At 33.8% G+C, this 144,179-nt stretch overlaps 5 protein-coding genes, 2 long non-coding RNA genes and 2 pseudogenes across 9 annotated transcripts; 7 read left to right on the top strand and 2 right to left on the bottom strand.

The window, feature by feature from the left end:
- Nucleotides 1-2,926: 2,926 nt before the first annotated feature.
- On the bottom strand, nucleotides 2,927-7,951 carry LOC128172557 (uncharacterized). 2 transcript variants are annotated; one of them, XM_052838313.1, is made up of 5 exons: nucleotides 7,563-7,951; nucleotides 5,133-5,934; nucleotides 4,471-5,019; nucleotides 4,040-4,280; nucleotides 2,927-3,553 (listed from the first exon to the last, which is right to left on the bottom strand). In XM_052838313.1, the coding sequence occupies exons 2-5, from the start codon at nucleotides 5,931-5,933 to the stop codon at nucleotides 3,054-3,056; spliced, it is 2,091 nt and encodes a 696-aa protein (XP_052694273.1). In that variant the 5' UTR covers nucleotide 5,934; nucleotides 7,563-7,951; the 3' UTR covers nucleotides 2,927-3,053. The 2 variants fall into 2 exon arrangements, with proteins under 2 accessions (XP_052694273.1, XP_052694272.1); XM_052838312.1 differs by lacking the exon at nucleotides 7,563-7,951 and having other exon boundaries at nucleotides 5,133-6,042.
- Nucleotides 7,952-17,485: 9,534 nt separating this feature from the next.
- LOC128170689 (uncharacterized) lies at nucleotides 17,486-18,754 on the top strand (annotated as a pseudogene).
- A 25,952-nt stretch (nucleotides 18,755-44,706) lies between these two features.
- On the top strand, nucleotides 44,707-45,534 carry LOC128173892 (uncharacterized). The gene is made up of 2 exons (XM_052839566.1): nucleotides 44,707-44,950; nucleotides 45,428-45,534. Exons 1-2 carry the CDS (start codon nucleotides 44,707-44,709, stop codon nucleotides 45,532-45,534), a joined length of 351 nt encoding a protein of 116 aa, XP_052695526.1.
- Nucleotides 45,535-78,286: 32,752 nt separating this feature from the next.
- Nucleotides 78,287-79,437, top strand: LOC128173068 (uncharacterized). Its single transcript, XM_052838796.1, has one exon. It carries the CDS (start codon nucleotides 78,342-78,344, stop codon nucleotides 79,326-79,328), a length of 987 nt encoding a protein of 328 aa, XP_052694756.1. The 5' UTR covers nucleotides 78,287-78,341; the 3' UTR covers nucleotides 79,329-79,437.
- A 5,305-nt stretch (nucleotides 79,438-84,742) lies between these two features.
- LOC128174949 (ankyrin-1-like) lies at nucleotides 84,743-94,984 on the top strand (annotated as a pseudogene).
- Nucleotides 94,985-95,353: 369 nt separating this feature from the next.
- On the bottom strand, nucleotides 95,354-111,988 carry LOC128173254 (uncharacterized). Its single transcript, XR_008242459.1, has 2 exons — nucleotides 111,943-111,988; nucleotides 95,354-95,796 (listed from the first exon to the last, which is right to left on the bottom strand). It is a non-coding gene; the product is annotated as an uncharacterized LOC128173254 (long non-coding RNA).
- Nucleotides 101,094-107,951, top strand: LOC128173253 (uncharacterized). 2 transcript variants are annotated; one of them, XM_052838968.1, is made up of 5 exons: nucleotides 101,094-101,358; nucleotides 101,816-103,053; nucleotides 103,213-105,972; nucleotides 106,443-107,162; nucleotides 107,620-107,951. In XM_052838968.1, the coding sequence occupies exons 2-4, from the start codon at nucleotides 102,471-102,473 to the stop codon at nucleotides 106,520-106,522; spliced, it is 3,423 nt and encodes a 1,140-aa protein (XP_052694928.1). In that variant the 5' UTR covers nucleotides 101,094-101,358; nucleotides 101,816-102,470; the 3' UTR covers nucleotides 106,523-107,162; nucleotides 107,620-107,951. The 2 variants fall into 2 exon arrangements, with proteins under 2 accessions (XP_052694928.1, XP_052694929.1); XM_052838969.1 differs by lacking the exons at nucleotides 106,443-107,162; nucleotides 107,620-107,951 and having other exon boundaries at nucleotides 103,213-105,191; nucleotides 105,487-105,555.
- Nucleotides 111,989-120,959: 8,971 nt separating the features above from the next.
- LOC128173002 (tyrosine-protein kinase receptor Tie-1-like) lies at nucleotides 120,960-135,791 on the top strand. Its single transcript, XM_052838751.1, has 7 exons — nucleotides 120,960-121,017; nucleotides 121,701-121,925; nucleotides 130,068-130,310; nucleotides 133,968-134,099; nucleotides 134,216-134,356; nucleotides 135,419-135,553; nucleotides 135,667-135,791. The coding sequence occupies exons 1-7, from the start codon at nucleotides 120,960-120,962 to the stop codon at nucleotides 135,789-135,791; spliced, it is 1,059 nt and encodes a 352-aa protein (XP_052694711.1).
- A 2,309-nt stretch (nucleotides 135,792-138,100) lies between these two features.
- On the top strand, nucleotides 138,101-138,638 carry LOC128173054 (uncharacterized). Its single transcript, XR_008242419.1, has 2 exons — nucleotides 138,101-138,237; nucleotides 138,530-138,638. It is a non-coding gene; the product is annotated as an uncharacterized LOC128173054 (long non-coding RNA).
- The last annotated feature ends 5,541 nt before the right edge of the window (nucleotides 138,639-144,179 follow it).

Here is a 144,179-nt window from a genome sequence, read left to right as displayed (position 1 = left end):
AGACGAAAATCAAGCTCGGGTCTTTTCACCCCCCTCCAGACACAAACACGCATCAATATTACAAATGACCTCGCACTGTTACCAAACCTGAATAGTCAGACATCTTACACATTGTTTTTCATCTCATACAAAAACTCAGCACCTCTCCCAGGCGGAAACGCCCCAAATTCAAAGACAAATTCGGGAATTATTTTTCGTCAGCCATGTTTTGAGACATCTGCAAAGGCTGTGTGTTCTAATCTCGCCGGAGCCAAGATTTGTTCTTTCTCTCTATTTCTTTCTCTCCTTTTTATTTAATTTTCTAACTAAAATATTCAACATAAAAGGGTTGTTGGACTAAAGTTCAAGTTGAAAAACACTCTTCAATTCAGATTTAAACAAAAACAGTCTTTTATTATTAGGGTCTTTCGTCTTCAGCGGAAGACCCTTCTATTCTTATTGTTATTAGGGTCTTCCGTTTACAAAGGAAGACCCTCTTTTTTTCTTCGGTTTCTTTTTTTTTTTTACAGGTTATTACACGTGTTATTAGGTCAAAAGACCTCTTATTTAATATGAAATAAAATGGGACTGGTCCTTCAAATTAGGGATCCAACGGGGTGTATAATTCTTCATCCATCGCTCTTTAAGATCACATCTGCATTTCCTGATATGTTTCGTTGCGCGGGGGTTTTAAGGAAGCATATGGAATCTGAGTTGCATGTAATTCCCTGAAATCACAAATCTTATTTATTATGTGCATATTCAAATATCTAAGAAACAAAACGTAGATCAGAAACAAATTAGAAATACTGAAGACAATTTTTTTCCAGAAATTAGTTTGTGTTACGTAGATTTAGACATTGATGACGTCATGACTAAAAGATGAATGTCGTGTGAATTTGATCGGAAAGCATTGTAAACATATTCAAAATATAACTGATCTAAGACCTCTAATAAAGTACTGTTGTGTGATTTATTGAGAATTGAACATAAGAATACTGGGGGTGGTGATAGTTTTATCAATCATTCGCTAAAAGGTATGTAAATATGCTTTTATTTCTCGGCCAGGCTTTCCTCTGTCGTTGTTTACGATGTAAAAATCCGACTAGAACAACACTACCCCGTATATATTGAACTTGAAATTTTATACGTATCGTTAGTTTGATCAATGCTAAAATTGAAAAGTGCTGCTAGAATCCCATGTTGTGTGTTGTTTTGATGCAATTTGCCGTTTTCCGTGCAAAGTATATAAAAGTTGGGAAGGTTTTACTGGAACCGGATAAATAACTTTTTAATAAGGACAAACATAGGATTCTAGCAGCGGTTTTGATTAAACTGAGATGTTTTGCTTTCACTTGGTATGCTTATTTTTTTTTTTTTTGGAAACCGCGGGGTAGTGTTGTTCTATCTCATTTCATGTTAAGGAATATACGTAAGCTATTTATACTTGTCACGTGATAATGCACCAATGTGGCAGTTATGTACTACCCGATTTTATTGCACTGACATCTATTTTAAAGGATAATACTAAGTTTTTGATCTTATTCAAAATAATTATTTTCTTTCACGGTTTTGAATATAACAGTCAAAATAAGACGCCTAATTGCCCATATGCTTCCTTAACACACCCGCGTGATGAAGATCAAAGGAAAGGTCATTTCCTCTTCTAAAAATCGGACGGAAGACCTCCTCGTTGCTCGCAACGAGATCGTGTCGTTATTAAGGTCTTCCGTTGGAAACGGAAGACCTTATTGTTTTTGCTTTGTTTCTTTTCCTCTATTATTATTATTATTTTTTTTTTCTCCCACGTTTTCTCAAAAACGCTTCGGCCGATTTTTATGAAACTTTCAGATCTTATTTATGACAAAATTTGTAAGAAAAGTACGTGGGATTTTTTTGGTCGTCACTTCCGGTCCCGAGATATTAAAGATTTTATGTTTTTGCTTGTTCACGAGTTTTCTCCAAAAGAATTTAAGATAGAACTTTTAAATTTTCTGGGATGGTAGAAAGTGTCCAGCCGCAGTGTACTACTTATATTTGAACGTCTGCCGTCACTTCCGGTCGTCACCGGAAGGAAATGAAAAACCTTAATTTTTCAATTTTTGAGATTTAAATGTTTTTTATATTTTCATTTGGTAGAGACGTTCTCAAAACATCTGAATGTGAAATTTGTTTTAAAATCGATCCACGCATTCTTGAGATTTTGGACTCCAAAGTCCTGAAGCGAGGGTCCGCGTAGCTCAGTCGTTAGAGTGGTGGATTTGTGCCCAGGCGACCCGGGTTCAGTCCCTGAGTGCCGAATCTTTTTTCTCTCTTATTTGTGTTTTGATTAATGATTTCGTCTTTAAAATGATGGATTTGAATGCTTTCCGTTTTATTTTTGTCATAATTAAAAATAATAGCGGCTTTTTTTCAGTACAAATATGGAGCTCTTTTCTGTCAGCAGCTCTCTAAAGAACTAGGTACGGTAAGCACCAAAAACGGCCCTATCCCCAAATTAAACAATATTGTACCAACAGGTAGACATGACTATGTAATTTCATAAAATAGAAAGGTTTTGATAATGAGACCATTATTTTTATCTGTACCACTACTCCCACGTAGGGTCCTTTTAATAACGTTTTAGTGACGTCGTTTGAACCAGTGCAACGTCATTTGTGGTTTTTAAAAAAGAATTATATACATGTATAACTTACTAATTGTAATCCATGGCTGCATTGAGCTTTAAAAATAACCTAAAGACCAAATGAGGTAAAATTGTGGCATTTATGTCATTAAATCATGTATATATGTATACTAGTTTATATTCAAAGTACATAAAAGTCCTTATATTTCGTATTTTTTCTGAAAAGATTAATAAGGAAATCCATTCTAATTCAATAAACAAACAAGTCTCTAATAAACACAACATCAATAAATCAACAAAATCAAATCATCTAAATCATGCATTTACATTTTTAGTTGAATTATAAAATTAAGTTTAATTGATGGAAACGTATTTTCTTTCATAAATCTGTTCAGGTTCATACTGTAAACATTACATATACCGCACAAACTACGTGTAAGTCTGCTAGCTACTCTTCCTGACCCTGATTATCCAGAGCGTCTTCATCTTCGGAGCTGTCAATGGCTCGAGCTGCATCATCCACATCCTCTGTCCAATCCCGAATACCAAGAGACTCATCTCCTGCATTACTAAGATGTCTGGCAAAGGCCAGGTACCAAATAATGCAGGATATGTGCCCACACATTCCAACGACTCGTGCTCCATTTTTACAAGTACAGTACCAGGACACGATAGTTTCACAGTATTTAATCCACAGTGAGTACTTTTTGGCTGATGTGTGGCGGCTTTGAATTTTAGCACAAACGATATTGGGAACGTCATTGCTCACCAGAATTTCAAACATTCCATCATCTGTGAGGTGCTCTGCTGCATAAGACTTCGCCGTTTTTAACTGATACACGCCGATGGTGAGTTCTCTAATGTCCTCTTCAGCAAGTCTGGGGAAATCCTTTACGATGTTGCTGTCGGCATCGATGGAAGTCCATTTCATGGATCTTTTATCCAGCCCTACAGTATTCAAATGTTTCGATCTTCAAAACGCATATGAACACATATATAGTATATACATGTATACCACAGGTGCTTGATGACTGGACCGTGCACTACCCCCCCCCCCTTTTTATATTTTTTTTTCAATTTTTTTTTATTATTTCTTTTATCAATTATCATAAACAACCCCTTATAAATGTCTCCAGCCGAAAAATAAAAAAAATATCACGACTCTCTTTTTATATATAGGGGAAACGAGTGTGATTATAAAATGCTACCGAGTCGTGATATTTCTTTTATTTTTCGACTGGAGACATATATAAGGGGTTGTTAACGATAATTAATAAAAGAAATAAAAAAAAAATTGAAAAAAAAATAGAAGGGGGGGGGGGGGGTAGTGCACGGTCCAGTCCACAAGCACCTGTGATGTATACATGTCTTATAAATAAGTATTTGTAAGTATAAGAAAAACCCGCACATACATATATATATTTTTCAACATACCATTTTCAAGAACAAACTGTTGGAGTTCGTTTGTTTTCTTGGCCAACATTGTCATTTTAGAAGCGACTGCAATATCAGCGTCAAATGTTCCTGAGGTGATTGGAGGCCGATATTTGTTGCAAAGACTGCAAACAATCCTGACGTAGTCTCCGATATATGGAATTTGACTGTTTGGAAGCGTCTTGCCAAGATATTTCCATGTTTTCACCCGACCGTTAACAGATTCAACAACCCATCTGACCTATAATAAACAAACTCTAGTTAAGCATTTCAATTTGTTTCCCTGTGAAACAAAAGCTTATGCTCATATCGATATCATCTTTCAACATAGCCGGTACGTACATTGTAAGTATTTGTATAATATTACGATAGTGATAGTAAAAGATAAAATAATAATGATAGTAATAAAACAAGACTACTCATTCATTTACTTTTGTAACGAGCCTGGAGTTGTTTGCCTCTTCCGTTGATAGTTGTTTTTGGCCTTTCGGGATAAACGCAGGCATCTCCATCCGAATACCAAGGTCGTTTAAAACTGATTCTGAGTCACGGAATCCTCTATCTACCACAAAGATGTCGTCCTCCTTGATCCATCTCTGTATTTCCTCGGTATTCAAAAGAATGGAATGGTTCAGAATAGAGGAGTCGTTATTCTTTGGATCCGCTAGGTATGGGCCAAGGACACTGACGATATATCCTGTCGTTGAAACAATCATCATCGGCTTCAAAAGCGGCCGGCGCTTATGCATACTGAAGGAACGTCTGGAGAAGGTGTAGTTTCCACTTTTTTGGATATATATATAAGTTCCGTCCAGCACCAGTATTGCGGGGGCAGTTGTTATGTCTGAAAGTAGATGTTGTGCAAGTGGCCTTGTATGGGTCTTAATAATCTCCTCTCTGGTGATGTGGGGAAATCCAATGTTCCTCGGGACGAAGTCTGACATAAGAGCCTTCCTTGCAGACTGTACTGCCCTGCGAATCTGCAAAATATATCTTAATTGATACAAATCATATTTTCATTATTTGTATACTCAGTTTTGTGCGAAAATATCACCATTTGCAATTACATGTATAACTTTATTGAAATGTTAACCTGATATTTTGTCATATTAAAGATAGTTCCGAGCATTTGGTTGTCCATTCCACAGCGTAGTTTTGTCAGAAGGATGGCTAAGCAGGTACGGATTGACCTCGTCTTTGTGGGCCTAATGTTGTTCACATGAGTGAGGACGTCATCAAACTGCTCCTTAGTGAGTCCAGTTAAGTTGTGGTAGTCAGAGTCACTCAAACATGTGGGATCATCGAAGTCAACTCGCTTACCCTCCTTTTTAAGGACTTCCTCTCTGGCCTGCTGTAGAAGCTCAAGTATCGATGTTCTGTTCAGATGACAAGAACTTTTGGTGGCTTTTACTTTTTCCAAGGCATCTCTTGAAAGAATTCCATCTTCAATATGACATGGACAGCATCTTGACCCGGATTGGACAAATAATTCACATTGAATATAGGCCCTAAATCTAGCATATGTTGAAGCAACAATTAACTTCGGTCCAGGCTTCTTACAAACAAAACAGTATGAGTGACTTGTACTTGTGCTCGGAATGGCTAGTGTCACCGACGGTGGACTTCTGTCTGGATTCTGAGGCCTTGGTACCTTCACGGGCGGATTATAAACATCTGAGACAGATCTTTGACTTTGTGCTATTGTGTTTATATTTTGCTTCTTCTTGTAGCAAAGATGGGAGCATTTGTTACATATCACTGCTGATTCCGAGATATCAAAAATTGCAAAATATTTTTCTAAGAGCCTTCTTGTTTCATCATTAACTTTTCTCCTTTCCTTTTGGGTATGACGTCTTTTGCACAGTACACAACTATAATGTTTGGATTCATTCATTCTGAAATAATTCAGCATTAGAGAAATCAATACAGTCATGTATATTTAAGAAAAAGTTTAAAATCAAGACATATAAGGGAAATTCTCTCTCTCTCTCTCTCTCTCTCTCTCTCTCTCTCTCTGAATTGAAATCTAAATTGAATTTTTTCCTTGATTGGTCTCCATAACATCTCTCTCTCTCTCTCTCTCTCTCTCTCTCTCTCTCTCTCTGAATTGAAATCTAAATTGAATTCTTTCCTTGATTGGACTCCATAACATCTCTTTCTCTCTCTCTCTCTCTCTCGCTCTCTCTCTCTCTCTCTCTCTCTCTCTCTCTCTCTCTCTGAATTGAAATCTAAATTGAATTCTTTCCTTGATTGAACTCCATAACATCTCTCTCTCTCTCTCTCTCTCTCTCTCTCTCTCTCTCTCTCTCTCTCTCTCTGTGTGCATATGTGTACGGTAATACATGGATATAAAATGCCTTAATACATTATTTTACATTTTACGCAAAAATGAAATTGAATTCATTACTTGATTGAATTCCATAACAGCACTAAATTTTTAACATTACTGACAAGTTTGCTCCGCCTTACTCGACATATGTGACGTCATGCTAACAAACTTTTCAAGCACATGCATTTTAAAAAAAATTGCACATGGATTAAGTGTTTCTGTTATATTATCTGAGAAGTTTTGTGAAAGGATATCTGAATCATGATGTTGAAGTAACAGTTTGTTGTTTTTTGCCGTTTACAATGATTTGTGGTGTTGAAATAATGTGTTGTACTTGTGTCGTGTACACATACATAAAAACAAGGATTCTGCTGTGGACTAAATGACCTAGCTACTTCTGTGAGGTAAGCTTAGTAAGTCAATACTTTTAAATTGTGCTTTAAGTATTAAGTATTAACAATATTCTAATGAAAAGCATTATATTGGGAGATTTCTTCATTTATTATCAAGCGATGTTACGGTAACCCCCCCCCCCCCCCCAATTTTTAGGTTACAATAGAAATTCATTTTTTTTTCATACCATACATTTTAAATTAGATCGATACTTGAGGAATTGTGTGGTTTTATGTAATTTGATAGGGACTAGGGAGATATATGTAAGCTTTATTTGTCTTTTCTTAAACTGGTTGTGTAGGTTCGCAATGTAAAAATGGGAACCAGTCAAACCCAAGTTATAAATAAACAAAACATTAAACTGCTCAGCAGACGGTCACACGCTGCTTATTTTTCACCAATTTTATAATTTTTAGGAATAAAGCACAATAATTATAATATATTTATAGATTTCTATGTATAAACTTCCAATTTGATATCCGTAAATGACAAAACAATCAATCGGTGCAGACGATTAATTATTTTCTGAAAGCTGCACATATTTTGCCTGCAAAAGAGTCTATCATTGCTACATATTTACACCTTAATTAATAGGATGTATTCATGTACTTCGAACACGCTTATTAAAACAGTTTTAATCAATTCATGTTTGCTATAGTATAAGTTGCAGTATTATTATATGTTATCAAGACGTGCATATTAATCAGTGTTAATGTTATATTTAAATGATAAATACATGTTTATTTTTGCCAAACATGTTATAAAAACTTGTGAAAAATACTGGAGATACATTTATCTTACCTGGACAAGATTTCTTCCTCGATATATCATTACTTGGCTAATAAAACTGCATCTCGTGGTACACCCCGACTGAATCCGCCCCAAAAACTCGTCACAAAACGGGAAATTGTACTACCAGCGCAGGCCTCGAGCAAAATGAATATATGTTTAATTTGTTTCTCTTTATTAGTATATTTGTTTAAATCATGTTTGGTTTTGCTCGAGGCCTGCGCTCTGTATTTTATTTGAAGTTTTATGCTCAAATTTATTAGGAAAATGTGAATTTCCGGTAAATAAGGTGCATATAGGTAAAGTTACCGTTGCTTAGCAACGGCTCGCAAGGTAATTTATACGGATAAAAAGTTTGCACTTGACTTCTTTATTGTTATTATATAAGAGTTTTCTTCTTGTAAGCAACATAAAATTGTCCGAATTTTTAGGCCTGTGTACTATTACAACCGTACCTAGTTCTTTAGACGCTCGTAATAATAGCGGCTTTTTTTTCATAGTTCGCTAAATTCAAACTCTCGTCGCATCGCAGGCATCAAAGACGTGCCGCCGAAATACCCCTGCAGTACGCTGGGTCGCTTTGCCGGCATCAAAGAAATGCCGCAATCTCAATGACACGCACAATATTTAGCAATGCACCCACGTTTAAAAAGGTATTCTACATGACCTTAAAAGGAGGAATGATTAGTATTTATTCACATATATAGATACACGCATGCATGTATATTAATGTGTTTATTGACATACGTTGCTGATATACTGATTCCCTAAACACTGTAAAAACTGGAAAATCTCTCTCTCTCTCTCTCTCTCTCTCTCTCTCTCTCTCTCTCTCTCTCTGCGACATGGTTTGAAAACTGACCACCCGTTTATGAGTGTTTCAACCTAAGAATAAACAGATATAAAAAAAAATCATTAGTTACATCTTTCAACGCTTATACATTGTTCTAACATGTGTATTTTATTTAGAAATTGTGTAATATGTGATATTCAGAATTTAATATTCTACGTTTAATATAGAAGTCACCGACCGACGCCCCCCCCCCCTCCCAATTCATAAAATCATTTAGTTTTTCTGGCCCGATTTTACTTGATCTTTGATCTTGGGCCTTTAATTTCAACTAAGTACCATTTTAGATTACTGTAATAATTACCAGACCAATTCGTTCATTATTAACAGAGTTATGAAGTATTTGGCATTTGAGTTTCGATTGGCGTGCTTGACATGTACTGTAGAAAAAAATTCTAACTTCCGAGCCCCTTACTCAATCCTAATGAAATTTTATGTAAATGTACCTCGGACCCCATTCTTATTGTCTGCCAAATACGCAGAGGATTAAACAATTAAGAAGAAATTCCTGAGATCAAACGGCAGTATAGCCTGTACGGGGACTTAAAATTTACACGGTACAAGGGATGTAAGCAGTCGTGAAATATTTTTGCATGTATATTTCTTGTTTTCCGTTTAGTCTGTATCTAAGATAGCGTGTGAACTACTTATGAATGTTAGAGCTGTGGAAATTACTGTCATCAAATTTTTACCGAATAAATTTACGTGTTAATGATTTCATTATTTCTACATTTATCAAGATTTTATCAATCCTTCTGAAATAAAACAGTCAAACATAATAGTAAACGACACGAAAAAAAAATTCTGGGTAAAATGCATCAGTCATTGTTTAAAGACTTCCTCTAATTATTGTTAAACGAATCCGAGATCTACACCCCAAAATTCTATTTTCGATTTATTTACGACGAAAATCAAGCTCGGGTCTTTTTACCCCCCCCCCCCCTCCAGACACAAACACGCATCAATATTTCAAATGACCTTGCACTGTTACCAAACCTGAATAGTCAAGACATCTTACACGTTGTTTTTTATCTCATACAAAAACTCAGCTCCTCTCCCGGGCGGAAACGCCCCAAATTCAAAGACAAATTCGGGAATTATTTCGCGTCAGCCATGTTTTGAGACACCTGCAAAGGCTGTGTCACCCCTGCGAATGTGTTCGGAATGTTTTCTTTATCGTTGCTAAGTAAGAAATAAATCCAGAGGTGCTCGAATGAAAGTTCACAAGACTTCACCGAGATTTGTTTAGTTCCTGTGAAATTTCAAGCGGAAGTATAAGTGTTCGGATAATATTCTCAAAATACGTAAGATCCGGTCGTTTTTCATATTATATCCTACTTTGATTTATGTTAAAGCGAGAAAAGCTTTCAAGATGTATGTCTTATTTCACCATCTACCAGTTATTTATATTAAACGATAATATTCAGAACAGAGTTATCGTTCGTGTTCAACCACGTGTAGAGTGGTTGAAAATATAAACACTGGGTTGCTTAATAAAATCATAACCATGTTTGATGCTTGTGGTGTGCAATACCATGTTTTAAAAAAGAATAATGGGTGTCTGTTTTGCATTAAAACTTAGTATATCGAGCCATTTTCAAGGAACATTCTGCATAAAATGGTAAAGTCTGTTTCACTATTGATGTTATTACTAGGTCAGGCGCGGATCGAAAATTAATCCTCAGGAGGGATCTTAGTTGTTGCAACAGCAGACAAAAACTTATTTTTGTATAGTCACATTTATTTCTAGAACACATTCAATTCACCAATTAATGAAGATAAAGTTTAAAATCAATAAACTTCTAGATTTTATATTTGACTACAAGAACGTAAATACTGTGAAATAGACTTTATACACGAGGTACGATTTTTACTGCGAAACTGAAAGGGTCAAATAAAACCACGTTCTCTAAGTTTTGAATGACAATAACATTTGCAGGGGTGTGTGTGTTCTAATCTCGACGGAGCAAAGATTTGTTCTTTCTTTCTATTTCTTTCTTTTTATTAAATTTTCTAACTAAAATATTCAACATAAAAGGGTTGTTGGACTGTAGTACAAGTTGAAAAACACTCTTCAATTAAGCTTTAGACAAAAACAGTCTTTTTTTATTAGGGTCTTCCGTCTTCAGCGGAAGACCCTTCTATTCTTTTTTGTCATTAGGGTCTTGCGTTTACAAAGGAAGACCTTTTTTTTCTTCGGTTTCTTTTAATTACAGGTCATTAGACCTGTTATTACGTCAACAGACCTCTTATTTAATATGAAAAATAAAATGGGGATGGTCCTTCAAATTAGGGATCCAACGGGATATATAATCCTTCATCCATCGCTCTTTTAGATCAAATCTGCATTTCCCTGGTATGTGTCGTTGATCAAGAAAAAGGCAAGGTCATTTCCTCTTCTAACAATCGGACGGAAGACGTGTCTAGTTATTATAATTTTTTCCCCCGATTTTCTCAGAGATGACTGGATAGATTTTCTTGAAATTTTCAGGAATAATAGAGAATGATAAAGTGTAGGAATGATTTTTTCATTTTTTAAAAATTCATTTCCGGTCGTCCGTTTCCTGTCCCGCAATGAAAAAGCTTGTCATCTCGAGATCTCAAAGATGGTAAAGACTAGAACAACCAATCTTTGTACGATGATAGACCTGTGTATGAAGATGTGTTTAAACTCTTTTGTTTTGTTCGTCGTAACTTCCGGTCGTCACCGGAAGCACTTCAAAAATAGTTATTTTACGCATTAAATTCATTTTCCGTAAATTAAATATATAAGTATAATTCTATGCATAACTTATCTATGCAATGTTAAATCAACAAAAAAATTCTACTTCCGGTGAGATATCTCAATCATCTCAGGTAGCTTTTTTAAAACATATTTTGTACCCGCGAGATCTCAAAAACTATAAGTGATCAAGACACGAAACTTTCATGGATGATAGACCTTTGATTGAAAATATGTTTAACTGGTTTCATTTTGTCTTCTGTCACTTCCGGTCCACATCGGAAGAGTTCAAACAAATCGAGCTGTTTAACAGTTTAACTGTTTTTCTTTCATGTTTTTAGTTAGATAAATAAAAAATAATGTACAATAGGCAAGTATACAAAAAATGTTTAATACAATTTAGATTGAACACTTCCGTTTGTCCGTTTCCTGTCCAGAGACCAAAAACCTTATTTCGAAGAGATCACAAAAACGGTAAGGACTTGAACAACCAAACTTTGTGGGATGATAGACCTTTGTATGTACATGTATTAGCACTATTTTGTTTTATCCGGCGTAACTTGGAACTTTTACCAATGTCTTCAGTACACTTTGAGGGTTCTTCAGTCTATTTATACCGAAAGGATCTGAGCCCCCCTTATAAAAGTTATTGCCCCTGAAAGTATTTACATTTCTATAAAATCACTACCAACTTTTTTATTATTTGTTATAGAGACTTCGGACCACTTGGGATGGAAGCGTCTATCTTGGCCGAAAAAAAATGACATAAATGTCAAAAGTCAAGGTCATTTAGAAAAATCTTAATTAATGAGTTTTTGTATCTCTTTTGTTTAGGATAGTAGAGAAAAACTTTTTCATGGATGTAGTAGGACATCTTGAGGCATTGTTTGCTTGTTATCGCTACTCCTCATTAACCTTAGAGATAGAGACTTAAAACTTTTACTAATGTATTCAGTATACTTAGACACTTCTTCAATCTATTCATACCGACAGGGTCCAAAGTCCCTTCCTAGCAGTTATTGCCCCTGAAAGTTTCGAACATTCAATAAAAAACACAAATATTAACTTTTGAATCAGTAATCATAGATACATCGGACCACTGGGTATAGAAGCGTCTACCTTGTCAGATGAAAATGACATAAAGGTCAAAGGTCAAGTCAAGCAATACAAAATTGCAAACTTAATCGTTTGACCCTTTTTTAATGAAGTAACGCAGAAAAAATACTGTATTCTATTGAAGCAATCTTATTTCAAACATAAAAAACAATGAGGTGGAGAGACCTCTAATTGTTCGAGAACAATTAGTCTACTAGTTAGGTCTTTACACCACAGTGTAAAGGCCTATTGATATTGTTCTGTTTCTTTTTCTTTTTATTTTTCTTCCGTAAGCAAAAATGATTTTTTGTTTCGCGACTTATCGAAACGCTTTCATTCACGTCTTACTGCTTTCAGAAAATGATAAGGGCATTTGACCCTGCGTCTTGAAAACACCTCGCGTTTCGCTACTATTGACGCGTGCACGTAAAAGTTTGTTATCGCTACTCCTCTGAAGCCGCGACACTTGCAAGTTGCAAACCTTCGCGGATGATGTCGGTCAGAAGTGTAGTTGCATCTCGCCGAAAGACAGAAGGTTTCGCAGTCTCGTCTTAGAACGACTGCCTCTCAAATTTTTTAATTCTCATAAAAAAAAAAAAAATGTAACGACTAAAGGTAGAGCCGCGAAACCACTTGCGATGGCTTCCAAAGGTCAAGGTCAAAGGTCAAGGTCATCTGAAAAGCTGTGTATTCATGAGTTTTCGTATCTCTTTTGTTTAGGGTGATATAGAGAAATTTGATCAAGGATGTAGTAGGACGTCTTAAGACATTTCAAAATGTAGCCCTTCAGCTCCCACCTTGTAATAGTTAGCGAGTTATTGCCCCTTTTGTACGAAACGCTTGTTATCGCTACTCCTCTGAAACCATAACAGGTAGAGACTTGTAACTTTTACCAATATCTTCAGCACACTTAGAAGTTTCTTCAATCTATTGATCCCAAAAGGGTCCAACGTGCCCTTCTGGCAGTAATTCCCCTTTGAATTTCATTGATTTCACTATCAAATACAAGATAACCCCCCCCCTTTTATTTTTATGTTTGACTTTGACCTGACCTTGACCTTTGACCTGACCTTGACCTTTGTCCTTAAGGACTGATGCGATACAAGTTTATCAAACATATACATTTCAGATTCATTTATATGTGTCATTAGCTCTTTAAAACACCCCCCCCTTTATATTTAGGTTTGACCTTGACCTTTGACTTTGACCTTTGACCTGACCTTGACCTTTGACCTTGACCTCTTAGAACTAATGAGTAATAAGTGTATGCAACATATATATCAGATTTAGTTATATGTACAATTTGCCCCCCCCCCCCTTCTTTTCTACAAGGATTGAATTTTTATATGAACATGACCCTCGATATTTGAACTTGAAATTCAATATTCCTTTTTAAAATAAAACCTAAAAAAGTGTTACAACCGTTTGTCAGAATTTTTTGAAAAGGTGAAACACTGTCTGCCATTTGACTCCAGACCGCGTTTTAGACTACGCCTCCAAATAAAAATTCCAGCTCCAGTAAAACTCTGTAGAACTCGGCGAAAATTCATGGGACTGTTTCTCACACCTGAATCTAATTGCCTGCCAAATTTCAAACGAAATAAACCCTATTTAAGAAAGTTATCCACCTCAGCGGCATCGAACCATCGTCCCGAGAAACGAAATTTCAACGCTTCGATATTCACGGTGTAGTACCTAAACGGCTGCTATCAGTAAAAAACAGCGTTCGGTGTTTCTATTCGAAAATTGAACGGTTGCTTGTTGAAAAAAGCATGCACGAAACGCATGGATCAAGCCACAAAATTGACGAAAAATGTACCCAAACCATGTAAGTGTTTGAATAATCCGTGTGCACGGAACATGTAAGGTATTATTATAATATTTTATAAATGTAGTTTGGAAAATAGTCCTATGAATAACCAGAAATAGAGAAATTTCCTAGGTTGGTGACGAACTAAAAGGCTGTTACAACCAAGTTTCAAGCTGATATTTTCATCTACAAATCATAGTTTGTTTTTTCTATATTATGAAAAAAAGCATTTATCTCTTCTGATTCATTAAGTAATACAAAATAAACAAGAAAGTATATTTTGATCGAAATAATTTGACAACAAATGATTTTTTAAAGTAACGGTTGCTATTTGAAATACTGATATGTTCGCACCGGCTATAAACTGAATACGATGCACCGGCTACTATATGAAACTTAAATTTCTTTTCCAGCTAGAAAAAGAAAATTAAACTTATGGCTGCACAAGCCTAAAAAATCTAAAACACATCACACAGAATGTGAGACATCAAGTGCTTCAACGATTTCAACTCCACCAAATCGCGTTCAACCATGCAGCGCTAATCTACGAAATGCACCCTTAAAAGCCATGATTCCACAGTAACCTATGACATATTAAGTCTGTCCAAAGTTACCGTTTCTTTCACCTTTGAGCCATATTTTTTTTTTTACAAAATACTCATAAAGAGGATAAGAAAATTTAAAATCAATTAAAAGAAAAATATTGAATATTTGTATCCCTTTTTTACCGGGAGAATTTTACAGGAATAAAAACAGATTTCTAATGGAGATTTGTAATTGGAAAATCTGATATCGTTTTCCCATTCGGAAGAGTCTCAGGACACCTTAACATGATTTTCTATTGATATCATATGGGTATCAGAGTTCAAAATTCACTATATATACCGGTATACATCTCAAAAAATTCAAGTTAGAATTTCCAAATTGCAAAGTTAAAATTTTTGTTACTCGCAAAAATTTATGATGTACTACTGTATACAGGGAAATATTCGCCCGTTTTATTTTCGTCCCTTTCGCCTCTTTTGTCAGCGGGCAAGTACTGCGCAAACATTAACTAACCTCATGCGGAACGATATTATTTTCATGAAATGTAAAAAAATTGATAAAGGATGAAATGTGTACATTTATAGGTAGGTCATACAGGTAAACAGTCTCAACTTCTCGGGCACTGCTAGCTCACATCACGACGGATAGTAAAACATAATGTATTTAAATCAAATTCTATAAAAATAAAAAAAAAGGGGGGATGGGGGTGTCATGAACGACTATGTAATACATTCCACAGGTGCATGAGGACGGGACCCCCCCCCCCCCCTCACCCACAACAACATTCACCCCACATTCCCCAGTTATTTTTTTCATCATTTATTTTTTTTAATTATATGTTGATGTATTGTACGCTACACTGAAAATTCAAAATTAACGTGAAACAAGCTATATATAAAAAATATACCAGTGGTATATATTTTTTTATACATAGCTTATTTCGCATTAATTGAGATTTTTTTCTAGTGCAGCATACATCAACTTATAATTAAAAAAAAATTGATGAAAAAATAACTCGGGAATTTGGAGGGGGGGGGGGGTCCCGTCTCCAAGCACCTGTGATACATTTGAGGTTGTTTCGAGCTCTGTTGGAAAGGTCGGAGAGTTGCAAAAGTCGTATTTTTAAACGGTTACTATAGAATAACATATTTCAACTGTATGATTCAATGCATATACATGGATGTTATTTCATTGAGGTTAGAAAGTGCACATTTCAAATAGAAACCGGTGTCGTTGTCTAATAGTAGCCGTAACATACGGCTTATCGAGTAAAATCGTCATAGTTTTTATACAAACATAGAAAATGGATAATTCTTGCAATCAAACTATTCTGTGTACAAATATTAAGAAATCAGTCGCTTCAATTTTAAAAAAAAAAACTTTGATTTTGGCGCAATCATGTCCAAAAACTTAATTCGACTGAACATGTGACCAAATCAACGACAGTTATTCACGAAGTTTTAAGTCAATTCTTCATCTTGTATGTAGGTAGCTGGATATTTTAGTGTTGAAATGTGTGTTACGTTCCGTAAGGGTTGTCAAGTTTGCAGGTTAATTAAAATCTTTGAGAAAATGAGCATTTTGTTCAATCTGAAAAGAAAAATACTTACTGTGTCGGACATCTTTTTCAGCTAGTAACCGTATAATTTTCGAATAGAAACAGCGAACGTCGTTTTTTTACGGATAGCAACCGTTTAGGTACTACACCGTGGATATTTGTATCTAATAAATTCATGCTCAAATTTCACTGAAAATCTTTGTTTACATTTCTATCAGCAACCTGTGACGACTTGTGTTGAAGTGCAACGAAAGATAACTCTTGCTTCCCAGACCCGATTTTAGATGAATTTAATTTACATTTTCTTTCAGTTTGTTTATTTTCCGACTTGGCTGAAATACATGACTAGCCTTAATTCAGTTCCGATTTTCCGTACTTGTAATCCACGAATGCATGACAGTTAATAGATTTCTAAGCACGCGCACTTCAAATCACAAGGAGAATTCGCATCAGCTGAGTTCCAACAAATGTTCCCACACCTTCAAATACCCGCTGGCGACCAGAGTTTGACCTGGCCTGTTGATTTCTTAGTCGAAGCTATCCGGCCACATTGTTTACAAGCGGCACTGATTTTTATTAATAAACTGGTGAACAAATACTGCCCTCCCAACCAATCGCTAAGCCCCTATCTATTCTAAAGGTTCCTCAGCGTTGGATATCAATTTTAGATGGACAGAAGAATGCTTCATCTCTTCTTTCTATCATCATCCAAATTCACTACACAACTCAACAAATTTTAATTTGTTGTATACCTTATTGAGCAATCTAGCAATTCATTAAATATATTAAGGTGGAAAGACCTCTAATTGTTCGAGAACAATTAGCCTACTAGTATTTTAATATGATTGCTTTCTGACTGGCTTATATCCAACAAACTATAAAAAATAAAATGTTATATTTATCTGCTAGTGACCAAGGAGGCTTATTTCTAATTTGATTTTCACTACATGTGCTTTTGTCGCAATTAGCTTTGTGATTTTAAAAATCCAAGAAGTCTCTTTATTTTTTTTTATAAGGTTTTATGCATTGATTATGATATTGCATATGTGTGTATGGAAGTACCGTACTCTCCCTACCAATTCAAGATGAGGATTAATTCATTGATTATATCAGACAGTTGTCACAAACAACTAGCTTATCTAAAAATAAGTCAGTTCTTGTAAGGTACTTATTTGATATATATACAGTAATGTTGACAATAAAAAAAATGTGTGCATATCTGATGCAAGCATGCTTAATGAATTGTTCACTCCATTAATGTGAAAATGTTTAAATTAGTTTGAATTAGTCAGTTAATGATATTGATTATCTTGTTGCCTGTGTAGATGTCAGACCACATCATGTAAAGAAATAAGAGAGGGTCCGACTTATATGTCTGGAGTTGGAATTGGTGATCCAAACAGTGCGGTTAAAGAAATACCACGACCATCATCTGTACCACAACTTCAGAGTTTGTCATCAATCAAAGACCATAGTCTTGTCTTTTTTGACCTGGAAACAACAGGACTTGGTATTGATGCATATGAATTTTTAATTATCCAAAATATTAATCTGGTTGATTTAATTCAAAGGATTGTTTTTATAAGTTGACTAATGTGACATAAATGCTTATGTTGATGCTTTTTTTTCATTTTAGCAAGAACATCACATATTCCGCAGGTGGCTGCCGTCTGTGGGGATGAGACATTTTCCACATATGTCATGCCAAAGGAGCAAATTACCCCTTCTGCATCAGAAGTTACAGGCCTAAAGCTTAATAATGGAACCCTCTATCACAATGAGAGGAACGTGAATGCTATTTCAATATATGAATCCTTTTTAAGCTTTATTGAAAAGCAAGCCTGTGTTATTTTAGTTGGCCATAATATCAAAAGTTTTGATGTTCATGTTCTATTTCATGCTTTAGATTCTTGCTCTTTGTTAGATCGGATGGCACATTGCGTGCAAGGGTTTTTTGATACCAAATATTTATTCAAACTTGTCCATCCTAACTTGTGCTCATATAGGCAACAACATTTATCAGATGTGTTGCTTCAATGTACCTACAATGCACATGATGCTGTAGAAGACGTTTTAATGTTAAAAAGGTTATTTGACACTGTTTAATTTTGTGATGATGAACATTCATATACTACATGTACCTTTCAGTATGCATTGAGTGCTTATTGTTACCAAAAGGTTGTGGAAAGAAATATCCCGTCTTTGCAATGTCTGGTAGATAAAAATGTACTTAGTGCTGGAAAGGCTAAGAAAGTTGCAGGCAGTGGTCTAGATTTTGAATGTCTCAGACTAGCACACTCAAGAAGTGCTGATGGTATTCATGATCGGTTTACTGAACAGTGTGGCAACAGCTCAGTTAGAGTAACTAAGTGTAAAAAAATTATTGATTCTGTCACAAACTTTTTCATGTCTTTGAATGAAAGCTGAATTAGATATTCTGTCTGATCATGATATCAATTTTTGAACTGCAAAACATAATGAAATTCAATGGGGTTTTTTTTATTGGACGTATTCTTATATTCACATATGTTATATATCATTCATTATAAAAATGAATTTTGTTCACATGCATAGAACATACAAAATTTGTGAATTGTTCATTAGAAGCTATAAGTCAGTATTGATTTTGTATGTAATAATCAGTAATATATTCTTTTGATTTGTGATAAAATTCTATTACATAATATTTTAACATTTATATATTTTTTTACAAGAATGTGTCTGGTAAATTATAATTGATATTAATTTTTTTGGTAATAGTATTTCTTATTATTCAAATAAAAAAAACATGTTGGATAAAATAGAGAAATGCAGAGGAAATTCGAAATTTTGAATGTAAGAATTTTAATTTTTAAAATTGTTAATCCATTATTTTTGCCTTAAAAATTATCAAACTAAATGTCACAAAGAAAATCTAACAGATTTTTCTTATTGTCTTTTTTTCAACTGTTTAAGAGAATGAAATGAAAACACATATGAATTCGGGAAAAAACAGACGAAATTCGGATTATTTAAAGAAAAAATATCTCTAAAATTTGATCATTGACACCCACTTTGCTTTTTAATTTTCTTTTCTTTAGGATGCAGTTTACATGCATAGCTTATCCATAAAGGATTAACATCATTCAATTTTTTTAACATGAAATGAAAATTTGTTGATTTTTATGAACTTTTTTTTTGAAACAGAGGAAATTCGAGTTACATAAAATAAAAACGGGCTTGTTTCATGTAAAAATTTTAGTTCAATTTTAAGAATATACCCTTTTTGAATAGATACACACAATGTTATATTTATTAATGTGATTAACAAATAAATATTGTCGAAATATGTGATTACCTCCTAAAATTTCAAATTTACAACGCTGAATTTATGCATTAATTTGATTGGCAATTAGCAAAAAAAGTAGGTCATTGACCCAGTTGTTTGAAAGTGGATTTCAGCATTACATACAAGTGTCTTACTTGTCCAATACTTATTATATGGATATCATCAGTGGATTTTTTTTTCATTCTGAGTAAACGTGTTCACGGCGTTGTAAAATTCATAGAATCGCCGTAAGATCGCAAGAAAAATTCAAATAAAAATATACAGTTTTATTTGAAAATTTTACACAGGCACGTAGCATCATTTTTAAAAGGGGGGGGGGGGCAGACTCATCCAAAAATTCCAAAAAATCCTGACAAGCAAAAAAAAAAAACAAAAACAAAAAACCGAAATTAGTAAGTACCCAAAATATTCAAAATCCTGAAGTAGTTTAAAACTTCAATTTCAATCCTAATTTCCTTATTTCCATACTCCTCCAAAAAGTGGGGAGGGGGGCAATTCCACGATAATTCAAATTTTTATATGTAAATTTTGAAAAATTTGTTGTCGCGATAAAAAGTGGGAGGCCCCCCCCCCCCCCCCCCCCCGATGCTACGTGCTTGTTACAAGTGGGTTCTGACGGTGACCGAGGCGTTCTTATGGAGCGCCCACAGCGTGTTACTGCGTTTCCATAAAGCTCTACTTGGCGATTAACTGCACTCTCGCCGAGCCTCCGCCGAGCGCTCATGACGTGCTAGGAGTTTTTACTGCGCGTCCACAGCGTGCTCGAGACGTTCTTAACTTCTTGGTAGGTTATTATTAATTTGTACAACTGTATTGGAAGCAAACTATAATTCACAACTAGTAAATAAATGATTAAAAATTTGTTTTGATTTTATGAAAAGGTACACTGTAATTGAAGCATAACTACTTCTAAACAATTTGTGAAGGACTAGGACAAAATTCTTAGTAGTCAAGTCTAAAAAAAGATCTGTTATTAGTTGTTAGAAAACAAAGAAAAGATGTGAAAACATCAGTACCAAATGGCATGAATTAAATTCTACGTCCATTAATAGGTCTTAGAATATTAGCAAATGCTACTTTTTACATAGTCATCTACAACCAGTTTGATAATTATTACATAGCTTGCTATTGTACAACAACCATTTTTCGAGTTTTCGTGGTCTTCATGACAACGCACTAGAAACACCATTGGAGCGTGGTATTAACGCAGAAGAAACGTCACGAGAGCACAATGAACGCAGCAACAGCTCTTTAGGGTTGTTGTGTGAACGCAGACAAATAAAAAACAACTTGTTCAAACGCTGTGGATGCACAGTGAGAGCGCAGTGAGAGCGCAATAGAGACGCAGTGAGATCCCAAAAGGACTCCGTGAGGTCTCCGTGCAAGTGCAATCGACTTATCATGCACTGCATCCACACTGCAATTAGCTGCATTCCTTGAACGCGCGGACGGAACTCTCGTGGCGCTGTTGGAGATCTTACGGCGCTGTTACGGCGACCTCACTACGCTTCTACGGCGTGTTTATCAGAACGCAGAGCCACGGCGCGTACTTTGTATATGTTCAAAGTGTGCGCCGTCGCATGGCGTTCTTAAATGTTCAAGGCCATCCCACCGCGACGGACGAAGATGCTGTTGCGTTGTTACGGTGCTGTATGAGATTCTACTGTGTTTACCTTTACATTATTTAATGTCAAAATACAGTAAATGAAAGGTGCCTTCAGGTTTATGAAATTCAAGATATAAATCCTTAAATGATGCTTCATAACAATATATTTGCTTCATAGGGTGTACCGGGGCTTAAATATTTGGTAAACACAATGAAAATTCATGTTTAAAACAACAATTTTCTATGAAATATGAAGGATAACAGTAACAAATCTCGGAGTTTGTCCATTTTTGAGTAATAAAATATATCTAAAATGCCTACAGTCTTTCCGAAAACGACACTAAACAAGCTCTTGACATCCTCTTTAAAATGATGTCAAATTGAATATAGGTAGCGGTGTTGTATAGCAGTTTTCCCCCCATAGTAGCTTCTCCCCCCGGAAAACCTACTATATAGTAGCCTTTTCCTCTGGGGGAAAATCTACTATATAGTAGCTTTTCCCCCATTGTAGGGTTTCTCCCTCACGTTTTTGGGTCAGATTTTATTAAAAATATTTATGGAAACCCAGTAATGATTAAAATCAATGTCTCTACACTCCCAGGTTGTATATCTGCATTCATCTGTACAGTTTAAGTTTCGTTTTGCCGATTTATTATTTTTATAGACAATGCCGAAAATTGAACATGTGTGTAATGGAATAATACGTAGAACTTAATTAATTTAGATAATTAATTGAAAAAAATACTTGGTTTCACAAGATATACACCTACATGTATATGCATAACTCTGTGTACTGAATTTGTAAGTGAAAAATGTTTTGAGAATTTTTTAATAAATCTATCACTCCGTCTGTCTGTTTGCGCAAATTTTATCCAGGCTAAACCTCTGTTTTAGAGAAATTTTGTTTCCGATGTTTCAGAGCCCGATGTTTAAAATCCTATAATAATGAATATAGTGCATATTCTTTATGGTCCCATATCTCATAGAGATAACCACATCACCATATATTCACAGTGGCAGTGGTTAACCACTTGTAGATGACTCTGAAAATTTGAGCCCTCAGGGCCCGATGTTTAAAACCCCATTATAATGATTGAATAGTATTCTTTAAGTGGGGGCCCGAATACCAAATTCTAGAGATGACCACTAAACCATATTTTCTCAGTGGTAGTGGTATAGCACTAGTATATGACCCTGACAATTTTAGCGCCCAGGGTAGGGGGCCCTCAATGTTTCCGAGCCCAATGTTTAAAATCCAATTATAATAAATAGTGTATTTTTTAGGGCCATATATCTAAAAAAAAAAAAAAACTAGAGATGACAACATCACCATATTTTTACGGTCATTAGAAAGTAAAAACATCATTTGAAAATACACATTCACTCATAAATTTCCTTATCAAAATAGTTAAAAATTACGTTTAACCCTGCTTTTCTTTTTAAATCTACGAACAAAAATACTAAAAAAGGTACGCGGGTAAAATCATTATTCTTCAAAACATTTAATCGATTAATAAGATGACTAATGATAGAATAAATAACTAAATAAACAAATCAATAAATTTTAATCCTAAAAGTAGCAACCGAAAAACTAAAATAAATAACCAACAAAAGCGCACTTGATAAACGGCTTTTTATACTTGCCAATTGAGTAGAAGAACAAGCTTATATTAAAAATAATAAGTCAGCTCATCACCAAAAAAATGTGTTAGTTTTAATTTTAATTACCCTTGTTTCATTGTTCGAAGAAATAATATGGTATACAAGTAAATCTTTATTGCAAAAATATGAAATAAATAGTATGATACGATTTTTAGGTAAGTGAATCGTAAAAATATAGTTTTATTTTCTGCATAATTGCTTTAAAGCCGTAAAATACGGGGGAAAAAATCATCAAATCAATTATGACGTCATAATGCTTCAAGCACTAAGAAGACAGTCTTGAATCATTTACTAGACCTTGACCTTAAATCAAAAGTTTTAAAACTCAAACTTATATGCCGTTGAATAAAATTGATAAAGTTGTAAAGATTAAAATCAGTTCATATTTAATCGCCATTTTCAGGCATAAGAAATAACTTGATACATTACTGAAACAAATTTTTAAAATAGATATTATTAACTTGTAAAGAATACATCCTTACAAATATCTTTTACAACAGTGAAATTTATGACACAAATAACTCCATCAAGCATTATAATTACGAAAAAACACCAGTCAAAAAGCCGTAATAGGCAAACAGATGTACATAACATATGTAATACCTAACAGCTGCTCAAGACAGACGGACAATGTATGACATAATCAGTAAACGGCAACGTTCTCGAATAATTTCTAGACAACTCATTAAAGGCTTCATCATTTTCAATATGATAACTTGTTCAAAAGTAAATACCTAAAGTTTCCGATTGCTTATCATTATATCTATCACATATACATATTCAAAACTAACATTTTGAGTGAATGAATCAAATTGAAATTAAACCCTAATTGCAACTTATATCAGGTTTTAAAAAGAATCCCCATACATGTAAATAATGTAAATAATGCATGCGAGAATGGTAACTAAATTTCATCCGAGTAACCGAGTACATGATCAGAAAATAATAAGTGTTTGAAATGAATCTAATCTTTCCTCAATTTCAGGCTGGGCGTTAGCTGTCAAACTCAATCTGGACAATGTGTGTAGAGCAGTAAGATTGTATTACTGTTTATCTTCATAATTGACTCTTTACCCAAGAGTCAATATACTTTATATTGAACTGCTGCCAATGCGACACAAGAAGCAATAGAGGGAATCAAATAAATCTGTAGTACAAGGGTATGAAACTTATTAAGTTTTTATTACAAACGGTTCTTTAAACATTGGGAAACCATCTTTTGACTTAACAACACATGACCATTGCAAATATAATGATATTTTTAAGTGTCTAAATTCAACATCTATTTTATAAAAAAAAAAATCATTAAATAATCATTTTAAAAAACTTAATCTCGGCGTGCATCATGTTGTTACAAATATTGAAATGTCCTACACTTCCGGAATCTTTCTTTTTAGGGAAGTGTCTTATAAGCGTTGTTATAAAACAGTTTATCGAAATTGTTTAGTCACTTAAATCGATACTCTTTATGATTCTATTGCTCCCCTACGTTTGATAATAAAGTTATCAAAATTCTGCTGAACCCTCGTGCGTTTGGTGGGGAGAAGAAAGGATAATCTGCAGAATACAAAAAAATGATTTAATGATTAATACCAATTTAATCATAACTTAAAAGATTATAATTGTCCAACAAAATCAAAATCCATACATTTTTTATTCAACATGTAACAAATATTATATGTATTATACGACAAAGAGCACACGGCGGTAGTGACGGTCAGCAGAGGATGCTCACTCCACCATTACACCTGGTCCTACCTCTATTATTTTAGAAGTCCGTGTTTGCTCTGCGCCTGTTTTTGTATTTTTCCTTTAGACTTTTTATTTTAAACTATGTTAGTTATCACCACATGAACAAACAGGTGAACGTTTATGACTAAGTTGTGTAAAAAAATACAAAAAAGATCAAAAACAAAATAAACAAAACAAACAAGACACCCAGGAATCCGTATATAGTTATTATGAATTATACAAAGATCAATCTCCGCTGCAGAGGTAAAGTAATTATATAAACACACTTGATATACCGTTTGCTATACCGTTCATCCAAAATCACGCATCTTTACAGTTATACCATTACTTTACAATCACGGAATGTTAACACACATATCTTTACTCTGCAATTACATGTACGTACTTCATAGATACGTTAACCATCAATGATGCATTTTAACACATATACCCTTATCCTGCAATTTTGCATTTATATACATGTTCTGTTATCTCGCAATCTCGCACTGTACACATACCGTTTACCCACAACCGTGCATTTTAACTTTTAAACCTTTATTTTGCAATCATGCATTTTTTTTTTCCCGTAAACACATAATAACGCATTCTAACACTTATATAGTTACTTTTCAATCTCGCACTTTGTACATACCGGATGTTAACTGTGTTGGATTTGATTTTTGTTTGCGACATTGACGCTGGAGGTTTTTTATTCACGATAAGTTTGGGGATCTATTTTTTTCTCTGACTGAATTGATCTGTGTGTGTGATAATTGTTGTCATACTTCATATCAACATCAGTCTATCAATGCCCATGGTACGTGCATTGTTGAGCTACCTTTAAATCCCAATTCATCATATACTCTTTTAGAGTGTTTAAACTTCTACAAAACAACGACGGTTCGCTCTGAATAAAACGGCTCGCAAGATATGTATGAGACATATTGAAGAAAATTACATTACGTTCTCGGCTTTGTTTAGTAACAACACGTTTTATACCATACTTTTAAAACAATTTTATATTTCAATACTGGATATCAAGAGATGAAATGGTTTTAAGAAATGCTATAAGAAAGGTAAGACATGTACAGTTTCTCATGCTTACAAACATTTGCCTATAAGACTATTAATAGTAGTCTATAGGCATTTACTGTGAGTGTTTATTTCTTACTCGGTTGAAACTATCTACAACAATTCAGTACATATTGTGGAGTAATGATTCCCTATATGTTCCATATGTCTACAACAATTCAGTCTGTACTGTAAAGTAGTGTTTCCCCATATGTAAACATGTTGGTCAGTCATGTACACTCCCCATTGGCCGGTAACATAAAGTCCCTATTAGCCGGTAATGTACAGTCCCTATTTGCCGGTAACATAAAGTCCCTATTAGCCGGTAATGTACACCCCCTATTGGCCGGTAAAGTACAGTCCCTATTGAGTGGTAATGTACAGTCCCTATTGACTGGTAATGTACAGTCTCTATTGGCCGGTAATGTACAGTCCCTATTGAGTGGTAATGTACAGTCCCTATTGACTCGTAATGTACAGTCCCTATTGGCCGGTAATGTACAGTCCCTATTGGCCGGTAATGTACAGTCTCTATTGACTGGTAATGTACAGTCTCTATTGACTGGTAATGTACAGTCTCTATTGAGTGGTAATGTACAGTCCCTATTGGCCGGTAATGTACAGTCCCTATTGGCCGGTAATGTACAGTCCCTATTGGCCGGTAATGTACAGTCTCTATTGGCCGGTAATGTACAGTCCCTATTGGCCGGTAATGTACAGTCCCTATTGACTTGTAATGTACAGTCTCTATTGACTGGTAATGTACAGTCTCTATTGACTGGTAATGTACAGTCTCTTTTGGCCGGAAATGTACAGCCTCTATTGACTGGTAATGTACAGTCCCTATTGACTGGTAATGTACAATCCCTATTGGCCGGTAATGTACAGTCTCTATTGGCCGGTAATGTACAGTCCCTATTGACTGGTAATGTACAGTCCCTATTGGCCGGTAATGTACAGTCCCTATTGGCCGGTAATGTACACCCCCTATTGGCCAGTAATGTACAGTCGCTATTGGCCGGTAATGTATAGTCTCTATTGGCCGGTAATGTATAGTCTCTATTGGCCGGTAATGTACAGTCTCTATTGACTGGTAATGTACACCCCCTATTGGGCGGTAATGTACAGTCTCTATTGACTGGTAATGTACAGTCTCTATTGACTGGTAATGTACAGTCTCTTTTGGCCGGAAATGTACAGTCTCTATTGACCGGTAATGTACAGTCTCTATTGACCGGTAATGTACAGTCCCTATTGGCCGGTAATGTACAGTCCCTATTGGCCGGTAATGTACAGTCCCTATTGGCCGGTAATGTACAGTCCCTATTGGCCGGTAATGTACAGTCCCTATTGACTGGTAATGTACAGTCTCTATTGACTGGTAATGTACAGCCTCTATTGACTGGTAATGTACAGTCCCTATTGACTGGTAATGTACAGTCCCTATTGGCCGGTAATGTACACCCCCTATTGGCCGGTAATGTACACCCCCTATTGGCCGGTAATGTACAGTCCCTATTGGCCGGTAATGTACAGTCCCTATTGGCCGGTAATGTACAGTCCCTATTGGCCGGTAATGTACAGTCCCTATTGGCCGGTAATGTACAGTCTCTATTGACTGGTAATGTACAGTCTCTATTGGCTGGTAATGTACAGTCTCTATTGACTGGTAATGTACAGCCTCTATTGACTGGTAATGTACAGTCCCTATTGACTGGTAATGTACAGTCCCTATTGGCCGGTAATGTACACCCCCTATTGGCCGGTAATGTACAGTCCCTATTGGCCGGTAATGTACAGTCCCTATTGGCCGGTAATGTACAGTCTCTATTGGCCGGTAATGTACAGTCCCTATTGGCCGGTAATGTACAGTCTCTTTTGGCCGGAAATGTACAGCCTCTATTGACTGGTAATGTACAGTCTCTATTGACTGGTAATGTACAGTCTCTATTGGCCGGTAATGTACAGTCCCTATTGGCCTGTAATGTACAGTCCCTATTGGCCGGTAATGTACAGTCCCTATTGGCCGGTAATGTACAGTCTCTTTTGGCCGGAAATGTACAGCCTCTATTGACTGGTAATGTACAGTCTCTATTGACTGGTAATGTACAGTCTCTATTGGCCGGTAATGTACAGTCCCTATTGGCCGGTAATGTACAGTCCCTATTGGCCGGTAATGTACAGTCCCTATTGGCCGGTAATGTACAGTCCCTATTGGCCGGTAATGTACATCTCTATTGACTGGTAATGTACAGTCTCTATTGGCTGGTAATGTACCGCCTCTATTGACTGGTAATGTACAGTCCCTATTGGGCGGTAATGAACAGTCTCTATTGACTGGTAATGTACAGTCTCTATTGGCCGGTAATGTACTGTCTCTATTGACTGGTAATGTACAGTCTCTATTGGCCGGTAATGTACAGTCCCTATTGGCCGGTAATGTACACCCCCTATTGGCTGGTAATGTACAGTCTCTATTGGCTGGTAATGTACAGCCTCTATTGACAGGTAATGTACAGTCTCTATTGACTGGTAATGTACAGTCTCTATTGACTGGTAATGTACAGTCTCTATTGACTGGTAATGTACAGTCTCTATTGGCCGGTAATGTACAGTCCCTATTGGCCGGTAATGTACACCCCCTATTGGCCGGTAATGTACACCCCCTATTGGCCGGTAATGTACAGTCTCTATTGGCCTGTAATGTACAGTCTCTATTGACTGGTAATGTAGAGTCTCTATTGGCCGGTAATGTACAGACCCTATTGACTGGTAATGTACAGTCCCTATTGGCCGGTAATGTACAGTCCCTATTGGCCAGTAATGTACAGTCTCTATTGACTGGTAATGTACAGTCTCTATTGGCTCGTAATGTACAGTCCCTATTGGCCGGTAATGTACAGTCTCTATTGACTGGTAATGTACAGTCTCTATTGGCCGGTAATGTACAGTCCCTATTGGCCGGTAATGTACAGTCCCTATTGGCCGGTAATGTACAGTCCCTATTGGCCGGTAATGTACAGTCTCTATTGACTGGTAATGTACAGTCTCTATTGGCTGGTAATGTACAGCCTCTATTGACTGGTAATGTACAGTCTCTATTGACTGGTAATGTACAGTCTCTATTGACTGGTAATGTACAGTCTCTATTGACTGGTAATGTACAGTCTCTATTGGCCGGTAATGTACAGTCCCTATTGGCCGGTAATGTACACCCCCTATTGGCCGGTAATGTACAGTCTCTATTGGCCTGTAATGTACAGTCTCTATTGACTGGTAATGTAGAGTCTCTATTGGCCGGTAATGTACAGACCCTATTGACTGGTAATGTACAGTCTCTATTGGCCGGTAATGTACACCCCCTATTGACTGGTAATGTAAAGTCCCTATTGGCCGGTAATGTACAGTCCCTATTGACTGGTAATGTAAAGTCCCTATTGGCCGGTAATGTACAGACCCTATTGACTGGTAATGTATAGTCTCTATTGGCCTGTAATGTACAGTCTCTATTGACTGGTAATGTAGAGTCTCTATTGGCCGGTAATGTACAGACCCTATTGACTGGTAATGTACAGTCCCTATTGGCCGGTAATGTACAGTCTCTATTGGCCTGTAATGTACAGTCTCTATTGACCTGTAATGTACAGTCTCTATTGACTGGTAATGTAGAGTCTCTATTGGCCGGTAATGTACAGACCCTATTGACTGGTAATGTACAGTCCCTATTGGCCGGTAATGTACAGTCCCTATTGGCCAGTAATGTACAGTCTCTATTGACTGGTAATGTACAGTCTCTATTGGCTCGTAATGTACAGTCCCTATTGGCCGGTAATGTACAGTCTCTATTGACTGGTAATGTACAGTCTCTATTGGCCGGTAATGTACAGTCCCTATTGGCCGGTAATGTACAGTCCCTATTGGCCGGTAATGTACAGTCCCTATTGGCCGGTAATGTACAGTCTCTATTGACTGGTAATGTACAGTCTCTATTGGCTGGTAATGTACAGCCTCTATTGACTGGTAATGTACAGTCTCTATTGACTGGTAATGTACAGTCTCTATTGACTGGTAATGTACAGTCTCTATTGACTGGTAATGTACAGTCTCTATTGGCCGGTAATGTACAGTCCCTATTGGCCGGTAATGTACACCCCCTATTGGCCGGTAATGTACAGTCTCTATTGGCCTGTAATGTACAGTCTCTATTGACTGGTAATGTAGAGTCTCTATTGGCCGGTAATGTACAGACCCTATTGACTGGTAATGTACAGTCTCTATTGGCCGGTAATGTACACCCCCTATTGACTGGTAATGTAAAGTCCCTATTGGCCGGTAATGTACAGTCCCTATTGACTGGTAATGTAAAGTCCCTATTGGCCGGTAATGTACAGACCCTATTGGCCGGTAATGTACAGTCTCTATTGGCCTGTAATGTACAGTCTCTATTGACCTGTAATGTACAGTCTCTATTGACTGGTAATGTAGAGTCTCTATTGGCCGGTAATGTACAGACCCTATTGACTGGTAATGTACAGTCCCTATTGGCCGGTAATGTACAGTCCCTATTGGCCAGTAATGTACAGTCTCTATTGACTGGTAATGTACAGTCTCTATTGGCTCGTAATGTACAGTCCCTATTGGCCGGTAATGTACAGTCTCTATTGACTGGTAATGTACAGTCTCTATTGGCCGGTAATGTACAGTCCCTATTGGCCGGTAATGTACAGTCCCTATTGGCCGGTAATGTACAGTCCCTATTGGCCGGTAATGTACAGTCTCTATTGACTGGTAATGTACAGTCTCTATTGGCTGGTAATGTACAGCCTCTATTGACTGGTAATGTACAGTCTCTATTGACTGGTAATGTACAGTCTCTATTGACTGGTAATGTACAGTCTCTATTGACTGGTAATGTACAGTCTCTATTGGCCGGTAATGTACAGTCCCTATTGGCCGGTAATGTACACCCCCTATTGGCCGGTAATGTACAGTCTCTATTGGCCTGTAATGTACAGTCTCTATTGACTGGTAATGTAGAGTCTCTATTGGCCGGTAATGTACAGACCCTATTGACTGGTAATGTACAGTCTCTATTGGCCGGTAATGTACACCCCCTATTGACTGGTAATGTAAAGTCCCTATTGGCCGGTAATGTACAGTCCCTATTGACTGGTAATGTAAAGTCCCTATTGGCCGGTAATGTACAGACCCTATTGACTGGTAATGTATAGTCTCTATTGGCCGGTTATGTACAGACCCTATTGGCCGGTAATGTACAGTCCTTATTGGCCGGTAATGTACAGCCCCTATTGACTGGTAATGTACAGTCCCTTTTGGTCGGCAATCTACAGTCCCTTTTAAAGTCCTTATTGGCCGGTAATTGTAAAAGAAAGAGTTAATCTACGCTGCACTCTTTTTAGCACAGAACAAATTACAATTTATTGGAGTTATAATTTTTAAATGTCAATTAATGTTATAAACCACAACTAAAGCACATAAAATAATTTATATTGTTGCGACATCTAATACAATAAAAACAATGAGGTGTGTTTTTAAACATAGAAATATCTAAATTGTAATATTATCATTTATAAATTGATTTAAAAGCCAAGCTCTTCGTCACAAAATCGCAAAACAAGATCAATAAAACAGTTTGTTACCAACACAGCTCTTGTTACTATCACACAATCGTTCGTGTTGGCCAGCCATTGTAAATGAATATTGTCAGAAAGATCAAAGACTTTGATTTTTTTTATTCAACTGATTGTACACATTAATGTTAAAAGTCTTCTGTATTGTGACTCAATAATTAAATGTACGGGTAATAAAGTTTAACCAACATTGACACGAGACGATTCTTATGATAGTATTTGTATTCTAAAAAGAACATTGGCGGCCTGGGACTCCCGTCTTTGTTCTCTGTCTACGGTAAGTTACATGTATGTAAGGGGCTACCAATTACATTCCTAATTAATGTTTCACATTAAAACATTTTTGTGATGTCATCTTTTATTAAACCGTCTCTAATAAATCTCTTATTGTCCTGCAACCTTCCAGTAGGTTACCTGTAGCTGTTCAATACGTTTCTACTTATTAGACGGCGATATGTGATGTACTGGACTGCTCCAGATAACTGGGATGAACACAAACTCACAGTAACACAACAAAACTGCTAGTTCAGATTTGAATCAGATATAATAGAATAATCATTTGAGGTATAGGGCCTAAAAATAAATGCTGCTGCAAATCTGTATTTTTCTCGCTTTCAACTATGTCTACTGATTATGGGCGGTGTATATACCCCCTCTGACTCGCACGATCATTAGCACCATGGAACGCATAATCGCACGTCCAATCTCATTGTCGCATGTTCAATCGTCCGATCACCTGGTCTCTCGCGCGTTCCAATCTTACAATCTTTCAACAGTTGCTTTCATTGTACAACAGTCGCACACAGACGCAAGATATATTGCAAAATTCAATGCGTTTACATCGCACAACGCTCGCTTATATCGTGCGAAATTCGTACGAATACTTTTTCATATGCGATTATTTCGGTAACAATTAACCATTCATATCTAATTTTTTCGGTCGCACGAATATTTGGTCGCTTCTGCTCGTGCGCCAATTGTGAAAGGGACTGAAAGAGTAATAATACATGTACATGTTCAGTAGAGATAAAGCAAAGAAAGCTTGAGATAGAGAAAGAGAGAGAGAGGATGAAAAAAGGATAAAAAGTGAGTTTGATGAAGAGTACATATCTGAAAGAAGGAGTAAGATCAATATTGTACATTTATATCTTTATTAGCTGAGTAAATCAGAGAGAGAGAAAGAGAGGGATAGAAAGAAAGAAAGAGAAGAGAAAGAGAGAGAATAACATTAGCACTTGTTTGGTAGAACATGCAAATCTTGGAGAGAAGAGAAGGAATAAGATCTAAAAAGTAGTATTACATATACATGTACATGTTTATCAGAGAAAATGAAGAAACAATTGTAAGCAGAGAAAGCCAGTGTGTGCACCTGTGTATGAGAGAGAGAGAGAGAGAGAGAGAGAGAGAGAGAGACAGACAGATAGAGAGACAGAGAGAGAGACAGAGAGAGAGACAGAAAAGAGATGGAGAGAGAAAGAGTATTAACATAGATGGAAAGTACGTTTGAGAGTAAGCAGTATTTAGTATAGTAAATGTTTGAGAAAAGGTTAAGAAAGAAATTAAGAAAAAATAACTAGACAATATACATACATAAATAAACCAAAAATATGGATCAACATATCAAACATTGTAACATATAAAGTGTATATTATTAAATATCGCACTTGTGCTGGATATCATCAAGTACTTGAATGTAACAGTTGATGGTCCTCTTTTTATAGGTTCCCTTTGTCCGACTGTTGACTGATAGGTTATACTAGTCTGTAATATGTAACAGTCCATGGTCTCTTTACAGATTCCCTGGGTCCGACTGTTGACTGACAGATCAAAGAAAGAATATACATGGTACAGTATTCACGTAATGTCGGGAATATTTATTATGTAGCTATACTCTGTATGTTTAGGTCACTCAGGAGACCCATTGTTGGTTCAAATCAAGTTGGTTCAAATCATGATCCCCAGGGGTACGGTGGGGCCACAATTGGGGGTCGAATTTTGTGCATAGGAATATATAGAGAAATATCCATTGCCAACACACGTTTGTCTTTGTGTGTCATTCATAGACATTATAGTTTTCATCTCTTAAATGGGTATGAGGGCAGTAGTCTTTGTGTTAGTCCTGGGCTTAGAGCATAGGCCGAGGTCAACATCAATTTCTTACCCAGGAACTGACAATATAACTATTGCCCACATTCCCATTTGATGATTGATGTGTTAGATGAAGAGAAACATATCCTTGTTGTAATGTCAGGGCTGGGAAATTGTCCAATTATCTGCCCGGGGGACAGACAAAATAATCAAACAGGGCTAAGGGATTAGCAAAGCATGGGACATACGCCGGTAATTAACATGTAGACATTGGTGGGCTCCCATTTTGCCAACATTTGATGAGAAGGTGTGAATTGTATTTTGATAGCAATTAAGTACAGTATGTTCTCTATATGGGGTAAAGACACAACTACTTTTTACCTATGTTTTAACTAAGCTATGGTGATGTGTGTGTGTTGGGGGGAGGAAAAGAATAAGTTCTAAAGAGCAGTATTACATGTAAATGTGTGTAGAGAAAGTCTGTTTGAGAGAGAGAAAGAAAGAGGAGAGAGAAAAAGAGATAGGAGAGGATAAAAGAAGATTAAAAGTGAGTTTGAGAGAGAATACATATCTGAAAGAAGGAGTAAGATCAATATTGTACATTTATATCTTTATTAGCTGAGTAAATCAGAGAGAGAGAAAGAGAGGGATAGAAAGAAAGAAAGAGAAGAGAAAGAGAGAGAATAACATTAGCACTTGTTTGGTAGAACATGCAAATCTTGGAGAGAAGAGAAGGAATAAGATCTAAAAAGTAGTATTACATATACATGTACATGTTTATCAGAGAAAATGAAGAAACAATTGTAAGCAGAGAAAGCCAGTGTGTGCACCTGTGTATGAGAGAGAGAGAGAGAGAGAGAGAGAGAGAGAGAGAGAGAGAGAGAGAGAGACAGAGAGAGAGAGAGACAGACAGATAGAGAGACAGAGAGAGAGACAGAGAGAGAGACAGAAAAGAGATGGAGAGAGAAAGAGTATTAACATAGATGGAAAGTACGTTTGAGAGTAAGCAGTATTTAGTATAGTAAATGTTTGAGAAAAGGTTAAGAAAGAAATTAAGAAAAAATAACTAGACAATATACATACATAAATAAACCAAAAATATGGATCAACATATCAAACATTGTAACATATAAAGTGTATATTATTAAATATCGCACTTGTGCTGGATATCATCAAGTACTTGAATGTAACAGTTGATGGTCCTCTTTTTATAGGTTCCCTTTGTCCGACTGTTGACTGATAGGTTATACTAGTCTGTAATATGTAACAGTCCATGGTCTCTTTACAGATTCCCTGGGTCCGACTGTTGACTGACAGATCAAAGAAAGAATATACATGGTACAGTATTCACGTAATGTCGGGAATATTTATTATGTAGCTATACTCTGTATGTTTAGGTCACTCAGGAGACCCATTGTTGGTTCAAATCAAGTTGGTTCAAATCATGATCCCCAGGGGTACGGTGGGGCCACAATTGGGGGTCGAATTTTGTGCATAGGAATATATAGAGAAATATCCATTGCCAACACACGTTTGTCTTTGTGTGTCATTCATAGACATTATAGTTTTCATCTCTTAAATGGGTATGAGGGCAGTAGTCTTTGTGTTAGTCCTGGGCTTAGAGCATAGGCCGAGGTCAACATCAATTTCTTACCCAGGAACTGACAATATAACTATTGCCCACATTCCCATTTGATGATTGATGTGTTAGATGAAGAGAAACATATCCTTGTTGTAATGTCAGGGCTGGGAAATTGTCCAATTATCTGCCCGGGGGACAGACAAAATAATCAACCAGGGCTAAGGGATTAGCAAAGCATGGGACATACGCCGGTAATTAACATGTAGACATTGGTGGGCTCCCATTTTGCCAACATTTGATGAGAAGGTGTGAATTGTATTTTGATAGCAATTAAGTACAGTATGTTCTCTATATGGGGTAAAGACACAACTACTTTTTACCTATGTTTTATAAACACATTTTAAAAAATACATTAAGTTTTCATAGGTGAACTGTAAATAAGAACATACTGAAGATATGTGTCACATTTGTAGAACAGTGTTTCAATAGAATAAAACAGAAGACAAATCCTGTGTCAGCCCTCATTTTTATAACTAAGTTATGGTGTTGTGTGAGTGGAGAAAGAGTACATATTTGAGAAATACGATAAATGATGAAAGATGGAGAGAGAGAGAGAGAGAGAGAGAGAGAGAGAGAGAGAGAGAAAGATTAAAAGAATGATATTACATGTACATGTTTAGTAGAGAAAATCAGAGGAAAATTGTAAGCAAAGAGAGTCTGTTTGAGAGAAAAAGAGAGAGAGAGAGAGAGAGAGAGAGAGAGAGATTAATATCTAAAGAGTAATAAAACATGTACAATCAATAGGATCAAACAGAAGGCGAATCCTGTATCAGTCCCCTTTCTGTAACTAAGCTATGGTGATGTGTGTGTGTTGGGGGGGGGGAGAAGAATAAGTTCTAAAGAGCAATATTACATGTAAATGTGTGTAGAGAAAGTCTGTTTGAGAGAGAGAAAGAAAGAGGAGAGAGAAAAAGAGATAGGAGAGGATAAAAGAAGATTAAAAGTGAGTTTGAGAGAGAATACATATCTTAGAGAAGGAGTAAGATAAATATTGTTCATTTACATGTCTATCTTTAGCGGAGTAAATCAGACAGAGAGAGAAGAGAGAGAAAGAGAGTATATGACTCTTTAACATAACAAGACACTTTAGCATATCGAGAAGGTAAACTTTTTTTTGTTACGCCAATGTGAAAGAACTTTGTACGAGATATACCTTTTACGTATCCACTCAAAATAATCAATTTTGGTGATTACGTAGACTTGTATCCCAAGAATCAATGCAAAAGAAAACTTCTAGTGCCAGAAAATATTCTAATAATGAGTATTATGTGTCATTTTTGATTGGATGGACATTATTTGTTTTTTGCCAGATGTGAAACGTTCAATAAATCAAAACCTTTTCAACATTACATTTCTTTCATTATTTTCTACAGTATATTTAATGAGAGAAAATATGCAGATATCTTAATGCTTTATAAAGTTTTACTACTGGCGACTTGAATTTAAAAATGGCGAGTTAAATTCAAAGTAGATTGTCATTTGGCGACTTTGTCCAAAAGTGTTTGGGCCCTGGATAGAGAGAGAGAGAGAGAGAGAGAGATAAATAGTGTGCATTTATATATTTGGGTATAGTCCACTAATGCATTTTTTATAGGCGGTAATGTCAACGTTAGGGTTCATAGCTCCGGCCCTAATTTTCGTTCAGCAACGAGGGACCTCTTGAATGAAAGCTCATCAAATTGTCTCTTTCCTGTGGTTTGAAGTCAGATTCGTTTTCTGGCAAAATGCGTCTGTATTGAAAAACTCTGAAAATGAAAGTAAAAGTAGGGAATTTCTCAGTTTTGGAAAGGGTGTACATCAAACAATTTCAATTCTTCTCTTCAAATGATAATTCAATTTTGACACTTGTTTTAAAATTTGCAAATCTTCTTTTCTGACATGTGTCAAGCATTATGATTTAAAATGTCCCAATAAATGTATATCACTCTACAAGTATAGGGACTATTTTGCTTAAAGGCACTACTTTGTTGTCCTACCGATTCTAAAAATAGTTAGAGGGATATACCCATTTATTAGCTGAGCATTATTTTTTTATCAGAAAAAGAGAGGGAGATTATAATAGTAAAATGCACATGTTTGAGAGAGAGAAAGAGAGGGATTCCTATATTAAGATGCACATTTTTATAAAAGAGAGAGAGAGAGAAAGAGAGGAGAGAGAGAGATTACAATAGTAAAATGCACGTTTATGAGAGGGAAAGAGAGATAGCGAGAGATTACAATAGTAAGATGCATATGTTTATGAGAGAGAGAGAGAGAGAGATTACAATAATAAGATGCACATGTTTATAAGGGAGAGAGGGAGAGAGAGAAATATTACAGTAGAAATATGCACATGTTTAAAAGTGTAGCTGGATTGGCCATCCGAATGAATCAAGTCTTTAATACTGGTGAAGAATTTAATTCACTGTTGGTTCTTCAACGTAAGAACTGTAAACAATACAACATTTATTAGTAATTACATAACAACCATACATTAATTTCATTTAATAATCAATGTAAGTAAATAATCAAAATCATTTCTGCTAGCAGAGAAAATACTATGTAAATATTTCACGGAAACATGAAAATATTTCACGGAAATATGTAAACAAACCCGGCGCTTTACCTTACTTTACTGTACAAATGGGAATAACTGTAAGTTACTTATGACACAAAATCCTATAGGTGCAACAAATAATTCCACTAGTTGCAATTTAGGTAGTAAAAAAAACCTATTTGATCAAAACAAAGTATTGAAATATTGATACAAAAAACTAAGGGGCCAATCATTATCAAAGTATCGTTTCACTACGCATGGGTCAAAATGGCGCCGTGTATAAATCCACCCTAGTTGTCAATACTTGTACGTAAATGCTCTAAATACAGAGGAATCGTTATGTCTACATTAAATATATGTATATAAACAAGATCAAGGATGTAAATGTTAAAGTAGGCGTAAGTACATATGCGTATAATTGTAAAATACCTTGTTCTCCTTGACCAAATCACTAAACGTTACAATTCGTTTATCGTCCTCGTCAAACCATGTGCACAGATATGCTGGGCGGAAGTTACATAATACAATAGAAAAATTGCCAATCCGGAATTATTTACACAAAATGATATACACATGAAATAGACAAATCTATACTACTATATTAAAAAAATAGACTCGAATTTTTGGGCTTTAATACCGATAAATCGGAAGAGTAATGCGTTTTGTTTTATATATTTTAAACATCATTGGTACTTGAAGATTACCAATTTGTTTTTATTTTTTTCTCAATTAAGCTTCACTAATTAAAATTCAGTGAAAATTCCGTAAAAATCCCGAAAATCATTTGGATTTTTCGGATTTTACAATCTAGCGCGTGTGCAATACATTCACGCTAACGGGATCTTTAGTTTATGTTTCCACAATATCATATTCGCATCAATAAACTCAGAAACGATAATAGCGAGCGCAGCTCGCCGGCGCGCAGCGTCGGCGCGAAGCGAGCTCTACCGGCAAGGCGTGTGTGAATAGAAAATTCGGACTAGTTGCACATTCATTCAACGGATTTTTTTGGCGTCAGTAAATCGGACCAGTAATGCATCGTTTTAATCGTCCCAGTAGTTCCCTGTAATCATGGCAATTTTTATCACTTCACACTCTCACGAGAATCAGCAAGACAAATTTAGACAGTAAAAACAATAACGATGTAAGCGACATACAGTCAATGTTACCTCTAAAGTTCACCTCAGTACACTTTCAATCAAAAATATTCGTGTGACGTCACAAACGTTTACACATTGATCCGATATATTTTTTCGGAGTCAGTAAATTTTGACCCACAATTCATAGTACCAATGGTTTCCAACCTCACGTTCCAACATCACGTTCTCCCGAGAATCGAAGTAAAACCTTTGAAAAGCTTATAAGATGTGTAATTTTAAGAACATCATGCTTTTTAAGTAAATAAAACAGTATACTTCGCATACTTTTATTTCTCAAGGGAATTTTAAAGAGTAAGACGACACTTAACCAACGTCAGCTTTGACGTCACAATAAGCACTGATAAGGGGAAACTACTCTAATTGAAGTTATTGTAAATCTGCTGAAATGACCAAAATCCTCTCAAAATCTTGCAAAGGCTAAGATAAAGAACAGCTGAGGAATAAGGATTTTTCTTCAGATACAGGAAACAGTTGTAAATTGCACTTATTTGGATGAATGCTCACAAATATTTTATTCACTATAATTACGGTAATTTCCTGAAACGTAACGTTATACGTAGCAGCGCCTTTTTTTAAAAGGGGTGGGTGGGTGGATGGCAGCCTTATCCAAAAAATCTTTGCAAGCAAAAAGAAAAATAAATCATGAAAATTCTAATCCTTCAGCTCTTTAGCAGTTCAATGGTTTCTTTTTTTTCACTTCCATTTATTACATGCAGGGGGGGGGGGGGGGACAACACCATGTTCTTTTTTAAACATGATAAGCAAATATTTTTAAGCGTAAACTAAAAATAAAATTAAACATTAATTATTTTTTTTAAGTGGAGGGGCAAATCCATGGTAAGTCGATTTTCTATGTATAAATTGACAAAAATGAAAAAAATTTTAGCATGGGGGGAGCTCTATGATGAGTCAAGTTTTATATGTAAGTTTTAGAAAAAAATGTCTACTGCCAAAAAAAAGGGGGAAATCAATCAATTATTCATAATCACAATCACTTTAAAAGAGGAGATGCAGTGCAATGAATATTTATATATTAAAATCTTTATTATTTAACAACATTGTATCTGAGATTAAACTATTGTTCTACATATAAATAAATAAATTATAACAAATCTTATAAACTATGAATAATGAAAATTTACTGAAAAATAGGTATGTTTTATTTTTTGGCATTCAAATTTCACGTTGTTCATTTTATTTTATTAATTTATTATAATTCATTGTTTGATCACATGCTGTGCTCGCCCCAACGGTCGCACCGTAAAACATATTACAAATACGTGTAAATTTTCATTGGAAATTTAATTGCTATATATTCTGTTCATATATATTTAAATATAATTTCTAATGAGAGAAATTATAAAATAACAAATAAACATAACTCAGAGGCGGATCCAGCAATTTTGAAAAGGGGGGGTTCCAATTGATGAAAATCACTATGTGCAAAATACATTATTTGTCAATAAACAAGGCCTTTTGAACGTTTTCCGTGCGTAAATTTAATAAACAATTATCTCATCAATATCTATTTCACATCTATTTTAATATCAGAGTGCACTGCATTATTGAGCGTTTTGGTTTAGGAAACGAAGATTTGCATATTTTTTAGCCTTCAAAAAACGAGTCTCCAGCAATGAGAACGTGCGTCTATGCTATGCTTAATAGAGAGAAACGCTAAGAAACCAAAAATAATTCAGACTTTTTACAAGATATAAAAATGAATTTTTGTTAAAAAAAAAAATTATGTCTTTGATGTTTAAACTCTGAACTATTTAATATTTATTGATTTTGAGTTCTATCGATTGCCCTCTTAAATAAAGGTCTAAATGATAGGATATGACAAAAATGGGGATAGTTTATCTGCTGAATAGATGGAACATGTGTAATACAATTGTACAAGCAGTAGTCGTCCAACGGAACTTGATGTGATCTGTATAATGGGTGCGCCACATCACCCGGCACTAGTACTGATGCGATCTTATTCAGGAAAGTTTTGAAAAGTTGTGCATTTTCATGATGGTTTAAACCCCTTACACGGTATTTTGTAGCATAATTTCCGATTCTTGGAAACAAATCAAAAAAGGGCTTTCTTTTGTGTTTCATGTGGGTACGAGGTACGGTATAGCTAGCATTCCAGAAAAATAGCATAACTTGCATAAAATTAACTATAATTGATTTTTTAAAGAAATAGAGTAGACAATACATTGTAGATGTAATTATAAATCTGTGTTTTAGTGACACTGCTTAGTTATTTTTTTTTAATTTTCCACATGTTTACTCACAGATGTACCTGTTTCGAAAAAAAAAATCGTTAGGGTTTTTCATATGTAATACATGTACATGTAAATTACGGTGCGTTGTAAAAAATTCTTTAAATTAGCAATTTTAAAAGCATTTATTTGAAATAATTACAGTATTTATATTATAAATGGGGACAATTGCCTTTAAATAGGCATTACAAGTTTTTAAAAAAAATTATATGCTCCAGAGAAAGGGGGGGTTCCGACCCCCGGAACCCCCCCTCTGGATCCGCCAATGTAACTACTTAGGTAGCAAGGGACATTTTCGAATAAAGTACCTGTCAATAATTTTGTAAGTGACAGGAGTATATTTTTTGCATGTAAAGTGTGTGAAAAGGTACTGCAGTTATAAGACCGTAACACACATAAGGTACTCAAAGGTTCAAATGACGAGTTTTATTATGACGTCACAAATGTTGAACGCTCTAAATGCAACGTCACAAGTGAGAATCAAAGTTCACGCTTTCGGCTGTTACAGTGGCTCTTTCATTAATTTGAACTTACCCTTAGGATAAAACAGAAATGTTGACCTATAAATCACATTTGCAGACAAGGCAAGAAGTTAAAAAAAAATGTAAATATAAGCATTAAATCATTATTTTTTGAAAGATATAGTCTCATAACTGCAGCGGTGTGTGCATACAAATTTTCATAACGCGATAGCGCGCGTTACTCAATTTGTATGCACGCACCGCTGCAGTTATGAGACTATATCTTTCAAAAAATAATGATTCAATGCTTAAATATAATGATTAGACATAGCCAGCACTGGTAAACATATATGTCTCATATACACATTAAAATATTTATAAACATTCATAGTAAGCACAATGGCCTAGCGCATGCGTACCAATGATATCATGGATTAATCGGAAAACCTTGGCGAGTACGTTGTCTGCATCAAATTCTATGTAATTGACCGAAACTTTCTGAATGCTATCAAAAAGGCGAAGGCGAAAGTGCGAAGTTGCGAAGGCGAGAGTGCGAAGTTGCGAAGGCGAAGGAGCGATAGTAGGCACTTTCGCCTTCGCAACTTCGCACTCTCGCATCTTCGACCTAAATGCGAAAGTGCGAAGGTCGAAGTGGCCTCATCGGAACACCATAAGTTACAGACGGGAGATAAAATAATATTCACGAAAAGTAGGTGGATGGGACATTGTAAACTATACACCGTTTCTGACATGTTTCAAGACACAGTTAGATTAGATCTATTCTAACTAAGGAAAGTGTAGTGAAATTAATAGCATTGCTTTGTTATGTAAATGTCAACAATATGGTGTGTTGATGTATCTATTTCGTAAATGTCCGACATGCAATGCTATGTCAACCCTTGCACGCACGGGTCAAAGTCTAGTTATCAATAAAATTTATTCAAACATTTGAAGATTTGAAGAAATAACAACATTTACAATAAGAGAGAGGGAAAAATAGTGATTACACAAGTAAGATGCACATGTTTTTGAGAGAGAGAGAGAGAGAGAGAGAGAGAGAGAGAGAGAGGAGAGGAATGGTAAGATGCACATGTTTTTAAGAAAAGAGAGAGAGAGAGAGATTAGAATAGTGTCACATTCTGGTTTTCACCGTCGTGACTAAATATTTTGGGGAATAGCTCAAGGATTAAGAGAGAGATTAAAATGGTGAAATGCACATGTTTATGAGAGAGAGAGAGAAAGAGAGAGAGAGAGAGAGAGAGAGAGTGAGAGAGAGAGAGAGAGAGAGAGAATTTCATGTCTGTGAGGAATAGATGCACATGTTTTACAGAGTTTGTCAGAGAAAAAGAAAGAGACAGATTACAAAAGTAAGATGCACATGTTTGTAAGAGAAAAAGAGATGCGAATAGTAGAATGCATATGTTTATAAGAGAGAGAGAGAGAGAGAGAGAGAGAGAGAGAGAGAGAGTACATATTTAGTATAAAAATTTTGAGAAATAGAGAAAGAAAGAAATAGAAAGATTAGGAGTACATGTTAAGTCTGAGATTAAGAAACTGCCTTCCTCTGCAAGTTAGTCATATAGTACACTTTATTCATTAGGTACACACTCTCTCTGTCTCTCCCTTTCTCTTGCTCTCTTTCTATCCTATCTCTTTTTGTTTCTCTCTCTCTTTCTTTCTCAGCAATCTATTATTGTATTTTTCTACTGGTTGAGTGTCTCTATAATCAGACCAGAATGATGGACTGTCACTTTTCTAAGTAGGGAAAATATATTATGCCTTAAAAAACTTCTGTGTAAGCTAAAATATTTCTTATGAAATTTGACATTGAATCTATAAAACAATAATAATTCTAAAATACTTCAGTTTTATTTAACAGGTTGTGATTTAAAGACATAGACAACCCACATCATGAACACAGCAAGCTCCCCATACGGAGTAAATCAGTGTTCTAAGTGTCCGGGGGACACAGCGAACTATTGTGTATCGTGTCCATGTGATCTGTGTCCCCAGTGTAAAGAGAACCATTTAAAAGATCTCAAAACTATAGACCATGATGTTGTGTCCCACCGTGATGAAATCAACTACATCCCAACACAAGAGATCTGTGTGAGACATCCTGGCCATGTTTATACAAAGTACTGTGAACCTTGTCAAGTTCCTGTGTGTGATTTTTGGTCTGGACATAAATCACATAAACTCCCTGTCAGAAGTTTTCTCTGTGGACAAAGAGATCACAAAATTCTGGATATGCAAACCGCTTATAAAACAAGGCGACAACAACACAGGGGAACCATTTACACCATCACAAGTGAGGCTCTCTTTTACAGACCTGTTCTCCTGACAGAAATCAAAGCTGATTTCAAAACTTGTAACACAGAATTCTACCTCCTTCAATCCGAGATGTTAAGAAAGGGCCAGAGACTGAAGGATCTCATTGACTATGTACTATATGATTTATTGAACAATGTGTTTTGTTACTTTGATTTCAAACACAGGTGTAAAAAACAAAAGATAAAAATGATCAGACATATTTTCAGACTAAGGATATATGAACACAGATATGTACAGCCAGCATTCACATTCAGTGCGCTACAATTCCTCTCATTCAAAAAGACAGTCCTCCCCCAGATACATCTTACACTCCACACCAGCCAGCTCTCCATGACTGAGTCCCGCAACAAGGAGTATGTGACTGAGTCACTGAGTGCAATCCAAATCACAGAGAGAGGAAACCGACGCGCAGGAAACCAGTGTCTGCTGAAACTGACGTCTGGTGCTGAGCTCCATCAATCTCTCACACTGACAGGTGTTGATTGTTGTTATCACATTTCCTGTGTGACATCAGACCGGGTCTGGGTCAGTTATAGAGACAATCTCATCTTGACAGACGCAACAGGTGTCCCTCTACATCGTGTTGAGGTTTCATCTAGTGTTGATATATTTACTGGTAATGGATTCCACACAGTGAACAGTGAGAGTGAACTGATTTATATAGATAGAAATGATAACATCAACAAACTGTCAAAAGATATGAAAACAACCACCACATTTATAGAGAGAACTGACTTTACATTTAACTCACTCTGTGTGTACTGGTCCCCGTCCACTGGGGATCTACTGGTCGGGAAGTGCAACATTAGGACAAGGACAAGCAAGGTAACCCGGTACAGCCAGAGTGGACAACTGACACAAACCATACAGCACGGCAACACAAGACAGGGAGTGTATAGTTTACCTATCTATATAACAGAGAACAACAATGGGGATGTCGTTGTGTCTGACTATTGGTCTGGTGCTGTAGTGGTGACAGAGCGTGGAGGAAGACATCGTTTCTCCTACAAAGGACATCCATCAGGATCAGGACTAATGCCATTAGGAATCTGTACTGACGCGCTGTCACACATCCTGGTGTGTGATTTTAAAACCAGCACAGTACAGATGTTAAATAAGGACGGTCAGTTCCTGTCACATCTCCTGACAAAATCACAAGAGATTGGTCTACCACACAGCCTGAGTTATGATGTCAACACTCATCGTCTCTGGGTCGGTTCAGAGAACAACAACAAGGTGTGTGTCTACAGATATATCACCAGACAGGACGCTCTGACATGTAAGTCTGAGTCATTATCACTCTCATTAATTAGATATTGATAACTAAGACACTTAGTCCGTGTTAATTATCAGTCAATAAGACACATGTAAGACATGTTTATCTGTGTGATTGTTTGTCAATATAAACAGCTCATTGTTACAGGGTTAGCTGTATCTACCAGTCATTGGGATTCATTGTTATCTAAAATAAATGAAATTAGAAACATTATTTCTTTTTTCATATGTACTGTTACATGTCATTGTGTTTAGTGAATAGAAATAGCAGGTTCCTGTATTTAATTATGACATATATAGAGTGACTCATGTATTTGTAATCAGTTATTTTGTTACATGTTAATTGACTTAATTTAATTAATTAGATAAATATTCAAGCAAGTGTCATGGTAATCAGTTTAAAGTTTTACTTTGTAGTTGTAATTCTATCATTACATATACTGTATGTATTAATTAACAGTTAATTAATGCCTTGTTGTAGACGAACACACACCCCGTCCTGATGTGGACACCCGATACAGGACACCTCAACACAACACAACTCATCAACTAAAAGAAAGTAAATCTCACTCACGCATGTATTTGTAATCGGTTTATTTTTATTTTTTTACATATTAATTGACTTAACTTGATTAATTAGACAAATATTAAAGCAAGTGTCAGGGTAATCAGGTTAAAGTTTAATTAACAGATGTAGCTTTATCATTACATATACTGTATGCATTAATTAACACTAATTAGTTACTTGTTTAGTCACACACAGACCCTGTCCTGATGAGGACCTCATGTCCAGCTCAACACCAGTCGTATAATGGGGATAGCTTGGATATTGACATGTTGTAAATGTTTCTGAACAAATATAGTCTGCTCTCAAAACCACACAAGTTCTTTGTCACTTTGTTCAACATCTGCAGCTGAAATTGAGCTGTGTATAATTCACATGGACTGTAATACTGACTCCTGTTTATTTCATACTTTGTGATCATCCAAACATGGCTGTCTGTTGCTGAGTGAGAAACATCATGTTATACAAGTTTTATCTTTTAAATGTGGGATATTTTAAAAGAGATATTCACATTAAGTCTGTAAGAACTAAACAATTTAACATTGTCAGACCTTTATCAATTCCAAAATGTATATTGGTTTGCTTATTGTGCCATTATAATACCCCATGCAAAGGAATTGTTAGAGAATAATGATTTCAAGCTATCCGTCAGTCAGTCCTGGATTTTAAGCAAAACATAATGAACAGCTCCACAGAATTTCAAGAAACTTTTAAGGTATTTACGACACAATGTGTAGATGTGCTAATTACTAGGAGTTTCGATTCATTTATATTTCTGGGAGTTTTAGCCCCATGGAACTAAGAATTTTAGCCAAATGTTGAATTTAGCAATGGTTTTTTTGTAGGTAGTTAGGGCACAATGTGTTAATTTACATTTTTCTATGAAATTTTAATTACAATGTTTTACATTGAAATTTTGAACCTTTAGAACTTATTATGTTGTTGTTGTTTAAAACAAATGAATAGGTACGTGCATAATTGTATAAAGTTTTGATCTGATGATGTTTTGCTAGTAATGCCATTATCAATTTTAGCTCACCTGGGCTGAAAGGTCAAGTGAGCCTTTCTGATCACAATTTGTCTGTCTGTCCTCTGTCTGTAAATTTTTCACATTTTCAACATTTCCTTCAGAACTTCTAGACAAATTTCAACCAAACTTGGCACAAAGCACCCTTAGGCAAAGGGAATTCAAAGTTGTAAAAATTAAGGATCACACCCTCTCACAAGGGGAGATGATTAGGAATTATTTGAAATGTTTTAGAAATTTTCAAAAATCTTCTTCTCAAGAACCTTTTAGCCAGGAAAGCTGAAACTTATGAGAAAGCATTATCAGAAAATGTAGATTCAAAATTGTGAAAATCATGACCCCGGGGCCACAAAGGAAGAGGGGGTCAAACTTTAACATAGGAATTAATAGTTATCTAGAGTATATCTTTAAAAATAAAAATATTCTTTTCAGAAACTTATCAACTAGGAAAGCTAAAACTTGTGTGGAAGCATTGTCAGGGAGTGTAGATTCAAAGTTGTGAAAATCATGTTCCTTGGGGTAGGATGGAGCCCAATTTGGGGGGGGGGGGGTGACAAACTTTTACATAGGAATACTCAGTATATAGAGTAAATTTCTAAAAAAAAATCTTCTTCTTAGAAAGTAATCAGCAAGGAAAGCTGAAACTTATGTGGAAGCAATCTCAGGTAATGTAGATTCAAAGTTGTGAAAATCATGACCCCCTGAGGAAGTGTGGGACCACAATTTAGGGTCGAACATTTCCATAGAAATATATATATATATATATATATATATATATATATATATATATATATATATATATATATATATATATATATATATATATATATTAAGTTTTGTGAAAAGATTAAAAGTGGTGAAAATCATGATCCCTGGGTGTAGGGTGGGGCCACAATGGGGGTTAAATTTTTACATAGGAATATTATAAAAGAGTAGGAAAGCTGAAACTTGTGTGAATGCATCCTCAGGTAGAGTAAATTCAAGTTTGTTCAAATCACTATTCCCGGGGGTAGGATGGGGTCACAAAGCGTGGGGGGGGGGGGGGCAAATTTTAAATAGGAATAAAGAGAAAATCTTTAAAAAATCTTCTTCTAAAAAACCATTTACCTTGAAAAGCTGTAACTTCAGTGAAAGAAACCTCAGACAAAGTAGATTCAAATTTGTTCAAATCAAAATCTTAATGAGTAGGATGGCTATATTGGGGATCTAATTTTACAAAGTAAAACATTTTTATTATTCACAAAAGCTGAAATGTTATAATACATATTTTTGCTTATATGCAAACATTTTTACATATTGCTGATTCTTTAAAATTGTTAAGACTTTGGCCCCTGGACAATTCTTGGGCCTTTCAAGGGGTTAAGGAATTGGTTTAGGTTCATATCTCATATATTAACAATTATTTAGGATCTTGTGGGGAAACTGCAATGCTCAACATGTAATATGACTCTAAGAAAAGGGACTAATGATAATAAACATAATTTCCAGGTGGAAAAATGTTTTTTTTTTTATTTATACAGGATCTACTTGTGTACTACATTGTCCAGATAGTATGTATTATGACTCCAATAAGCTTATGTTATCAAACCTAATGTTCCTAAGGTGAGTGATGTGCCCCTTGACCTTTCGTTTTTCGTATTTAAAGCATACTCTGCCATTGTCAAGTAATGGGAAAACGTGGAGTATTTTTTTTTGTGTATGTGAACTGTACTGTAATTTGTTATCATACATTTTTTTTTATAAATTTTATCTAAGTGTAAATTTTGTCAGTATATAATATGTTTTACCTATCTAAGTTTCTGAAATTTCTGGTATCATTCGGTGCTAGGACGGAGATGTCCATTACAATTGTAGCCAATGTGTCACATAGTGTTTTTTTTTAATTTTGATTTTTGCGCAAGAAATCTTGTCTGTCGTAATAAACATTACATTCAAAGGGGAATAACTCAAAATGTGTATTTTTCAGTTAGGATGGAAAAAAGCCCAGTTATTCCCACTTATATAATTTTACTAAGATGAAGGTTGACTTAAGACTGAGAACTGAATTTGATGGTGTTCATCCCTGACAGTTTTATTGGTAGCACTAAATATCAGTTAATGTATGTTTACAATATATCGTGATCATTTGAGAAGTGATCTTGAAATTTGATAAATTCTAAATGGTTTTTAGCTCACCTGAGCTGAAAGCTCAAGTGAGCTATTCTGATCACATTTTGTCTGTCGTCCGTCTGTCTGTCCGTCTATAAACTTTTTACAATTTGAACTTCTTCTCTAAAACCGCTAAGCCAATTTCAACCAAATTCGGCACAAAGTATTCTTATGAGAAGGCAAATATAAATTGCAGAAATGAAAGACCGATCTTAATTCAAAGCGGAGAAAACATCAAAACTGTAGAAAAAGGAAGGTACATATTTCAAAATCTTCTCCTCAAGAACAACTGAGTCAAATTCAACGCAATTTTGCATAAATAATCCTTATGGAACGGAAAATATAAATTGCAAAAATTATCGGCAGATTCTGTTTCAAATTTGAGTAATTTACGAAAATAAAAATAAAGATATAATCGAGGTCAATAAGTTTATAACTTCGGGTTCGGTATTCCATATCGTTCTTTGTATAAAGCAGCCATGTTTGAATGGTGACTCATGACAAACGGGTCAAACTGACAAAGATAAATTTGCCTGTTGTGCAACAGTTTACGTACGAAGGGATATTTGAAACATGCTAATATATTTGTGCCGATTTCGTGAAGTGAATTGAGGTTAAATCTTTAAATGCGTTGATATTTTCACTCATGACCGTGTTTTTTTTTCGTTGTTTTGAATTTTGTTAATGCTTTATGGAAAAATCGCCTGTATTTTGGAATTTTTACGGGTCAAATCAAATATAGACTTCCGGAAATCAGACGGTTTATTGTTTACCTGCGCAAAATGAGCAAAATCTGATGCACTAACAACATATTATATTATAAATACTATACATTCTATTGGTTTTTCGGTACGCTCTCTACGTTATGATTGGTTATAATGACACGTGTTTTGTTAAGATCCTCTGCATCTTCAGACTAAACGGAGATTGTTTTTGCTGCTAGAAATATAAAGGTATAAATATATTATGAAAAATAAATTGTGCTCTTTCTTTGTTTTTATACCCGCACTTTCTAAAGAAAGTTCGGGTATATTATACCCGCACTTTCTAAAGAAAGTTCGGGTATATTGTTGTTACCCTGGTCCGTCCGTCCGATCGTCCGTCCATCTGTCACGTTTTACTTTCTCAAACTGCTCTGACATCTTACACCCAGGCGAATGTTATTGTCATTTAAATTTTATTTGAACCTTTCAGTTTCGCAGTAAAAATCGTGCCTCGTGTTTATAGTCTAGTTTATAGAATCTAGGTACTTGTTGTCAAATATTAATTCTAGACGTATATTGATTTTAAATTTTATTCTCATTACTTGGTGGATAAAATGTGTTCTAGTAATAAATGTGACAATACAAAAAATAGGTTTTTTTTTGCTGTTGCAACAATTAACATGCGTAAAAGAGATCCCCCCTAGGAATTAATATTCGATCAGCACCTGACCTAGTAATAACATGAATAGTGAAAGAGACTATACTATTTTATGCAAAATGTTCCTTGAAAATGGCTCGATATACTAAGTTTTTATGCAAAACATTCACCCATTATTTTTTTTTTTAAAAACATAGTATTGCACACCACAAGCATCAAACATGGATATGATTTTATTTAGCAACCCAATGTTTATATTTTTAACCACTCTACTGGCACAGTATCAGTTATCGGCTAAAATTTAACGTTTTCTTTTCGTAATTCCTTATTTCATGATAATTTTGGATAAAACTTGACATACTTTAAAAAGTGGAATCCTTATTTATCAATCTGTTAGTTTATATCATTATTTAGAACCAAAAAGATCTTGTTTTGTGCTTTTTAGCACGCCCCGAATTTGCCGAGTTGTTACGATTTACTGTACAATGTACCAGTTATCGGCTTCGTGATAATAACATAGTAAAATCCGTGTTCATGTTATATTCTGCTAAATGTAGTTTTAAATTATGCCCATTGTGGGGTCAGACTAAAGTAGTCGGGGTCATGATACATTATAAGCAAAACTCATAAAATTATTCGTTTATTATCATACGGTAATGCAGCAAATCGTAGACTATTCAATACGTAATTGTGCAATCAGGCGTTCAATTGCACTACGAATCTCTCGGAAGTTTGTGAATTCCTTTTGTTTATAATGTTAAATGTATTGATATTATATGTCAAATCAGAGAAGGGATATTATATAACGTATCAAAAAGAGGTAATATTGTATTTTTAACTTTTTACGTCACTTCCCCCACTGCTGAAAGTGCAAAGATGTAAAATCAGCGGTAAACATTGATCGTTTAATCTCATGTTTAAAACATATTCAAGAAAGTTTTCAAGAAAACTTACTTTTCTTTATTCGAAAAAGACGACTGAATTTAAAAAATCTTGGATTTTCGCGTGCTATAAACCCGAAGTCTCAGTTTAGCCGATAACTGGTCTTAGCCGATAACTGGTACAGTACCAATACACGTGGTTGACACGAACGATAACTCTGTTCTGAATATCATCGTTATATTTAAATAACCGCTAGATGGTGAAATAAGACATACATCTTAAGGTCATTATCCATACGTCACAAAACAACGTCTGACGTAATTCACGCGTTATTACGTCTTATCCGTGCCCGATCTAATTGAGACCTAACGTTAAAAGGCGTATTTCAAAACAAAGAAATCAAACTGACATAGAAATTGATTCAAAACAAATATATCAAAAATCCTGGCAACTGCAATCAATTAGGCCCTTCGGGGTATTAATCAGCGAAATAACATGACTAGGTTGTGTCGATTGCGTACTCGTTTTGAAAATATAGACCGCTTACTTTTGTGCTGCATAAACATCAATCCATTATAAGGTTGAATTTAATCAAATTCTTTTAACATTAATCCCTGAAAGTCCATAAACATCCAAAATGAAATCCTGATCGAGATCTATATTTCAGTGCATAAGGGAGATAAAAACACAAGGGGAAATAATTTGACCTATATCATCTTTATCCTATTCGCTTAGCAACGAGCATAGATTTTTTTTTCCACAAAAAAAATGTTTTTAGAAGAATTAAAAACCATGCGCTGAAGAGAAGTTATTTCATTATAAGAACAGTCTTTAAAAACAGTAAAAAAAAAGTTTGAATAGAGGTTTTGTCTTGAAGGCATATATCAGGTAGTTAGCATTATCCACGCATGTATCCGCAATTTCTAAATACCGATCTCGATCCATAATACTAACCGATATCCAAAGAAACCATCTTTTGCGATTTAAATGATACAGATTAATCTACAGTTTGTTTAAATCATATTTTCTATTTAACAATAATGAAAACATATTTGTTTAGAGTTATGAAATAATTAACCTATGCACAGTTTTATTTTTACGGATCTTTTTTCAAAATATATATTTTAATGATTTTACCAAAAATATACCAATTGTGATCCTGTAAAGGCCGGTCCCTTGGGTAATTTTATTTCCAATTGATTAATGGCGTTAAGATGTAAATAAAATCAAAATTTTAGAGAATTCTGTACGTAAAAAAAATCATAAGAGCTTATATTCTCTTTGAAAATTTATTCATTTTGTCTAATTTGTATGCAGATTTATCTATTTTTTGATAAATAAGCAAGTGTAACATAAAAATTTTTGTTTTGAAATAATAATTCCTTTATTTTACATAGGATATAAGTCAAAAAAAGAATTTGTAAAAGTCAAATTTCAGGCTTAGGCTTATATTCTTTGTGTATGAGAAAAGCGCCATTTCCGCAATCGGTTCTATTTTTAGCAACGGCCCTAGCTTTTATAATACCGATGGACCAGCTAACAGGGTAAAATTTGATAAGAACATATCCTCAGATACACGTTTGAAAAATATGAAAAAATTCTGTACGCATTTTATTTATCTAGTGGGGTATGGACCATTACCTTAAAAGATGTTCATGTTTTAAAATAAATCAAAGTAGGACATGGTATGAAAATTGACCAGTACTTACGTATTTTGAGAATATTATCCGAACACTTATACTTCCGCTCGAAATTTAACAGGAACTGAACAAATCTCGGTAAAGTCTCGTGAACTTTCATTCGAGCACCTCTGGATTTATTACATACTTAGCAACGATAAAGAAAACATTCCGAACACATTCGCAGGGGTCTCTTATAAACAAGCAAACTGAACTCTTGGAGTTTGATTTAGGGTATCATGTTGTTTTTTAAAAAGGTTTCAAAAATTCTCTGTTAGTCCTGGGGTCAAATATTTGGTAAAAAATGACGTTTTTTCACAAAAAACCTTCTTCATCGAACTCTTCCTACATTTTCAACAGTAGACAAATCATCTCTTGGAATTTAGGGTATCCTATAGATGCGCAATAAGGTTTCAGAATTTTCAATTTGTCTGAAAAAGTACGGTTTTTTTTACAAAAAAAAAATGGTTTCAAAAACGTCATTTTTTGGCAGTAGCCAAATGATCTTCTAGAATATGAATGGGGGTGTCATATTGAAGTGTGATCAGGTTCCAGAGTTTTTTTTATTAAGGGGATCAGTGGGCAACAAAAAATGACGTTTTTTGCAAAAAGAGTATGGTTCCTAGAACTCCTCTTACAACTTTTGAATTCCCACGTCATCTCTTGGGATATAATTGGGGCTGTCCTATGGATGTTCAATAAGGTTTTAGAAATTTAAATTTCATCCAGAGAGTCAAATGGTAGCAGAAAATTGACGTTTATCACTAAACAAGCATAGATCCAAGAGCTCCTCTTATGATTTAATGGATAGACACATCATACCGTGGGATATGATAGGGACTGTTCTATAGATGTGCAGTATGGTTTTAAAAATCCAAATTTCATCCAGGGTGTCAAAAAGTAGCAAACAATTGACGTTTATCACTTCAAAAAAACTTAGATCCTAGAACTCCTTATATGATTTAATGGATAGACACATCATATTTTGGGATATGATAGGAACTGTTCGATATATGTGCATTACGGTTTTGAAAAATTAAATTTAACCCTTGGGCCCATTACCTATATACCCTTTGATGCCCTTTAAGAATCAAGAATGTATATGGTTAAGGGATGGTGGAGATTTCAACTGTTTTCGAGATATTCATGCACTTCCTGTTCGAGGGGGGTCATGACCATCCCCAGGGCTCATGATCTACATACCGTTTGATGCCCCTTTACACAAGGAACAAGAATATATCTGGTTTAAGGGTGGGGATCTTAACTGTTTTGAAGATATTAAGAGACTTGCTGTTCCAAGGGGTCAGAACAACCCACAGGGCCCATGACCTACGTAACATTTGATGCCCCTTGACATCAGAAACATGAATATATATGGTTTAGGGGTCATGATTTTAACAATTTCTGAGATAAATGGTAATTTCAAATTCCTGGGGGGTGGGTGGGTGGGTAGGGATGGCCCAAGGGGTCAGATATAATAAAACCTATATTGCCAGTAACAGTCAATATATGATTATAAAAATCCTATATTATCATCTTTGTCCGTTTTCAAGTTACCATTTACAATAGAGTCTACGATTCTTCCTACAAGGTTCAAGGTTCAATGTTAGACCCCACACCCTTTTGACCCCACCCCCCCCCCCCCCAAAAAAAAAAGTAGTTGTCTAACCCAAATTGAGAAAATTCAAACCAGGGTGCTCTACTAGATATGCAGGCCTATCATATCCTAGAGTTTTGTACAATTCTGTTTAGCCATCTCTGAGAAACAAGTTCAGAGCGGCAAAGAAGAAAAAGAAGAAGACGAAGACGAAGAATAATAATACATGTACAATAAGTCTCCAAATTTCATTCGGGAGACTTAGTAATAAAGATTTAATAGAGATAGGATCATCAAACATAAATAATTGACAATTTCTGACTCTAAGGGGGTCATGACTTACATGCCATAATGATCTGATGCGCCATGACCTAAGGAGGAATGATATCTTTGGATTAATGTGAGGATCTCAATGGTTTTTATGATATTTGATAATTTCAGTAAGAGCATTTGGGATCATGACCTACATACTATCTGAAATGCCTTGAACAAAGAAACAATAATATAATATGTACATGATATATGATTCAATTCAAGAACCCAGCTATAGATCAATCATCTATGTTTTGTAATACACGTCCTATGTATATATACATGTATTAGTTTGTGTTTTGTTCAATACTAATTATGTTCATGACTGTAGTATGGCTTTGTCCTATTTTAAATTACATTAAAAAATTGTCAAATATATGACTTGTAACCCCACCCCCAAACAAACTCAAAAATAAACTGCCCCCCCCCCCTTTAATTCACGAATGATTTATTAAAATCAAAATATAATTTGGGTGTCTAAAACTTTAATAAACTTGTAAAAAAAGTTATTAAAAAAGTTACATGACACGTTGCATAATTGACAAATGATCTATTGAGATATAATCAGAGGTCATATTTCTACCTTGGGATCAATAACTACCGGTAGTATTCATTGACAAGTTAAAATTAATAACAATAAATGAATTTAAATTATAAATGTTTATACTCCACATTCACCCCCCAATCAAACCTGGTTCTAAAGATTCAGTCTTCTTAATACATTCTTACATGTGTACAGTAGCAAATCTTAAATCATTTCTTTATTACCTTTTCTCTCCTGATGCACAAAAACATTTTGGAAATTGCTTAATTCAATTTCAAAGATTTATAAACAAAATTTTATATGCAAGTGTATTCGCCTATTTGGGGCAATTGTAAAGTCTCCTAAACAAAGCAGTGTCATCATTAGGCTAGGAATTACCCACGTGGATCAAACACTATTTATGAATAAGTTAAAATACTTTATTATTTCTAGTTCTAGAATGTCAGATTGTCTCCAAGGGGACATAATCTATATACAATTTTACGCGCAATGACACAAAGAGCAAGAATAAATTATAGGTTTATGGATGAGGATCTCAGATCTCAGAAGTTAACAAGATATACAGTGTATCATCATTTCCTATTTCATAAAGGCAGGGGGGGGGGGGGTTAAAGACAACACCTGGGGGTCAATAATGTACTTTACACCATTTAATTTGATGCACCATAATGACATTAGAAGATATTTTGTATTTTCCTGTTTTGTGGGGTCAGAACAGTCCCCTAAGGTCTACATTGTATTTGATGCATTATAATACATTAAGAAAGAAATACTCCTTCCTTCCTATTATAACTCGTATAAAAATGATAAGTGTCTACACTTACCTACATATAATACACAAATTTAATACGAAATTGTTTAGGCTCTATACAGGGTCAATTTGGGGTCAACTCAATAGTGCAAGTCTGACAAATGAAAAAAAAAAACTTTTGCAATTGAAATGACAGAAACTTCACAAATACGATAGGATAGGTAACGATGATAAGCTTATTAAATTATTAAAAGAAGATGATAGAGTATGCTGTCAAAGGGAGATGATCACATTTAGAAAGTGAAAGTAGAATTTATGTATGCTGGCTCATTATATTGTGCTAATGCTACTACATGTATTATGCTTACCTATATTGGTCAACATCATTATGATAATCCAATTAAAACACAATGATGAATTCCTTTAGTTGATCTTAAAGGGACTTGGACACGAATTGACTTAAAAATTTCAAGTTCTATTTGTTCATTTTCAATGTTTATATTCATTAATATAGAAGTTTATAATTCTTTGTCAAAATTTGAAAGTCAAGTTTAAAGTTATAAGCAAGATACAGAGTTCATAATTCTTTGTTTTGAAACAAGTCTAAAATATTGTCATTTTTTACATATGTGTTGTATTGGTGTAAGTTTCAATCAAATGTATCTTTCTTCTGATGATAATAGTATTTATAAAGATATTGAATAAGTTTAAATTGTTTTTACATGTCATTTTGTCGAAGAAATGGTAATTCTCTACATTACATTTTTTGTAAACAACTATAAGACTCGAGCTTTGTTTACACAACAATCAATTCTCCTTCAGCATCCAGTCACGTGGTGATATATGCTTTGTAGTTCCCAGATCAGTTTTGCTGCCATTCCCAGTGCGAGCGCACGTGCTTTGGTTATAATTGTTATCGTGAAATTTATTTTACGCGGAATTTTAGAATTTTACGTTGTGAAAAATGACTGATTCGTTATGGCAAAGACTTGCTAAAGAATTGGAAGTTGACGAACATTTAGATATATCTACTGAGGTGGCAAATGCACCGAGTAATCTCGGGAGTCCTCAAAATACAAGTACTCCAAAAAAGAAACAGCAATCTGTTCCGGAGTCATTAAGCGATTCGATCAAGTTTCTGATCGAATCACAACAAAGACAGTTTCAAGAATTTCAGTCTTTGGTGATTGAGTAAATCAAATCCACAAATGCGCGGATTGACACTTTTTGTGAGGAGCCCGCTACCAAGAATAGAAAATCATCTAACGATGATATAGAAATAGATAATCTCTCTGAAGAAGGGAACTCTTCGCAAGAAAGAGAGCAAGCTAAGCCAGACAGTAATATTTCAATTTTGTCTAAACTTTCAGACAACTTCACTTCACATGATTCTTTAAATACTGATCTTGGAACTAGCAAGCATATCTCACTTGCCCCCACGTTCCTGAATGCCTCGGAGAATTTCAATCAAAGTTCGCCTTAAGTATGTCTCCTTTAATTTATCAATTCTTCCCTCTGTATCTCACTTGTAACTTGACTTTAACATTCAATATTTCGGTCAATCATTTAAAATGCACCAGTAAACCATTTTATACATAAAAAATAGAAAAAAAAATTATTGATCTAAAATCGTGTCCAAGTCCCTTTAACTTAATCCTTTTCTGCATATGGAAAACACATGCATGTATGTATACACGTGAACCCATCTAGCTGGGTAAAACTAGTACCTGCTAATGAGACCTGCAGACCTGTGTTGTGTACCATACTTCAGACAAAGATCAGTTATTTGTAACATATATGTATTTTTATGACCTATTCTTCAAATCCACTTGCACTATTTTATTAGGTAAATAACAGATTTAAGGTGATGCAGGACACCTGCATATTGTGATGTATACTTCCTATTGAGATAAACAATAAAGTATATTAAATATTAATTAAATATTTACCCCCTAAATTATGTTACCTAACATTGAAGCGCAATGGGCTAGAGTGTTTATGTGTCTGTAAGAGCATTGGGGTCCAAGGTTTTTTTTTTTTGGTAATTTCAAAATTGATATAAATGAATTTTCATGGGGAGATGGGGGGGGGGGGGGTCTTCACCCCTCACTCCTACCCTTTTCTCTAAATCTGTGCACACGATGATGTATATGTACGCACACAAAAGCAAATATAAAACCGGCAACTGCCACGGGGAAGGGGCATAATTTAATTTTTAATTTTGTTTTTTAATAATTATATAGATCATTATACTTTCTATGACATGAAATGTTAAGATTATTCATTAACCGAAAATTCACTGCAAACAGTTCAACCTCAAATTGCACATAAAGTGCTGCTCATGTGTATTTGCATATAGGAGGGGATTTCGTCCTTCAGTTATGAAAATTATAATGTTTAAATATATCGCCGGAGCTTGCATGTGGCCTTCATTTTTAATTAAACTGATACAAAACAGTGTTATATTGGGGCAAACACTTGGTGCGGGTAATACTGTCTAATGACACCATCTAGTTAACTTAGTGCATGTTTCTTTTGTTTTAATTGTTTACAATTTTCTCTTTACTAATTTGAAGCAAGATATAGAGTTTTGCTCACAGAACTGAGACCATGCTTTTGTTCATTCTGAATAGGAAATACCAAGTTATGTTTCCTGCTTATAATTCTTCAATTGACGCTGAAATTTTGGTTGATCAATAGATGTCTTGCCAAAAGGATGATATGATGTAACTACTTTCTGGTGCACCTTCTTCAACGATGAATTGCATAAAATCTACACAAAGAAGATGGGTGAATAAGACGTGCAAAATGCCCATATGAAGAATGTTTAGGTACTGCAGAATTAAAGTATCATTAAATCTAATAATTTTTTCCAAAATAATTAAAAACAATGTATATTTAACGTATCATCGGTTTGTACATTGTGACACCTAAGTATTTTAAATACTTGTAATTGGTTGATTCAAACTGGCGTATGTGTCACAAAACCTCCAAATAATGTCATTTTTATAACTTTAATGCCTTTTCTTTTATGGATTCGGTCTGAGCTCCATATTTTTTGTATAGTCTAAATGCGGTTTAATGGAATTTTAACCGATTTTAATCAGCAAAAATGTGGGGAGATAACCTACTTTACTTTAAAAATGTCATTTTGTAGCCCAACAATTGAACGTTTTAGAAAAATAATAGAAGTCCGTAAATTCGTGGCCAACCTCTCATAAAGCATTTAAACAACACATTTTGTTGTAAATAAATGGCTCAGTGGTTAGAGCATCAGACATTAGGTAACTTTATAGAACATAGGTTTGTAGGTTGTAGGTTCGATTCTACTAAAACTTTCGGATTTATTATTTTTTTTCTTATCATTTTTTGAAAAATTTCAAACTGAATATAGTTAGAAAACATCCTGTTGTAAACTTGTAATATAACATATCAAATATATTTAACTGAAAAAAGTGTTCAATTTGAGGTTGTATTTTTACGACTAAACGAAATTGGCAGTTGTACCATCTTATTTCCCCATCTTCTTTTTGATAGTTTTTCGAACACAAGTCTATGAAAACGACGCCTTGTAAACAGTTTCCATAGTCCTGTCACATTATTATTATGATAATAAAAGCATAATCGCGGTTCTTAAAAAAATATTGCAACGAAAAATCATCTTTGTTTGTAAACATTTGTTGTTTTTTAATAAGATGACAATACTCGGTGGGTCTTGGTACAATAGAGCGACATGCCTGCCATTACATTGAATTATAGCTTTTTAACATGTGACAACATTTTTCAGTTAAGTTTATTCTTCAATCAAGTGAGTAAGGATATGAAACGTCGTAGGAAATGAATTGATGTCTGGTAAATGACAATCGTTCATAAAAGAGAAGGCCAGTTCAATTTTTCAATGTTTTTATTTTGAGGCATTGAGCGCATTTTTTCTGGATGCATTGAGGTACCGTATTCATCTTTCACATGTAGGATTTTTAAAAATAAAATGCAATAACTAGTAAATAGTGGAGGAATAAAATGTACCTTTACGTTCTCATGTATTTATTTATTTTTTTAATAAAGTGATGGGGGGTGGGTGGTTAAAATAAAGGAAACTGGAAGTTAACCGTGAACACCAACTGAAAATTTAGTTATTTATATTGCATATAAAGGTAAATATATCAAAGATTAAATATATGCTAAAATAAGTGTAAAATTCGGATGTTCATTTTTGGTTAATCTACCGAGGGGCCACATGGCACAATATCCTTTCAACGACCATATAAAGCCATAGTTGCTCAGGTGAGCGATGTGGCCCATTGGACTTCTTGTTATACAATGTTTCGTAGTTTTAATTTCAGTATATAAATAGTTGCTCTTAGCTTTTAATTCATTTAGTTTGAGCTGTGCAAGTGTAACAATTGATGCATCATATATTGCTTGATGTGCTCAAAAGGTAGGTCAGAATGACCCAATTAGATTTATGGTATGTTTATAGTGAAACTATTTTAAAACATATCTATTTGAAAAAAACCCCAAACAAAATTGTGTCTTTGACCTGATGTACCATTAATTATTCCAGAAGTCATACTCATGTATATATCAATGTCATGATGACCTCAATTTGTATTTAGCATGTTGTTAATCCTATGTGTCTGTTAATGGTGTTTAAGCACATTTCTCCCACTCTGTATCTATGTTGACCAGATAGATAGGACAACTCATGTTAATGTCATTTATTTGGAAAAATATTGTACGTAAGTTTATTCGTGATTATTATATTTTTTTTGTTTACTCATAAACATTTATAACTTATATACAGTATTTTTGTTGTTTATTTTTATTGTGTTTATGTATACCATGAAAAACATAATACTTGTATACAAATGATGTTAAAGCTGACATGAATTTATAAATACGCATTATTTCCCTTTTATTTCCGACTACCGCCATATTAGTTGTCGATTTCTACTGTTCCGCTCATCGCTACACACCCCCTATATAAGGCCGAGAGCACTAATAATGCTTCACCGCATTCAGGTATTTCATGCAACCGAACATGTTACCTTGGACGAAAAGACGAGTAGAAACGAGTTTTGAACAAAAATAATATGGCAACCACTGCACTGGCAAGGAATATCCAATGAACGACGAAACAAGAATGACTGAAATCCAGGCACAGATACTTAAAAAATCCTCGATAATTGTAGACCGTTTTCCTGTGTATGTTTAGCATCGCACATGCGCAAACCACACGCTGTGGCAGATCGAGCAATGTCGATGATCGGATGGATGTTAGAAACGGAGCGTTATTGTACAAACCGATGGAAATGATGTTACGTTGTTACTTTCTTGGATTTAATATCAATTATCTACTGTGTTAGTTGTAGTGCCGCCGGGGTTTTCAAAAAGATGCAAACGCTATGCAATATGTATAAACGACACACGTGTTCGATGTGCATGCGAAGTAAGGCAGCACTTTCTGTGCAAAATAATACGGATACCTTGGATTTTTTTTTAAGAAAAAATATATTTTGTATCTTATTTATTGTATCTTTTTATATTCCTCATTACAAATATTTTACTACAATGTGCAGTTCATGCATTTAGAAGTCCGTGCAACCTGAATGTCTCGATCGGAAAGCAACCAACCGTGACTTTCTCGCCCGGTATATATATACCCCAGTGGCAGTAGAGGAGCGATCGAAACTAATATGGCGACCAATTGCTTTTATGAATCCATGTCAGCTTTAAGGGAGTTGAAGCAAGCTGTAGAAAAAAGTTAATAAACTTAAAGAGACATGTCTATAAGTATATTTATTTATTCAGAAATTCAACCTTGGGCAATACAGCTTACAATAATCATTTTACAATAATAATAATTCACATATTACAATATAATATAATAAACAATGGACTCTTTGGAGTCTAAAATAGGGGGGGGGCTGATCAAGTGTTCTACAGTTTCCACAGTTCCACACATTACATAGAGTAAATTAAATGAAAGTTGCTTATTATAATGGGATTGAACAATACAGTTTTGAGCCAACAAGTGTTACACATAACTAAAGGCATAGTTTAAATTTATAACGTATGTTAACATAAAAGAGAATCTGTTTCTAAAATACATTGAATGAGTTTCATGCAATTTGGCGATTAATTGTTACGGATTATTAAAGCACATTTGATATATTTAACAAGACCAACCAAGGTAGATACGTGATCCCAGCCCAACAACTGAAGTAATGTAAATGTACTAGGAGACTTATTATAGTACTCACTTAATTTTTTTTTCCATAAATTATAATATTTTAGACATTGTTGAATAAAATGAAACTCTTCCTCTATTTGTTAAGTATCACAAACATCACACAATCTAGCCTGCCTGCCCGTACCTTGGTATCTTCCTGTTTCAATATTTAAACAATAAGAAGACAGTCAGTGCGAGAAATATGTGTCTTACGATTGTTCTGGATTGGTTTTGATAGGTATGATTGGATTTTGAGTAATTGTGTTTTGCAAGATATTTGTATAAAATACACTTTGAAGAATTTTCCCTAAAGGCATTACTTTCTTTTATGTAAATATCAAAAAATTCTATTTTCATTTATATGTAAAAACTGCGTATGATTAAGTGACTGCTGTCCAATCCAGAATTCTCCTAGACCCACATGAAACAACTCAGTTTTGACGTCTCTTTCCCAATTTACACTACAAGCTCGACAATTCTCAGCACATTTTCCTAAGTAATTGTAAGACGATTTTAAAACACAATTTTCTGTTATAGTAATTTACACCAGTATTTCATAATTTTCATTTATCTTTGTAAAATAAGCGGACGTTGACCTAGTTCACTATAAATCATATAATTACATACATTTTTACAAAATGAAAGATGGTAACGCTTAATTTTTGGTTTTGTATGAAAACCCCAGTCATTGGTATTTCCTTTTTTTTTTTTGTCTTTTTTTCAAAGTCAGGCAGTACTGTAAAATTTGGTACAAAAATGTGGACATGGATAAATCAGACATACTTCACCATTGTGAACAGTTCAACGTATCCAGACAATACTGTAATTTTAGGTACAAGAACTAGAACATTAGTTAATGAGTTGAACAATGTAAAGTTGTGTGTACCAATGTCATTTTGTATTCACAATGATTTGTTTTTAATACACAATAGATTAAAAATAATGATTTCCCTCCAGACACCGTTAAACCATTTTATTATGGCTGCTTGGTTCATTCTTGAGCAGTATTATAAACATTGTTATTATACTAAAGTTTATTTCTTAGGCATTTTATTAGTCAATTGTTATCTTATGGTTGTATTATGAATTTTATTATAAACCTCGCTATACAAAAAAAAAATAACCTTGATATCCCCTTCCCTCAGCCAGGTACTTCAACACATATAACGTTACACCGCAATCACGCACTTTATAGATGCACCTTCACCCTACAGCCACGCATTTATGTAATTAAACTTTTATACCTTTACTCCACAACTTCACACTTTGACGCATAAACCAGAAACTCATACAAACGCTTTTTAAGTCATTTACCGTTACTTCACAATTATGCATTTTAACATCATCTTTAAATAAAAGTCATAGTCAAACCATGTCCTTTAAAGAAAGGTAAAATATTGATTTTTTAACAATGATTTTGTTAGATTCAGAAGTAAAGAGCTTTTTTGTACTTGTAGTTTGTAAAAGAAATGAGAATTTCTTTTGTTAATATTTCCAGAAAATTGCAATTATTTTTTTATTGCTAATCAATTGAATGAAATCTATTCTTGTAAGAGAAAATTTACAGCTATTTAATTAAATTAAAACTGAGCACATCTGAACACTATAACCATTGACAGAACCACATCCATCATTTATTGTGTAGCACACAATATTTACCTTTCAAATTGGTTTATAACTATATTGCCCTGTGTTTGTAAGAGTGTTTATTTTCCTTCTTCTCTGGAGTTTTTTAATTTTTATTCTGGATGTTAAACTAAATGAATCATTATTGTTTTGCTGCTTCTAGAATTCAAAAATCATTATTCTGTGATTTTCAGCCATCATAAAACATTGCCATACATTACATCTAGTTCTTAATGTCAGATCAATAGCGTTATGCTTCTGTTTCTCATTGTCAAAGAGTAAATGTTTCATTATCAGATATTTTCTTTTGAACATTTTATCAAATATTTTCAAACATTATTTTTTTGTGTAATATCTCGGATGAAGTACATTCACGTGTGCATTTCTTTAAGAAATCCGTTATTCATCTTCCAAGTACACTTTTCCACATTCACAATTTTTAAGGAAAAAAAATGTCAGTAAATTGAATGATTTTCACATAAAGTCACCATTAGAATCTTCTTTATTCAATAAAGAGTTTTTTCCACAAGTATATCCCAAAGGATATATTAAAAGAGAATGTTAATCTCTAACTGTAAAACGTGCCATATTTTTGCCATTATGATGGCTTCTTTGACCAGCGTATTAACGTATTATATCGCAGGCTTTTTATTCACTATACGAATGAACACAGTGCATCTTTGAAAACTTTAATATAGTTTATCATTCAGCCTTATGAGGAATGTACAAACTTCAACTACATGACAATAAAAGCGTCTGTATGACCAAGAATAACAATCATATTGTACTCATGAAAATATGATAGCATTAGAAATTGTAATGCACGATATGACATTGTATAATTTTGAATTTGACAATAAAGACATAATGCACGATATGACATTGTATAATTTTGTATTTGACAATTAAGACATAATACCAATAAAAAGAAGAATTAAAAGTTTAAAAATTTAGTTTCTAGAAATTGTTTGATGAACAATGAACAAGTGCATTGACCTGGAAAGGTCATCCAAGTTTGATAGAAACATACAAAAGCAAAATATACGATTTTGTTTGGAGAGCCAGATTGAGAATTCCAACTTTAATAAATTAAGGCAAATAAAACTGATCGTGTAAGAGAGGAGAAATAGTAAGATCACTTTTATTTAAAGAGATATTTCTTGTTAAAAATTAGGAGAATTTGGAGCTATTTAGATTGTTTTCAATATATCGGAAATTATTTTTGGAGGTCAAAATGACTGTGTTCAATTATTCCTTATTTTTCTTCAAAATAAGTCTGTAGCTGCGCAGTTCGACAGCTGTTCTGAGTGATTAAAAAGGCATTGTCCTATTCTTGTATGCATGCTTTTCAAACAAAATGAGATATAGGACTTCGTATTTATTGCTTTTGTATCTTTGACCAGTTTCAAGCCAGTTTAAGAAATGTTTACATTCTTATCCTTAAATGTACAAGATGGCCACACATCCCCCTTAACATTAGATAGACTAAGATTAATAGTTTCTGTATACGCATTGTGTGACAGGGAAGATTCTTCACATAATTCCAATCTATGCTAGTATAACAGGATGCTTTGAATTAATGAACAATACAAAGGATATCGTCCCTGCTCAGAAAAATTGCAATATTTGTGCTTTTTACTACATTCTAAGAGATATTTACAAATTGTGATATTGAAGTTTTCCATTGCCGAAGTTTTAAAGATATCATATAAATGTTTGTCTTTTTCCAGTATGCGTGATGTAAGAATTATAGCTATAAAATGCAATAGGTTTTTTCATATAATCAAAGAGATGTATAATGTTTAGATAAGGGGATGCGTACAGTTTAGGTCTTAGAATAGTTTGAAAGAGGCCTTGAGAGCTTTCTTATATAGATCAGATCTTGCTTCTTTGATCGAGCCACTTGAGGACTTGATTTTTACCAATATATTTATATTTGATAACACATTCTAGATGTGAATTTTTAAATGTGAACATCTCGTTAATAAGGTGACCCCTTCTGTGGAAAATAACAACTTCAGTCTTGCTTGTATTTATTCCTAAGCACAAGTCATGGTATTATTTATTAAGTATATCTAGTTTGCTTTGCAATCCTTTTTATCATCTGATAATAATACTAGATCATCAGCATATAGCAGTGAAGAAATGTTATTTCAAGAAAGGATCCGCATGAACATGCACTTTCTTCGTCAAGCAAGTTTGAAAAGTCATTTTAAAAATATCTTTAAAATGCTTGGGCTAAAGACATTGCCCTGTCCAACTCCCTGTTGAAAGAGTTAACTTCTTACCTACTTTTACATTATTGTTCTATATATGTACATATTACACAATGTATTGAAGAAAAGATACATAAACATATATATATATATATATATATATATATATATATATATATATATATATATATATATATATATATATATATATATATATATATATAGGTTTACACAAACTTTACAAATAAGGTTCTTGTTTATGAGCTTCCGTTCCATATCCATTTGCTGTCTGAAAACTAGAATAGGACATACGTGTTATTGCGGTATAAGAGATTCGATCAGAAAAAAAGATAAAAAAATTAGATTGCAATGATAATCCAAATATATGCCCTGCACTGCTCTAAAACTCTGAAATGGACTAACTTTGGTATTGGTAAACATCTGACCCCAATTTTATTTAGCAATTTCTTAAAAACACCGTAAAAATTAAATCTTAATATTCATTATACAGAATATACAGCGGATGCCTATCACTTTAAACTTAAATTAAGTCTGCATTGCTCATTTGCTGTTTATCGATGACGTCAACTAAATCAGCTAATTCCTGCAGTTTTGTAATCACATGAAATTTTTGTCGTTTTTTCTTTATATTTTGCATTCGGAGGTATAGAGCGCATGTCTGCTGAAGTACGATTTTAACATGTTTTGTTTATATTATTATACTAAATAATGGTAATTGAGCAAGCCTGCGCTTGATGTTTCCATGAAGAAAAACCATCGGAAACACCTATATTTTTCTACAAAATATCAATATATCAAAATAAGTTAATTTTGTTATTTTTAAACGCTTTCTGATTAAGTAAAAAATTATCAATTTTTATTGTATAAAGAATGTTGCCTACTTTATAGTAAGACTAAAGTCAAAAATGTATTAATCCGCCTAATGTTACGTTTGAATTTTGTACAATTAGCAAAAAAAAAAAAAAAAATCATCATAAGCAATGAATGCAATATTTATTAGTTTTATACGATATAAGATAGTTTGGGGCGGTTTACGCATTTTAAGCGGTTTATAAAGCGTAAACTGTCCCAAACTATTTTATATCGTATAAAACTTATAAATATTGCATTAATTCTGTAAATAAAACATTCTTCGTGACGTAATTTCTACATTACGACGTCACTGTGGTGATAACCTTTTACTCTTTTTTTTATTTAAAATTTTGGAGGCGAGAAATGCATAAAATGTATAGAGATTTAACCTATTAGATTACATATCGGAAATGAATATTGTTGAGAAATAAATTAGAATGTACGTTATGGTATGAATGTGTTTCCTCACATCCTTACGGATTGCATATTAATGACTTGATCTCATTTTTAATTCGAAACTTATTTTAAAAGGGAAGCAAGAATCTTATACAAACTGTATAATTTGTGAAAATTTGATGCTAACTGCAACGTAGTTTAAGATTATAACAAGGAGATATTAACTCTTAAATGAATCGACTATTCAGTCTAAATACCCTGTTTAGCTGAAATACACGGTTGAAATTTTCTGTATCGCTTTTGTTCGACAAAATTATGCCAGACAATCCATTTAAAACCTGATTTTCAATAGCGTTTTCAACCAATGCTCGTTTCGATAACCTGAGTCACACAGCTTTTTCTCGTGTGTATTCAGAGGATCTTTCATTGTTTGTAAACAGATGAAAATCACCAAATCTTACATATGAAGTGCTGTGATGGTTCATATGAAACAGATTAAAGAACAGCGTTATATTTTTGCAGTGATTATTTGAAAAAGTACCATTGAAAATTCAACGTCATTCATAAATACTATAAATAAATAGATATATACGCGGGTGATCAAAGCTCTGGACTTAGCCTTTTTATATTGTATTGTTTTTTCATCGGATATGCGATAAAATATTAACCTCTTTCGGCACAGTCTACATGCAAATACGATAAAGGGTTATTAAAGTCTTCCGTTTTCAACGGAAGACCTTGTACTGATTCTGTTGATAATTCTTTTTATTTTTTTTTTCTTCTAGACGTTTTTTAAAACTCAAATATCTTACTTGTTTGTTGTTCTATAAAGTTCAAATTTTCAGAGCTTATTGGTAGTTACAATTTCTCAATATTTAGGGAAAACCGTTGAAATCAACACTTCCGGTACCGAGTTATTCCCCTTTTTTAAAAAAAATATAGGCATTCTTGTGCACGCAAAGGCTCTGAAACCGCTCACAGCATGTGTTACAAAGTCACAAATCTTAAGAATAGAGAGTTTGAACGTTGTCCTCCGAGTTTTGTTTTTCCAATTTTCCTCCTTTAAAGTTTCAAAAAATTAATTTGAATTTGGGTTTCAAAAAATGCTGATTTTTGGTTGTGTTTTTGTTATGTAGCTCTTTAGTTTAAAATTAACACATATAGAACAAAATAGTGCAAAATATTAAGGGCTTTCACTTGACACCAGTGAAAAAGGGCTGGCCCCTTAAATTAGGGGTCTAGAGCCCTTAAAAGTCTTCGCTTTATAACTCAAAAATGGTTAATATTTCGCTAAAGCTGTCGATAGAAAAGTTGTTTATTATTGTGTTATCGATGTCGTTACACAATTATTTTGTACCGGTAATGCGTAATATGAGTGTAAAAAGCTTGTCTTGTTAACATGTATCTGTATTCATTTGGCAAGTAAGCGAAAATCTTCGTGCGCATAAATTAACAGCTGAAAGTGTAACAGCATATACGGGATGCTTTGATTCATTTAAAAAACTGTCTAAAAAGTAAACGTGTACATGTTTTTCTTACAGCTTTTTTTTTTTTTTGGAGTCACCTCTGTTTAGGTCTTATAGTGGACAACCGTTAAGAAAAACAAAAACGAGAAAACATAAACGTTCTTTTTCTTATCTAGTGAGATACATAAACTAGATTAAGAAAAATAACTTCCATGAAATAGATTTGAGTCATTTTACTGCAAGCATTTCAGATCGATCTAAATTCTTAGTTGTGTGCGTCATTACATAACCCATCTCGCCCGCGGCCGCGAAAATCGATCGCCAAGGTCGCGGCTGGACTACCTAGCGGTCAGCGGTTATTTAATACACAAGAATCGCGTCTGTCATATGTGATTTTATTTAGCCGCAAACACAAGATTCGTACACATTAAAGATTTCTCTTCTTAATTTGAATTAAACGATAGAGTGTCAATTAAGAAATCGTTCTATTTAATCATAAAAGCAATGCCATTCTAGAACTGAAGCAGTATCAGACAGATAGATCAACTGTGGGATTTAAGGGGGAAAAAAACTTATATTAATTAGAGTTTAGTCATCATACTGCAAACATTTTAAATCTTCCTGGGTTCTGAGCTCTCTATGTATGTTTTACCTTTAAGTAAGTTATCCGATCCCTCATCCGCGGCCGAGGAAATCGGTCACGGCTGCACTACCTAGAAGTCAGCGGTTATCTAATAACAAGATATATATACAAGAACTGTTTCAATTTTATGTTCTTAAAGTTTGTTCACCTTCAAATTTAATTAAATATTAGAATGTGAATTGAGAAGCCCTTCTAAAAATTGATAAAAGCGATATTATTCCAAATCAGAAACATCATCAGACATAAATCAATAGTGAATTTGTAATTCTAAAATGTTATAAAAACTATAATAATAATGTTATAGATAAACAACGAAAAACCACAAAGATTAAACCTTAAAATGATGATCACCCATAGCACATAGCCACCCAGTGGGCACGCAACGTTGTTTCAACGTTGAGGAAAGGTTGAAATCAAGTTGCAACGTTGATCAACCATTATTCAACGTTGATTCAACGTTGAGGTTTCAACGTTGAAACCCAAACCATATATCAACGTTGATTCCACGTTGAAGACCCAACTTACTCTAAACGTTGAAGACACCAACCACTTTTCAACGTTGAAACAACGTTTTAATAAATGAAACTGACCACATATTTTCAAATTTGAAATTCCTTTTTATTTTTTATAAATTTAGCTTTTACTTATATTTTGTCAATTGTGGAAGCATGAAATAATGTGTTTTACAAATATTATTGTTATTTTGTATATATTTTCAGCCTATTTGATTTCCAATTAAACTATTATTATATTGTTTTTTTTCCAATTTTAATATCAAAGATTTTTTTAATGAAAGGTTATAAAAAAAATTCCATTACATTTTAAAACAAAAGCTTGTTTTGATGCAAGCAAATTGAGCTGTGAGTACAGCAAATGGCTAATTGCATTTTAAGTAGGTCAGTGTGAAGGGAGTGCGGGCCTATCACTACAGCAAGCACTGCTGATCTTGGGAGTTATGCAATTTACCAGGCTGCTTTATGTCAGCTTGACCACTAAAGACGCTATTGGTGAACAAAGAAATTCAGTTCTTACGTACACCTCGTGCAGTCATACACGGATTTTATGTACAGTAAAAGGCCGGGATTTCTAAGCTTTTGAACTATTTTGACTATTTTATACTTTAAATTGGAATATTTTGAGAGTCATTTTTAGAACAGTCTGCAGAGTACAAATGATGAACTGATTTGTGGATTCTACATTTTTGTGTTGACCTCCTTTGTTCCATATCATGGAAAACAAGCATGGCTACCATTTGGCGGAATGTACGCGTGGTTTCTTTGTGTTCATTTTTCCCAGGCTTATGAAAAACATTAAGAAATGCAAAGTTCAACATTTTAACAAGGATTTTATACAAAAGCTGTTAGCGAAGGATGTACTCGTATATTACCAGTATTTAAATGAAGAGCGACTTTTTTACATTTGGATCACATCTTCTTTTAATAAAGTGTCAAAACACATTAAACAGCACAACACAGTTAAAAAATATGTTTATAAGAAAAATTTCACAAAAAAGTCACTTAATTTCAACTTTTTTTCAACGTCATATTTTCAACCAGATTTCAACACTTTTTCTACGTTTAATCAACGTTGAATTTAGACGTTGAAACAACGTTACATTTTCAACGTTGCCTCAACTTTCATATGCAACCTTTTTTCAACGTTGATTCAACGTTGATGCCTGACGTTGAAACAACGTTGTTTCAACGTTGAAATGCCCGCTGGGCAAGGAGATCCAGTGATCCGCGATAGCTTCGTGTTCTTCTACATGTACTTTATCACACGTGCATGTTTATTGATATTTTGTACCATTCCAACTATTTGTTTATTCGAGATTTTGACCGGTACATGTACGATTGACTTATGTTTCAATTTGAGATTTTTTTATTTACCCACGAATGTTTCCGCTAAATACTGCTGGGAGGTTTTATAGATATCGTAGAAAGTAGTTGACGTCTTCATAAGGTTGCACATAAAATGAGAGAGAGAGAGAGAGAGAGAGAGAGAGAGAGAGATCAAATTGGAAGCATTATTTAGCCGAATTTAGAAAATGAGACAGTCTCCAAGCGTTCAAGGCAGGATAAAAAAATCAAATATCAAATTAACACATGCGGTAGAGGCAATTGCAACTTCTCTGGCCTTTCCGGCAAGTTTGGAAAAAACACCTCGAATGTATTAACATCAACGGATGTTAGAATTTTATACAAAATGGAGTCGCTTCCCACTAAAATAAGTATCGGCTAGAAGTCTTGTATGTCGCTTCTGTGTTATATTTTAGTGTATATTGATACCTTTAATGAAGTATAACTTTCATCTCAACAGATCATAAAATGTGTTGTAATTATCTCAAGTTTTATAAAAAGGGGGGTTGTCATGGACGCCTAGGTAATACATTCGAGGTGTTTTTCCGAGCTTGCCGGAAAGGCCCAAGAACGATTGGCGGTAGACGCTGACACGATAAAAGAAGTGTCCAGAATTGAGGGATTTAGTGATTATTTTTAGAATGTTCACATGAGTTTTTAAACAAGATTTGTTTAGATATTATCGGTTTCATGATCACAGTGCAAGGGCTTTATTTTTTTCAAATGTGACGAAGACCTATTTTTGGCGACTCCTTAACATATGTACATTTTTCTCCTCAATGTATGTCACTTTCCCACCCGTGTGTTTATTCGGTCAGTCTATGCCAAGTCAATCCGCTCCACGTGCGACCGAAAATCTCGTGTCGCGTCAGCGCACATAGCTCAGAATACAGCAAACTACATTGAAGCGTTTAATAGGCACTAGCTCCAGAAAAGTTTCTACGTTATGTTTTGACTGACCTTTGTCCAATCAGATCGTAGCTGGGCGGAGTCAAGACATTGCCGCTCGTGACTTGAATGAGAGAAAGAAGAGAGAGAGAGAGAGTGAATTGAGTACATTATAAGTGGTGCCGATAAAGGAAGAATCATTAGTTATAAACCTGCAAACAAATTAATTAAGGTCTATACATAAAAATTACATGTTACATAAAAATTACATGTATATCCTATATTGGTTTTAAACAACAATTGTAAAAATTTTTTTGGCCGCGCGCCGTCGACAACATGTACATGAATAAGAATGACGTAGCTAACCAACTAAAATTCCTAGCATGGAATCCGAGAATACAGACATTAAATATTTTGAAATGCGAACGAATGATCACTTATGAACATTATGAATTTAGATGCAGTGTAAAGGAAAGGCGACGCAGGTGGATACTTTTTGGAAAAGTAAAACAATGGCGGATAAATTCGTACTAAGGTAAAGAATGTTTCACACTGAGTAACCATGAAGAAAGTTTTTATACAAAGATATACTAGACCGTGATTTGTCACTTTATAGGATAACTATTGTTGATAGATAGTTCGCTCATCTGTGTCATCTATAATTTACTCCATTCACCAGTTAACTCTCTCTCTCTCTCTCTCTAATTAAGTCACGAGCGGTAATTTCTCAACTCCGCCTTCTACGATCTGATTGGACAAGGTCAGTCAAAACATTACAAAACATAGAAACTTTTCTGGAGCAAGTGCCTATTAAACGTATCAATGTAGTTTGCTGTATTACCCCCAGGCTGCAGATCAGCAATTGTTCTATAATTGAGTAACATTTGGAAGGATGCTTTCGCTGCAGCGGTCAATTGTTAAACAATAAGTGTCTAAATATTCGATGTCAATCAACCTCACATTAAAGGTGCGATATCGTAATCTGAGAATGTGGCTAAAATATGTTGAACACGCTAAACTTCTGTAGTTAAGAACAGAATAAAATATATATTATCAGATACATAAATAGCTTCATAAGTTATTAATGTCTCTGGTTTTATAAGTTAACAGTTTTAAGTCAAAGATTAAATAAAATTTGTTCTCAGAATTAGAAGTAATGATATACGACTACATTAAGCAATAAAGTCGGTCGATCGTCATTTAATCATCAGAGTACTGCAAGTGTCGACAGTTTCTTATTTCTTTGAAATAATTGTAGTAGTTCAATTGACTTGCAGACTATAATATAGCGATTTTTCTGCCTCCCAAAAATGTATGCATTTAATTGCGATAGATATTGTTCTTTGGGATTTTACTTATTGTTATATGCACATTGATAAAAAAAAAATCATTAAAGTTGTGTAGTATGAGGTTGTAATGCAGATTAAGTGACCTAAAACTCAGCTGAATATTTCATTTTTAATCTGAAGAAATAAAGTCTTTATAGCTTTCGCTACATCTCCTTATTTATGTGTACGCGTACATAAAGCTATTTTAGATTTTTTTTACTGTATAAAAAAGTGTTGTTTTTCCTAACCTTAAATTTAAATTTATAGAAATTCAATATCTACATGTAACATCTCAAAAGCTTTGATAGCCTACCGCTTGGAAATCATTTAGTGATGCAAATTGACAAAAGTCCATGAGAAGACATTATTGGAACCCAAGGGTTTCTTATCCTTTCCGACGATGATGAGAAGAACTCAAATGTGCATACAAATCATACATTTACATGTATATTTATTTGTGATATGATAGAAATAATTGAAAAATATAGGTCATTTTTGTGCCGCACAAAACGGGCGAAAAGGATTTTTATACCCCACGAAAATAAATTGAGGGGGGGGGGGTGGGGGTAAATGAAAATCACCTTGTCCGTTCGTACGTCGTGTCCGGTCTATATCTTTTTGATGGAGAAACATTGGAAGTGTTCTCACTTCATACAAATATTACTAATTACCTGACGAAGCGTCATGACCTAAACCCAAGGTCATTTGGACAAAGTAAACGTCACTGGCAGGAAAAGTGCAAAATTTGTTTCCGGTCCACTTTGGAAATTCTAACTTCACATAAATATTGCTTATGACCTGAGGGTGTGAAATTATTTGTCCCTAAGTCATTTAAGAAGAAACATTGGGAGTTTCTATTTCATGTAAAGATTCCTGATGACCGATGATGTGTCATGAACTTGACCCAGGGTCAGTTGGGCAAGTTCAAAGTCATATTAAACATGTGTCATATCTTGTATTAATGGAAATGAGTAACAGCTAAAGTTTGACATAAAGATTACTTGTGACCTGTAAATATACCCTGCCTTGTCTGACCCACTAAAGAAAAAGAACCTTCCATTATTCTCTAATAGAGAAATACGTGAGTAATGACTTCTTTCTTAGCGGGGATATCATTTGTGAGCTTGCTAACAGTATCTTTTAGATGGTCCAGTGGGAGCAATGCCCCCTTTCTCTCAACCAAAATTTCCCTTAAGTTAACGTTTAGAAAATTGATTTTTGGATCATTCCCCCCACCGCCACACACACACTTTTATTATAATTAAATTAATTATATACATGTACATAAATGATGTACTTTTTAAAGTTATCCTAAACTTGAAGTAAGTTAAACGAAGAACTTGCCTGGTATGAAAATAATACTTTAAAATTGAGTCTCGATTTCGATTTCTTGAACTTACTATTATCATATTGATATTCCAGTCTCATTAAAACCATTTCCCTTCTCCTTACACTCGCCAGGGTCTGATAGACCTGTAACAATAACAGACTATCTTCACTCCACATTTGCATACAATCTAAATAAACACCTACTTAGCAAAGATATGCCTTTATCTGTTTAATGAGTGGTGCAATACTCAATCTAGAGGTTACATAGAAAACAGGCATGAATTAATTTTTTTGTCTCGTGGTCGTGTAAAGATGACATTTTATCAATACAGGGTCTGTCAGGCTCTAACAAGTGTGAGGAGAATGAGGTGTTTTAATCAGACTGATGGACAATCCTTTAGCGACACGAAGTTGCGACGGAAGACCTACTCGTTGCTTTGCAACGAGCTCGGCTCTAGTTACATTGTCCAATTTGACTAAAACGCGTGATTTGGTAGAGCGTCCAGGCTGTATTTGTGATCGGTGTTTTAATTTTGTTGTGGTGATTCCGATGTTTTTCTTATTTGCCTTCTACTCGTATTATATATTCGAGTTCCTTTTATGGTCGTCTGTTTACAAAATGTGGTATTAACAGTTGTGTACGTATGGTTTGAACGCTTCCATTTTATCAAACTTGACACAACTTGTGGTGAAATAATGGCAAATCTAAAGAGACAAAAAGTTGAGTTACTGAAATATAAACATGGAAAACTGCTGCAATGTCAACCAGACGAAATTGAATGGGAGGACAAGTTTTTTTTTGAAAACAGTTCCGGAAGAAATGGAAATGATGGCCGACCGATCAAATTCAATGTCAAAGTTTGCGTGAAAGTGTTTACCGCTGACAGTTCCAAGAAAATGTTCATCATTTCGTTAACTGTACTACAGCATCGTCTTTTTGATCCAAACAACATCAACTACACCTTCACATCACATATAACAACATTGCCAGTTTGGGCTCGGACTAAATTCCGTCTTTTCATGCGTTGTTTTGGTATAGGTTACGTCTGGAAAAGTCTGTGGGATAAGTATGTGCAGCATGCAACGTTACATATCAACAAGAGTGTCTATCTGACGAGATTTCGACGGCAAATCACAAAAGTATACATCTCCGAATACAGGACCTATGCTTGGATGTCGTTGGTTTCGTTTCAACCAGGAGTGCATAATTTATTGACAAACACCAGTTTCATAATTACTTTTTTTCGGAACAATCATTAAGAATGGTACAATTTCTTAATGTTTTCCGTTACTTTTACGCACATTTTTTGACTTCAAACAACGGTTATCAAAGCAATATATAATTCACAAACATTATATTTTATTTTCAATTTTCTCAGCATGTCAGGTAGATGCAATAACATTTCAATATATAAATGCAAAATTAGAGAATAATTTGTGGATTCAATGAACTGAAAAACATTGCCTACTTTTTGATGTATGAACAATCATAATCATAGATGCGCTATTAACCAGGAATATAATTATCACGTTGAAACGGAGTTCTGAATATTTTACCGTTTTTGTACAATTTTGCGTACCCATAATATGTGAATAAAGGTCTATTATTTATATCATCTGTACGTTCTGTCCTACCAGATAAGTTTCTTCTGATTTTACACAATCAACAAAATATTTACAGTTAAAAAAACATTGTAGTTGAATTTGAAATCTACTCAGTATGTTGAAAAATGCAGGAGTATTTACTTAAATAATAATTTGTTTCTAAAACTTTACAGTATACCACCTTTACAGTAAACTTCGGCAGTTTGAAATCATTAATCTTTTATTTAAAAAAGAAAATAAAATGGTCAAATAAAACAAACAGAACAAAAAATAAATACGAGTCGATAATATTGAATACTATTTAAAGCCGAAATCGGTCGATTCTGCTAGTGTCGGTCTGAGCCGACATTGACAGACTGTGTAATTTGAGGTTTTTACTTACATAGAGAAAATTCTTTTCGATGCTAGTAAACAGGTTTTAGGAAAGCTCGGCTTTAATTCATGTAACTGGCTTTATCTAATAACTTTACAACAATATTAGGACTATAAAGATAATTTAGCGTTTAGTAATTGAAGTAATCTGAATATTAAATATGGAACACTTGCCAACAAAATAAAGCATGTTAAGATTAAGGTGCCTCAAAACACCGTGAAATATTTTCTCAAATCAGCAGAAAATTGCTTGATTATGACAGAAAGCATGATGGGTAAGCCTGATACTTTAACCACTGAGCTATGACGATATACATCTGAATCGATTGATACAAACAGTTAAACAAAACATTTAAATCGCCATCTTGTGACGTAGTGTCTTAAAAAGTATAAGTCTCGGTGTATTGAAGTACCTTAAAAGATTTTTTTCCACATTGGTTTCTTTGCCCACATTGAGAGATAAAAAAACAACATATGCAAAAGAGAGGGTATTTTAGGATTTTCGCACATAGGTAAATTGTGGGCAAACAATGATTAAGGATGGGGTGATTCTGTACGACCAAATTGTGAATAAATGGTTATAATGTCAATTGTTTTTAATTTTTCCCCCAATTCAATTACAAAGGGACAATGTTATTTGGATACTTCCAGCCGAGTGAGTTTTTGTTTTTTTGAATGCATTTAATTGATATGTTCGATTTTGTTAAACTCTTCGTATTTTGGATCAGTCAATTTTGTGCAGATTGCACGTGAAAGCTGATAAATTCCCGTGGAATATAAGGAACCAGTTGTTGTAATTCTTCTCTCCTTTTATGTTTCTGTGAGTTTGTGTTCACTCAAACTATCTGTACCAGTCCAGTATGTCGCCTGTATTTGATTAATACGTAGATTGTTATTGAACACCTACATGTAATTCATTGGAGGCTTAAAGGCCAATTACATATCTACCGAACTACCGGTTAAAAAAAAGACATTTGTTTAAAAAAAAAAACACACTTCATTTATTTTCGTTAATCCAACATGTCGTTTGAAGAATCCTGTGTGTTATTTATATTTATTGTATGTGGATCTGATTATTTAAACTTGTTTCATACGAACATACGCTATAGCCGCCAAACCCCCTCCTTTAGTAAAACGAAAATTAATTCCTTCATTTAAAAAGATTTGGTGAAAAAATAGGTCACGCAGTTTGTTTTCTGTTTGTTCACTGATAATTCATGCAGAAGTCTCAGAAGTGATTAAACTTCCTTGTTTTAATCACACATTGTACAGCTAACGTCATACCATATCAAATTTCATTGAAGGAATGCCATCTGATACGACGAAATTTGTGACTGCGTATACATAATAATCTCCTACTGGTAAGGCACAGTAGCAAAATAAAGCACCGCAATTACACTGACATTTAAAAAAAACACAATCATAAAGTTTGTTGTTAAGAGGATAATTTACAACAATAAGTTTTAAACCGAAATATGCACCACTCGTACATCTCATATCTGATTGGTTTAAAATCTGAGCAGTTTACGATTTAAATAGGACAAGACACTTTAAGTTAACTCTTGCCGCACAAGTGGACATTTTACTAAGTATAAGAAATAATTTGCCATCACCTTGTGAATTAGTGTTTTCTTTTCATTGTGTTTGTAGGAAGAATGTAAATGTTATCTCTTGTTACGGACTATAAACTAGAAAATGGACTATAATCCAGATGAGAGTTTATCAGATGGAACTAATGTCGATAATAATGACAATTTCATCCCCTTTCAATGGATTTTACTATGTGTATTTTTTCCAGCATACACGCTTCTTGTGTTTTATTCTAAAACATGTACAAATAAAGTAAAAAAGCCCACGTGCGATTGTAAATACAGCGATGGAATATACACAGTTTCTATCTCCGCTGAAGAACATTGGAATGCACTGTGTGTGATATGTAAATATGTTGCAGGTTATCTTACTGTTCCTTTTTTACTAGTTTCATTGATCATGTCGATAACCACTAACTTGCCCTCTCAGAGATATTTGTTCGAGGTCATAGTTATTGAATTTTTGGCTTGTATTTTTCTTTTATGCTGTTTTTGCCACGGTGGATTTTTTAATTCTACTACATCATGTAAAGAAATTATTCAAGATATAAGGAGACAGAAAGTAGAGTTATTAACATCTTTAGATGGAACAATGCAACCTCTGACCTCTTCTTTGTATCATTATGAAGATGTGTCTTTTTTTGAAGACCTGTCTGAGGGAGATCAAAATGATGGAAGAATCGTTCACTTTGACGTCAAAGTTTGTGTGAAAATACACACCAGCATGGTTCGGAATTTTACGGTGGCATCGAAATGTGTTTTGCAAAATCGTATGTTTGATCCAAATTCTGAAAACTATATGTTGTTCTCCAAGCCTAGAAGTAAACGTTTTCGGACGTTGTCGGCATTTCGGGAACGTTTCCGATTATTTTTTTCATGTAGCGATTTCAATTGTGCATGGAAATGGTGTGTGAATCCAACAACCCTACATATCATAAAATGTGTTTATTTACCCGCCTCTCTTAAGGCGTATACCGGATTGCTATACATAAGGGTCCAGGATCTGAATATTTATCTTGAAGTCTTGCGTACGACACGGGACATAGCGAATAGTTGTCGAACAAATTTAGACCAAACTGTAATAGATTTGTAAAAATACTGTTTCTATCAGTGTTATGCAAACGATGGGTAGTCAACTACACTACATCACGGACAAACTGACTTAACTTGCATCCATTTATCATTAACACCAGAAAACACGAATTGCTCTTAACCGTTGTTTTTGTTTATTTTGTACCTTGAAACGTCGCTTGAAAAATTACGTTTCTTATATACTGTTGTATATAAATGAATGCTTCGATCTGTCAAACTGATCTATGGAAAATATAAATGTCTTTATATCAGCATACCAAATATGAGCTTGGATGCTCTTTGATATGTTGTTGCTAATTTAAGTCTTGTTTCTTTTTTGATCGAAAAGAACTCTTTGTTCCAGTGTAATTTTACTTTATATTACAGTTGTTTTAATATATAGTGCGGATTGATACTTTTGAAATTACATCTTTATGCAGTAATTAAAATTTAAAAAAAAAATCACGGATACATGTAGAACCTTTTTGCTGTCAATCGCCTGTTATGTATTATTATTTTAGACCACACCACTAATAGGCTTTTTTAAAGTTGCATACTATTGACTAGATATCAATCTATGTGATAAACATGAATTGTTATTTTAACGAATGTAACAGGATACCACGATTCATGTAACAGAATGTAATTACTGAAGTTAATCCAAGCATACAGGCACTGAACAATAAACTCCAGCAAAGAATATAAAAAGTAAGGGGTCCACCCATTTAATTTACAATTAGTAAATTATTAGTTTTAAAAGTTGGTAGACTTGAGACTTCATAAATTATTAGCTGCAGATAAAAAAAAAACACTCTGATGGACTCTAACACTAGCGCATTCATTCTATGTTCTTTTATTACATGATATTTGCATAGTGTACATAAAATATTATGTCTATCAGTGCTTTCTAAATGTAACCTCAAGCCTTTTTTTTGTTTTTTTTACAAAGTTAATAAATTGTTTATTTCATGTAATCTTTATACTACCCTTTACACGAGCCAGTGTATTAATTAAAAAAACCCATTTATTTTAATTTTTGTAAAAATTGCAAATTATGGCAAGGATGTTGAATCAATATATTTCAATAAGTTAATCAAAATTACAGTGAACTCATTTTCAAGAGGCACCCTCATTATTGCGAAAACACCCCAAACCACGTTTATTCATTGTAATTAAGACACATGTATGAAAGTAAGGCGTTCAGGTTGTATTTTGATATATTACTTGTAATATATAAACACACTTTTAAAATGTACTCTTGCAGGCATTTAAACTTCCTTGTTCGCTTCTGCACTGAATTCCTTCTGCTAAAGCGATAGCCTTCTGGACCTTTATATGCGGCTAATCAATATATCAAATTGCTTAAAAAGAATTACATCTGATAAGTCATATTACATTACAAACCATTATGTAATAATTTGCAGTGTCAAATTTATTCCGAAACAGTCTCTCGCTGAATAAAATTCCCAAATGACAATCAGACATACACGTTATCATCATATCAAGACATCATTTTGACTCTCACAGATGGGTAATTCACGATGCTTTTCTTAACGTGTCACAATATGATCCATATTTTGGTGATTAAGATCACATTAACGTATTATATTTGAGATGTAAGTTTTTCAACATTTTTCAAATGATCTAGGTATATCAGATATATGAATATATGTACCCAACCAGTACATCAACATATTTTGTTTGGTGAAAACCCATTTTGTCCGCGATATCACAGGAACGACATTTATAATACAATACTGTCGTTATTTGAAGAATGTCGGCAATGGAATTTGAACTTTTTAATCAGCGATTCACAAAAAAGCAAGGTATTCCCCTTGGTAAATCCAATCTAAAACGAATATCATTCTACGGCTTTTTTGACAAAAAGTAAACTAATCATTACAGATATAGGACTAAGACAATTAACACAGTCAAACCAAATTAACCATACACTATCTCAACATTGTGGATTTGATAATTTGTACCAAGCCAACATTGTCATTGCATATAGCTGAGGGACGGTTTGGATTGCAATTCATATCTTATTGTCAATATCTTATATTGTTGTCACTCTGTAAACATGATTTTATATAAATATCTTCAGAGTAAAAATGTAATTATGGATATTTGTACAAAATTATTTATCAGAATTAATATGAGCATCTGATACATGTATGTAAATATTTTTTTTCAAAGTTAATCATGAATTAAATGCATTTTTACAACCTAAGTGTCACTTAATCTTTTTTAACTTCGCTCTGGCAAAGGAAGTGTAAATGTGAAAAAAACCAGTCTCTATGCAGTCTCTATGCATATTATTCTTATTTAAATATTAACATATTAACATTTGAATGCGCAAAACACCTCTCTATTAATGATTTCGTCGAAATAATTATTGTATTTTGATATCGTATATGGAAAGTGATGCTATCATTATGAATATTTACACATTTTACTTTTTGACAGGCTGTTTTATTATTTGTTGAGGAATTGCATACATTACTTTAAAAATAAATTTCACATCGATTGTTAAAGCTTTAAAGTTAAACAACGACATCAAAGAAACTTAGAAACTTATCTAGAGATAAAGGTCGAATAATTCAACGTTAGCTGTAAACAAATTATCATCTGATATATTTGATTATATGTTGCATCAAATAAAATCAGGCACGAATTTAATGTGATGCAAACTTGAACATTGAACACAAATATTATACAGATGTTGGTCGTTCTGTCAAGGGGAAAATGAACAGCTATACAGATAGAAAATCGGCGACCCGTGGAAACTTGAATGATTTCATCGTTACTCAAACCAACTTAAACCGGTGTGTCTGTCAATGCCACCTTAACTAAAAGCAGATAATGCTTTACAAAGTGAACATTCTATTTCAATAAATAAATGTACCAAAATGGTTTTTACGCGACTTCTTTCACACAAAAAATGCATATTTAAACCTCTTTGATATTTAATGCAGACAAACAAGTGTCTATCATATTGAATTTAATTTAGCTATTTGATGACTGAAACTATAAAACCAGATTGATCCTCATTGATAGTAGAAAAAGAGTCCAAATAAAGGAATATTAATTGATTTTCCGTACTGTAAAACCTAATTTGGTTAAAACAATTTCGGGTAATTTTGTGTTTTTCAAAGTGGTTTGCATCGGTTTCAATTTTACGCACTTTTATGTTATGGGTGTTTTGTTAAAAATAGCAGAAGAATAGTCAACCGTGAAGGGCGGATGCACTGTACCTCGTGTTTAAATTGGAGACATAAAATCAGTCAACCCTTATACATGTTATTCTACTTGGTTTATCCACCTTTTTATGAATGAAATATTGAAGGTTACGTCTTAAATTAAACTTCAAAATTTCCAACGATGCTATTAATACACTTTGATGTATTGAAATATTTACGATTAAACTCTGGTGGTAAAGTTTCTGAGGTTTGCGTTAAATTTAGACGTGTAACATTTAAACTTTGCTGTGAATAAAAGTATGTCATTTTTCTGTTGTTATCGGGCAGTGTTGTCCATGAATTGAAATATGGTATTTCAGGGGTTCCTCCTTCTAGTTTCATTTGGGATACTTATGTTCCTATTCCTTACATATGAATTTGTGAGTATCAAATGTACTTCTTAGTTACAATCGTATCTATGAGTATGCTGTTTTTGAAGTTTACTGGGTTTTTTTTTCATTGCTCATCTTGTAGAGAAATTTAAACTTAAATGTGTCATAACATATTATCTAATAAATAATATACAAATAAATTTGTATATGTTTTTCAAAACTGCATCATAGTGTGAAGCTGTAAAGGTTTGTTTTCCTGATCCTGTATTTTTTTTTATATGTTATAACCATGTAGAGTAGGTTATAAAAAATATTTTGCAATGATCGCAACCGTTATTACCCGCATGAACTAGTAGAGAAAATATTTTTGCTTATATTTTGTATGTTATTTATTGAATGATCTTAAAAAGTAAGTGAAGGTAACTAAATAATGTAAATAAGATTAATGAAATAGACAAATTGTTGCAATGGGGATTTGAGACTGATATCTCCATGAATAGTTTGTGCAGTCCGTTATTTTTTTTTTTTTGGTTTATAGGGGTTTCGACCTATTGATAAAGTGGTTAGATCTAGATTGTGTAAATTGTAGCCCTGTCAGTTTCTACGAATCGTCTTCTTATTAAATAAAGCAGAACATTCCCTGTTGGTGTAATTATAATTTAAATAATTTTAATAAATTAATAAATAATAAATTTGTATTATGATAGTATCTGTTTTTGAGTTTCCACACAATCTAGTTATTACTGGATGCACAAGCATAGATATTTTACCTTATAAAAAAATTATTGTGAATGCATCTGGGGAAACGGGGTGATGTTTATCGACGTCCTACATGTACCGAATACATACATATATGATTTATTGCACTGCAAATGTACTACATTTTTCTATTTACAAATTACAAACGACCACATTCATAAATCGATAATGTGTATAATCTCGACGGAGAAAGGTCAAGTAATTGCTTTGCTAAATTTTTTGACATTCGAAATAAAGCATGCAACTTTATTTATAAACCTATCATTGAAACATGACAAAAATAATTGTTAAATCATATGTATTCAATCATAAACAATCTATTTTAGGAATGTTTTTGCACTTCATTTTTAACCGCGGAATGGATGTCCTTTTTTGCATTTATATTCCTAATTAAAAGCGAATATAATGGATTTAAAGCGACGTTAAACAATACAAATAAAAATCAATACGTATATAATTATAAGCATTGAATGCTTATTTTTGGTTGTCGCCTGACCTATAATATTAAGGCTGTGCGGATAAATTTTCACACAAAGATAACGCACGGAATACGTTTTACCTGCACGACCTTTTATCCTTAAGGACAGACGATATCCGTAATAACAGTGGTTAAAATGAAATTAAACAAAAAAAATTCTTTATATGGTAGACGTTTAAACCATATAAACACTAATATATCTACTGATATTTTTCAAGGCTTGTCGGTTCAAAGTACAAGAGTACACAAAATGAAAAAAAGCAACAACAAAAAAAAAAAATAAAATAAAAAATAACAAAAAAAAAACCAACAATATAATATACATGAAAGTACATATAAATCAACCAAAAAAACATAAATATTGTTTTGTTAACTAAAGTTTGTAAACGACCATCACGTTAAACAATTTCATACATTGAAATAAACATTTAAATTAACATATATGGAAGCATAAAAGATGTTATTCCTAATACACACCAGACCGCGCAGACAAATTGAACCTCGTATAACGTAGGACCGACGATAAAAAAACCCCCCAACATTCCATGTTTAATTAAAGCAATACACTGTAAAAGTTCTTTATTATACATATTTTTATAGGATGATTATCATATTCTTACAGAACCGTATGGATAGTTACAACTCTCTTGAAAATTTACCAGTATGTTTGAGAAATGACACATGCTTGAATGAGTGTTCCTCGGTCAACTGTACAACAAGCAATGGTAAGGGATGCTAACTTTAATCAAAACTTGACATATTTTGTTTAAAATTTCACCAACATAAGAAGTGTAATATTAAAAAATACGAGTAAAACTTTCATACAGCAGTGTGAAATGATACTGAAAAATGGTGAAGTAAATGATAAGTAAATATATACCGGTATTTTGCTTAAAACTATAATATCTTATAAACATAACATTCATTCATTCATTTTTTTCAAATATCTTTGTAACGGTAAAAATATGATATGCAAAATAAGAATATTTTAATGTGCAAGACGTGAACCTTACCTTAAAACTGTCATAAGTAACTTAAACAATCGACTTCGGTATTGTTTTACTTCTTACAGACATGAAATGTCCATTGTACGAAAATACTTGTATTCCTGAGCAATCAACATGCATAATGTAAGGCTCTATGTGATTTGTTTTGTGATAAAAATACAACTCCGTTTAAAGGAAGTGAACATGAAAAAATTATCAAGGGCTCAAATTTGTCTGTTTGATGTGTATAATGATATCTGAAAACCGTTTAGACAGAGCTTTCCTCAGTAAAAAGATATACCACTTAGAATAACTAATTCTTGCAATCAATGAGCGCTGCCATATTGTTAAAATCATTACCTCCCTGCTGGGTTATCTCTAAGCATCTAAGAGAGGACAGCACTGATGCTGCCGTCAGTGAGACACATTGCAATTTTACACACGTGTAGTAACAGGGATAAAATGCCATCATCAAAATGTGAATGGAAACTTGAAAGGAATGTAAAGAGTTGTCATTTTAAACAGTGTTTATGGAGGAAGATTTTGGATCTCAGAATGATGCATTCCCACCAGCAGTTAGCTGCAATAATGTAGCCCTCTCCCGATTTTTTTTTTTTATGGGAGAGGGCTACAACTCCATAGGATCTCCGTAATGGTGCAAGTGCGGGAGTGATTCACTCCCGCAACGATTTCGTCTCAAATTGTTTATAAATGACAATAACATTTGCATTTCTTACCTGAACTCTAACGTTGTAGATGTCTATGGAATAAATTAATCCAAAAATATCAAGTATAGTCCATATATCGGTTATTTTTCGTGTATGTCAACAACGAAAGTTGAATTTGTCCGCCATGTTTACCGACCTTGACCGGTTTTAGTTTTGGACAGCCAATGAGAATTCAGGAGCGGATCTTGAACTGAATATAGGAATTCCCCTATTTTAAACATAATTAACGCGGTAAATATGAATTTTCTATTATATACCATTTCCTTAAATGATGTTTTAGTGATATAACGAAGTAAGATCGATTATTTACACTGACATTCACGTTATCAAGCCCATCAAAACTCCAAGCGTACATCCCATAAAATCACGCGAGAACTGTCATGGCTGCTGAAAAAGACGACTGGTAAACATGCTGAGGTGTTTTATTTGGTTTTGGTTTGTATACGGTTAATTTGTTCAACCTCAATTAAAAAATTATTTTATCTAAAGGAAGTCAAATATAAAATCGATCTTTTTAGACCGAAGTCAGCCGCATTAAAAAATTAATTTTGCACCATTACGAAGATCCTGTGGAATTGTAGCCCTCTCCAGTAAACATCAGAAATAAAAAAACGGAGAGGGCTACATTATTGCAGCTAACCAGCAGTTAATGTGACATGTAACTAGAATGGAATGTCCGTGGATCAGTGTTATTGTGACCTATTTTTTCTTGCACTCGGGAATTTCTTGTTTATGAGTTTGAACATTATGTGTGCTACATAAATGAGCACACAAGGTGCATTGCACAGCATCCTGACTTTTAAAAAGTGTCTTAGTCCTGTTATTCTTCTGACAGCATAAACAGAACCGGCGTACATATCATCAAGATCTTATGTATAAAAAAAAACAAATCAGAAAAATGTCCAGGGCATTTAAATAAAAGGTAACGAAAAGAAACCCCACATGGAAAATAGAATTACAATTTTATATTAATTTAAATTGAAATCTAAAAACAGCATTTTGTTTATGTAAACACTGACTGCCACATGCATCTCCGTACAAACATCTGGAATGGGATGGTCTTATATTTCACAAATTAATTTATCTATATTCATTTTTTGTACAAATCATAAATAGTTATCTGAGGTTCATTTATAGAAATGTACTAAATCCTTGTATTCTCATGACAGTACACAAATTTTTTTTTCACATCAAGGCATATTTTTTCTTCGTAACTTTTATCAACTCTGTACATAACACTGGCCTAGTTCAAACATTGACCCAGTCACCAGCAGCAATGTGGCTTATCTACGTCAGAGAACAGATGCATGCTGGGGAATAATGGATTACCTCCATAAACCTTTCACTGAGTGTTAAATTGATAAAATCTCTTGATAGAAATAAACAAATAGGTAACAGACCTCATTTTTAAGTTTCAAAAGGCTTTTATAATTTATTAAGCAACAATTATTTTTTTCATGTTCACTTCCTTTAATGTAAATTTGTTTGTGTGTGTGGAAGTAAGTTCATTTTGTTCGTTCGATAAGCGATTCATCTAATAATTGTAGTTCGCAATCCACCACTGGTAGTCAACAAATTTTGAAGGACGTAACAGCACATCCGGTTTACGGTACACCATTTAAATCTGAACACCAATATCTTACAAATGTACCAACAGAGAAGGTGCAGCCATCATGCTCGTCATATTTTCAACCAACAAATAGCCACTCGCAAATAAGAAGTGATTCCATCAATGATGTAAATGATCGGATTTCCACTGAAGCTTTTGATGTATTTCACATTCTTGCTGCGATTCTCTTTTTGTTCTGCATCTATCATCTTAAAGAAAGTAAGTTCTTTGTTTGTTTTTATTTTTAATGCCAGACATATTCCCATTTTCTACAATTATATTAAAAATAAGTTTTAATTAAAAAAAAAACTACTGCAAATTTGAATTTGTAGTTAGTGAATAATTTTTTTTTTTAATGAAAAACAAAATAAATAAACACCACAAAAAAGAGCGTTAATTTAAATACTGAGGTTTTTGAAATCATCTTCATTCACTATCAACAGCCCTCAAACAACAAGTCCCTGATGTAGAGTTGCTGACACAACCAGAGAGAAATCCACTCATAAATGGGCATAATCATAATGATCCAGGAAGCTTAGAACTTGATGTGGAAGAAATTGAAAACATTGATAATGAATCGACTGAAAGAGGTATGATAGCAACATACCGCATTTATCGATTTGTATTTGGATTTATATTTGAAGTATGATTAAAAAAACAATAAGGAAAATTGCAAATTCTTAAAAACTTGAATTCTTGATCTCTCAAAGTATTTCCAATGCCCAATGGAGCAATTAAGAGTCACCTGTACATGCTGAAGTTTATTTAAACAAAACGTAACAAGCTATGATAACATCCATACCATTCAATGAAACACTATTTATTAAAAGTTTAAGAGTTTCTAAGGATAGATATGAAAACGTTTTCATATTTGTCTTCAAAGACTCTCTCAACAGTTTAAGAGAAGCAAATCTTAAACAAAACCTAACAATTTCAGGATTTTTTTTTATCAAAAATGTTGTATATATCCTTTCTAATAAAATCCAAATTTATACACAATTTTTAGCTATTTAGGATAAACAAAACCGACGATTTCCTGTTTCTTAAGTAGTGAAATAATAATAATAAAAAAGAAATCCAAACTTTTCAAATTATTTTTTCTATGACATAAAAAGAAATATGCAATCAAATGTCCTCTTTATGTAATTTGATGCATTGTAATCTCAATTTGTAAATGTATTTTACAGTATTACTAGGGTGTCATACAACAAAAGTAAACCAGACATCGAATGGCAATAAAAAGAATCTTGCGAACACGGCAAATACTAATGGAACTGGTGGCCACCAACAAATGATGCAAACCATTACAAAAAACGTTTCTGAGATGGTAATAGCAAAGCTTCAAAAGCAAGGAATGTTTCCGACAACTGTTGTTAATACATCATCTAGAGGTTGTACAGATTCTTTGCCAGAAGAAACAACACGTCGATTAACAGCATGCAGTAAGTACAATTGGAAAGTTATAAAATTCCTAGTATTTAAGTATTTACACCTCTGATATAGTTTACATTCTCACTTGAACGGTGCGTGAACGGTGAACGCACTCTGAACGAACGGTGAGCACAGTCTGTGTGAACGTTGAGCGCGTATATGTAGCGATCATTCAGCTGTCTATAAGTACTTTTTTAGGTCGTAAAGCGATCTTTCATAATATTCAAAGAATTGCTTAATTCTTTCCTAAAACTACTGCTCAAAGCTTGACTATGTCGTACGGTAAACACGCTCCTTTTGTAGGTAGTCATCTATAAGCAAAGCGAATGCAAGCGTAATTTTATATAAGCTTGAATACCTTCACCCAGCATTTAATATTTATTAGTCCCTGAGTTTAGTATCGTGATGAGACTGATAAAGCCTCCCTTATTTATTAATTAATGTATATCATTTTTTACAGAACCATTGCTTGAAAAAGTGATAGTTAATCAATGGAAGCGGGACAGAAGTTGGTTTGTTCCGACCAATATTTCAACTTGTTCTAAAGAAAATGCCAAATCAAATCTTAAGAATCCAGTAAACGTATCTGAAAAAGCGGGACCATAAAAATCGACTTCCTCTCATCAAATGCCACTCGACTGCACTACACAGTCTATACTAAATAATACCGTCGATGTATGCTCTGATAAAGACGAAGAGGTCAATTCACTTTATACAGCTTGTCAAACTGGAAATGATAGCATTTTACATATTTTGCATAGCGTTGGAGCAGACATCAATCTATGTGCAGGAAATGGGATGAGTCCTCTCCAGTTGGCCTGTCAAAATGGTCACAAAAATACAGCCCGGTTTTTGTTAGACAATGGTGCAAACATAAACTTTCAGATGAACGACGGGGCCACTGCTCTCCTAATAGCTTGCTTTGAAGGACACGCTAGCATTGTAGAACTTTTACTTGAACGTGGTGCAGATAAAAAATTGTGCATGGAGAACGGAGTTAGCCCACTCTATGTTGCTTGTCAAAATGGAAGTAATAGTACAGTGGAAATATTACTCCGTAATCAAGCAGACATTAATATTTGCAGCAAAAACGAAGTGAGTCCCGTATTTATAGCCTGTCAGAAAGGGTATTATAACACTGTAATACTATTACTTAACAATGGTGCAAACGTAAACCTGTGTACGAAAGACAGTGTAAGTCCTTTATATATAGCATGCCAAAATGGACATGAAAAAATTGTAAAACTATTACTTTCAAATGGAGCTGACATAAATCTATGTGAAGAAGAGGGTGGAGCTAGTCCTTTCTATATAGCCTGTCGTGAAGGGCATGAAACTATTGTTAGCATTTTATTGAGCCATGAAGCTAAAATAAATCAACGTATTAAATCAGGAGCAAGACCTCTCTACATCGCCTGTGAAAAAGGACATGAATGTACTGTACAACTTTTACTGGGAAATGATGCCGACATTAATGTATGCAAAACAAATGGAGTCAGTCCTCTCTTCATAGCGTGTCAAAATGGACACTCAAGTGTTGTGCAAATCTTACTGAGTAATAAAGCAGACATCAATTTATGCAATGGAAAAGGAGCCAGCCCTCTTTTTATAGCTTGTCAAAACGGGCATAATGAAACTGCACGTATTCTTCTATCTTTTGGAGCTGACCCCAATCTGTGCGAAAATTCAAATGTAACCCCCCTATATATTGCTTGTCAAAATGGACATTATGACATTGTGGACAATTTATTGAATCATGGGGCAGATGTGAATTCACATAACAATGAATTCAGTCCCATCTATACAGCTTGTCAAAATGGACATTATTCTATTGTACAAATCTTACTGAGCAAAGGAGCAGACGTTAATGAGCGTCAAAAAAAAGGAATAAGTCCTATCTATATAGCTTGTCAAAATGGGTTATTTTCCATTGTGCAACTTTTACTGAGTAACGGGGCAGAATTTAATGAAAATCAGGAAAAGGGAACTAATCCTCTTTATATAGCTCATCAAAATGGGCATGACCGAATTGTGGATCTGCTACTAGGTAAAAGCGGATCCAAGAGTACTGCAAGAATCCCTTGCGAAAGTAGTGATTCTACTTCAGTTATTGTCGAGTTCAAAGAGATGCCGCGGACAATATTCTCCAGTATACCACGAACTTCATCAGTAAATTATCAGATCAGAAATACCTATTTGTCTCGCACTGATCATGGAAGTACAACTTCAAACCGTGAACAGTTTTAAAACCATGTCAATTTCAGGTGTTAGTTCCAGTCAAAACAATGAGTATTGCCTCAAATCTTTATTTTTAAGAGATCGATGCGGCTGTTCCTAGGACCTCCCTAGCACATTTTCACTGCGTGTTTTTACATAAAATATATAACGTGTGGTAGACTAGTACGTAATAATCGTATTAAATTGCCCTTAAAATATTAGGAATGTGATTCAAAGATATTTTATAAATAAGTGATGAATATTAAAATGCTAAGAAAAAGTCTGTCGTCTGCATGTGATTCCTTTGATCGTTACACATGTAAACATTACTATAACAAAACCGTTGGGGTTACACGGAACAGCCGTCAAAATGACCTAGATCGTCTCTCTATAGGAGAAACGATCTGTAGAAATACTGGGCTGTTAACTTAGTAGAATAGAAATAAAGTTCTTGTTTTCGTGAATGTTGAAGGATAACTTCCTCGGTCTCGAAAAGTTGTTTGAAATATAAAAGAATCGGCTAACGCCTCGGCTTTTATATTTCAAAACAACATTTCTTGACCTCGGAGGTTATTTTGCAACATTCACGAAAACTCGTACTTTATTTCTTAATTATATTTAATTTCCTTTCATCCTTAAATTCTTGCATTGTAAAGAACAAAAACTTTAATCAATAGAAAGCATAAATGATTTACTAGTATATGCAATGTTTTTATCCATATTTAATACAAACCAATGCAATATTTGCAACTTCTTGAAAATCTCATTATAAGAGATAATTTAAATCATAATTAGTACACTTGTATTTTGATATCTGATAGACAGAACTTAACTGAATTAAGTTTGTATGTGTTTTTGTTTATCATATTACATTATTAACTATTTGTTTATTTTACAAATACTATATACCACTACACACCTGCATTTAGTCACCTTCATTCGTTACCCAAGCAAATATTGTTGAATAACAATTTAAAGAACATATGATAGCCAATACACTGGTAGTGAATATCTAGTTACTGACAAAACAATAGAGACTGATACATACACAAAATTACCAATCATCGCAAACTTTTCTGTTGCAACGTGTAATATGTTAGTTATCATTATGCATGCGTATGATTTAGTGAATTGTGTTGTGCATGGATTTTAGACAACGGAGTGTGTATTCAAAAAGCAGTTCATAAAGACAACACATTCATATTAATTTTGAATTATTATAGTTTTTAAGGTGTTTTTTAAAGTTGGTGGTGATGTGTCATATTTCTTGCAAATGTTCCAGCTTGGTAGAGACGACATGCATGTTTGATGTTATCACAAAGTCATGTAAAACCCATCTATTTAATATTATTTAGATACGTTTCCTAAGCAAAATCTGAAAAATGATGCAAATGATGTTTTTTTAAGTGTAGTTTCTTTTATTTCATTTTTCATATTCTCTCTCTCTCTCTCTCTCTCTCTCTCTCTCTCTCTCTCTCTCTCTCTCTCTCTCTCGTATTAACATTGTGTTAGTCAATAAAACAAGGTGTATAATTTTTGGATGTGTTTTCTTTTACACGAAGAAAAATATTTTCATCACTTTTGTTTCATTTCTAGTTTTTTCAAATTATAAATGCTATCAAGGAAAGAAGAGTGTTAGATTGTAAGTAGTTAACCTGAACACAACTAACGATGTGTCGGGTCTTAATGCCAGTGCGAACGCATCATTTTTGCACCTGTCTTATGTGAATGTATAAAAAATTCCGAAAACGTCATATGATAAATTGAGTAATTAAAAGTATGATGTGTAGTATATTATTTCCTAAAAAGCAATCTGGTGACTTGAGTCCACTAGTTAATGAAATATACATTGTTTTATCTTTTTAATAAGTTTTAATTGTGAGGGATAAGGGATAAAGTAAAATTCGTTCAGATTAATTAAAATTTACTTTGTGATCACAGGTGCTCCCTCCATCCCCCAACCCCAAAGTGTCTAGACCCACAGAACTTTACTAATTCTTTTCTTTTAATTATCTTTTCATGACATATTTATAATCAAATATATACATTCATTGCACAAGATTACGTTAAACAAAAATTTAAAAAAAAAAAATTTCCCTACTGTATACAATACAACAGAGAGGTACTGCCGATAAATATTTATTGAAATATGCCATTAATCTACATCTACCGGTGAAAATGCACCTTAAATTGTTTTAATTTTAGACACACCTCGTGGGATGATGAACTAAGATTATGTATGTTTAAGTATCATACAAAAATATGTGATCGACAATTGTAAGTAAAATATTTAATTGCATCAATAGTTATCCGTTTATATTGCTAAGGACTTGTGTTTAAGAACGTAGATATGTAAAACAAATATTTTAACCAACCTGTAGCTTTAAAAGAGGTCTTAATGTTCGAATTTAGTAGGTCGATAACTTGAACATACTTATATACCGGAGATGATATCTTATCTTCCATATAATCTGCTTATAGCAACATTTTGATCGTTATACATCTACTTGTTTTTTGGGTTTTTTTAATGTTGTGTCAAAGCTTGAGGAATGCATTTGCGTCACATTTCTTTTAAGTGATTGCACCCAGGAATTAGTCAAATATCTAACGGGTTTTTCACACGCTATGCTATAGTTTTACTGACCTTTAGGCTGACAGATTAGGCGTCTTTGGCCTAGCCGTGTGAAGCCGTCAATACATCCACTGTGTATGCATCTGTATACACCAATAGCTTCCAGATTATCTTTAACACTCAAGTCTACTCTACATTTGTACGGCATTCTGCAATATATATTCAATGACATACCAGGTATATACTGGTGTCACATACAGTGACAGTATCCTTATCATTAACAACTTTAACTGTTTCAGCATCTGTATATTGACAAAATCAAATTACCATTCGTGTAAGCCCTATCCGGTTTTTCCATTGTAATTATTGTTAAATGTTGACGTTTGAAAACGTATTTAATCAAGGGATTGTTTTTAAATTCTATTCTAAAGACAGATCTTGAAATTATTTCTCGAATTTAGCCAAGCCAACAAAAACAGGTATGAGGTTGCTGTTAATAAAAGATGAATAAACCTATACTTCCATTGATGCAATATTATTTTTGAATATTTATTAAATGGATATTTATATCTACAATAATATAGAGGTTTTATCACCATATAATTTTATCACGTTTTATATTTATATGTATCTGTTGTTTCTATTAACCTAACAGGACACATCTGGAGGATACATTCTATGAGTAAACGCTTTCTTCACATTTCTGACGGATGGAACAATTGGTGGCGTTACACACGTCGAACAACTCTAAAAAAATGTAATTATAAAGATGTCGTGATGATTAACTATTTATATCGGCTGGTTTACTGAAGTTGACATAAAATGTCACTACCAACGACTGGTTTTCTGGAGTTAACATTAGTGCCACGAACATTGGCTGGTTTTTTTTATTGAAATAAACTTAAGTGTTACTAACACTGATCGTTTTACTGAAGCAGTCTCCATTAAGCTACAGTTGCCAACTTTGATAGTTCTAGATGATTACACACAGTGCTTACCTTACCTGTGTTCACCTGTATACAGAATCGAATGCTTTCCACGTTTTATTAGTTGCCATTATAAATTCAATCTATAGCATGCTTAATAATTGATTAGATACGTAGATGCCAAATAATTAGCTAAGGCTAGTTTGTGATTTTTAAATGGAAAATAGGAAGTAAAGGAAAAAAGAATGTTTATTTAATAAATAAATATAAAAAAGGGAAAAAAAATAATCTAATTAAGAAAAAGTGTTTACTTTCAATACTTTGCAAATGCCAATATCGCGGTCACTTCAAAACCAACGCGATGGAATAAGAGTAAAGTTAAAAATGTAATTTCATTCAATATTCAGTATGCATGCTTGCAGTTTGAACAGTCTTATCTAATACCAAATTCTGATGACAATTTTCTCATAGAAAATTAATATTGTTTAATCAAACTTAATCCGTTAGCACAAGTGAAATTTGTCACAAATATACAAAACGTATGAAAAAATTCTTGGGGCAATGCAAAGTCGATGGTTAAAATATTATATATAATCCACAAACATTATGATTTAATAGTATAACAGAATGTCTATTAAAAGCTTTAAACATTCTTTAATACTTAAATATTTGCAATATGAAACTAATTCCAAGGACGCAGTTTAAACACATTTAAATTAAGTTTATTAATGAGTTGAATGATGTATAAAAAATCGAGATAACTTTTACAGTTGTTTTAACATTTAATTGCGTTTATATTTCAATTATTAGACAACAATGTACAGCAATACCTTATTAAACATCGATCAATTATTACAGTTTTTTTTCCTGGCAATAGTCGTTGGAGAGTAAAAAGGCATTTAAAGTATTGCGCCATTTTATCGATCAGCAAAGTATAAATCGTATGCATACTACCCATCACATTCTGAGTTACAGAGTGGTGCACATGCAAACATATTGTTTGCACATCTCAATGGAAGTTGCACAAAACGGAGTAAGTTATTACTTATTGTCCTGGTTATTTCAGAGCGTCCCGCAAAGGGCAGCGTTAGAACGTATAGCAAAGTAGCGGGAAATGCGAAAGGCCAACTGAGGCAAATTAGAATCAAAAACCATATAAATCCGGAACCGACTCTACTGGCCACATCAGTGAATTTGCTCATTGTGATCGATCCTGAAAAAAACCCCAAATGTGGTAAACATTGAAATTGTATAAAAATACATTGTGAAAATTAACCTAGAAATATGCTTGAATTTAAATATATGCACTTCATTTTAATCGTTATATAAATATAAATGACAGTCTTTTATCATATTTCTCTTTGCAAAATCTAGCATTCTTTAATCAATAAAATAAGTATGCGACTTATTATTATGATGACATACTAGGTATATATAAGATCTAATAGGTAATATTATAAATTGGTACCCCCCCCCCCCCCACACACACACACACTCTCTTCTCGGTTTATTCCCACGTAGCTAAAATTCTTATTCCCACCTGGCTAAAACTGTGATTTTCACACCTGAGTGAGCACTGGGTATAGTCTGTTTTATGTGTGAACTACCTGTATAATAACCACTTGTGATATAATACTGTTATATACATGTACTCTTGATAACATGGATTTACAGTGTTTTAAAAATGTTAAGAACTATCAATTATTGAAAGGTTTCATATTTATAAATTAAATAAATAAAATTAAAAATGAATAAATTAAAAAAGGAAGATGACCATACATGTATATTCTGTATTCGGATGTTAACATATATCAATTTGATTACTATTGTCATTCTTTTGAGCTACATGGATAAATTTGATTCCGGCTCTTTAAAACGACAGTTGTAAATATAATCATCCCTAGATGAACGCCTAAATAAAAAAGTTATCCGTACATGCATGTATTTTCATTAACCTATTGTTTCATCACCGATTTATACTTTTTAATGATTTTTTGTTTGCTTGTTTGTTTGTTTTTTGGGGCGGGGGGTTTGCTCATAACAACCAGTATATGTGTCTTTGAAATCAACAGATCCGGTTATTTCATAAGAAGGGTAAGGGGGAATCAACTTTCTACATTGCTATGTGCATTGTTTTAAAGTCAATTGTAAAGAAGAAAATGTTTATAATGCAAGTTTTTAACGGGGACTTCACGCAGTAATAATGTTGAAAAAAATTAAGCACGCATGCAGAATATTACATTAACAAGCGTTTCAGTAACTATTCTGACATTCTTAAATCATCTATCCACATTACCTTTTCATTTGATTAAAAAAATTAAATTTATAAAATGCTCTTATAAAAGTTAGTACAAACTTTCCAGATAAAATTCTACACTGCTTTATACATTGCAACAACAACAAAAATTACATCAAATTCATTTACTTTGATCTTTCCATTTCATCTGCACCTCCTTTCGGGAAAATTAGCATAGGAAGTGCAATACCCTTTTTGACCCAAATCGTGACCATGCCCATTTAATGCATCTATGTCTGTTTACCTTCTCATCACTCAAAAGAATGAAAATTGAGTAATTTTAAATAAAATAAAATTTACCCAAGATCAATCATAAAACAAACCCTTTTTAATTATTAATATTTACATCTATTACATGTATATAATTAATAATTATTTTTTTTTATTTTAAAATATAATCTTAAGAATTTGTCTGTCATTTTTTCATTTAATTAAACCCTCTTCTCTCTCAAGAGTTTCTCTCTTCCACCTCATTTTCACTGTGTTTAACTTCCTTTTTCAAGTAGTGTACAGGTACATTTGAAACGAGATAAATGTGTTTTATACAATATATGCGACTTAGGCCTACATTATATACCTATACTTTTAGAGAAAATCTGTTACATTGTGAGATGTGTGTACTTATATCCTTCTCTACTTTCTACAATAAAGATTTCAAAAAAAGTTGGTAAAAATATATGACATCTTTTTAAAACACAAACTCAAATGTTTTAATTTGTTGCAAAATTGAATAACCGATGTGATTGAATTGCCTTATATTTAATTATTGACAAATTTAATGATTTTTTAACTAGGTTTTCCAACGGAAAATCCGGTTATTAAAATGGTGACCCTTTTTGTACGGATAACTCCTCCTACAGTTTTCAAGATGGGAAGTTGTTCTTTTGCAGATCAACAATTTTTTATGTACATATATCAGAGGTGTGCATATTGCTAGGATTTTGATTTCTGGTACATTTAATTCATGAAAAAATACTATCTTTGGAAGTTAGTCATTTTTTGGCAAATATTGCATAAGGGTATCCTAATTTTACGGATAACTCCTCCTTCAGTTTTCAAGATAGGAAGTTGTTCTATTGCAGATCAATTGTACATACATTAGAGGGACATATTGCTAGGATTTTGATTTCTGATAATTTGTAGAAAAAAAAATACCAGCGTTTGAACTTAGTCTTTTGGCAAAATTTTCCATATGGGTACTCCATTTCACAGGATACGATAGGTAGTGTTTATCAATTCCGGGTTGACGCGGATTATGGATACAGTTCACAAAAAAAACCGGTTTGCTGTCACATTGACAGCTTTTCACTTGTTTCTCCATTGTAAATTATGATTTATTATGTAAAGCCATTTAATGTACGCATGTTGTAACTGATTACCAAATACTCATCATAGAATGGTGAACTTTGACTTAGAGCTTAAAAAAAATATTTACCATCAAAACTTTAACAATTTTGAAAATCAAGTTAAGTCAAAGTTATTAAGCAGAACAAAATATACTTGATGACATCAGTTCTAGCTTCCATAAAATCCAGTAACTATAAAAATGGAGATTCCAATAAAGAAAAAACATTCTCCAAATACGCTGATTTAGATAAACAATTGGTTAACTTCAATACACATTGGTGTACATGGGATACCCATTTATTAGCTGAATGAATCATTAAGCGTATCTTCAACTTAAAGTAAAATTTTCAAAACATTAATTATTTCTTTATTCGGATGATTTCTAAGTATGTGAATAAACCACACTCATTGTGTCTGCTGGTCAATGTAATAATGTATGATGCAATACGACACACCGATCACTGGTGTTAAATCATTTGTCAGGTGTGTTAATACGGGATGAACTCGAAAATAAACTATTTTATTGTTTAGGATTCTGCAAAAAAAACGAATTGGAAAGTACATAATGAAATATTAATTTTCCTATTGTTGGCTGATATTGGTGATGGATTCCTTGCATTGCATTAGCTTCGCGTCGGTTTACAACGGTTTTCTCGGGGATGTCAATTTCATCTCTTACTCTCCCATACCTGCACTATTATAATTAGAAAACAGATAATATATAGTAATATTTTTTTTCCTAGCTCAAAATAGCATAAATTAGAATAAAAAAATGTTCAGTTTAATTTTTACAGGATGCCCCCCTCTCTCTCTTTCTTCTCTCTCTCTCTCCACCGAGTCAAAAAAGGTTATGGATCAATTTCAACACGCTTACAATATTAAAAGATACACGTCAAGTTGTTCATTGCAACAAACAACTGCGTTCTTTGGTGTTTCATTAAGGATTTGAAGATGGCGACATTGCAGATAAAATCTATGTAATTTTTATCTGCATTGATCGGTACCTTCTTTCCTGCATAAATCAATACAAAATCGTTTCTTTGTTCATTTTTACTTTTCTTTCTTTTCACAAGTTTACAACTTGATTGTAAAAAGTCAGTTAAAAAACTAAATTACTGTTATGTACATCAGTATGTTAGGTTAAAGAAAAGACTTGATCGTATCTTATGGGAATTTGAGTCTAACATCAGCATTATTACAATTATTTCGTGCCGTTGTCGTATAATTTAGATCCAACATGCATACACTACTAGTATTTTATTTCTTGTTTCGACGGACGGACCTTTTTCTTGAGCCATAATATTAGGTCCTACCACTAAATTAAAATATCATCGGGGTAAATCAAATCATATATCAATATCAATTACCTGCTTCAAGTATTTCGACAGGCGGACCTTCTTGAACCACAATTTTGAGTCCTAACTACTAAAACGATCATCAATAAATGAAAGTCAATACAAATGTCAATTCGTTTTATTATTTTCCTATTTATACAATGATACCAGTATTTCATCGGGGCAGATCTTATCCAGGGATATGAAATTAGGCCCATTTCCAACATAGAAGTCAGAGAGAGAGAGAGAGAGAGAGAGAGAGAGAGAGAGAGAGAGAGTAGAGAGATTACCACATTATTATACTTAAATTACTTTTTATAAACACTTTACCTGAAGTTTTTAATTATAGGTACATGTATCTTCTATGATATCCTTGTTTTACAACCTAGTTACCACAGTTACGTATACACTATCTTAGAGTATATTGTCAATGTATACCCTCTGTTCAGGATATCCACTAATATTCATCTTAAACTGATAATAAATCTACCAAGAGCCATATCAATTATAAGTGTATCAATATATGTTCCTGATCTATTGACAATAAAACAGAAATCGAACTACAAAGACAATCTTAGTTGTGTAGAACACAAGAGCGGAGACATTTATTTTCTTTCTCAGTTCCTGTGTGTATTCTGGATTAGCACAGGTGTGAATACCTGCATGGCTTCTTTTACCTGTGTTTACCTGTCACCTGTCGTGCAAGCCTCATTTAAAAATAAACTTTATTCTACAACGATTGATAAGATAGTTCCAGAACTTATATTGATATCTCTCGTTGGCACTGATGTTAGCGCGAGGGGGTAGGTCAATGGTGTGGGAAGAAGCCGGAGTACCCGGAGAGAACCCACATGTCCAAGCGAGCGACTAACCCATTTATTATTCCACATTTGGGATTACTTTGGTAATTTAACTAGAGCAGAGCTCGTGGCAAAGCCCCGAGTAGGTCTTCCGTTGGTGCTGCGAGTTGAAAATATATGTTATATGGTGTCAAACGACTATAATGACTATATTTTCTGTTCTGCTTTTGTTATAAAAACGTGTTGTGATTGAAAGCCTGTATATAAAACGTGTTTTGAAAAAAGAAAGGAAGAAAATATTTTAGGAAAACTATTTGTCGAGCAGAGTTTATGTAATCGTTTCAAACATTCTTTAAAAAATGAGATGTTTAATGGCTAGTTAAATTTTCAAAGGGTAGCAAGCATTGTTATAAAAAGTATGTACTCGTGATTCATGTCAGGAATTGTATTTTAAACTAAACGTGCCTACAAAACACGTAAACTTTTCACAAAGATAACTTCTATATTAAAATATTTCTAAATTTTTGAAGACTATGTGCAAGTTTAGAATTGCGTGCTGACAAAATTTACAGACCCTAAAACGTACTACTACACCAAAAAGCGTGCGACCTACGTGCGAGAAACGTTTCGTGTAAACCTTTCAGAGTTTCGTGTAAACCGTTTAGCGTTTCGGGCAAAGCGTGCGAGAACCGTGTGAAACGTTCATCAGATTTCATTCGGAACTCCCTGTGTCACAATCAATAGATTTATTCATTCTTACTATTTTCCTATAGGGTACCTCTGATTTTTATTCTATGTTCATATCCTTTTTGGTGCCTCAATTTTATCAATTCAGGTATTGGTCAATATTGGACTATACTCGGACTGTTCTATTTCATTACTATGATGCTATAAATACCCATGTTTTGGTCAGTGAGCCGGGGTCCATTAGCACGCACTGCAGTAGTAACACGATGTATAGCTAAGTGTATTTTTTACGGTAACCATCTCCATTAGGGGTAAGTTCGTTTTTCCTTATACTTTAGTCTTGTTTATACTATTTAAGACTTTAGGTAACTGTTCTTATAACTGTTTCGATAGTATTTTCGTGTTAACGTTTTACATACTTGTTTATTTACCGTAGAGTTATGGTGCGTTTGTGTGACAAGCGTGGTTTGCTAGTTTATTTGTGAGTTTCTATTTCGTAGTCTTATACGGCGTTTTTGGTCATACATTGACTGTTTTGTTATGTTAAGGGGTCTTATACACTTAACTATATTGCACGTTAAGAGGTCTTATACGCTTAACTGTGACTGTGTTTGATACGTTAAGGGGTCTGATACACTTAACGGTTTTGTAGAGCGAGTATTGTTCGGTGTGATTGTATGGCGTGCAGTTGCGGTAATTAGATAAATAAGTATATTGTGGAAGTGAAACGTTTAATTGAAAATATTGTTATTTATATATAATTAAAAGGTTCCAGCAAGGCTCCAGCAATGTCCCAGTGATGATTCGGCCATAGTCACCAGTGTTCCGGTATTGAACATCTTACCACCCGTGCAACCTCCTTCGAGTATTCACTTACTACGCTGGAAGCCGGTGGACGGAAGCCGTCATCTTAGGACGTGGTACCGAAGGAGGACACATTGGAGGAACACTGGAGGGACACTGCTGTCCAATATACCACCATAGGACATTGACGAATCAGATATTAGAAACATTTTTTTTTTGTTAATATTTTGTGTGTGTGTGAATGTGTATATTTGTAAATTTATTGATTTTATATATAGATAAAGATTGTAAATACTTATTGTTGTTTTCATTGCTTGACTGGTTAGACACACGACGGCTGTCGTGACAAATTGGTGTCAGAAGTGGGATAATTATGTCTAATCAGTCAGCAAATAATGGTCAGTTTGTTTTTGTCAATTAGTTTTTGAAGTGTCTAATATGATTTTTTTTTTTCATTTAAGGTAGCTAGAAATTGTATGGAACCCCGGTCGAGAACGGTTACTGTTGCCTTGTGTATGGTTATATTTTTCCTTTGAGTGTTTAGAGGATAAGTACATTTTTGTTTGAAATATTTATTAGCATTTGATTGTGTAGTTGATATATTTTTGAGTATATTAAGATGGACCACCCAACGTTACAAGAATTAACGGAACACGGACAGAAAATGGAACTCAAGGGATCAGATCTCCAGAAGTTCATACGAGATCAGCAAGCACACTATCGGGAGTTACGAGCCGCAGAGAGAGAACGAGAAAAGGAAGCGAGGGAGTACGAGTTGAAGAAGCAGACTCTAGAGATGGATAGAATTAAGATGCAGGAAGAACAAGGTAAAGCGGAGCTTGAGAGTAAGTACCGTGCTACTATTTTTCATTTAGAGCAACAGTTGAAAGAGACAAAGGTTGATATTGCAAGTTCTTCATCTGCTAAAATTCCTAAGATGCCATTTTTTGACGAAGTTAAAGATGACATAGATTCTTACCTTCGGCGGTTCGAGCGGTATGCAGAGGCACAGAAGTGGAAACCAGATACATGGGCAGTCAATCTCAGCGCACTGTTACGTGGTCGTGCACTCGATGTCTATGCTTTGCTGCCTCAGGAACAAGCTCTCAACTATGATGCTCTGAAAACATCGCTGTTGAAACGATTTGAGAGAACAGAGGACGGATTTCGTCAACGATTTCGTATGTGTCGACCTGAATCAGGTGAGACTTTCTCTCAATTTTCTGTTCGTATTGGAAGTTATTTAAATAGATGGATAGAACTTGATAGAGTGCCTAATACCTTCGACGGATTGTATGATCTTGTGCTTCGGGATCAATTCCTTTCAATGTGCAACAAAGATTTATTATTGTTTTTGAAAGAACGTATACCCAAAGACATTGATGAAATGTGTAGGCTAGCTGATCAATATAAAGAGGCCCGTCATGTTAATATTTTGTCGTTAGTACATTCTGGCAGGAAAGAGTCTACTACTGAACTAAGGAACGGATCACCAAATATACAGAGAGACCAGAAGGAACAGAAAAGTACGAAAGATGCAGCAACAACAGAAAAACAGGTACGCTGTTACAAATGTTCCAAGATAGGACATGCTTCATTCCAGTGTCCACAGCAACGTTCACGACCTAGAGAAGATTCGCGGAGCGGACATCCCTACCAAACACCAGGTAAATGTTCAGCATTTACTTCCGTAACTACAACAACGTCTGTCTCGAATCCAAAGACTGATGATTTAGTTAGTACATCTTCTTGCAATGTGACAGCTGCTTTAGAGAACATGCCTTCTTGTGATGGTAGACTAAATGAACATTCAGTTAGTGTGTTAAGAGACACGGGTTGTAACGGTGTAGTGGTTCGTAAAGACTTGATTTGTGATTCGCAGTTGACTGGCAAGTGTCGAGAGTGTGTTCTTGCAGATGGATCCAAGATAAAAGTACCAGTTGCGTGCGTGAGTATTAATACACCTTACTTTATAGGAGAAGTTGAAGCATGGTGTTTAAAGAACCCTTTGTACGATGTTATCATAGGAAATATTCCAGACGCAAGAGATCCAAAAGATCCAGATATGAGGTGGAGTCCAAGTACCGCCAATGCAGTGTTAACTAGACAACAAGCTCGCCATGTAGGTAAAAAGACCAAACCAATTTGTGTTCCAGATATTATTGATTCTAGCGTGAGTCCAGTCGACATATTACGAGAACAAGAAGGAGATGATACTCTGGAAAAGATCCGTGGTTTAGTGGGAAAGGATACAGATGCGGACGCCAAAGTTCATTTTATAAGAAAGAAAGGTATGATTTATCGAACTTTTCAATCGTCTAATGTTGAAAATGGCAAAAAGCTCACACAGTTAATTGTTCCTAAGAAATTCAGGACGAAAGTCTTAGCCCTCGCACACGAAGCTCCGATGTCAGGACACCTAGGCATTAGCAGAACGATTGACAGAGTATTAGCAGAATTCTACTGGCCGGGAGTGCAGTCAGATGTGAGGCGATTTTGTCAGTCATGCGACATTTGTCAGAGGACAACTCCAAAAGGTAGGACTACTAAAGTACCTTTGGGTAAGATGCCATTAATTGATGAACCTTTTAAACGTGTTGCTGTAGATCTGGTCGGCCCTATTCAACCAGCAACGGACCGAGGGAACCGGTACATCTTAACCCTGGTAGACTTTGCTTCACGATACCCAGAGGCAGTGGCGCTAAAAGGTATAGAAGCTGAAAGAGTTGCAGAGGCTCTTGTTGAAATCTTTTGTAGACTTGGAGTACCTGTCGAGATGTTAACTGATATGGACAGCCAGTTTACTTCGGAGCTGATGGCTGAGACAAGTCGTCTACTTTCATTTCGACAACTGACGACAACACCGTACCACCCCATGTGCAACGGTTTGGTCGAGCGTTTTAACGGCACGCTGAAGCAGATGCTGAGACGACTCTGTGCTGAGCGCCCTAAAGACTGGGACAGATATTTGTCTGCAGCGTTGTTTGCCTATCGTGACACCACCCAAGAAAGTCTCGGATTTTCACCTTTTGAATTGGTCTATGGTCACACAGTCAGAGGTCCAATGCGGATTCTTCGTGAGCTATGGACAAAAGAGGTAACAGATCCTGATATTAAAACAACTTATCAATATGTTGTAGATTTAAAAGATCGTCTTCAGTCAACCTGTGAGTTAGCTAAAGAGAATCTGGAGAGATCGTCACAGAGATATCGCACCTACTACAACAAACGGGCGAGACAGCGAGACATAAAAGAAGGCGAGAAAGTTCTTGTGTTGCTTCCTACCGCTAGCAACAAGTTACTGATGCAGTGGAGAGGACCTTACATAATAGTCCAGAAGGTAGGAAGTGTAGATTACAAGATTGATGTAGACGGAAAGCTTAAGACATTCCATGCTAACATGCTGAAGCGATATGTTGATAGACAGGATGATGACAATATTAGCAGAGACATTGTAGGAGTAGCAGTTATCGATGTAGAGAACGACAGCTCAACAGATGACAGTGATTTAAATGACTCTCCGTCACATTTGAATCCGGAAGGTCCAGAGAATGTCAACATCAGTGATGAACTTGGTGAGAGAGAAACTCGTGACATTAAAACTTTGCTTTGTAAATATTCTGATGTTCTTACAGATGCTCCAGGACTGACTACTTTAGCGAAACATGAAATCAGATTGACCAGTGAAAAGCCTGTACGCACAAAGCCATATCCATTACCCTTTACTTCTCGTGAAACTGTATGCGAAGAGGTCAGGAGAATGCTAGAAACAGGGATCATCGAACCATCGACAAGTCCTTATACATCGCCGATTGTTATAGTCAAGAAGAAGGACGGCTCCAATAGATTCTGCATAGATTTTAGAGCAGTTAACAGAATAACAGTGTTTGATGCAGAGACGATTCCGTGTGCGGACGATATATTCGTGCAGTTGGCAGGCTGTAAGTACGTGTCAAAATTTGATCTCTGTAAAGGTTATTGGCAATTACCTCTTGAAGAAACGTCAAAGTGCATAACAGCTTTCCAGACACCACTTGGACTGTTTCAGTTCAAGGTTATGCCGTTTGGTCTGGTCAACGCGTCAGCCAGTTTCAGCCGTTTGATGAGAAAACTATTAGAAGGTATGCAGTTCATTGACAACTTTATAGATGATGTTATAATATATACCAAGTCATTTCAGCAACATCTGCAGATTGTGGAGGAGTTTTTAGAAAGACTGCGCGCTGCAAACTTAACTGCGAAGCCAAGTAAGTGCTTTATTGGATTTCAAAGTTTAGAGTGTTTGTGACATATAGCAGGAGAGGAGAAACTTCTTCCAGTACCAGAGAAAGTCGCAGCTATTCAGGAGTTTTCACCACCTACCTCTAAGAAACAGGTTAGGTCATTTTTGGGACTAGTTGGTTTCTATAGAAGATTTATACCTAACTTTTCAGCTATTGCAGCCCCGCTGACAGATTTGACACGGAAAGGACAGCCTAACAAGTGTATCTGGGGACAGCAGCAGGAAAATGCATTTACATCGCTGAAGTACGCACTCATGGTAACACCTGTGTTAAAATTACCCGATATTAGTAAACCATTTATATTGCAGACAGATGCGTCAGATGCAGGTGTTGGTGCAGTGTTGTTGCAAGAGGAAGATGGAGTGAAGAAACCGGTTTTCTACGCTAGTCAGAAGCTGAAGTCGCACCAGTTATCCTACTCTACGATCGAAAAGGAATGTTATGCTATAGTCTGGGCGGTCCAGAAGTTCCAAAGGTATTTATATGGAAAAGAGTTCCTACTGGAGACCGACCACCAACCTCTGGTTTATCTAAGCCACGCCAAGGTATCTAATGCTCGTTTAATGAGGTGGGCATTGTTATTGCAACCGTACAGATTCCGGATCGTCGCAATTAAAGGTTCTGAGAACGTCGGTGCAGACTGTCTAAGTAGACTGTAAATATGTTACAGTACATTTTGTGTATATTTTATTGACATTTTTTTTTTATTGATTGTGTTTTTTTCAAAAGTTTATAAAACTTTCTTGGATAGGGAGATATTGTCACAATCAATAGATTTATTCATTCTTACTATTTTCCTATAGGGTACCTCTGATTTTTATTCTATGTTCATATCCTTTTTGGTGCCTCAATTTTATCAATTCAGGTATTGGTCAATATTGGACTATACTCGGACTGTTCTATTTCATTACTATGATGCTATAAATACCCATGTTTTGGTCAGTGAGCCGGGGTCCATTAGCACGCACTGCAGTAGTAACACGATGTATAGCTAAGTGTATTTTTTACGGTAACCATCTCCATTAGGGGTAAGTTCGTTTTTCCTTATACTTTAGTCTTGTTTATAATATTTAAGACTTTAGGTAACTGTTCTTATAACTGTTTCGATAGTATTTTCGTGTTAACGTTTTACATACTTGTTTATTTACCGTAGAGTTATGGTGCGTTTGTGTGACAAGCGTGGTTTGCTAGTTTATTTGTGAGTTTCTATTTCGTAGTCTTATACGGCGTTTTTGGTCATACATTGACTGTTTTGTAATGTTAAGGGGTCTTATACACTTAACTATATTGCACGTTAAGAGGTCTTATACGCTTAACTGTGACTGTGTTTGATACGTTAAGGGGTCTGATACACTTAACGGTTTTGTAGAGCGAGTATTGTTCGGTGTGATTGTATGGCGTGCAGTTGCGGTAATTAGATAAATAAGTATATTGTGGAAGTGAAACGTTTAATTGAAAATATTGTTATTTATATATAATTAAAAGGTTCCAGCAAGGCTCCAGCAATGTCCCAGTGATGATTCGGCCATAGTCACCAGTGTTCCGGTATTGAACATCTTACCACCCGTGCAACCTCCTTCGAGTATTCACTTACTACGCTGGAAGCCGGTGGACGGAAGCCGTCATCTTAGGACGTGGTACCGAAGGAGGACACATTGGAGGAACACTGGAGGGACACTGCTGTCCAATATACCACCATAGGACATTGACGAATCAGATATTAGAAACATTTTTTTTTTGTTAATATTTTGTGTGTGTGTGAATGTGTATATTTGTAAATTTATTGATTTTATATATAGATAAAGATTGTAAATACTTATTGTTGTTTTCATTGCTTGACTGGTTAGACACACGACGGCTGTCGTGACACCCTGGCAAGTTAATTGTTTCAAAATGGCGCCCGTGTTTTACATTACTTTAACAAAATTGAACGAATTTTTAACAAACAAAAGAAAGGTATATGTATTAAAAGACGACTAGTTACAGAGTACATGTATATTTAACGTTTTCATGCGATGTTTCAGTACTGAAACAATATTAAAATTCGCTATACATAAAAAATATTAAATACAGTTAGTGAAACATGATTTCTATTGGAACAAACCTAAATCAACTTTAACTTGCACGATCATGTTTTGATAGGCATGTATTTTTATTATTTATTTACATCGATAACTCTTACGATAACTCTTACTGAGACCATTCGGCTGTGTACAAGCAGCACACATAACCTCGGACATCGGGTGAGACCTGCACCTGGCTGAACCTGTCAATCAAACTCTGTGTATTTGTTTTCATTGGATGGTCAGGCGTCCCTCTTTTGTCAAAAGCCAATGGAAAATTAATGACTTCAAGGTAATCGGAATCAGTATTTGATGAAGCACACAATTTAAATGATAGAAAATTTATTAATAATTTGAAGAAAATTAAATGTAAACATAGAAAGGAAATAAAAAAAATTAATTATTATGGGAATCTATACGCATGATACTCAATTCAAATAGATTATATTATGATTTTATTATTTTATGTAGTAAAATCACCCTTCCAACTGTTACTCAATTACATAACAATTGATGACCTGGGGCTATAAATGTTCTGAGCTGTGTGCGCTGAAGCGACACAAGATTCTCGGTCGCATGCGGCAATTAAATTAACACAGACTGGCCGAATAAACAAAGGGGTGGGAAAGTGAAACAAAATGTTACACATAAGAAGAAACCACCAAAAATGATTTTCGACAGATCTTGCTATCTTTTCTCCAATTCAAAAAAAAAAAATCCAGCGCGAGCACCTGTCAGCGGGGCAGGTAGAGCTGGGGGGGGGGGGGGGGGCAATGAGTTCGTTTCCACAATGAAACTACAGAAGTGATTAATATGTGACCGATAGAACCTAATCTAAAGTTGTTTAAACTCATGTGAATATTTTTTAAAATAATCATCGAATGCCTCAATTCAGGGCATTCCTTTATCGTGCTAGCACCTACCGCAAACATGGAACTTTGATTATAATTTGATTTCATTTTTAAACTATCTTGTACGCTATCGTATAAATCAATGCTTAATCAACTGTACAAGTAAAATAAATTTATCTTTTCATCTTAAACCAATATAATAGTTGAAAACATAATAAAATATAGTTGTGTCCGTGCAAAATATGAAACATAAACGCGTCATAAGGAACATGTACAAAAACACGAACCGACCGCGGATCACTTATCCACTCGCGCCGGATCTCCTCAGCCATGTGCGAGGGATGATCATCATTTAAAGGTTTAATATTTGAGGGGGGTTGTTGATTTAAAACATTAATTGTACAGTTTTTAAAGTACTTTACCTAAATAAACCAACCATTAGTTGTCTAACGATTTTTCCGATTTGAAGTAATATCGTTCGTTAATATTCATTTACACTCAAATATTTAATTAAATATATATACAAGTAGGACAAACTTTTATAACATAAAATTAAAACAGTTCTTGTATATACGGCTATATTAACTCAAACACGTTCATATGCATGTAAGTGTAAGTCGCGGTGTGCGAATCTTGTGTATTAAATAACCGCTTACCGCTAAGTAATGCAGCCGTGGCTGATCTCCTCGGCCGTGGGCGAAGAATAGATTACGTAAAGGTACAACGCACAGAAACGCACAGCTCAGAACCAAGGAAGATTTGAAAAGTTTGCAGTATAATGACCTTACTCTATCAAATAGAAGGTATATATTTTAAACTTAAACCCCACAATTGATCTATGTCTATTATTGCTTTAGAGAATGACATTGCTTTTATTAATTAAATGAACTATTTCTTACTTGACATCCAATCATTTAATCCACAAAAGATTTTGTGTAATCAAAACTAAAACAATTCTTGAGTTCACGGCTAAATAAACTCATATATGAGAGACGCAATTCTCGTGTATTAGATAACCGCTGACCGCTAGGTAGTCCAGCCGCGAGCATGGTAACCGATTTTCTCGGCCGAGGGCAAGGGAGAGCTTACATAATGGTACACACACATGCAGCTCTGATTCAAAGTAGATTTTAAATGCATGGAGTTAATAACTAAAATATAATGCATAGAGTTTTTTAATTCCATATTTTGTTGTTTACTAGAAAAGAAAAAGAATGTTTTGTTTTCCAATTGCCGTTTTTAATGATTGTGCACTATAAGAACTTAACAACAATGACTTTAACTCCTAAAGGAAAAGCTTATACTCCAACAACAAAAAAATTCTTATGAATTAATGCCTCCTGTATAAACCAGCATACTTTCTGCGGCAACTTTATGCCAGTTGTACGCACAAAGACTTTCGTTAACTTGTCAAATGACAACAGGTACATGTCAACATGTAAAGCTTTTTACACTCATACTACACAAATCACTTATAAAATAACATTGTAACGACCTTTATGAGATCCAAACAAACAACTTTTCCAGCGACAGCCATATCAAAATCCTAACCGTTTTTGAGTTATTAAGCAAAAACTTTTAAGGGCTATTGGCCCTTAATTTAAGGGGCCAGCCCTTGTTTATTGGTGTTAAATGAAAGCCCTTGATATTCTGCACAACTTTTATTCAACATGTCTTAACAAAATATTTTTTGTTAAAAAGATATAAAGGAAAATATGTCTAAATTTTTGCACTTTTTGGAATCCTGTTTTTTGACCCCCTACCTTTTCCTAAATAAAAAACGTAATCTAAAAACAAAAACTAATGTGCACCACTACAATGTCTCTGCTATTCAAATTCGTTGCATTCCCATTCCCTGCTATCATAGTCTCGGAGCCTTTGTCTGGAAACCAAAGGCCCTAAAAAATTTTAAAAGGGGAATAACTCGTTACCGGAAAGAAAATTCTAACTTTTATGAATTGAGGAAGATAGTGTTTTGTAAACTCCATTAGCCCTGAAAATTTGAGCAAAAACCGTTCACAAATGAGCACGATATGAAGCCTCAAAGTTCGCGTCTAGGAAGAAAAAAAAAAAAAAGAAAAATAAGAATAATCTTAACCAGCACAATAATAGAAAGGTCTTCCGTTGGAAACGGAAGACCTTAACTAGTAATACGGCCATACATGTACCATACGCAAATGACCGAATGGTTTTTGTAATTTAAAACAAAGACATCTTTAAGATACATATACATGAGCAAAAAGAATAATTACTTATAAATTAGGAAAAAATTTAATAGTTGACTACGGGTAGGAAAGCCGGACCTTGACGATATCCGATCCTCAGCAATGTTCGATAGCTCTACATTATCAGGAATTTTTTTATCCATACAAAAAACTGCCTTTTATAAAGATCTAGAAGTGTTAATATTACACTAAGGCATTCAACGAACTGCTTAGCTTAATGGCTCCACGGAGACCTACTACCTAGAGGTAAAGGTGTTCGGGCAACCGTTGCACCGGCACAACCTTTTTTTCTTTATTTGGTCTCTACCTGCATACGTTATTTATCCCATTACATTCATCATGGCCAAAACTTCAATAACTTAGTAAAATGCATGGATACCATCAACAAATTTCTTTTTATTTTATTTCATTTTAAAAGTTTGAAGGATAAATAACAGATTTCGGATTTAAAAAAATACTTCAAGGTTACTTCAAGGTTGAGGATCGTAGAACCTTAAATTTTTCGACACCATGCGCGATTTTTTTTGGGGTGGCTGTAGACAACGTGACAAATTGATTCCATAACAATCTGACTAATGCTGCTTCATATACTCAGAACAAAAAATCTCCTTTTACTAGTACTTCAATTGAGAAAATAATTGCAATCTATAGATACAAAGTTACACATACCTGATATTAGACGAGTTAGTACAAGATTATTGTTAGACTGTTGTCTGCTGTGTTTGCTTAAAGAAGGTATGTGGTTTATATACATAGTTTATATATGGAAAGTGAAAGCTAGATCGAAACCAGGAGTGATTCACAGAATTGCGAGCATCTATATTCCTTTATTTTCCCTTAAAGATGTTATCAACACTCTTATGTTAGAAAAAAAATTATGTAATGAGATAATTTCTATTAGTTACATGTCAATTAATATTTTTTAACTATGTTATCGTTTCGGGGGGCGCAGAAGAAACCACACATATTTTGCATATTTTGAAAATTAGGGCCAAAACTGACTTTTGCTTTTAAAATTCTTCTGTTTGTTAAACAATGAAACATTGAAAATGTTTCATTCCTCGAAACTGAGAATTATGGGTTTTTTTTTTTAAAATATTTACAATGTGTTTGTAGGTTATGTAACTGAAAATTAGGCGGTTTAATCATTATTAAAATAGATGACATTTTCAAATTTTTTGACGAATATTACATGCAACTCACATAAAGATAAAGTTAAACATTTCAGACAGTGACCAATGTAAGAAGAAAAACACCATTGCTCCTAATCTTTGGATGTTAATTAACCATTTTGAGTAAAAATGCATATAATTACTGGTATGAGACGATTTTTTGTCTTTTGAATCTGCCTGAATAGATAGTTTCGAAAAAAATATGAAAGTTCGACTGAAACTGAAACTCTGACACACCGAGGTGCATTCTTAGAAAGGATTTTATATTCATTTAGATTATGCAATTGATGTTTTTATTTTAAATCTAGACTAGACTTTAACCCGTGCGTGCACGGGTTGACATTGCATATCGGACATTTACGAAATACGTACATCGACACACCTTATTATTGGCATTTTGACAAAGCTATAAGCCTACACTAATGCTATTAATCTCACTACACCCTCCTTAGTTTGAAAAATCTGTGTCTCGGGAAAGGCCCTCACCACAGTAAGAATGCCTCCCATATACCCGTAATTTAGCAGAAAATTGCAGAATCGCTCCGGAACGATTTTGGAGAAAGTTAATGAAGTTGCATTGAAAATAACAGTCAAATTTATCACAACAAACTTTTGAAGGCTGCAAATACCTTTCAACTAAAAATTATAATTCATAGAATGGAAGAATTTAACACTTTTCACCAACGTACACGTATTTTCTTTGTAAAACTGGGTCCATAAAACATTATTTATTTTTACGATAAAATATATTGTATCTTCATTCTCCTAACAAATATAATGTAACTTTTTAGCATGTAATCAAATATTTTTTGTCATCACGAAGACAAAAGTAAGTACTTAGTTGAAATGTGTATTTGTTATTTTATACTTTTTCTCATGAGAAATCATTAATATATATGAATAGAATACATAGCAAAAGTCCAATGAAAATTTACCCGTATTTGTATTATCACTTCTGAGTTTATTCATGGAGATGTGATATTGTGGAAACATAAACTAAAGATCCCGTTAGCGTGAATGTATTTCGCAAGCGCAACATTGTAAAATCAAAAAACAATCCAGGTGATTTCCAGGATTTTTTGAGTAATTATCGTTAATTATTAATTAACAAAGCTAAACTGAGATAAAATAAAAACAAATTGGTAATTTCCAAGTATCAATGATGTTTTAATATATAAAACAAAAGACAGTATTCTTCCGATTTCTCGGTATTAAAGACCAAAAATTCGAGTCTATTATTTTAATATAGTAGTATAGATACAAAGACTGTGTACAGTGTATGCTATTTAAACAATGCAAACTTGGTTTTTTGATGCTTTACACCGTTAATTTTGTCTTTAGAATGTTAAGATTTCAATGTTTTAATCTTTCATTTTTTACTAACTGACACTATCCTTTTTTATTATTTCCTTTTACTTTTTTGACCTGTTTTTCTTTAAGTATTATGAGGCTATAATTTCGGTCGGGACGTGATCAAATCTATCATAAAGCCCTTGAATTATTGTAAGATCGCTGGAAAATGCAACAGGGCATAACCATGATGTAGAGAGACGCGATCATGAACGAAACTAGTTGATATGTCGATAAAGAATGGTATGTACGTGCGACTATTGTAATTAGATAGCCAGTGAGATAACCTTAAATATCTATCTTGTATTAAATACTCTGATAATAAATCAAATAATAATCAAGGCATTTTAAAATTAAAAAATATTTACCGAGGGAAATTTTAAAAATTATTATTAACTAAGCAGTAATTAATTAATGAAAATTGCATTAAGGTCTATGAGGACAAGCACATTTTTTTTTCAAATAAAAAAGTAAATACTAAAGATATCAATAAATGCTTTGATGGAAAGATAAATTTAATCGTATGGAATACAAAAACTTTTAATTTTTTTTTTTACACAATCTAATTTCTTTTGGAAATATTTTTTATAGATTAAAAGCAAAGGGGGAACAACTCTTCAAGAAAAGTCATTTATTAGGACATATTCCACTCTTACATATTGATAACTAAAAATGAAAATTATGTCCAAGTATTCTGGGTATTAAGCCCATACATATTTGTTATACACCCAGATTCCATGAATCTGGGGCTATTATGGATAAATGCTATTATCTGCCGCTTGGAATACGTTGAGGGAGTTGATGCACTGCTCATAGTTTGCTTCACGATGCTACTTCTGATGACCGATCATACGTGTGTAAGTCTAACACACATCGTCAGCAAATTTGAACAGCAGTATTACAGTGAACGTTTAAAGGTCAATATTTTCATTTTAATTTTCCCTAGAATTAAAACATCTACTCAGCCCGGCAGCTAATATTGATCGTTGATCTCAAGCAGACAAAATTTTCCATTTAGTGAATGAAATAAAAGATATTGTCTATTTTCCAAGGTTAATTTTTAAGGTCTTCCGTTTTCAACGGAAGACCTTGTACTGATTCTGTTGGTAATTCTTTTTATTCTTTTTTTTCTTCTAGACGTTTTTTAAAACTCAAATATCTTGCTTGTTTGTTGTCCTATTAAGTTCAAATTTGCAGAGCTTATTGGTAGTTACTATTTCTCAATATCTATGGAAAATCGTTGATATCAACACTTCCGGTACCGAGTTATTCCCCTTTTCCCCCAAAATATAGGCATTCTTGTGCACGCAAAGGCTCTGAAACCGCTCACAGCCTGTGTTACAAAGTCACAAATCTTCAAAATAGAGAGTTTGAACGTTGTCCTCCGTGTTTTGTTTTTACAATTTTCCTCCTTTAAAGTTTCAAAAAATTAATTTGAATTTGTGTTTCAAAAAATGCTGATTTTTTGTTGTGTTTTTGTTTTGTAGCTCTTTAGTTTAAAATTTTCTCTAAACGCATATAGAACAAAATATGTGCAAAATGTCAAGGGTTTTCACTTGACACCATTGAAAAAGGGCTGGCCCCTTAAATTTGGGGTCTAGAGCACTTAAAAGTCTTCGCTTTATAACTCAAAAATGGTTAATATTTCGCTATAGCTGTCGATAGAAAAGTTGTTCATTATTGTGTTATCAATGTCGTTACAAAACTATTTTGTACCGGTAATGCGTATTATGAGTGTAAAAAGCTTGTCTTGTTAACATGTACCTGTATTCATTTGGCAAGTAAGCGAATCGTCTTCGTGCGAATAACGTACATATATTAACAGCTGAAAGTGTTCCAGCATATACGGGATGCTTTGATTCATTTGAAAAAGTGTCTAAAAAGTATACGTGTACATGTTTTTCTTACAGCCTTTTTTTTTTGGAGTAACCTCTGTTTAGGTCCTATAGTGGACAACCGTTAAGAAAAACAAAAACGAGAAAATATAAACGTTCTTTTTCTTATCTAGTGAGATACATAAACTAGATTTAAAAAAAAAATAACTTCCATGAAATGGATTTGAGTCATTTTACTGCAAGCATTTCAAATCGACCTAAATTCTTAGTTGTGTGCGTCATTACATAACCCATCTCGCCCGCGGCCGAGAAATTCGATCGCCAAGGTCGCGGCTGGACTACCTAGCGGTCAGCGGTTATCTAATACACAAGAATCGCGTCTGTCATATGTGATTTTACTTAGCAGCAAACACAAGAATCGTACACAATGACATTAAAGATTACTCTTCTTAATTTGAATTAAACGATAGAATAAGAAATCGTTCTGTTTAATCATAAACTCGAACTGAAGCAGTATCAGACAGATAGATCAACTGTGGGATTAAAGGGAAAAAAAACTTATATTAATTAGAGTTTATTCATCATACTGCAAACATTGTAAATCTTCCTGGGTTCTGAGCTTTTTATGTGTGTTTTAACTTTACGTAAGTTATCCGATCCCTCATCCGCGGCCGAGGAAATCGGTCGCGGCTGCACTACCTAGAGGTCAGCGGTTATCTAATAACAAGATATATATACAAGAACTGTTTTTTTTGTTCACCTTCAATTTATTGAATGAAACATTAGAATGTGAATTGAGAAGCCCCTCTAAAAATTGATAAAAGCGATATTGTTCCAAATCAGAAACATCATCAGACATAAATCAATAGTGAATTTGTAATTCTAAAATGTTCTAAAAACTATACATGTACTAATAATGTTAAAGATAAACAACGAAAAACCACAAAGATTAAACCTTCAAATGATCAACCCTAGAACATAGCGGTCTCCAAGCGTTCAAGGCAGGATAAAAAAAATCAAATATCAAATTAACACATGCGGTAGAGGCAATTGCAACTTCTCTAGCCTTTCTGGCAAGTTTGGAAAAACACCTCGAATGTATTAACATCACCGGATGTTAGAATATTATACAAAATGGAGTCGCTTCCCATTAAAATAAGTATCGGCAAGAAGTTTTGTATGTCGTTTCTGTGTTATATTTTAGTGTATATTGATACCTTTAATGAAATATAGCTCACATCTCAACAGATCATAAAATGTGTTGTAATTATATCAAGTTTTAAAAAAAGGGGGGTCGTCATGGACGCCTAGGTAATACATTCGAAGTGTTTTCCGAGCTTGCCAGAAAGGCCCGAGAAGTTGCGATTGGCGGTAGAGGCTGACACGATAGAATTGAGGGATTTAGTGATTATTTTTAGAATGTTCACATGAGTTTTTAAACAAGATTTGTTAAGATCTTATCGGTTTCATGATCACAGTGCAAGGGATTTTTTTTTTCAAAATGTGGCGAAGACCCATTTTTGGCGACTGCTTAACATGTGTACATTTTTCTCCTCAATGTATGTCACCTTCCCACCCGTGTGTTTATTCGGTCAGTCTATGCTAAGTCAAATGAATCCGCTCCACGTGCGACCGAAAATCTCGTGTCGCGTCAGCGCACATAGCCTAGAATATTGCCCCTGGGCTGCAGATCAGCAATTGATAAATAATTGAGTAACATTTGGAAGGATGCTTTCAATGCAGCGGTCAATTGTTAAACAATAAGTGTTTAAATATTCGATGTCAATCAACCTCACATTAAAGGTGCGATATCGTAATCTGAGAATGTGGCTAAAAAATTAACCTGTTGAACACGCTAAACTTCTATAGTTATGAACAGAATAAAATATATATTATCAGAGACTTAAATAACTTAATAAGTTATTTATGTCTCTGGTTTTATAAGTTAACAGTTTTAAGTCAAATATTAAATAAAATTTGTTCTCAGGATTAGAAGTAATGATATACGACTACATTAAGCAATAAAGTCGGTCGATCGTCATTAAATCATCAGAGTACTGCAAGTGTCGACAGTTTCTTATTTCTTTGAAATAATTGTAGTAGTTCAATTGACTTGCAGACTATAATATAGCGACTTTTCTGCCTCCCAAAAATGTATGCATTTAATTGCGATAGATATTTGTTCTTGGGGATTTTACTTATTGTTATATGCACATTGATAAAAAAAATCATTGAAGTTGTGTAATATGAGGTTGTAATGCAGATTAAAACTCAGCTGAATATTTTATTTTTAATCTAGCTTGTCAAAATGGGAGATTGTTAACTTGTAGCTTGTTAACTCTGAAAAAGTCTAGAACAGAAGAAATAAAGTCTTTATAGCTTTCGCTACATCTTCTTATTTATGTGTACGCGTACATAAAGCTATTTTAGATTTTTTTTTTTACTGTATAAAAAAGTGTTGTTTTTCCTAACCTTAAATTTAAATCTATAGAAATTCAATATCTACATGTAACATCTCAATAGCTTTGATAGCTTATTACCGCTTGGAAATCATTTAGTGATGCAAATTGACAAATGCCCATGAAAAGACATTATTGGACCCCAAGGGTTTCTTATCCTTTCCGACGATGATGAGAAGAACTCAAATGTGCATACAAATCATACATTTACATGTATATTTATATGTGATATGATAGAAATAATTGAAAAATATAGGTCTTTTTTGTGCCGCACAAAACGGGCGAAAAAGATTTTTAAACCCCACGAAAAAAAATTGAGGGGGGGGGGGGTTAAATAAAAATCACCTTGTCCGTCCGTACGTCGTGTCCGGTCTATATCTTTCTGATGGAGAAACATTGGAAGTGTTCTTACTTCATTCAAATAATACTCATTAACTGACGAAGCTTCATGACCTAAACCCAAGGTCATTTGGACAAAGTAAAAGTCACTGACAGGAAAAGTGCAAAATTTGTTTCCGGTCCACTTTGGAATTTCTTACTTCACACAAAGATTGCTTATGACCTGAGGGTGTGTAATGATTTGTTCCTAAGTCATTTAAGGAGAAACATTGGGAGTTTCTATTTCATGTAAAGATTCCTGATGACCGATGATGTGTCATGAACTTGACCCAGGGTCAGTTGCGCAAGTTCAAAGTCATATTAAACATGTGTCATATCTTGTATTAATGGAAATGAGTAAAAGCTAGAGTTTGTCATAAAGATTACTTGTGACCTGTAAATATACCCTGCCTTGTCTGACTCACTTATTAAAGAAAACGAACCATCCATTATTCTCTAATAGAGAAATACGTGAGTAATGACTTCTTTCTTAGCGGGGATATCATTTGTGAGCTTGCTAACAGTACCTTTTAGATGGTCCAGTGGGAGCAATGCCCCCCTTTCTCTCAACCAAAATTTCCCTTAAGTTAACGCTTAGAAAATTGATTTTTGGGTCATTTCCCCCACCGCCACATCCACACTTTTATTATAATTAAATTAATTATATACATGTACATAAATGATGTACTTTTTAAAGTTATCCTAAACTTGAAGTAAGTTAAACGAAGAACTTGCCTGGTATGAAAATAATACTTTGAAATTGAGTCTCGTTTTCGATTTCTTGAACTTACTATTACCATATTGATAATCCAGTATAATTAAAAACCATTTCCCTTCTCCTTACACTCGCCAGGTTCTGATAGACCCGTATCAATAACAGACTATACCCACTTGACCTCCACATTTGCATACAAATTAAATAAACACCTACTTAGCAAAGATATGCCTTTATCTGTTTAATGAGTAGTGCAATACTCAATCTAGAGGTTACATAGAAAACAGGTATGAATTAATTTTTTTTTGTCTCCATTTGAAGAGTTCCAATCAATTTTCTAAAGCTCTAATTCGTAAGAAGAAATTGTCATGTAAAGATGACCTTTTATCAATACAGGGTCTGTCAGGCTCTGACAAGTGTCAGGAGAAGGAGGTATTTTAATGAGACTGATGGACAATCCTTTCGCGACACGAAGCTGCGACGGAAGACCTACTCGTTGCTTTGCAACGAGCTCGGCTCTAGTTCTTTTAATGTTTCAACTTTATTAACGGATCAGTAACTTTAACAAAAAATTCTTTTATATAACCTTGGCGTGTGATAATAAATAACATACTATGCACCCTCATTTTGCTACAATAATGACATTGACGTTAACGTGATTCTGAAACTCCGAATTATGGAATAGTAATTGACTTCGACGTCAGGATCTTCACTCAATTCAATGATTCACAAAAATGTGTTTTGAAAAGTAATTTTTATTGTTACACTTCCAAAATCGCACAAATGCAGTCGTTTATACTAGTGTTCCTGCATTCTGTGTTTTCAAAATTGTTCATTTTATATGCATATAAATAATATGCTTATCTATAAATTAATGGTCTTGAGGTTTCCCATGCTATACGAAAACAACTAAAAATTAAAACTATTAGTTTAAACGAACTGCACTCATATATATGAAGTTAAACACGAATAAATCAAATATTTGAAACGTGCTCGTATGTAATGTAAATTCGTGGGTTAGGATGGACCAAGACATGTAGAATAATAATCAATTGGTCCTCTACGAACAATGATTATCCCTAAATGTTACAAAATGTCCACGAAGGACTACAAAACTCTTGATGCTAAAATTTATGTCTCTGTCATTAGTGTTGCAACGCTCAGAGTTGTGTCATTAGATTGCTTTATTTCAAGAGCGTTGCATATCTGTTGTTAAAATTTGAAGTTTCCCAACCGCAGCTCCGAAAGCCTTCCCCATGCGGTTGTTTTAGAAATAATTTGCAGGAAATCTCTGCCGTCTACTTATAAACAGTTGCATTTAGAGACGAGAACTTTTTATGAAATTTTACTCTATCAGGATCTATTTTTTTTTAAATTGCATATTTCAAACCCTACTGTTCAAGCATGTCAATAAACATGGTTTTCACAGAATTCATCTATAGTCTTAGACCAAGCTAATGCTTAATAGGTCGCATCTACAAGCTATATTTAGTTTTTAGCAATGCTTTTAGGCAGCTAAAGGACTTTCATCGGGTTTGCTAAACCTGGACTTCCATTATTATTATACATGTCGTAGTTTTGAGAGAACCAAGTGGTTTCTTATTATTATTACCCGACTCAAAGCAACCCTAAAAACTATTTGTCACAGCTTATTTTTGTACAATTCTACACCTTGCAGTTTCACGACGTTCAAATTTGGTACCTATCTGTTCACCGTATTTTAAAATACCCAATTTATCTTCCTTGTTTATCAAAAAAACTACAGTAATGTGAAGAAATGATCGTAGACGCGATTATTTCGATTCTGTTTGGATTGAGGTATCTATTTGCATACAGTATGTTTTTCGCAAAAGGCATTTCTTTTATCTTAACCTGGTTTTTTTATAAAGATAAAAATAATTTTGTCCCTTTACAGATAAAGGTGCTTTATTACCCGGATGATAAAAAATAGGTACGTTGGTAAACAACGGTATGCTTTTCGGGACATTTAAACTATATCTAATAAAAATATCCTTCCATATTTTCCTAAACTTCAAATTACGCTATAAAAGTTAAACAACTGTATTATACATGTTCAAACACAAGGTTTTGATATTTGTTAAATAAACTTAAGATTTATTGCCCTTCGTTGGATTTATAATTTGATAAAAATATTTACAAATTTTCCATTCGTTGAAATATTTATCAGTGTATAATGACTATCTTATTCAAATATAATATATATTTCTGTTTTTCATGCATTTTTTATCAATCAAGTTATAATTTAAAACGATTGTCATTTTGAGAATTAGATTACATGAAGTTCTACAGCATGATCTACAAAATGACTTTTATTATTGTCAGATTTCAATATAATTTGAAACTATTTATTAAACAAACGGTATTATGTTCCATTCATTAATCAAATCTATTTGTTTTTAACTGTACGTACAAAAAATATTCCAAATCATTTTTTTTTCTTATTTGCTGGTAAGCAAACACAGTAATCTATGAAAAATATTGTTATTTCCATTCCTAGATGATTTATCCTACAATAAAATCGCAACCCAGTCACCAATTTACCGAAGAATTTCTGAATATGAAGCAAACAATGCATTGGATAGGAATATAACAACTTGTATGAGAACGCAAGCTATAGGACTTAGCTCTACCGACAACAGCATGTGGTGGAAAGTTGATCTTGGCGGATTGTACAATGTTTACAGAATAACAATAATGTTTAAAAGCTACGAGGAACAACCAGGTATATATGCATTGGTTAATGTATACATGTACATGTATCTTGTTTGCAATCCTACTTTCAAATACTAAATGTTTTTTTTTCGTTATGAAAAATAACTTAAAAGGACTACGTGCGGTTTTATGCAATTTTGCCCCTAAAATCAAAGTTTTAAAAAGAGCTTTAAAAATAAGGTGAAAGATAGTTAAAATCATATTGGAAATAAAAGTGTAAATGGTGATCGCCACAGTGACGTCGTAATGTAGAAATGACTTCATGAAAATTGCATTATTTTGATAAATTGATGTTTTGTATCAAAATATGGGTGTTTTCCGACGGTTTTTCGACTTGGAAACATCGAGCGCAGGCTTGCTAAAGTACCATTTTTTAGTATAATGTGTATAACTATCTGAAGAAAAACATATGTTAAAATCGCACTTGAGCAGACCTGGGCTTTATACTTCCGAATGCAAAATACTGAGCAAAAATGAGAATATTTTCATTCGCGCGGGAATTAGGTAATTTACGTGACGTCATAGATAAACAGCAAATGAGCAATGATGACTAAAATCAAGATTAAAGTTATAGGCATCCTCAATACAATGATTTGCTAAGAATTAATTTTTAAACGACACTATTTAAAAATTGGTTAAAATCGGGGGCAGATATTTGACCATACCGCACATAGTCCTTTGTTAAATATTGTCTACTTTCTTACGAAGTACATCTTCTTTGGCGCTGTGCGCCGAAGAAGAACTGTGCTTGTTACTAAAAATATGTAAAATGTGTTTTATAAAATCATATATTTATGAATATGCAATGATGTACATCTAATCCCATTAACTGACAACCTTAAGGGAAATCATCCTCAAAGTATCATACAATTATTAAAAGTCCATTTTTCTATGGCATGATCCCTTCATCGTTTAGTACATTGTAAGATATAACATCAATTGAAATGAATGCGCGGGGGTGTTAAGGAAGCATATGGGCAATTTAGAGTCTTATTTTGACTGTTATATTTAACATCTTGAAATTAAATAACTTTTTTGAATAAGATCAAAAACTAAGTACTATCCTCTAAAAAGATGTCAGTGCAATATAATCGGGTAGTACATAACTGCCACATTGGTGCATTATCACGTGACAACTATAAATAGCTTACGTGTATTCCTTTAAATAAAATGTGATAGAACAACACTACCCCGCGGTTTCCAAAATAAAATACACATACCAAGTGCAGGCAAAACATCTCAGTTTAATCAAAACCGCTGCTAGAATTCTATGTTCTTCTTAATTAAATAGTTATTTATCCGGCTCTCGTAAAACCTTCCCAACTTTTGTAAAGTTTGCACGGAAAACGGTATGTTGCATCAAAACAACACAAAACATGGGATTCTAGCGGCACTTCTCAATTTCATTGATCAAACTAACGATACGTATAAAATTTCAAGTTCAATATACACGGGGTAGTGTTGTTCTAGTCGGATTTTTATATCGTAAACAACGACAGAGGTAAGCCTTACCGAGAAATAAAAGCAAACTTACTTACCTTTTAGCGAATGATTGATAAAACTAACATCTCTCCCAGTATTCTTATGTTCAATTCTCAAAAAATCACACCACAATACCTTATTACAGTTTTTAGAAAAGTTATATTTTGAATGTATTTACAATGCTTTCGGATCAAATTCACACGACATTCAACTTTCAGTCATGACGTCATCAATGTGTAAATCTACGTAGCCTAATACAAACAAATTTCTGAAAAAAAATTGTCTTCAGTATTTTTTATTAGTTTTTGGTCTACGTTTCGTTGCTTAGATATTCGAATATGTACATAATAACTAAGATTTGTAATTTCACGGATTTACATGTAACTCAGATTCAATATGCTTCCTTAAAGGCACTTTGACACGATTTGAGATCAAACATTTTATTTTTATTTTTTATGTATAAAATGGTTTACTGGTGCATTTTACATGATTGACCAAAATATTGAATGTTAAAGTCAAGTTACGAGTGAGATACAGAGGTGAGAATTGGTTGTAATGTAAACAAAGCTCGAGTCTTATAGTTGTTTATAAAAAATGTATTGTATAGAATTACCATTTCTTAGACAAAATGACATGTAAAAACAATTTAAACTAATTCAGTATCTTCATAAATACCATTATAAACAAAAGAAAGATACATTTGATTGAAACTTACACCAATACAACACATATGTAAAAATGACAATATTCGAGCTTTGTTTACAAAACAAAGAATTATGAACTCTGTAACTTGCTTATAACTTGATATTTGACTCTCAAATTTTGACATAGCATTATAAACTTCTATATTTATCAGTATAAAGATTGAAAATGGAAAAATAAAATTTGATACTATTTTTATGTTTTTATCATTTACAATGCTTTTGAAATGCATTTCTAATTATCAAATACAATTTAAGAGTTATTTGTAGAGTTATAAGCAAAATACAGGGCTCACAGTTCTTTGTCATGTAAACAAGGCTCGTGCCCTGTTTTTGTTTACATAGGTTTAATATACCAGTAAAAAGTATTTTTCCAGCTTATGTGTCTATCTTTTTATTTTTTCTAAGCATAGATAAACAGTTTCTAACATTTAACACATTCGTTTTAGGTTTAAAACTGAAATGTTTACTTCTGTGTTCAAAATGTAAACAAACGCTTTGTTTACACAGCGAAGAATTTCAAGTTCTGTAATTCGCTGATAACTCAACAAATGACACTTAAAATCGGTTGCCTATTAAAATTAACTTTCTGAAGCATTGAAAGTATTAAAATCGAATTTTTTTTTTACCAAAATCGTGACTATGCCCCTTTAACACTCCCGCGTGACTATTTGTGTATAACATAACAAAAACTTTACGCAAATTTGACTAAATACATTTAAAATTAAATTTAAATAAAATATATATTTTATGACAAATTTAAACTAAGATTTCTTAAAATTAAGATAGCTATTGATCGTATGTACTAAATAGAACAATGTAATTGCCACTTTTACAAAACAATGTCCTTTTATCTAGCATTTTTCTATTAAAAAATCATGAGAAGGTTATGTTGAGATTACTGAAGTTGTAGCAATTAGCTTTACGATTTTGCCTATTTTAGAACATTATAGATATGGAAAACTAAATTTATGGTAATTGTGTTTTACGTAAACCCATAAATGTCTACTTTAATACAGATTTTATCTTTAGTAATTAATGTATTTATCATGTAAGGACTATAGTTGAAAAAGATAAGACCCATCCGTTACCCTTATTTAACAGATTAACCCCTTATTCATGATATAATATGAAAAACTGTGCCACTGTTCCCTTTTTTTGTTAAACAAGTTATATCGTAAACGCGAAAGTGAAATGCTTCAAACATGTCAAAATACAGTCAGTTGATTTTGTTGTCTGTCTCAATGTCCCAACTAGCAGCAGGTTTTATTGTAAAGAATCTTTACATTTGTTTTATAAGTATTTTTTTAGAAATGTTTTACACAAAAATATTAACATAAAACATAGAATATAGCAGATAAAATTGAGTAAATTTCTTTCTTTTCAAGAATTCGGCCGTCCATATTAAAAAATACAGGACTTTGAACCGTGCGTGCACGGTTCGACATTGCATATGATACCAGGCATTTACAAAATAAATACCATATTTTTTAAATTTACATAACCAAGTTTTTTTTAAAATAAGAATATACATAAGAAGGATTCACACAATCCTAGTTTTCACCTATCAGCTAACAAGGCGTTAAAACTCATCCGAAAAAAAAAAACCGCAAGTTGACAAATTGAATTTTTTTGGACATTGTAGGAGTGTAATGTAATTGCTAACGCAATTTCAAGAAAAAGCCATGCAAAAGGTGGTGTGAGCAAGGTTCTTTGATCAACTTCATATTTTGTGTGTAACAGTGTGCATCTATATAAATTAATTTGCCACAAAAGATTTTCAGTCTAAACTAGGTTCTGCAGCTCTGTAACTAAAAATAGCATTTTGACCCTTTTAAGAATAAAATTGTGCATAATTCACTAAATGTTGTTAAGATTTCTGAGTTAAGTTTAAAGATAAATTCAAATGTCATTTAGAGTAAGCACTAACAAGATACACTAATGTAAATCATTTTTGACAATTCCTAAACATTCTTTCTGTTTCCAACTTATTGTAAAATTGTAATAATAATATATACATTTTCTAAATGCTTAAAAGTCAGAAAGTGGCACTTTAAATTCACTAACTCTGTTTCTACTTATAAAAGGACATTTATTTTTACAATATATCAAAAATCTGTGTTTGGACTCTCAAAAATATTGCAAATATATTGTCGTAGAATTGAACATTTCTCTTCGTTTAAAATTCTCCAGAATCTGTAGTTTAGCGTTAGCTTTTTATTGTCACATGTACATATTATGGAGAAAAACCCATATTCGCAAGCCAAACATTATTTTACTGAACTGAAGGGTTGCTTCAACACATTTCAGGCTTTTTTTAATCAATGCCATTAAAACACGAGAAATCATGGGGAAATGGGAATTTGAATATAAGCTGAAGGGGTCTTAACTATTTTTCAAAAATTATATATATATATCTCACTATTAATGAAAGAAAAAATAAGCAAGCTTATATACCCCAAACACCCCATTATTTGCCCATGCTTCACATAAAGACAGCAAGAGTACCCATTAGATACACGAATGAATAATTCGGGGGCAAAACTACAAAATTCAAAGTACTGAAGTACTTAAATCCGGGCACTTTTGGTGTGTAATTATACATATTGTTTACTAAAGATTGGAAATATCTCTGTCTTTCTCTGTCTCTCTCTGCTAATTCGATAAACATAGTGATACATGTATTGATCTTTTCATTTTTTTATACATGAACAAGTGATCTTTTGATTCAGAAAGTAGGACCAAATTTCATACCCCCCCCCCTCTCTACCCCCCCCCCAAAAAAAAAAGAAACCAAACAAACAAACAAACAAAAAGGCAAAGAAACAAAACCAAAAAACCAAAAAGATCATCTTTTTGAGAAAAAAATATGATTTATAGAATATTTGCTGAATTTAGACGAAACAGACGATTTTTTAAAATGCGGAAGTGGTGTGTAGCCCATTGCCAATGAATGTCCGTCACTTTTAATAATCATAGAATAAGGTAGATTTGGTAATTATTTTTGTACGACAGTATTAATGATTGAACTTTATTGTTTGAGGGGTGGAGGGACCCAATATCAAGCCTGAAAAAAATGTAAATAAAATAAAATATATCATAAATTACGCTTAAAATTTGTAAATATCAGAATGATATCAGCGTAATATAATAAAGAGACACATTTTATTAGCATTTCATTTTTTCAATCACAAGACAATAAGAGAGTGTAAAAAATTTGACTTTTTTATTAGGCTGCTTCATAATTCTGGGACCAGGTCTTATGACGGGTTACGATTAAATAACATCCCAAATAACAATCTACAAAAACAAGTTATGATGTCTATAATAATATTTGGGACAACTATTTTTATAGTTCATGTTTATATTTGTATGCGGTTTTCGCAGGCTGAGATCCCCGGGGGAAAGGGTAACATAACACCTCCTTTTTTCCTTTACAACTATATTTTAATTTTAAGAAAAAGTACAGACTTTAATTTTTTCCAAGAGGAAATAAACTGCTAATAGAGAGGTAGGGAGTATAGCTCTTTTTTTTATTTCAGATGTACTTACTGTGTTACATTTCTCAAGAACTTAAAAACCCTGGTCCCCTCCTTGTCATTACAAGATTCCATGAATATTATAACTTCGGAAAAAGTATGATTCATAAAAAAATATGTAAGAAGAAATGAACTATAGATAACATTAAATTCTTCCATCGGGCGGATCAAAACTTGCAATGATACTGCGTACAGGTGTAGTTATAAACTTATAATTGATAAAAGTGGTTTAATTATGATTTTAAAATTTAAATGCAAATCATATTGAAAAGGTGTGCAACTACTCACTTTTACAATTATTTGTTTGCCTAATAAATTCAAACAGTCGAAATTAATGCTTATAGAAGTCTATAACCTTAACACCTGCAGGGTGGTTTGTAGATGGTCACTGAAATATACATGGACAGAAATGTGATGTCTATTGCAACAGATTCCGATGATAACGATGAGAAATTGTACGAAGCATTCCTAGTGAATTCCAAATGACGTCAACATACCCTTTTATAAATATTTGTAAGAAATCAGTTCTCGTTTCTGTGGATTTTTTCGATTAATATATGATAATCTGTGAATGAAATTATCTTGGAAAATGTCCCCTTCATCTATTTTATTTGCACTTCTATCACAGGTTTGTATATTTTGATTAAAAATCATCCAAATGTACAGAAAATAGCAGTTTAGACTAGATACGAGTCTCCTTCAAACTTCAATATGTGAATACTGAATAACACTAACAAGACGGAACATTTTTTATGCAATTAAAATCATTCAATATCATAATATATATTAAAAACACTCAAACAGTACTCACAGCATTTCTCAATATTTTGCCTGAACATAAACTTGTATAGCTTTGTCAACATTCTGACTAGTTTACCTTCTCTACAGAAGAGCGCAAAAGGGGAGACAATTCTATCAGTAGTAATGAAAATGCAAATGTAATGAATAAGAATTCATTGAAAAACAATGATAATAACTTCTTTTCTTAAATTAAATGCAAAATAAGGGTTTTTTTCATGTTTAATTACAAATATTGACTTCAGTGGATTAAAATCGCTTGTAAAATAAAATATTATAAACCAACAACCTGTTTTTTATTTGAAAATGGGATGCTTTTGTTAATCTATTACTTTTTAGTCCTTGAGAGTCCAAAGATGGATTTTATATATTTGTAACAAAACATCACACAGTTTCTTATTAACACAACATTTCAAAAAATAATGCACCACTTTCTGAGAAATTCGTTCTCAAAAATTGACAAAAATGTATAATTATCATTTCTTGGCAGCCTGCAAACATTTACACCCTTGGGACTTCATCGTGTATATAAAAATATGAAAAACAATATGCAACAATTAAATGTTTGAACTTCTTCATTAAGAATATAGTCTTATTTTTGTCAAATATTGTTTATACATTTTGTAATTGATTACTGAATTTGACAATTTTTCTCTAAAATTTTCTGCAATTTAGAGGCTTACTAACCAGAATGCAATACTGGCCGTTACTATAAATAGAAACATCCAGTGCAAAAACATCCTTAACCTTTAAATCTATGATAAAATTCTGTTCATTCTTGAAACTTGCTACCACAGTTTTTTTTCATATTTGCATGGTTTTCTCGTAGACATGCTCTTAAGCATACAAAAATACTATTAATCCCCACTACACTCTGCTTATTTAGAATAATCTGTGTCTCGGGACAGGTCTTCACCACAGAACCACTCAGAAACGATTTGGGAAGAAATTATTGAAGTTGCATTAAAAATAACAGTCAAATTATTCATAACAAACAATTTTGAGGCTGTAAATACCTTTTATCTGAAAATTTATTCACATTATTATTGAATATTGAAGAAAAAAACACTTTTTCAACAACGTAATTTACTCGCTTCGACTTTACACCATGTTGACATTCGGAGCTCTTGGAAGTTTTCATAGTAAATGCACTGTGTAAGAGTTATCTCCCGTATTTCTTAGATGAACAGAATATACAGCAAATTTCAAATGAAAATTTACACGTATTTGTATTATCGTTTCTAAGTTTATCCATGCAAATGCGATATATTGTGATTTAGCGTGAATGTAATGCGCATGCACTAAATTGTAAAAATACAAAGAAAACCAGATGATTTCCGGAATTATTTGAGTAATTTTCGTTTCTTTCTAATTAGCGAAGCTTGTATGAGAAAAAAAAAACAAATTGGTATTCTTCAAGTACCAAAGATGTTTTAAAATATATAAAACAAAAGGCAGTATTCCCATTTATCGGTAATAAAGGCCAAAATTTAGAGATTATTATTTCAATATAGTAATATAGATACGGATAATATAAACAGTAAGAAAACAATAAGTCTTATGTTTGTAATAAATTCTTTAAGAATTATGCGAATTTACGTATGTAACATAATATCTTACATATATTTATAGAGTTACGTCAAAGAGGAAGATTTGCCGGATTTTCTCTTTATATATCAACCTCCAATGAAAGAATGAACTCAACTCTATGTTATAAGGATGGACCTCAGTTACCTCCACTTAGCTTTACCACGTTATGTATAGGATATGGACGTTACGTCATTTTTTACAACGAAAGAATGCCTGGAGTCAGCTATCCTTCCGATTATCAACTTCGAAATTTGTACACTGAATTGTGTGAAGTAATTGTGCAAGGTAATAGCGATCCTCTTTTTTATTATTTAATGATTTTGCGTCAAGAAAACTATCTGACAACGTCAGTCCTTAGCGTTTTCTTTCCTGGAGACATGTATTTAGTAATATTTTCAAACCTTTATTCTTACAGACCGACTAATGCTGTGATGTCATTCTTTTGTTTCAGCCGTCTAAAAGTTTACCTGTGACAGTCTGAAATTATTATCAGACCGTTACCAGTGGTAAAAGAACTGATATCCTTCAAAATCGGACTGTCTCTGGTGAATCATCAATAAAAATAAAATGGCAGCATTTTAAGTATGATATATGCATCAAAGGCTTCTTTACGAAAAATATCAGAAGTTCTCTGCCCGAACGGGCCTTGAAACTGTCTGATATATTTTCGTACAGAACTGTTTTCGGCATATATCCGTTACATATCAAAATGATCATATTGTAACATAGTTAAAAAGTACTGTTTTCAATAATTTCGAATGAAGACTTTTCAAGAATGCATGATCACTTATATAAAGGGGCATGGTCACGATTTTGGTCAAATTTTATTTTTCTGCTTTTATTATTTACAATGCTTTAGGAATGCATTTCTACTAGTTAAATGAAATTTGGGTGCCAGACGATGAGTTTTAAGCAAGATACAGGGCTCACAATTCTTCGAAATGTAAACAAGGCTCCTGCCCTGTTTTTGTTTACATAGGTTCAATTTACCAGTAAAAAAATCTTTTTCAGGCTGATTTGTCTATCTTTTTATTCATTTTAGGCATAATTAAACAGTTCTTAACGATTAACACATTAATTTAAGGTCTAAAACTGGAATTTTCACTTCAACATTCAAAATGTAAACAAACGCTTTGTTTATATAGCGAAGAATTGTAAGCTCTGTAACTTGCTTATAACTCAACATATGACACTCAAATTTTGGTAGCCTATTAAAATAGCCTTAATGAAGCATTGTAAATATTAAAATCGAAAAAATAATCTTTGACCAAAATCGTGACCATGCCCCTTTTAAAAATAAACGACGTTATTTAGTGAGCAAAATAATCGTTGTTTATTACTTATATTTGCATTTCACCATTTTCAAGTACCCTGTAGTAGACCTTGACATTTAGACATTGCATAACAGAACGTTTAAACTGCAAAGTATTTTTTAAAATTTTTTAATTAACATAGATTTGTAAACAGAATAAATATTATGTTATTTAACAGAAATTCATTTAAAATGTTAATATAAGGCATGTTTTAAACGCACTAATTTTAGCGAGTATCGTATATACTCTGACTTATGTTATGATCTATATCGTAATGGAAAAGTAAATGACGTCACATGTTTAATATGTTTTACGGTGCGACCGCTGGGGCGAGCGCTGCATATGATCAAACAATGAATTATGATAAATCAATAAAAATAAAATTAACAACGTAAATGAATTTGATTGCAAAATTAAATAAAACATACCTATTTTTCAGTAAATTTACATTATAATTATTCATAGTTTATAAGATTTGTTATAAGTAGAACAATAGTTTAATCTCAGATACAATGTTGCTGAATAAAAAAGATTTTAATATAAATGTTCATTGCACTCTATCTCCTCTATAAAAGTGATTGTAACGTACGTCATTTCATCCCCTTTTTTTGCAGTAGAATTTTTTTCTTAAACTTACATACAAAATTGAATTATCATAGAGCCCCCCCCCCCCCCCCCATGTTAATTTTTTTTTTCAATTTACAAATAGAAAATCGACTTATCATTGAGTTGCCTCCTCCGCTTTTGAAAAATGTAATTTTTATTTTTATTTACGCTTTAAAAATTAGCTTATCATATTATAAAAAGAAAATCGAATTGTCCCCCCCCCCCACCTTGGGATTGGGAGCATGTAATAAATGGAAGTGAAAATAAAAAAAAACCCATTGAACTGCAAAATAGCTGATTGATTAGAATTTTCTTTCATGATTTTGAGAATTATCATTTTTTTTCCTTCTTAAGATTGTTGGACGAGGCTGCCATCCACCCAACCAACCCCCTTTTAAAAACGATGCATGCTACGTGTATACCTGGAAATTAACGTTACCGTAATTATAGTGAATAAAATAAATGTCCTCATTCTATTGCTTTGCAAGATTTTGAGAGGAATTTCAGCAGATTTACAATAACTTCAGTTAGAGTAATTTCCCCTTATTGTGACGTCAAAGTTCACGTTGGTTAGTGTCGTCTGACTCTTTAAATTAAAACTCCCCTGAGAAATAAAAGAACGTGAAGTATACTGTTTTATTTACTTAAAAAGCATGATGTTCTTATAATTACACATCTTCTCTGTACTTTGATTCTCGCGAGAACTTGAGGTTGGAAACCATAGGTACTATGAATTGTTGGTCAAAATTAACTGACGCCGAAAAAATCTATCGGATCAATGTGTAAACCTTTGTGACGTCACTGGATTATTTTTGATGAGTGTACTGAGGTGAACTTTAGAGGTAACATTGACTGTACGTCGTATACATCGTTATTGGTTTTTTTTGTCTTGCTGATTATCGTGAGAGTGTGAAGTGATGAAAATTACCATGATTTCAGGGAACTACTGGGACGATAAAAACAATGCATTACTGGTCCAATTTACTGACGCCAAAAAAATCCGTTAAATGAATGTGCATCTTTAGTCCGAATTTTCTATTCACATACGCCTTGCCGGTAGAGCTCGCTTCGCGCCGGCGCTTCGCACCGGGGAGCTGCGCTCGCTATGACGTCATAGTGCGCCATCAGTAAGGTACAAAAACCACGGTATAGTAAGGAAGAGTTGTCTTTCCTTGTACATTAAATTTTGAAAAGGTAAACATAAAAATAAAACACTTTCGTTGTATGTATACACATTTGTTTCATACAATAATAAATAACCTTTGTAACTGATGAAAAATAAATATGAACAAAATAAAAATCCATTGTATTGTATTTTAAACTTTAAATAATTCATATAAACACTACATAATTTTGTAATTAGAAATATTAACTATATAAACGAGTACAAATCACTCTTTTATTGTTGAGAATTTGCTATCTTAGAGTCTGTGCGGCAATTGCGGATGCAGTTAGAGCAACTGCGATTATAGAAAAATAAATGCATCCCTTCGGTGTACACTCGTACTGGGATAGGGCAACGGATATGCAAATATATGCCAATTATTGTAATTCTTGAAGAATACTTTTCAATAAGTCCCTAACAACATAATTCCAATATTTAACTTCAAAACACTCATGTGCACCTAAAATTGACCCAGGTCAAATTGACCCCTTGCTAAACTCTGAACACATTATGTTTGTCATAGTTTAAGCTCGGGGTTCATGAGTTCAACAATTTCAAAAATGGTAAAAAATTGCCTAAAGAGTAATATCACACAATGCTTTGTTATACTTTTCACAAAAATAAATTAAAGTGTGGTTGAGCGGGGGGGGGGGGTTATTTATTGCTATTTATATTCCCATCAGACGCGGTTAGAAACTTACCGGTTGTTTCAAACAGTTTACTAAACTTTAATCTGATCTAATGAGCAACTTTTTTAAATTCGTGCGATTCTATTTTGTGATGTTTTGAGACTTTTATTTGCCTTAACGATTAATTTTCAAGAAGGTACTATTATTGTCAAATGGTTAAATTGGAAAGGTTGTTACAAACACAACGTTTATGGAGCAGACTGTAATGTACCATGCCCTCGCAAGAACAACACATGTCACATACATAATGGAACCTGCCTGGAATGCAATCCTGGATGGACTGGACCATTTTGCTCAAATAGTACGAAAAAAGCAATATTCAAATTATGACCATATGATGATCATTCAAATCATTGCAAATCATTCAAACAAAGTATACTTGGATAATTTTTTTAAAATGTTATTTCCGTTCTCAAGAATGTGTTGATGGGAGGTACGGACAAAACTGCCTGAATACATGTACTAGCCACTGTAAATATAATAATGTGTGTAATCACTTTACTGGTCAGTGTGAAGGAGGATGCGACGTTGGATGGACAGGGTCTTTCTGCGAAAAAGGTAATCTAGATAGAAATTTTCAAAAAAATGTTAATATGTGGTAAAAATACTACTTTTTGTACTCACACATGTAGCATAAAACAGGACTATCAACAGTCTCGTTTGAAGTCATCTTTTCCTAAGTTCTATGGTCGATACAACGACCTTGTCAGCAAATACAATCTTCCACTGGGTTTTTTAATGCTCGGGTTCGTTATCGTGTTCGGTGTGTATTGGATAATCAAGGCCAGTATGTAGTCAGTAATAATATCGTGCGTTACTTGTACTATTCCTTTTATCATTTCTAACAAACAAATAAGTTCTGTAAAATACTGTCAAATATTGTTTTGTAATGTTATTCGGTGGAGTTTATTTTGTATTATTACAATCGGGTTCGTTATCGGGTTGGTCTGGTCGATTGTTTAGCTTTGATTCGGGGTACATGAGACGATAAGAAATGATATTGTGCACAACAGTGCATTGTTTTCACAAATTTCTACCAAATTCGACTACTAAATCGACTAGTTGAAATTACAGGAGATCAAATAAAGAGTATTATTTTACCCACTTGTATTTTGGTTTCTATATTATTAACTATATAATTTGAACTTCCTGTGTTCATTTATCTCTGGTTGAATCATAACACCTTCCTTTTAATATTTCTGAAATAGTTGTATGCTCCACAGGTTTCCTAGAATAATACAAACCGGTAGAGGACATGTATTGCTTATGCAATACTCTCGAGCTCAGAATGCTTGTTTAGAATGAAATTACAATGTGTAACGTACTTTTCGAATAACCCTCGTATATTAAAACTGGAAAATTGAAATGATTAAAGTCCTAGAGAAAGCAAAGTCGAGAAAGATTTTAGTAAGCAGACTGCATTGGTATGAACCCCATTCCTCCTCAAAAAAAAATAATGAATAAATTATCCTTTTTGACTGACTGGACTAAAAAGTTTCACCTTATACATATTTTTGTGAAATAGAAAAGTATACGTATTTATTTGTTACAAGGATCCAACAATCCTGATTCTACATGTTTGAAGATGACAATATTAAACAACCTTTTTATATGTCATAGCTTGTGTGCAGTCGTTTGGTGAAAACTGCCAGCATCCCTGTAGACAACACTGCTATAACAAGGAATGTGACAGGTTTAACGGAACTTGTCTTACTGGCTGTACACATGGATTCCATGGACAAAAATGTAACAAAGGTACATATGTAAAATGTCAGACAAATCTTCAATGTCGCATGAAAAATTATATATTAGATGTCTAAATTGTAAACTAGCATTTCACATATTTAATATGATTATATTTCTTAAAGTGTTCTCTCATCGGGCAATTAATGAATCGCTTACAGTCATCCCCACCCTTATCAACATTGATCACAAGAGTACTTATAATGAATTTGATCAGTACATGCCGCGAATGCTGCAGGTTACTATTTAAAGAAATGAAGAACCAATCAGACAATTTATGTTTTTTACCAACTTTATAGATATCCAAATGATAAAGCAGGAATGTTCGTGTTCTGGTTGGATTGCTTGGTTTTCTGTTTCTCTTGCATTTAACACCGTTTTATTGACTGGGATATGCGTGATGTGCAGGTAAGAAATAGAACGCAATATTAATTGGATGCTTTTTTATGTTATTTCTGTTCTCAAGAATGTGTTGATGGGAGGTTCGGACAAAACTGCCTGAATACATGTACTAGCCACTGTAAATATAATAATGTGTGTAATCACCTGACTGGTCAGTGTGAAGGAGGATGCGACGTTGGATGGACAGGGTCTTTCTGCGGAAAAGGTAGTCTAAAGAGAAATTTTAAAAACTGTTAATATATGGTAAAAATACTACTTTTTGTACTCACACATGTAGCATAAAACAGGACTATCAACAGTCTCGTTTGAAGTCATCTTTTCTTAAGTTCTATGGTCGATACAACGACCTTGTCAGCAAATACAATATTCCACTGGGTTTTTTAATGTTCGGGTTCGTTATCGTGTTCGGTGTGTATTGAATAATCAAGGTCAGTATGTAGTCAGTAATAATATCGTGCGTTACTTGTACTATTCCTTTTATCATTTCTAACAAACAAATAAGTTCTGTAAAATACTGTCAAATATTGTTTTGTAATGTTATTCGGTGGATTATTTTTTGTATTATTACAATCGGGTTCGTTATCGGGTTGGTCTGGTCGATTGTTTAGCTTTGCTTCGGGGTACATGAGACGATAAGAAATGATATTGTGCACAACAGTGCATTGTTTTTACAAATTTCTACCAGCGACTACTAAATCGACTAGTTAAAATTACAGGAGATCAAACTAGAGGTACTGTGAGCAAGCTCACAATTGATACCCCCCGCTAAGAAAAAAATCACAACGCGTGTATTTTTGCTATTATAGAAAATATTGGATGAATCTATTTCACTGTCCATTTTCTATAAATAACAACTGCTTTATTTTTGAAAACTGTTAATTTTTAGCTTCTAATATTTCCATTAATACAAGACATGACACAGACAGAATTTAGCTTTTTTGAAACAATGACCTTGAACTTTCTCAATTGACATTGGGTCAAGGTCATGACACACCCTTTAATCATAAGCAATCTTTGTGTAAAGTAAGAACTTCCAATGTTTCCCCATAAGAAAGATATGGACCGGACACGAATTTTGCATTTTTTCTGCCAGTGACCTTGACCTTGCCCAAATGACCTTGGGTCAAGGTCATGACACACCCTTAGGACATAAGCAATCTTTGTGTGAAGTAAGAACTTCCAATGTTTCCCCATAAGAAAGATATGGACCGGACACGAATTTTGCACTTTTTCTGCCAGTGACCTTGACCTTGCCCAAATGACCTTGGGTCAAGGTCATGACACACCCATAGGTCATAAGCAATCTTTGTGTGAATTAAGAACTTCCAATGTTTCTCCATAAGAAAGATATGGACCGGACACGAATTTAGCACTTTTTCTGCCAGTGACCTTGACCTTGCCCGAATGACCTTGGGTTAAGGTCATGACACACCCTTAGGTCATAAGCAATCTTTGTGTGAAGTAAGAACTTCCAATGTTTCTCCATAAGAAAGATATGGACCGGACACGATTGCACAGACAGACGGACAGACAGACAGACAGACAGACAGACAGACGGACAGACGGACGGACGGACAAGGTGATTCCTATATACCCCCCCAAACTTTGTTTGCGGGGGGTATAATAAAGAGTATTATTTTACCCACTTGTATTTTGGTTTCTATATTAACTATATAGTTTGAACTTCCTGTGTTCATTTATCTCTGGTTAAATCATAACACCTTCTTTATAATATTTCTGAAATAGTTGTATGCTTCACTGGTTTCCTAGAATAATACAAACCGGTAGAAGACATGTATTGCTTATGCAATACTCTCGAGCTCAGAATGCTTGTTTAGAATGAAATTACAATGTGTAACGTACTTTTCGAACAACCCTCGTATATTAAAACTGGAAAATTGAAATGATTAAAGTCCTAGAGAAAGCAAAGTCGAGAAAGATTTTAGTTAGCCGACTGCATTGGTATGAACCCCATTCCTCCTCAAAAAATAAATTAATGAATAAATTATCCTTTTTGACTGACTGGACTAAAAAGTTTTATCTTATACATATTTTTGTGAAATAGAAAAGTATACGTATTTATTTGTTACAAGGATCCCAAATCCTGATTCTACATGTTTGAAGACGACAATATTAAACAACCTTTTTATATGTCATAGCTTGTGTGCAGTCGTTTGGTGAAAATTGCCAGTATCCCTGTAGCCAACACTGCTATAACAAGGAATGTGACAGATTTAACGGAACTTGTCTTACTGGCTGTACACATGGATTCCATGGACAAAAATGTAACAAAGGTACATATGTAAAATGTCAGACAAATCTTCAATGTCGCATGAAAAATTATATATTTGATGTCTTAATTGTAAATTAGCATTTTAAATATTTTATATGAATATATATTTCTTAAAGTTTTTCTCTCATCGGGCAATTAATGAATCGCTTACAGTCATCCCCACCCTTATCAACATTGATCACAAGAGTACTTATAAGGAATTTGATCAGTACATGCCGCAAATGCTGCAGGTTACTATTCAAAGAAAAATAAAGAACCAATCAGACAATTTATGTTTTTTACCAACTTTATAGATATCCAAATGATGAAGCAGGAATGTTCATATTCTGGTTGGATTGTTTGGTTTTCTATTTCTCTTGCATTTAACACCGTTTTATTGACTGGGATATGCGTGATGTGCAGGTAAGAAATAGAACGCAATATTAATCGATAATGAAAACTGCTGATTTAAAAAATACAAATACAACTGTATAATGCGCTCTGCTCTACGTGGGTTAAAACCGCTATTTAACTGAAATTAAATAACAAGTATAATATTTGCAAGAATATGAAGACTCTTTAAGTAGTACATGGAACTAATTCTTTTTTTACATAACTTAAAATTATTGGGTAATTGTTACTCTATTTTCATTAAGCTGTCTAAAACGTTTCAGATTTTGTAAGTGTTAACATTGAGATATGTTAGGTATTATAGAATTAATGCTGTTTTTTTTTAATTCGATGACTTAACTACTCGAGAAGTACAATATTTACCAAGCCAAAGGCAACGTAAATATTGTATTTCGAGAGTAGCTAAGTCTTCGTACTGTTTATAATATGATGCAGCGACGAATTGATGCAGGCATATCAAATTAATTAACAAGTGTAGACCAATTATTTTGAAGTCATAGCCGAGAAATTTGAGACACGCTATATTGGATTGGACGGCATGAATAATGATAACCAATCGTTGCGTTTTCGAAATTCCTCAGCTAATCTTAATCCAAAGTAGGGGGAAAAAAAGAAATGTTATATTGACATTCAATTTCATGAACCTTCTTTTACTTCTAAATTGTTCCATATAAGCGAATCATAGAGCCAGAGATTTATCAATCATATAGTAATATAAATTATTCAACAAAAGCTGATGGGATAAAATACAATTAAGTTGAAATCGGTCTCGCACAATACCATACATTTTATTGTATTTTTTTTAAGGAAAACATGTAGAACAATTGACCGTCATTCTTGGAAGTCGATCTCCTGCTGCAGGGTTCAAAAAGACGGAAACTACGTGGATACAAATATTGAAGCTGAATCGGCTCCAAATTATCAGGAACTCAACGCACATACATCAAATTCAGAGCCTGCGTATCACAATACAACCCTACAATGACGTGAACAACCTTTGGACTCTCATATATGTGAATGAAGATCGTAATAATGTGCTACTTAATATTTATGTCATTTAGGAAAACACTAAAGGATGTGTAATTTATCAAACATATAGTAAATACTAATGTGTGTTCCTCGTCAATAACTCGTTAAAAAGTTTTCCTCTCCATTTGCGTTCCTGAAAAGAATTTTAGGATTACAGAACACAACGTGATAATGCCCTTTAGCTGTCATTTAATGTAATTTCGCTCAAAAACCCACATTCGATAGAATATTCACCTACTATTATATGATGCTGAAATGCGCAGATTATTACTACGGGTAAGATGTACTATTTTATACTCTGTAATTTAACTACGGCTTAGTCTTTTTTTTTTACATTACCCTGGGTTTTTTTTATGAAGTATTTTTTGTAACTGTTTGATATACTGGTTTAACGAGGTAGAGCTGTTAAACATAGGTGTTCCTTGTGGTCACGTATCGAGTATGTGTTTTATATTGGGATATAAATGCACGATATACTTGTATTTTGCCGTGTAGTGCGTCGATAAGACGTGCTAATTCTTTGGTAAGTAGTGTGATATTCTTAACTTTATGCAGTGTTCGTATTTGCTGTGGCTTCGTGATGTCGTATGGTGCGCTGTTGTTGACATGGTGTTATATTTAAGTCAGTGTGGCTTAGCCTGTGTTCATATAAGGTATTTAAATCATGTAACTCAAAATATGTTTATTGTTTAAATCAATAAGGTCCTTATCCAGTTTCCGACAGTCCATCGCCATGGTAATACATGTCCGCCACTGTTTCACGCCATGCCAGTCCTACTCATCTCCAGTCCGTTTCCTCAAGATGGCCCATTCGACGTGCCCGTGCTGGAGATTTGGAACAAGAGAGAACTTAAAATTTTATTGTTCATGATGTGTATATATTGTGTGTATTTGTTTAATTTTATCTTATATAAAAATTGTAAAGAGAAACCCAATCTTGTTTTGTTTGACTGAACAGTCGGGACGGTTGTCGTAACACAAGTATATGTCGTTTATTTCAATGATAATTCAATCACCTTTCCATAGATCCTTGTAAAATGAAATGAGACATTTATTTCTTTTTAAATGGTGTGTTTCAAAATAACCTGACCCTTTTCATTTTGAAAATACTTTTTAAAAACCTCTGCTACTTATTTAATTGCTCGAAAAGATTAATCGGAACTCAGTATTTACTTTCTTCTGTCAGCTGTGCAAATCTTACCTGTTTGGTGGTTATTGCCTTTGTCACAAAGTCAACCGCTTCAATTATTTTTGGAGGGACTTTTTAAAAGGTATATTTGAACGTTTGGGTCAATCTTCTTTCTAAAACATGTTACGTTTAAATTTTTAACTCTTGCCGTCTAAAAAAAGTATGACAGCTGTAAAGTGTTTATTTGGAACAGAGGGACGATAAAGATGCATTGCGTTTGGAAAAACGCATTTAAAGAAAGGCGGCCAATCACAAGAACACAATAGAACAAAATTCTATAAACGTATTCAATAAAACGTGTCTTAAAATCCAGGGTTTGCTGTGTTGAACTTTCTACAATGGTGTAATCTGCCGTTCAAAATATTCACAATGATATACGTTCATAAATTTCCCATCGTAAGAAATCATAAAAGTATACCATCTCCGATTATTTAAAGAACATACATGCTATTTAAGTACTATAAGGCTAGTAAATTGCTTCTGTCAAGGATGCTCAAACCTAATGTCTTGTTCTTGTGTCAGTCATCTTCATATACAGTTATCGCAAAAGTTGATTTCGCAGGTCCATCCTCTTCAAATCTTTTTTACGATAAATCTATAATATATATAATTATCCTTTCATTCTATATTCAAAATAGTTATATACGATTGATTTATCAAAGTTGGAGACATTGTTTTAATGTATTTAAGTCAGTTTTTTTTCGCTTTCTAAAAAGTATGATACCAAGATCAAGCTTTCAAAAACATTTATTCTAAAACAACTAGACTTTGACCCGTGCGTGCACGGGTTGACATTACGTATTATATCGGACATTTACGAAATAGATACATCGACACACCGTATTGTTGATATTTACAAAACCAAGCTTTAAGCCTACAAATATATATGTTTTACTGTGCGACCGTTGGGGCGAGCGCAGCATGTGATCAAACAATGAATTATGATAAATCAATAAAAATAAAATTAACAACGTAAAAAAATTTGATTGCAAAATAAAATAAAACATGCCTATTTTTTCAGTAAATTTACATTGTTCATAGTTTATAAGATTTGTTATAAGTAGAACACTAGTTCAATCTCAGATACAATGTTGTTAAATAATAACAATTTTAAAGTTAATGTTCATTGCACTCTATCTCCTCTTTTAAAGTGATTGTAACGTACGTCAGTTCATCCCCTTTTTTGCAGTAAACATTTTTTCATAAACTTACATACACAAATTGACTTAACATAAAGCCCCCCCCCCCCCATCCATGTTAATTTTTTTTTTCAATTTGCACATAGAAAAATTGACTTATCATGTAGTTGCCCCCTGCACTTTAAAAAAGAAATAATTTTTAATTTTTCTTTTTTAATTTACGCTTAAAAAATTGGCTTATCATATGAAAAAAAGAAAATGGAATTGCCTCCCCCCACCTTTGGATTGGGAGCATGTAATAAATGGAAGTGAAATTAAAGAAACCACTGAACTGACAAAGAGCTGAAGTATTAGAATTTTCTATCATGATTTTGAAAATATCATTTTTTTCTGTTTTCTTGAAAAAACATTTTTGGATGGGGTTGCCAACCACCCACGCAACCTGCTTTTAAAAAACGATGCTATGTGTACGTTTCTGAAAATTAACGTTACCGTAATTATAGTGAATAAAAAAAATGTTAGCATTCATCCAAATGAGTGCAAGTTACAACTGTTGCCTATATCTGAAGAAATGTACTCATTCTTTAGCTTTATAAGATCAGCAGATTTACAAAAACTTCAGTTAGAGTAATTTCCCCTTATTGTGACGTCAAAGTTCACGTTGGTTAAGTTTTGTCTGACTCTTAAAATTAAAACTCCCTGGGAAATAAAAGTACGCGAAGTATACTGGTTTATTTAATTAAAAAGCATGATGTTATTAAAATTACACATCTGATATGTACTTTGATTCTCGCGAGAGCCTGAGGTTGGAAACCATTGGTACTATGAATTGTGGGTCAACATTTACTGACGCCGAAAAAATCTATCGGATCAATGTGTAAACCTTTGTGACGTCACTCGATTATTTTTGATTGAGAGTGTACTGAGGTGAACTTTAGAGGTACCATTGACTGTAAAGTTATGTCATATACATCGTTGTTGTTTTTATTGTCTTGCTGATTCTCGTGAGAGTGTGAAGTGGTGAAAATTGCCATGATTACAGGGAACTACTGGGACGATTAAAACAACATGCATTACTGGTCCGATTTACTGAAACCAAAAAAATCCGTTGAATGAATGTGCAACTAGTCCGAATTTTCAATTCACACACGCCTTGTCGGTAGAGCTCGCTTCGCGCCGGCGAGCTATAATGCTAATATGTAAACGGTGTGCCCGTTGGACCGAGCGCAGATTTAACACAGTGCAGTTTGATTTTTGTATAATAAAATCTATTTAAAACGCACACAAAAGGATCCGCATGCATGGTTGCCTACTCAAATCATTCGTCAAAGTTAAACTAAACGTCGCGTGCCCAGTCTACATTATGACGTCATATTTCAGACGTAAAACGTTCAAGTTTTGTCTTCGGAAATAGCCGAAGAGAGTTACGTGATTCCGATTTTTTTAAATTTCTTCTTTCATTGTTCATCAATTAAATTCATATGAATGCCGCTGTAATAAAATTAAATATTTTGTTAAGTATCTGAAAGATCAGTTTCTTGACGTAAATGTTTTTTATTTTCCATCTGATAATTTGATAAGACATACATAGAACAAGTCGTGTTTCTCTCTACTGAAACTTATCTGGTTTCCTTTTTAATTTCTTTTAATTCAAATTACCTTCTATTGAAACACTGGAACTTATTTAATCGAGTTCAGGGGCAATAAACATCTATAAGTACCAGTCAATCAATGATCGAACTAACTTTTTAAAAACAAAATGGCTACCAATATGGCGGCGCCCAGGGCTGGAAGAAATTTTTTTTGGCCTTAGTACCCCTGATTCAACTTTCATTTTTCACTGATTTTCTTATATATACGTGTTACCATTAATCCTCGCTTCGCGAGGCGGGCCTCGCCCGCCTCTCGCTGCGCTCGGTATTAATTTCACTACACTCTGCTTAGTTAGAATAATCTAATTGTGTCTCGGGACAGGCCATCGCCACAGTTTGAGTGCCTCCAATATACCCGTAATGTAGCAAAGAATTGCAAAATCGTTCCGAAACGATTTTGGATAAAAGTAATGAAGTCATAACAAACCATTTTGATGCTGTTTATACCTTTCATCTAAAACTTTTTTTTACCAACGTTTTTTACTCGCTTCGAATTTACACACCATGGTGACCTTCGGAACTCTCGGGATTTTTCTTATTAAAT

This window comes from Crassostrea angulata, chromosome 2 (genome assembly GCF_025612915.1).
Source record: "Crassostrea angulata isolate pt1a10 chromosome 2, ASM2561291v2, whole genome shotgun sequence".
NCBI classification, from domain to species: Eukaryota; Metazoa; Mollusca; class Bivalvia; order Ostreida; family Ostreidae; genus Magallana; species Magallana angulata.
The sequence above is the reverse complement of the archived record's forward strand: the minus strand, read 5'-3'. Positions and strand labels throughout refer to the sequence as shown.

Coding starts and splice junctions, on each gene's coding strand:
- LOC128172557 (XM_052838312.1), bottom strand. CDS start 5,972: ATGACTGTATTGATTTCTCTAATGCTGAATTATTTCAGAATGAATGAA. Junction 5,020..5,132: donor TTAATATGACAAAATATCAG/GTTAACATTTCA, acceptor TATATTTTGCAG/ATTCGCAGGGCAGTACAGTC. Junction 4,281..4,470: donor ACTCCAGGCTCGTTACAAAA/GTAAATGAATGA, acceptor TGTTTATTATAG/GTCAGATGGGTTGTTGAATC.
- LOC128173892 (XM_052839566.1), top strand. CDS start 44,707: ATGCCATTAGGAATCTGTACTGACGCGCTGTCACACATCCTGGTGTGT. Junction 44,951..45,427: donor CAGACAGGACGCTCTGACAT/GTAAGTCTGAGT, acceptor GCCTTGTTGTAG/ACGAACACACACCCCGTCCT.
- LOC128173068 (XM_052838796.1), top strand. CDS start 78,342: ATGGACTATAATCCAGATGAGAGTTTATCAGATGGAACTAATGTCGAT.
- LOC128173253 (XM_052838968.1), top strand. CDS start 102,471: ATGGACCACCCAACGTTACAAGAATTAACGGAACACGGACAGAAAATG. Junction 103,054..103,212: donor TATGTGTCGACCTGAATCAG/GTGAGACTTTCT, acceptor TGTTTTTGAAAG/AACGTATACCCAAAGACATT. Junction 105,973..106,442: donor GATGAGAAAACTATTAGAAG/GTATGCAGTTCA, acceptor TTTATATTGCAG/ACAGATGCGTCAGATGCAGG.
- LOC128173002 (XM_052838751.1), top strand. CDS start 120,960: ATGATCGTAGACGCGATTATTTCGATTCTGTTTGGATTGAGGTATCTA. Junction 130,311..133,967: donor GTGTGAAGTAATTGTGCAAG/GTAATAGCGATC, acceptor TAAATTGGAAAG/GTTGTTACAAACACAACGTT. Junction 135,554..135,666: donor TGGACAAAAATGTAACAAAG/GTACATATGTAA, acceptor TATTTCTTAAAG/TGTTCTCTCATCGGGCAATT.